General features: G+C 42.7%; 1 protein-coding gene across 2 annotated transcripts; it reads right to left on the minus strand.

Annotated features, from left to right (window-relative positions):
- Positions 1–15,341: 15,341 nt before the first annotated feature.
- On the minus strand, positions 15,342–106,858 carry LOC140191359 (BMP and activin membrane-bound inhibitor homolog). 2 transcript variants are annotated; one of them, XM_072248693.1, is made up of 3 exons: positions 106,447–106,858; positions 33,700–33,984; positions 15,342–16,493 (listed from the first exon to the last, which is right to left on the minus strand). In XM_072248693.1, the coding sequence occupies exons 1-3, from the start codon at positions 106,520–106,522 to the stop codon at positions 16,075–16,077; spliced, it is 780 nt and encodes a 259-aa protein (XP_072104794.1). In that variant the 5' UTR covers positions 106,523–106,858; the 3' UTR covers positions 15,342–16,074. The 2 variants fall into 2 exon arrangements, with proteins under 2 accessions (XP_072104794.1, XP_072104796.1); XM_072248695.1 differs by lacking the exon at positions 106,447–106,858 and adding an exon at positions 96,352–97,097.
- Positions 106,859–144,179: the final 37,321 nt, after the last annotated feature.

Raw genomic sequence — 144,179 nt, forward strand, 5'->3', positions numbered from 1 at the left:
TAGTAATAGCATCTTTGAGTATATTGTTATGAAGTAGCCATGGCCGATAAGGAAGCAACAATTATTTACTAGACTTTGTTCATTACATTTAGCTTCACAAAATAACCTTCTGTGTTCCTGATTGTTCTCCTGTTGAATCAACGGACCTCCTCTCCTTCCAATGTGGCCGTTTTATTAGGTACACCTGTATACCTGCTTATTAATGCAAATGAAAATAAGCCAATCACATGGCAGCAATTCAATGCATAAAAGCATACGGACATGGTCAGGAGGTTCATTTCAGACCAAACATCAGAATGGTGAAGAAGTGTGATCTAAATGACTTTGACTGTGGAATGATTGTTGGCGCCAGGTGAGGAGGTTTGAGTATCTCAGAAACTGCTGATCTCCTGGTGTTTTTACCCACAGTCTCTAGAGCAGATGCTCCCAACCTGGGGTTCATGGACCCCTCAGTTAATGCGAAGGCTCAGTGACATAAAGAGGTTGGAAACCCCTACTCTACAGTTTACAGAGAATGATGTGAAAAACACCTTGTTAATTAGAAAGGTTAGAGGAGAGTGGCCAGACCGGTTCAAACTGACGGGAGGGCGACAGTAACTCAAATAATGGCGTGTTACAATGGTACTGTGCGACAGAGCATCTCTGAATGCAGAACACACTGAACCTTGAAGAGGAGGGCTACAGCAGCAGAAGACCACAAACATATGCACTCAGTAGCCACTTTATTAGGTACAGGAGGTAGAACCAGACTCGTTTATTGATTTGTTTAGATACAACGCAGCATAGGCCCTTCCGGCCTTTTGAGCCACGCTGCCCAGCAACGGGACAATGTACAATGACCAATTAACCTAACAACCGTCACATCCTTGGACTGTGGGTGGAAGCCGGAGCACCCGGAGGAAGACCATGCGGTCATAGGGAGAATGCACAAACTCCTTCCAGGCAGCAGTGGAAGCTGAACCCGGTTGACTACAATGTAAAGTGTTGTGCTAACACTATGCTACTGTGCCATCTCTGTGATAATATAGTTACTGTTCAGGTGCCACTACTCTGTCTACAGATGAACAAATGAAGAATGCTGAGGTAGCATATTCTTAATGCTGCATATTTTAAATTGTGAAGTGTTTTGCCCATTTCTAGTATTCTCACCTTTTACTGTCCTCATTTGCTTAGTGAGGGGTGTTCACTATTCATGCAGAGCTGGCTTTATTGCTCTTAGCATCACTTGATGGAGCAATCTCACTTCTGATTTCAGAAAATGTAGCCCTTTCTGAGATCTGTGTGCATAATCTGGACTGACACTGAAACCTATTGCAGGTGCTTTAACTCTCAAAAGGTGTGAAGTGCATCATTGGCCACCAGCATTAACCACATTGGCTGCTTAGTGAGCTCAAGTGTCTCCTTTAGTTCCAGTCTCCTCTGTTGAGGCAAGTGCTTCTGTATTCAGTCAGCCCAGCTTCCTTTTAAAAAAGCAGACAACAGGAATTCTGCAGATGCTGGAAATTCAAGCAACACACATCAAAGTTTCTGGTGAACGCAGCAGGCCAGGCAACATCTCTAGGAAGAGGTACAGTCGACGTTTCAGGCCGTCTCAGCCTGAAACGTCGACTGTACCTCTTCCTAGAGATGCTGCCTGGCCTGCTGCTTTGCAGCTTCCTTTTACTTCCTTTGTCACTGAATAGACAGCAATTGTTCAAGGTAGATCACTATCCCTTCCTCAAAGACAGCTGGGAAGAATAATAAATCCAATTAGCATCACATAGCAGGATTTAGAGAGAAAAAAGTTTTGAAGATTAAATGGAAATACCATCTTCTCATTGCTACTGCCAAGGAGGAGGTAGAGCAGCCTGAAGAGACACACTCAATGGTTCAGAAACAGCTTCTTCCCCTCTGTCATCAGATTTCTGAATGGTTAATGAATCCATGAGCACTACCTCTCTATTTTTCCTCTCTTTTTGCTCTAGCTATTTAATCTATTATTTTATATGTCCTTATTATAATTTATAGTTTTTTAATATTATGTTTGCAATCTACTGCTGCCGCAGAACAACAAATTTCATGACATATGCCAGCAATATTAAAACTGATTCTGAATTCTAAATAAATGGAAAATAATGTGACTTGCCAAGGATTTCCAAACATCCCACGTGCCTTGTTTTAAGAAGATTAAAACTTAATTTGGTGACTTCCTGTGAGTTGTGAATTTCCTTCCAGGTCAGCCTTGTGCCTGATGCACTATTGCATGGAGAAAAGCCCAGAGATGCACTCAATTCTACTTTGGGTTGCTTGTGTTACAAACTCTCATTAAGAAACAAGGCTACTTTGAAACCTTTTCCAACACAGTTAAAGATGATCTGGCTGACTTGGTCACAGAATCTACCTCAGAAGATCCCCTTTAAGGAAAGTATTTTCACAGTGCTTTCTCAGTCCCTAGCCTTGCCTCCTCCCATGCCTCAGTAATGAATTCCACTCCTTCCCAAAGCTAATGGTCCTTACTTCACACCCACCATCCACTGTTGACCATGCACTCATCACTCTGACTACTGATCCCCAACACACGTATCTGAGCATTCCGTCTCTCTACCTTTACTGATCACAGCCCTTCCCCATCTCCCCTGTCACACACTGGATTTTTCCATTGCCAGAAAGGTTTCAAGTACCTGCAAAAGCCCAAACCTGGCCCCAGAATTACACAATTTCCTTCCACAATGGCAAGGCCTTTAACTGCACATTTCCAATACACTTGCCCATGACACTTTGGTTAAATTTCCCAGCTGCAAGGCCACAAGCAAACTTGCTGCATGCTGAGCAGGTGCTTTAATTTCTGAGCAAATGTTGAAGTTCTCAGAACAGCATCTTCTAGTCTGCCATCACATTTCTGAACTTGTGAACACTACCTCACTCTTCCCCTTTTCTACTACTTATTTGTTTGTTGATTTATTTTATTGTTGTAACTTACAATAATTTGTTATGCATGCATTGTACTGCTTCCTCAAAACATATTCCGTGATTTATGTCAATGGCAATAAACCTGATTCTGAAGTTCGGTTCAGTGGATGTATACATCTGCCACAAAGCTGCAAATTAGATTATGCCACAGGATACGGCGATGCTGTTGACTGGCTGTTTATCTCACTTCTTCCCTTCTGAGGGACAATCTAAGATGCTATCTCACATTAACTGGAGTTAGTCACATAATATATAGTGCTTATTTGTGTCAGATACACAGTATTTACATTCCCCATTCCTTACTGGCTGGACTCTCCGATGTTGACATTGTTCAGTATTGATTGCTGTTAGTCCAGTACTTTGCACTCCCTCTACAATACTAGCCATGCAAAATTACTATAATGTTGCAGCTTAATTCAAATTCAGCCTGCAAGTTGTTGGTTCCCAAATACAATTTGTCACTCAGCATGTTGGATTTTATACGCTCTGTTACAAGAATCTGCAAACAGTGCATGTCATTTTGCAGGTGTTTCATTAGTAGTAAAAAAAATGATAAGGGAGATTTTCAGTTTAAATGAAGACAATTATCCATAATTTTACAGTAAACCATGCATGGATTAGTAATTAAAATAACCAACATTCCAACCAGATAGCAATCCACTTTCCACCACTCCCTGCTGGTTTTGTAATTGAGTTCCAAAATGTCCTTCATGGATGAACAAAGCAACACACCTCTCCTCCCTGATAAAATCTTACAGCCAAGGAGAACTCACTTCAATTCATCTTTGCGTTTGCATATTTATCAGACCTTTACTGGTATTTTTAAGAGCACTTTCTGTGATTCTCTGTATCTGTTCTCAGAGACACTTGGTCAGTTTCCTTCTTCATCATTGTTTCAAAGGCACCTAGTTGAGACAGATCAAATTCTGAATATTGATCTGACAACCCCAATGATCTTTGTTATAACATCACCTCCACCCTCAGCAGGGAAATATTCAATCCTGAAAGCGTGCAATCTCTGATTGCAGTTCTGTCTTAACTCTTTGTTAAAAAAAAAGTTTCAACTTTGCAATAACCAAATGACCTAGCACATTTCTGCCCTTTCCCCTTAATGTATTTTATGTAGAAACATAGAAGCATAGAAAACCTACAGCACAATACAGGCCCTTCAGCACACAAAGCTATGCCGAACATATACTCACTTTAGAAATTACCTAGGTTTACCCATAGCCCTCTGTTTTTCTAAGCTCCATGTACCTATCCAGGAGTCTCTTAAAAGACCCTATTGTATCCGCCTCCACCACTGTCGCCAGCAGTCCGTTCCATGCACTCACCACTCTCTGCATAAAGAACTTAACCCTGACATCTCCTCTATACCTACTTCTAAGCACCTTAAAACTGTGCACTCTCGTTCTAGCCATTTCAGTCCTGGGAAAAAGCCTCTGCTTATCCACACAATCAATGCCTCTCATCTTCTTACACACCTGTATCAGGTCACCTCTCATTTTGGAGTGGGATGCCACACAAGCATGGTTTTGTACAGAGGTTGATGAGATAATGGAATACTTTAACACAAGTAACTCTTGAGATAGATAATATTACTTAAAAGAAATTAGAGACTTTTTGGTCATTTTCAGACTTCAGCCATCAGAGTTAAGACCAGTATTTATTATGTTTGTTACCCTTCAAACAATATAGTAGGCCTTCTAGTTATGGCCCTGTTGGTAGTAATCTTTTCTCTATTGGGATGCTATGAATTTAAGTCCCATTTCAGTTCAATAATCCAGTTTGACAGTGCAAATCAATTTTTCAAAGATACATGCTTTTGGATGTGATGCTGATTCTGCTCTCTTAATAGATTCCATTATATTCCAAGGAAGAGCTCGGAAACGATCTCTGGCACAGGCCAATAGAAATTCCCCAGTTAACAACATGAATAAACAAAGTCCTGAAGAAGGATTTCAGCCCAATATATTGAGTATTTACTCTTTTCCATAGATGCTTCCTGACCTGCTGAGCTCTTTCAGCATTTTGTGTGTGTTACCAATAAACAGATTATCTCATTATTACTGGACCACCTTTTGTGGGAGATTGTACAGCAGGCTCACTCTTTCTCTACATTTCTTCAATCAAAAACTTCAATGGCTTTGCAGTAGCCTAAAGTTGTACATAGAAAGTGCAAGAAACTCAAAAAAACTAAATATTCTTCACATTTACATTAAAATAAATAGAAATTGCTGGAAACTCTCAATAGGTAGCATCTGTGAAGAAGGAAACAAAATAATGCTTCAGTCAAATATCCTTTATCAGAATTGGGAACAAGAGAAAACAAGTTTGTTTTGAATAGCAGAGAGGGTGGTTGGTGAGGTATGGAAATGCAAAGGGATGGACGTCACTGATACTGTGAGACCAACTTTGCATGGTGATGAACTGTAGATAAAGTCAGCTGATTGATAGGTAAATGAGGTTATCAGGAGCAAAGGAACATAGGAACATAAATCTTATGAAATGAGAGCGAGACAGAGTAAGCACAAAAAAAGGAATGTAAAAGCTGCAAAATGCAAAGCTGTAGGAAAAGCACAGCAGGAGGAATAGCAAAGCAGTATTCTAAATGAATGACCAACAGCTGAATCAGCAGTCCTGATACAGAGAAAGCAAGTTACCTGTACAATTCAATATTGAGTCCAAAAGACTGCAACATGCTGAGAAGGCAGAGGAATTGATGTTCCTCAAGCTTATTATAAAAGTGCAGATGCTACTGACAGATAGGTCAGAGTGAGAATGGGATGGAGATTCAAAGTGGCAGGCAATAGGAAACTCAGGAATGCCTCTTGACTGACTGTAAGTGCTCCACAAAACAGTCACCCAAAAAAGTGTTTCACTTATTCAGTTTAGAGGAGATCACATTGTGAGTGCCAAGTGCAGTGTACAAGATTGTGAGATGAATGACTGCTTCACCTCAAGGGACTGTTTTGCATTTTGGATGATGGGAGGGGAGGAGGTAAAAGGATAAGTGGTGCATGGGAAAGAGCCATGTGGTGTATTTGGTGAAGGCGGAAAAGCAGACTACGGAGCCACAATAGGAACAGACACTTTGTAATACTGAAGGTAATGGGAAAGATGTGTGTGGTGATAAGATCTCAAAGAAAGTGACAGAAATTGATCCATTCAAAGCAGAGACACCAGGGGAGAAACTGAGAACCATGAGGAGATCTATCTTAGCTTGGTCCAAGAAGTTAAGGAATGAAAGGAGAACTATGACAAAAAGCAAGCTAAGGTTCAATAAGAAGGAAGGCCCCTCAGAGACATGTGTTATCAGAGCAAATGCAATGGAGACTAAGGTAAGAACAGAAGAAATTTCTTATTCAAATGTATGATCCTACAATTTCCCACATTAAACTCAATATATCAACTTTTTGCCACTCACTCAACCTATATACTGTATATCCTATTGTAGAATTCTAATGTCCTCCAAACTCATTTCATGGACACCTTACACTCTGCCTCCTCTAGGTAATAGTGTAAATAGTAAATAATTGAGGCCAGAAAACTGAGCTTTGGGGCAGTCCACTCGTTACAGGTGTATGCTTCTAGCCAGAAAAAGAACTGTTCATTCAGACTCTTTTGTATATGATAACCAATCTTCAATCCCAATACATTTTTTCAATATCACAGGCTCTCATTTACTGCACCAGCCCTTTTTGTGGCAACTTTTAGGTGGTGCTTTCTGTAAGTCCACAATTATAGTCTTCCTCTATTTGTTTTGCTTGGTACAATCATAAAGAATTCAAGCAAATTTGTCAAACAGCATTTACTTTTCATATATCATGTTGACTTGATTTGATTGCATTAAGCTTCTCTGAACAACTAGCTTTTTTTTCCTGGATTATGGACCCTAGCATCTTGCTTTCTGCTGTGTATTTAATGTTTCAGTAATATTTACGTAATATTGTAAATACTGTATATTGTTTGATTAATCATTCTTTGTTTAAATAATTCAATAGAGGTTATGCTGTATATAAAGGTATGTGAATGGTGTACATCATCATGCCACCACATCACAATTGCGTACCTCGCTTAAAGTAAAAATGAAGTAGACATGCATTGGTTGACTCTTAAATGCCCTCTGAAATGACTTAGCAAGCCATTCAGTTGGATCCAGCTGCTAAAAAAGTGTTTCTCACCATAAACACTCACAAAGGGTTTTATCGCTATAATAGACTTATTTTTGGAGTAGCATCTGCACCTGCACTCCGGCAGAAAGCCATGGACCAGGTGCTGCAAGGCTGCCCAGGACTCAGTGTTACCTGAATGACATCATTGTTTCATTGTTACTGGTAAGGATGACAAGGAACACCTCTGAAATCTTAAAACAGAGTTAAAAAGATTACAAGATTATGGGCTCAGGGTACGACACAACAAGTGTGATTTTTTTGAACCAAGCATCACTTCCTGTGCTCACACCATTTATGCACAAACATTACACAAGTGTGCTGAGAAAATTGAAGCAGTGGTGGATGCCCCAGGGTCAAAGGACATGTCACAGTTGTGATTCTTTTAGGATTTGTCAATTATTATAACAGGATCCTGCCAAACCTGGCTAGTGTGTTCTGCCCCTTGAACTCATTATTACAGATTGGGGAAAAATGGCAATGGACAAAGCACTGTGAGGTGCTTTCCAAAAGATAAAGGAAATGATGACATCAGACGCTGTACTCACACATTATGATCCACGTTGTCCAGTGAAGCTTGCTTGTGATGCCTCCCATAATGGCACAGGTGCAGTCATGTCACATGGTATGAGTGTTTCTGTTTATCATTAGTCTTGTTAGCTTCTTCAATACCTCATCCCTTGTGATAGGAATTGTGATAAGATACTTGATGTTAAGTAAAATTGTCTATTTGTTATTTGGGGGGCGGTTGGCAGTGTCCTCTAATGTAAAGATAGTTGCAAAATGTTGTTTTAAATAATCTGCCATAATTTTCCCATCCCTTCATTAATTTTGCCATCTTTTCCCATCATTAGTTCACCATTTTCAGCCTCCAAGTGCCCCTCACTTTCCATAACCTTCCTCGGCTTTATTATCTATTGAAGCACTTCCTGTTTGTTTTGATATTGCTTGTTCATGTTCTCTCAAACCGTTTTCTCACTCATTATTTACTTAGTCTTTCACTGCTGGTTCCTGAAAAATTCCCTGTCATCTGATCATGAGATTTTCACTTTGTATGTTCTAGTGTTTGACTATCTTCTTAGTCTGAAGGTCAGTAGAAGAACAATGGCAGTTACTTAAGGAAATAGGAGATCGGAAGGAACTGGAATGGTTGGAAGTATAGTTGAGGTAGCTTTGAGAGTCTGTGATTTTGTAATGGATGTTTGTCGATAACTTAGCCCTTTGAATATTCACAGAAAGTGAGGAGTCAGAGTTGGACATATGAAAGTAACATCATGGTGGAAGTTAGCAGCAGAAGTAATTAAATTTTTGAGTTCCATAGGATTGCAGCAAGCAGCAACAATATGGCCATTGATTCTCTAAGAAAAAAGGTGAGTGAGGTGTTTATACAGGGCAGAAACAATGACTATTCTAAAGTAATACATATAAAATGCTGGAGGAACTCAGCAATGAATAAACAATCAACATTTCAGACCAAAAACTTTCTTCAGTACTGGAAAGGAAGGGCGAAAACACCAGAATAAAAAAGGCGTGGGGAGGAGAAGGAAGAGTGCTGGGAGGTGATAGGTGAAACCAGGTAGGTAGGGAAGGTAAAGGAATCTGATAGGAGAGAAGAGTGGACCAAAGAAGAAAGGGAAAGAGGAGTGGACCGAATGGTAGGTGGGAAGAAGTAAGGGGCCTAAGTGGGGAATAGAAGAGGGGAGGGGGAGAGAATTTTATTTTTACTGGAAGGAGAAATCAGTATCCATGACATCAGTTTGGAAACTACCCAGATGGAATATAAGATGTTGCTCCTCCACACTGAGAATGGCCTCCTCATGGTAGAAGAGTAGGCCATGGACCAACATGTTAGAAAAGGAATGGGAATCAGAAGACTATTCTATATATCCTACAAAAATACTGCCATTAATTGTGCCAAAGCTAATTCCCACAGTTCCTCATATGGATGTGAGTGATGTTGAAGAAGAAGTTGTCCAGTGAGAGAATAGGTTCAGCTGAGTGATTAAGTGTACCAGTGGAAGGGAGCTAAATTGGTCTGTATTCGAGGAAGGAGTGAAGGATGTGGGAGAGAGATAGAAACAAAGAAACATAGAAAACCTACAGCACAATATACGCCTTTCGGCCTACAATGCATTACCGAACATGTCCTTACTTTAGAAATTACCTAGGGTTACCCATAGCCCTCTATTTTTCTCAGCTCCATGTACCTTTCCAGGAGTCTCTTAAAAGACCCTATCATATCGACCTCCACCACAGTCACCGGCAGCCCATTCCACGCTCTCACCACTCTCTGCATAAAGAACTTACTCCTGACATCTCCTCTGTACCTACTTCCAAGCACCTTAAAACTGTGCACTCTCGTGTTAGCCATTTCAGCCCTGGGAAAAAGCCTCTGACTATCCACACGATTAATGCCTCTCATCACCTTATACATCTCTATCAGGTCACCTCTCATCCTCCGTCGCTCCAAGAAGAGAAGGCCAAGTTCACTCAACCTATTCTCATAAGGCATGCTCCCCAATCCAGGCAATATCCTTGTAAATCTCCTCTGCACCCTTTCTGTGGTTTCTACATCCTTCCTGTAGTGAGGCGACCAGATCTGAGCACAGTATTCCAAGTGGGGTCTGACCAGGGTCATATATAGCTGCAACATTTCCTCTCGGCTCATAAACTCAATCCCACGGTTGATGAAGGCCAATACACCGTATGCCTTCTTAACCACAGAGTCAACCTGCGCAGCAGCTTTGAGTGTCCTGTGGACTCGGACCTCAAGATCCCTCTGATCCTCCACACTGCCAAGAGTCGTACCATTAATACTATATTCTGCCATCGTATTTGACCTACCAAAATGAACCACTTCACACTTGTCTGGGTTGAACTCCATCTGTCACTTCTCAGCCCAGTTTTGCATCCTATCAATGTCCTGCTGTAAACTCTGACAGCCCTCCACACTATCCACAACACCCCCACCTTTGTGTCATCAGCAAATTTACTAACCCATCCCTCCACTTCTTCATCCAGGTCATTTATAAAAATCACGAAGAGAAGGGGTCCCGGAACAGATCCCTGAGGCACACCACTGGTCAGCAATCTCCATGCAGAATATGACCCATCTACAACTTCGCTCTACCTTCTGTGGGCAAGCCAGTTCTGAATTCATAAAGCAATGTCCCCTTGGATCCCATGCCTACTTACTTTCTCAATAAGACTTGCATTGGGTACCTTAACAAATGCCTTGCTGAAATCCATATACACTACATCTACTACTCTACCTTCATCAATGTGTTGAGTCACATCCTCAAAAAATTCAATCAAGCTCGTAAGGCACGACCTGCCTTTGACAAAGCCATACTGACTATTCCTAATCATATTATACCTCTCCAAATGTTCATAAATCCTGCCTCTCAGGATCTTTTCCATCAACTTACCAACCACTGAAGTAAGACTCACCGGTCTATAATGTCCTGGGCTATCTCTACTCCCTTCCTTGAATAAGGGAACAACGTCCACAAACCTCCAAACTGCTGGAACCTCTCCCATCCCCGTTGATGATGCAAAGATCATCTCGCCAGTGGTCCAGCAATCTCGTCCCTCACCTCTCACAGTAGCCTGGGGTACATCTTGTCCAGTTCAAGTCGCTTTTTATTGTCATTTTGACCATAAACTGCTGGCACAGTACAGAGTAAAAACGAAACAACGTTCCTCCAGGACCATGGAGCTACATGAAACAACACAAAACTACACTGGACTAAGTGAGACAACACAAGGCTACACTAGACTATGTAAGACAACACAAAAACTACACTAGACTACAGACCTACACAGGACTACATAAAGTGCACAAAGTGCAGGGCAGTACAATAAATAATAAACAAGACAATAGGCACAGTAGAGGACAACTTACAATATAATAATAAATGATGTAGATGTCAGTCTAGTCTCTGGGTATTAAGGAGTCTGATAGCTTGGGGAAGAAACTATTGCACAGTCTGGTTGTGAGAGCCCAAATGCTTCATTACCTTTTTCCAGATGGCAGGAGGGAGAAGAGTTTGTATGAAGGGTACGTGGGGTCCTTCACAATGCTGTTGGCTTTACGGGTGCAGCGTGTAGTGTAAATGTCTGTAATGACGGGAAGAGAGACCCCGATGATCTTCTCAGCTGACCTCACTGTCCGCTGCAGGGTCTTGTGATCCGGGATGGTGCAATTTCCGAACCAGGCAGTGACGTAGCTGCTCAGGATGCTCTCAATACAACCTCTGTAGAATGTGGTGAGAATGGAGGGTGGGAGATGGACTTTTCTCAGACTTTGCAGAAGTAGAGATGCTGCTGGGCTTTCTTGGCTATGGAGCTGGTGTTGAGGGACCAGGTGAGATTCTCCGCCAGGTGACCTATCCAACTTTATGCTTTCCAAAAGCTCCAGTACATCCTTTTTCTTAATATCTATATGCTCAAGCTTTTCAGTCCACTCGAAGTCATCCCTACAATCACCAGGATCCTATTCTGTAGTGAATACTGAAGCAAAGTATTCATTAAGTACCTCTGCTATCTCTTCCAGTTCCATACACATTTTTCCACTGTCATACCTGATTGGTCCTATTTTCTAATGTCTTATCCTCTTGCTCTTCACGTACTTGTAGAATGCCTTGGGTTTTTCCTTAATCCTGTCCACCAAGGCCTTCTCATGGCCCCTTCTGATTCTCCTAAGCTCCTTCCTGCTAGCCTTATAATCTTCTAGATCTCTATCATTACCTAGTTTTTTGAACCTTTCGAAAACTTTTCTTTTCTTCTTGACTAGATTTACAACAGCCTTTGTACACCACAGTTCCTGTAACCTATCATCCTTTCCCTGTCTCATTGGGACATACCTGTGCAAATCTCCAATGCAAATATCCCCTGAACATTTGCCACATTTCTGCTGTACATTTCCCTGAGAACATTGTTCCCAGATGGAATGGGACTCCACAATAAAGATAATGTGATTGAAATCCCAGGAGTTGGAAACTGTCAAAGTGACAGAGGGATTGAGAAGCGTCATGGATGTAAACGAGAAGGGACTGGACCAGGGAAGAAAGGATGGAGTCAAAGTAGGAAGGAATAAGCTTGGTGAGTCCAGACCAGGACATATCAATGCGTTTGGGCAAGTTGTAGGAGCAGGCTAATCAGGTCTGGAAATTAAAAGGCTGGAGGCTGTAGAAGGAAGATCTCCCAAAGAAACCAGGTCTGTGACACTCTGGGATAATTTGGCTTCATGTTTAGTGGTGGACAGTGCTTCTAAAAAGTGCAAGTTGTCTTTCTGAATATGGTGCAATGGTCAAGATACATTAACTGAAATCTTGAATCTTGTGTTTTGATCCTGTCCAGAATCCTGTTGTGATTTAGGAAGGAACTTAATGATCTTGTACTGCCTTTGTCCCTCTTGTCCAGAATGAAGATTGTGAATTTGGAGTATTTGAATGTAATGATTTATGGAAAAAGAATAATGTTATTGGACTAGATAGTCCTGATGAAAGAACCACCCACTGGTTCAGTAATTTCAGTATACTCTATGCAATACCTCAGATGATTCATTACTTTTGAGTATTAGCGGTCTTCTTGCGGGTTGGGATTTAGCTTGACGTGAATTTATGGACATAACCTCAAGGTAGAAATGCAATGAGAATATTTGGACTCAGCAACAGCATATACATAGGTTGTGTGAGTGGGTGAAAACTTGGCAGATGGAGTTTATTGTAGAAAAATTGTGTGTGGTCATACACTTCAGTAACAGGAGTCCAAAGGCAGACTAAGTGAAGGAAGATTGCGGATGAGCAAAGCAAGAGGGACTGAGGCGTTCTTGTGCATGTATAAGCAGGTAAATACAGCAAGTAGTCAGGATGGCTAATGATATAATAGCCTTTATTTCAAGAAGGTTGGAGTTTAGAAAGAGAGATATATGTTACAATTGTAAAAGAGTACTGGTGAAACCACATCTAGAGAATTGCACAAGTTTCAGTCCCTTTTTTAAGAAGTATACCAATATTACAGAAAATCACTAGACTGACACCTGGAATGAAAGGGTAGTCCTATTGTGGGTGGCTAAAGAAATTACATCAATGTTGTCTAGAGCTTAGAAGAATGAGGGTCACATTATTGAAGTATAAAAATATCCTGAGAAGGCAGGACAGGTATATGTCAACAGGTTTCCACCAGCGGGAAACCTTGAATCAGAGGACACTCTAACAAGATAAGGCTGCAGAGGAACTTCTTCCTACAAGTGTGAAGTTGTGGAAATTCCTACCCTGAGGAATGTGGAGGTTAAATCATCAAGGAATTTAAAGAGGATACATTTTTGAAAAATCATGGAATTTAGGGCTGTGGGGAACTGGCACAGAAAAGATGAGGCCTTGGGGCAGAACAAATGTGATTTTATTGTTTGGAAAAATAAGCTTGAGGGACCTGTTCATGCTCTAATTTTCTTAATTTCTTATGTTCAAAATACCACTAATATCAGCAATTTTTACACACATTGCAAAATTTCACTCAGCTGCTTACGTCAGCTCACCTTTCCTGTTCCGGTTTGTACAGCTGCGTCACGGCAGCAGCCATGTTTGGCGGACAGTGTTCATATCGTAAAGTTTACCAAGATCTGTTTCAAATCCTGTAGGTAGCTTACTAAGTTTTTATTGGAAAAAATATTGATTCACGATGTCGAATTCAAAAGAACTGCAAATTTGTTTAAAGTTGAATGGCTTAACAAAATAGTAGAAACTGTTACACCGAAAGCTCATGAGGTCATGAACGTTCAGCTACGAGAAATATTTATGTGTGATTTGGAAACTGGAGTTATCTATTTGTATTGTCGTGATGCGAAAGTTGCTGGAGAAATTGCTAGTGGAAATAAGTGGGATGATATTTGGAAACTTGACCTTTTGAAGCATCATTTGGCAAGTAAATCGCATTTTGACGGTGTACAAAAGCTCAGGCAACAGAACCCGTCATTACCCGTTACAGGAGTGCTCCGCATGTTACGGTTGAGTGCAGATGAGCGAGAGCAAAAACGATCAAACCCAGAGGAGATCAAAGTTGAGGTACAAGAATGGTCAGCTTTTGATTTCTCCGCAATTGCAGATTGTGACTTCACACTTGGCGATGAACAAGTTAATGCCTTATGTCTGAAATATCATGATTTTCTAGCTGAAGATATTGTAATAGTTAGATAGTTTAATGATTTCAAATTTTCCATGCAAGAAAAAATTAAATCCAAACTGATTTCAAACTTTGCTCAAATGATGGCATTTATACTTCAAAATGAACAGTTTTGCAACCTTGCACAGTTGACAGACATTGGGGGAAGCTTTCTTGCGTCTAGTGCAGACTGTGAGCAAAGTTTTAGCCTAATGAATCAACTCAAAAACAAGCTGAGAAACCTAGGTGAATGTCATTTCAATATGTTAATGAGAATCAAAAGCTATCAATTGGATCGAAGTTCTATTAGCCTAGATAGAGTTTACAAAGAATGGGTAAATGCCAAAGACAGGAGGGAGAAAAAATAACTGAGTGACTTAAATATTATTTGTTATTTTGTTGTAATTCTGTGCAGTTTTATGCCAAATACTTTGTAAACCTACATAAACTGTGCCATGTGTGCATTCAGTGCGCACATACTTTTGTCACAGGAAAAAAATTTGCACAATATTTTTGCGCACACTGACTACTAAAAATTAGAGGGAACATTGCTCTTAGGTAGGTACATGAAGCTTAGAAAAATAGAGGGCTACGCGGTAGGGAAATTCTAGGCAGTTTCTAGAGTATGTTACACAGTTGCCATGATATTGTGGGCTGAAGGGCCTGTAATGTGCTGTAGATTTCTACGTTTCTATGTAATACCACTATCTGAAGTTTCACACAATTGAGTGTGTTTAATGCCCCTTTTTTTTGACCAGGACAATTTCAGGCCTAGCAGTTTTTCAATTCAGGGATTGCATCTTGAATAAACCTCAAATTAAAAGGTGAAAGGGTATCATGGATATAATTTCACTGGTAGATTGAAGAACTGTATGAGGGAAAAAAACAGACATTGATATCCTAGTGGGCATGAGCGAATCGCACAAATTCACACTTAACTTGTCATTAAGCTGGAAATCTTGCATATCAGGGCCCAGAAACATTTCCCATGAATCAGGACACAGATGCACAGGTGTTGTAAAGATTAATGGTTAAAATTAGAACTCAGGCAAACAGTTTAAGAAGAGCATAGAGAGCTTTATTCTGTATCAGCTCTATAATCATTATTTTCCAAACAGTTGGATGATATAAAATTATTTAGACAGACCTCCACCTGTTTTATCCTGACACTTCCTATGCCTACATGCAATCTTACAATTATATTTCATCCTGTTGGTTGATATCGTCCTTTGATGGCATTGCCATATCAGTCCGTTCTGTTCTCCAGAGCATCGTTGCTATGAGGCATAGTTCTTCAGTGCTTCATGACAATTAAATTCCAGAAGTGAGGTGAAGGTTACCACACAGGCAGAAAACATCAAATGGCATCAGATAAAAGTACCAAAATAGCACTATTTGTAGTGTATTATCAAATTTGTAATTACATTTTACGCTACAATACAATTATCATTCAGCATGTGTTTATCTGTAATTAAGCCCAACATGCACATCCCTCAGTATAGAAATATTAGTTCAGCAGGGTCTCATTGGAGCCTATATCAAAGAAAAGCATTGCATTCTACACCCCACCAAGGGTTCACACAAATTAAACACTGCCAAGTAATACCGTGCCAGGTACCAAAAGCAACAGAAATTGGCACCAAAACAAGTCATAAACTACAAACAGTGTTGGCAGTTATTTCATTATTAATTATTACTACACTTTAATTAAAATAAGATGCCAATTTTTAACTAGCATGGCTAATTGGGATTTACCACAGAAATTAATGGTAAGTAGGAATGCCCATAATCACACCATTGTTGGTTTCTTGTGCCCACTGTATACATCCCAAGGAAAAAGGGAGCCAAGCTTCTCAGTGTAAGGATCGAAATGCTGTTGCTGATTATGCACCATACAGCAGTTTTCATGGTCTCTGGCAATTGTTGCTGTGGGCTCAAAGTCCAAGTTGCCCACCAGGGTTTTTTCTGAGGGAGGCTCCTGGAAGCTGTAGTGTAGCCGTGAGATCATCTGCTCGTGTTGCCGCTGCAGCCGCTCATTCTCGTTGCGCAGCATGCGGAGGGCGAGCACCACTAACAGCACCAGGATGAATGCACCCGCAATGCACACGGCTATGACTGCTGCCCTAAACCAGATCTCCTTGGTATTGGCTTTCTGCTGGTAGGCCAGGTTAATGTTCCCTGAGTTCAGCTGCTTCTTGGCTCCTCGATCTGAAATCAGATAAAGATTCATTGTTAGCCACAGACTATAACATGAGTTTACTGCTTTCCAAGGATTTAGGTGATGGAATTAACTGTCACAGAGATTATATTTCATATCATTAGTAAAAGGCTTCTAAATGTACTACATTACTGCGAAAAATGCAAATTTTCTTGGCATTTATACCCTGTGCATGCATGCCTATGACATCAGTAAGATTGGAGCTCTACAATCTGTTGTATCTCTCAAAAAGCATTTAGACTAAATTTTGATACCTTATATATCAGGGCATATTTGTTTGTATTGTAATCTGAGCATGTGAAAGACCATGGTTGAGAAAATAAAACTGGCTGATTTGCATGCCATGTAGTTCAAAAAATTCCCAAGGTTTTCGCGTTTCTAAATCATACCAGTCCTATATGATTTTCCTTTGTGTGGAGACTTCTGTGGTTTAATTTCACTTCTGTGAACCACTTCTGTGGTTTGATTTTGAGTATGTACTCAAAATTGAAGCACATATTATTAATTATAATACCATTAAGTCCATTGCTAATTCTCCACATCTAATCAAGGCTGGAATCTACTTTCTCCAACTGGCATCAGTCCACTGGCATAAGAGACCAATTATATAGAAACATAGAAACATAGAAAATAGGTGCAGGAGTAGGCCATTCGGCCCTTCGAGCCTGCACCGCCATTTATTATGATCATGGCTGATCATCCAACTCAGAACCCCGCCCCAGCCTTCCCTCCATACCCCCTGATCCTCGTAGCCACAAGGGCCATATCTAACTCTCTCTTAAATATAGCCAATGAACTGGCCTCAACTGCTTCCTGTGGCAGAGAATTCCACAGATTCACCACTCTCTGTGTGAAGAAGTTTTTCCTAATCTCAGTCCTAAAAGGCTTTGCCTTTATCCTCAAACTGTGACCCCTCGTTCTGGACTTCCCCAACATCGGGAACAATCTTCCTGCATCTAGCCTGTCCAATCCCTTTAGGATTTTATACGTTTCAATCAGATCCCCCGTCAATCTTCTAAATTCCAACGAGTACAAGCCCAGTTCATCCAGTCTTTCTTCATATGAAAGTCCTGCCATCCCAGGAATCAATCTGGTGAACCTTCTTTGTACTCCCTCTATGACAAAGATGTCTTTCCTCAGATTAGGGGACCAAAACTGCACACAATACTCCAGGTGTGGTCTCACCAAGGCCTTGTACAACTGCAGTAGTACCTCCCTGCTCCTGTACTCGAATCCTCTCGCTATAAATGCCAGCATACCATTCGCCTTTTTCACCGCCTGCTGTACCTGCATGCCCACTTTCAATGACTGGTGTATAATAACACCCAGGTCTCGTTGTACCTCCCCTTTTCCTAATCGGCCACCATTCACATAATAATCTGCTTTCCTGTTTTTGCCACCAAAGTGGATAACTTCACATTTATCCACATTAAATTGCATCTGCCATGAATTTGCCCACTCACCTCACCTATCCAAGTCACCCTGCATCCTCTTAGCATCCTCCTCACAGCTAACACTGCCACCCAGCTTCGTGTCATCCGCAAACTTGGAGATGCTGCATTTAATTCCCTCATCCAAGTCATTAATATATACTGTAAACAACTGGGGTCCCAGCACTGAGCCTTGCGGTACTCCACTAGTCACCGCCTGCCATTCTGAAAAGGTCCCGTTTATTCCCACTCTTTGCTTCCTGTCTGCTAACCAATTCTCCACCCACACCAATACCGTGTGCTTTAAGTTTGCACACTAATCTCCTGTGTGGGACCTTGTCAAAAGCCTTTTGAAAATCCAAATATACCACATCCACTGGTTCTCCCCTATCCACTCTACTAGTTACATCCTCAAAAAATTCTATGAGATTCGTCAGACATGATTTTCCTTTCACAAATCCATGCTGACTTTGTCCGACCATTTCACCGCTTTCCAAATGTGCTGTTATCACATCCTTGATAACTGACTCCAGCAGTTTCCCCACCACCGACGTTAGGCTAACCGGTCTATAATTCCCCGGTTTCTCTCTCCCTCCTTTTTTAAAAAGTGGAGTTACATTAGCCACCCTCCAATCCTCAGGAACTAGTCCAGAATCTAAAGAGTTTTGAAAAATTATCACTAATGCATCCACTATTTCTTGGGCTACTTCCTTAAGCACTCTAGGATGCAGACCATCTGGCCCTGGGGATTTATCTGCCTTCAATCCCTTCAATTTACCTAACACCACTTCCCTACTAACATGTATTTCGCTCAGTTCCTCCATCTCACTGGACCCTCTGTCCCCTACTATTTCTGGAAGATTATTTATGTCCTCCTTAGTGAAGACAGAACCAAAGTAATTATTCAATTGGTCTGCCATGTCCTTGCTCCCCATAATCAATTCACCTGTTTCTGTCTGCAGGGGACCTACATTTGTCTTTACCAGTCTTTTCCTTTTAACATATCTATAAAAGCTTTTACAGTCCGTTTTTATGTTCCCTGCCAGTTTTCTCTCATAATCTTTTTTCCCCTTCCTAATTAAGCCCTTTGTCCTCCTCTGCTGAACTCTGAATTTCTCCCAGACCTCAGGTGAGCCACTTTCTCTGGCTAATTTGTATGCTTCTTCCCTTGGAGTGTAAAGGTTGTGAGAACCTCCTTGGGTCTCAAAGGCCAAAATAATAAGTGGTCTGTGAAGAACAATGCATGCTCATGACTCATATTCTTGTGTCAGCATGACACAACATTCCATAAACACAAGAGATCCTGAAGATCAAGCAACACACATCAAAGTTGCTGGTGAACGCAGCAGGCCAGGCAGCATCTCTAGGAAGAGGTACAGTCGACGTTTCAGGCCGAGACCCTAGTCCTGACGAAGGGTCTTGGCCTGAAACGTCGACTGTACCTCTTCCTAGAGATGCTGCCTGGCCTGCTGCGTTCACCAGCAACTTTGATGTGTGTTGAACACCTATATTGATACATCAGTCCAGAAGGGTGGCATTTCAGGGATGCCAGGCTGTCTGGAGCACATCGGTGTGGTGACACAGCTCATCAGGGAGGCCAGAGAGAACAAGGGCAACCTGTCAGTGTTGTGGCTCGACCTGGCAAATGCACATGGCTCCATTCCGCACAAGCTGGTGCAGCTCACACTGACCAAATATCACATCCCCAGCAGAATCAGAGACCTTATCGCTGATTATTACAGCAACTTCAGAATGAGGGTCTCTTCAGGAACAATTACATCAACCTGGCACGAGGTGGAGGTCGGCATCATCACAGGGTGCACTACCTCAGTGACACTGTTCTCCCTAGCCATGAACATGCTCACTAAGTCTGCTGAACCAGAGTGCAGAGGGCCCAGAATGAAGTCTGCTCAACGGCAACCACCTATCAGGGCATTCATGGATGACCTCACAGTCACCACAGAATCAGTCCCAGGCTGCCAGAGGATTCTGCAAGGGCTCGAAAAGCTGGTGGAGTGGGCCCGGATGCGTTTCAAACCTGCCAAATCAAGGTCGATGGTGCTGAGGAAAGGGAAGGTGGAGAACAAGTTCCGGTTCAGCATCGCAGGCACAGCCATCCCAACTATCACAGAAAAGCCAGTCAAGAGCTTAGGTAAAGTTTTTGACAGCTCTTTAAGGGACACAACATCCATTCAGGCAACCTGCACCGAGTTGGATGGCTGGCTGAAATCTGTGGACAAGTCTGGCCTACCTGGGAAGTTTAAAGCCTGGGTGTATCAGCATGGCATTCTTCCCAGAATCCTGTGGCCCCTCTTCGTCTATGCAGTTACGATCTCGACAGTCGAAACCTTAGAGAGGAGGGTTAGCAACCACCTCAGGAGATGGCTGGGGCTGCCAAAGAGCCTGAGCAGCATTGCACTCTATGGACACCACAACAAACTGCAACTGCCCTTCAAATCCTTGGAGGAAGAATTCAAGGTAACAAGAGCCAGAGAAGTGCTACAGTATAGGGACTCAAGTGACCCGAAGGTGGCTAGAGCAGGGATCCAAGTAAGTACTGGCAGGAAGTGGAGGGCAGAGGAAGCTGTTCAGAAGGCAGAGGCGAGGCTGCGTCACAGGAGGCTGGTGGGAGTGGTCACATGAGGCGGAGCTGGGCTAGGGTCCTCTCCAACTCCCCAAATGGACACCAGAGGGAAGGAAAGGCGTCATCTAGTTCAGGAGGAGGTGAGGGCAGTAGTGGAGGAGATGAGAGCCTGCAAGGCAGTGGGAATGAAACAACAGGGAGCTTGGACAAGATGGGAGAATGCGATTAAGAGGAAAGTGACTTGGGCTGATCTTTGGAAAGCCCAACCACACCGCATCCAATTTCTCATCCAGGCAGTGTACGATGTGCTTCCAAGCCCATCAAACCTGCACACATGGGGCAAGGCAGAGTCATCTGCGTGCCCACTGTGCTCCAAGCGAGGAACCCTGGAGCACATCCTCAGCGGCTGTGCAAGGACACTTGGTGAGGGACGGTACAGGTGGAGGCATGATCAGGTCCTGAAGACCATCGCTGAAACCGTCAGTGCAGGAGTTGAGTGGGTGAAGCGGTCCCGACCCTCCAAGCAGACCATTGCCTTTGTCAGAGCCGGGGAGCAGCCAATATCCGCCAAAAGAACATCTGTAGGCATTCTGACCTCTGCAAGGGACTGGCAGCTGTTGGTGGACCTCGAAGGGCAGCTGAAGTTCCCCAACCATATCGCAGCCACCATCCTGCGACCAGACATTGTCCTAGTGTCTGAGTCTACTAAGCAAGTGGTGCTGCTGGAGCTGACAGTCCCATGGGAAGATAGCTTGGAGGAGGCCTTTGAAAGGAAGCTCTCCAAGTACGCAGGACTAGTCAGCAACTGTCAGCAGGCCGGATGGAGAGCGAGGTGTCTCCCAGTGGAGGTTGGCTGTAGGGGATTCGTAGACCGTTCTTTAGTTAGAGCCTTCAGCATTTTGGGCATCGAGGGAGAGAGGAAGAAGGGAGCCATCCGCAGTACCACCGATGCGGCAGAGAGGGCCTCAAGATGACTGTGGCTCAAAAGAGGGGAGCCATGGAATCATAAGTAGCTAGCCATCTGGACACAAGCTGGGGTCTGATCAGCCCCGGCTGGGTCACCTGGAGGAGGATGTATGATGTTGAAAGATTCGAAACACCCAATGATTCCAGGAACATCACTGAAGATGTGTCCAGAAGCATCAATAGATGTATGTACACAGCTTGAATTTCCAGCATCTGCAGAATTCCTGTTGTTTGCGTTTTTAAAAAGATCCTGAAGATGCTGGAAATCTGGAATGCTAGAGACGTCGACTGTTTATTCCCTATCATGGATGCTGCTTGACTTGTTGAGTTCCTCCAGAATTTTCTGTGTGTAACACACATTGTTATGTAAAATGGTTAATGTGTTGATTCCTTCAGATTTAACTTGAACTCCTAGGTGGCATTACTTAAAGCAACAGTTAACACAATGCACAACTCTTGACATGTATTCTCTTACGCTACAATTTAAGAAACTATTGTAAAATTCCTGATACATATTTTGCATGCCAAACGTGAATCATAAACTCATGTCATAACATTTATTACTTAATGGAGTAAGACACAGCTAATTTCCCTAATACTAGTGGTTTCTAATCTGTCTCTGAAAGGAGAATAGGTATTTACCATACACATGCACACATTAATTTTATGTACTATTTGTAAACAAGTGTTTTCCCACCAATTCACCGAGCGATGTTCCTACACAGTAGTACCATGTACTAAATACAGCTACTTGGAGGACAGGAATACCAAGCAGTCAGAGTAGAACAACTTGTACTTGATCAGCATCCCTTAACTCCTTCTCCACTCCACAAGCTTCCCCTGCCCGACAAAGCGCTAATGTTCACTTCTTACCACTGACACTCAACTCAGTAACTCAAGCCAATATAAGAATAGCCATACACATGAGTAGGCAGCAATATTCTTTGTTGATAAACTAACCCATTATTAATCTTTCCGATCTAATCTCTCTATTCCCACTCTCTTTATTTTATATTTCTTCCTATCTGTTTCTCTTTGTCTCTTAAAAGTTCCAATTATCAACTTGGATTCCCTGATATCTGGAGATTTTGCTGTAATCAAGAGAGCTTTGGTAACCTAGCTAGCAGTATTTATTTCAGTGCTCCTCAGTTAAAAATGACGTTCACTAATGCAAAACCCAGAATGGCGTAATTTGTGAGGGACAGGAGCACAGATAATAAAAGCACAGATACCACTGAGGCCTTCTCGTGTGTAAAAACGCTAAATCAGTGGCCTTGTCCTGTTTCTCAATCACACCTTGAGAAGGTTTAAACATCCTTTGGAGGTGGTAATGGGTGTGCGTGCCTTACAGAGTTTCTCTCTTGTCCCCACAAAAAGAAGCCTTTCATGTCAGTAACGTGCCATATGAAACAATGGCTGATATTACTTCATACATTGTACCACATGACTATTTGTACTGTATTGCAATAATGTTTAGAGTGCTGTGTTCTAGAGTGTGTCTGCCTCTGTGAAGAAGTTGCCTGCTTCTGTGATAAAGGGTACACAGCAGAGATAATGAAAAATACCTTTGTTCATTCAAATAACCAGCTATCCTCTAGCATATCAATGAGTGAATAAGGTTATAGGGGGTCACTAATTAAAACAAATTTAGTTTTGATTTCTGGCCTGATAAATTGGCTAATCTTTCCTTTGAAACCACAAAGGAGAAATTACAATTGGGCTTGCTAAAGGAAGCTACATCTAGTGAAGGTTTCAGCCAAATGTTCTGCTCCTGATCTCCTGGAAAGTATGTTGGATCTGGTCAGAGTTTGCTGCGATTTCTTCCACATCCTCCAGTACACTTATTGGCCAGCATGAATTGCCTAGGTTCACAAAAAATGATTGCCTCTTTGGGCAGTGAACCAGGCACCAAATAGCTGCCAACATTTAGTGATACAAATCGCAACGAGAATCCCACCCTCACAAGAGAAAATAAAGAAAAGAAAATCAAGATGGTTGCAAACTGTGAGACAGAGCTTGAGGAAACAGAGTGATGTTCCTGAAACAGTGGAAAATGACTGGAGAACACACAAAAATGTTGGAGGAACTCAGCAGACCTGGCAGCATCTATGGAAAAAATTACAGTCGTCGACTGCAGTTTTTTTCCCATAGATGCTGCCCAGCCTGCTGAATAAACACAAAATACTCTGCAGATGCTGGGGTCAAAGCAACACTCACAACACGCTGGAGGAACACAGCAGGTCGGACAGCATCCGTGGAAATGATCAGTCAACGTTTTGGGCCGGAACCCTTCTTCAGGACTGCTAACTTGCTGAGCTCCTCCAGCAACTTGCATGTTTTGTTCAGCAATTCAGGAACAGCTTCTTTCCCTCTGCCATCCGATTCCTAAATGGACATTGAAGCTTTGGGCACTCTTTTTAATATACAGTATTTCTGTTTTTGCACATTTTTAAAAATCTATTCAATACACGTAATTGATTTACTTGTTTATTTATTATTGTTTTATTTTATTTATTATTATTATTATTTTTGTTCTCTGCTAGATTATGTATTACATTGAACTGCTGCTGCTAAGTTAACAAATTTCACGTCACATGCTGGTGATAATAAAGTAACACACATCAAAGTTGCTGGTGAGCGCAGCAGGCCAGGCAGCATCTCTAGGAAGAGGTGCAGTCGACGTTTCAGGCCAAGACCCTTCGTCAGGATTAACTGAAGGAAGAGTGAGTAAGGGATTTGAAAGTGGGAGGGGGAGGGGGAGATCCAAAATGATAGGAGAAGACAGGATGGGGAGGGATGGAGCCAAGAGCTGGACAGGTGATTGGCAAAAGGGGATACGAGAGGATCATGGGACAGGAGGTCCGGGAAGAAAGACAAAGGGGGGGGGGGAGACCCAGAGGATGGGCAAGGGGTATAATCAGAGGGACAGAGGGAGAAAAAGGAGAGTGAGAGAAAGAATGTGTGTACAAAAATAAATAACAGATGGGGTACGAGGGGGAGGTGGGGCCTTAGCGGAAGTTAGAGAAGTCGATGTTCATGCCATCAGGTTGAAGGCTACCCAGACGGAATATAAGGTGGTGTTCCTCCAACCTGAGTGTGGCTTCATCTTTACAGTAGAGGAGGCCGTGGATAGACATGTCAGAATGGGAATGGGATGTGGAATTAAAATGTGTGGCCACTGGGAGATCCTGCTTTCTCTGGCGGACAGAGCGTAGGTGTTCAGCAAAGCGGTCTCCCAGTCTGCGTCGGGTCTCGCCAATATATAGAAGGCCACATCGAGAGCACCGGACGCAGTATATCACCCCAGCCGACTCACAGGTGAAGTGTCGCCTCACCTGGAAGGACTGTTTGGGACCCTGAATGGTGGTAAGGGAGGAAGTGTAAGGGCATGTGTAGCACTTGTTCCGCTTACACGGATAAATGCCAGGAGGGAGATCAGTGGGGAGGGATGGAGGGGATGAATGGACAAGGGAGTTGCGTAGGGAGCAATCCCTGCGGAAAGCAGAGAGAAGGGGAGAGGGAAAGATGTGCTTAGTGGTGAGATCCCGTTGGAGGTGGCGGAAGTTACGGAGAATAATATGTTGGACCCGGAGGCTGGTGGGGTGGTAGGTGAGGACCAGGGGAACCCTATTCCTAGTGGGGTGGCGGGAGGATGGAGTGAGAGCAGATGTATGTGAAATGGGGGAGATGCGCTTGAGAGCAGAATTGATAGTGGAGGAAGGGAAGCCCCTTTCTTTAAAAAAGGAGGACATCTCCCTCATCCTAGAATGAAAAGCCTCATCCTGAGAGCAGATGCGGCGGAGACGGAGGAATTGAGAGAAGGGGATGGCGTTTTTGCAAGAGACAGGGTGAGAAGAGGTATAGTCCAGATAGCTGTGAGAGTCAGTAGACTTATAGTAGACATCAGTGGATAAGCTGTCTCCAGAGACAGAGACAGAAAGATCTAGAAAGGGGAGGGAGGTGTCGGAAATGGACCAGGTAAACTTGAGGGCAGGGTGAAAGTTGGAGGCAATGTTAATAAAGTCAACGAGCTCAGCATGCGTGCAGGAAGCAGCGCCAATGCAGTCGTCGGTGTAGCGAAGGAAAAGTGGGGGACAGATACCAGAATAGGCATGGAACATAGATTGTTCCACAAAGCCAACAAAAAGGCAGGCATAGCTAGAACCCATACGGGTGCCCATAGCTACATCTTTAGTTTGGAGGAAGTGGGAGGAGCCAAAGGAGAAATTATTAAGAGTAAGGACTAATTCCGCTAGACGGAGCAGAGTGGTGGTAGAGGGGAACTGAGCAGGTCTGGAATCCAAAAAGAAGCGGGGAGCTTTGAGACCTTCCTGATGGGGGATGGAAGTATATAGGGACTGGACATCCATGGTGAAAATAAAGCAGTGGGGGCCAGGGAACTTAAAATCATCAAAAAGTTTAAGAGCGTGAGAAGTGTCACGAACATAGGTAGGAAGGGATTGAACAAGGGGGGATAAAACCGTGTCGAACACGAACATAGGTAGAAAAGGATAATAAACCTGATTCTGATTCTGATTTCCGGCACCTACAGATTTTCTCTTATTTGTGAAATGACTGAACACGCTGATTTGCTGTTCTGTTTTTCTCCATAACAAGAGCATTGAGGTAATTGTGGACAGTTCTACATTTGTAATTGCAAAGCAGGATTTCAGAATGTTCATCGGACTGACTTTATTCCTATATGTGTACGCGTATGCACACTCTGCTGATTCTGGTTAATTATCAAGGCAATCCAGAACCTTGTGTAGGCTACCCAGACACCATTCACCACACTCATGTACACTCAGTAGCCACTATATTGTGTACCCCCTGAGCCTAATAAAGTGGCCACTGAGCGTACATTCGTGATCTACTGCTGCTGTAGCCCATCCACTTCAAGGTTCGACATGCTGTGTTCAGATATGTTTTCCTGCACTCCACTGTTGTAACGTGTGGTTACTTGTACTACAGTTGCCTTCCTGTCAGCTTGAACCAGTCAGACTATTCTTCACTGACCCATCTCAGTAACAAGGCATTTTTGCCCACAGAATTGCCGCTCACTAGATGCTTTATGTTTTTCGTACCATTCTCTGTAAAAATTCCAGAGACTGTTGCGCATGAAAATCCTGGGACATCAACAGTGTCTGAGGTACTCAAACCACCCCATCTGGTACCAATAATCAGTCCACAGTCAAAGTCACTTAGCTCTGATTTTTCCCCATTCTGTTGTTCGGTCCAAACAATGACTGAACCTCTTGACCATGTCTGCATGATTTTACGTATTGAGTTGCTGCCACATGATTGGCTGATTAGATATTGGCATTAATAAGCAGGAGTACAGGTGTGCCTAATAAAGTGGCTACTGGAATCTTTATCTACAAACTTGACTTCACACACACTGAGTTCACAGCTGGTCAGCTACAACAATAGTCTTTTAGTCATAGCTTGACTTGCCAGTACTAACAAGGTTTGAACTAGGAAGCGGCTATCAGAAATAATTTTTTTGAGTTTCAAAGTAAAGATGACCTTTATGTTGTTTTACTTTTCTTTTCATCTCAATTTATCTTAGGTGCCCTTACGAGATGGTTGGCAATTCCAAATGAAAGGGTGCAAGCTACATTTATAATGAGGTTCTCTTTAGGATATGGATAAATTAGGAAAGGCTTTTCGGTGCTGATAAAGGATTTTTAAAGAGGAGGAGGATCATGGTAAAATCATTAAAATATTATAAATTGCTCACCATGGTCAATATATCATTGATTTTGAACTGAGACCATTTAAGTTGATGTTTAACAGTTGAGTTGCTGCTATTCATTTTTCTAAACAAATTCCAGTTTCAAAGATTTATATTTGCAAAATTGTGTGCTTCTTCAGAAACAGAAAGCTTACAACTCAAAATAAAAATGACAGGGTATTTGTGTTCAATATCAACTATCTTACTTAAATTACTTGTAAACATCTACAGTTGATTATTATGAGTTTTGCACATATGACTACATATCTTGGCACGCATTTGGTCCATGATGACAGACTAAAGAAGCTAGTTTAGCTCAACTGCAAGTTTTATTGCGACAAGCACAAAAACAGACCAGGTGCTAAGATGCGGAGACAGAACCCACTCAGTCACATACAGACAGGGGAGGTGATTATTACCCACCCTGGTTATGGTCAGGGTGACCCACAACCATACATGTGAATAACTGTGTAACCCAAGCTAAAATATAACAATAAATGAACTTGAACATCCCACCATAATCTTATGAATGCATTTTAAAACAAGAACAATAAACAGCGCTGGCCACTAAGAATGCTGGAGCTGGCCGTTGACAACACACCCCTCCCCCCGGAGTGCCACACATCTCCCACCTAAGGGGGGGGGGGGGGGTCAGCCATCCCCAGAACCTCAGAGTCCACAACAAAGTCCAAAGGCCCTGGTAGTGGTCGACGCTGCTGCCTGGGACACTCTGGGATGTCTGTAGTCCCCCCAAGGGAGGCACTATTTGGTGAGGCAGGAGGCAGGGCACCCAGAGTGTCACTTCCTTCCTTCAGCTTTGCTGGGTGGGTTGGTTGGTGATGCAGGACTCCCAGATGTCGGCGAGCCGCACCTCATGCTCAACTGTGTTTTTCCCCATTGCGACGCGCAGCCTCCTCTTCCCTCAAGTGAAGTGAAGTCAAGTCGCTTTTTATTGTCATTTCAACCATAACTGCTGGTACAGTATACAGTAAAAACGAGACAACGTTTTTCAGGACCATGGTGCTACATGAAACAATACAAAAACTACACTGAACTACATAAAACAACACAAAAACTACACTAGACTACAGACCTACCCAGGGCTGCATAAAGTGCACAAAACAGTACAGGCATTACAATAAATAATAAACAAGAGAATAGGCACAGTAGAGGGCAGTAAGTTGGTGTCAGTCCGGGCTCTGGGTATTGAGGAGTCTGATGGCTTGTGGGAAGGAACTGTCACATAGTCTGGTCGTGAGAGCCCGAATGCTTCGGTGCCTTTTGCCAGATGGCAGGAGGGAGAAGAGTTAGTCTGAGGGGTGCGTGGGGTCCTTCATAATGATGTTTGCTCTACGGATGCAGCATGTGGTGTAAATGTCTGTAATGGCGGGAAGAGAGACCCCAATGATCTTCTCAGCTGACCACACTATCGGCTGCAGGGTCTTGTGATCCGAGATGGTGCAATTTCCAAACCAGGCAGTGATGCAGCTGCTCAGGATGCTCTCAATACAACCTCTGTAGAATGTGGTGAGGATGGGGGGTGGGAAATGGAGTTTTCTCAGCCTTCACAGAAAGTAGAGACGCTGCTGGGCTTTCTTTGTTATGGAGTTGGTGCTGAGGGACCAGGTGAGATTCTCCACCAGATGAACACCAAGAAATTTGGCGTTCAAAGGGTGGTGCCTGCACAAGCCTGGAACAGCCAATTCCAACACCTTTTCTGTCATGTGTAATGGGATATGAATCCCTTAGGAGCAAACATGAAACACGCAACAGTGCTGCTTCATTTCCACACTGAAGTATTCTTAAGTCTCTAGTCTTTCACTTCATATTGAGTGATTTAAATATCAAAATTCTAAAAGTTGCAGATCCTGAAAACATACGAGCACTTTCAAGCCAGGAGTAGGATTCCACATGGTGCAAATCTAAAATAAAATGGAGTGGTTCAGTTTGATTGAATTCAGCTGTTATCACTTTTCTTTCTGAACACAGGATTTCAACACAAAAGGCAGGATCGCTGACAAGAATTCCAATTGCACACGTCCGGGTATTTTTAGCGTTTTTAAGGGGTACAGGGGTTTTTTATAGAATATGACAAATAAACAGGAATAGGATACTAGGATGGTCAAAGATGGGAGGGTGAAGTGTAGGTTTGTATATATATATATATATATATATATATATATACGCGTGTGTGCATGTGATTGGGTGAAGGGATTTAGAATGTATGTCTAGTGCACATTCTGGAGCAGAGGGTGATGGTAATTCACCATTAAGCTGGATGCCAACCGCCGTAAAACAAGATACAGACAGAAGAATTCCAATTATAGACATTGTGAGTGAATTGAGTCTTGTGACATGATGTCCACTTTAATTTGCCACATTCAGCCACCATTATTCACATTATACAGAACATAGAAGATCTAAAATGATTTGTCTTGATGTTCCAAGTGTGAAAGAATTACTACTTTGTTTTTATGGTGAAAACATTTTGTTTAAAAGAATTGATGGGCTTTGCATTATTTTGACTTAGGTATCTGCTTCTCATCTCACACAGTCTATATCAAAGGAAGTTTAAATTGGACACTGCTGTTATCAGAGTTCCAGTGCTGCCTGACTGACTCCAAAAGTAAGTCATCTGTGTGCAATGTTTAATGATTATTAAAATATCAGTCATAAGAACCAGGCTGTTTGGCAATCAAGAATCAGCTATTTGGTATCGAAGAGTCCATTTGTTTTCTGCATGGTTATGGGTAGTAAGGAGTGTCAGGGTGAAGCTCTGATAAAATGTTCAGGATTTTATGTAATCAGAGTTGGGAACGTACTGGTTTACAAAGCAACAACTTGCCCTTTTCATTCAGAGGCTGATGAACTGGCTAAATGCTTCCATCTATATTAATGATTAGTAAAAATTTTCAAAGTGTTTAAAAAAACAAATACATACACTGCTTGTTTGTAATATTGATCAATCCTGTAACAAAGCAAATTTCCTGAAGTCCAATGTGGGGAGGTCACAGACACAACACTTGCACATAGAGTATACAACCTTAGAACAGGCCCTTCAGTCTACAATGTCTGTACTGACCATGATGCCAATTCAAACTACTTTCATATGTCTGTACATTGTCTATTTCTCTTCATTTCCTGCATGTTCATGTGCCTGCCTATATGTCTCTTCAATGCCACTATCATTTCATATCTGCTTCTAATTTTATTTGGTTGATCATTTTTTAAAACTAGATTTGGTAATAATTTCACCAATTAGCAATGTAGCTCTGAATCCATCTTTTTAAAATGTATTTACTTTTCTACTTTCTCTTGGTTAACAAGATATTTATGTCAATATTTGGTTGACTGGTTCATTTTTATTTATATTTCAGTCAGACTGTGATTGGAGACAAAATACACTCTAGCTCTCTCCCTAAACATATAAAAGTGTGCTGTTCCTACTGCTTTTACCTCTGGGGAAAATGGAGTATTACCGGGGATTTACCTTGTTTATGACTTCAGTTTATAATGAAAACGCAGTCATTTAACAACTGTGACCAGTAACTGATTCATTTGATTCAGAGGTTTTGACAGCAGAGTGAAGTATTTCACCAATATATCAATTCACCTGATTATAACCTAATTTATTTCCTGGTGGACACAATTATATTGCAGTAACATGCAGAAGCACGTACTAGGTAGTGAAATTTGCTCAGTTCTGTAAAGGTTGCAATGCATTCTGAGTTGTTTAAGTGTAATTTAGTTTCTGTCCAACTAGTTGTGGATTGAAGTCTCCACCAAGACACTTTAATTAAAATAAAACCAAGATGATCAACTCAGTTGATACTGAGAACAGAAGAATACAATATAGTAGGACCATAATTAGGTCATCAGCCTCAGCATTCAATATGATCATTCTTGATCTATATTGATCTCTAATCTTCTTCCGTGCCAGTTTCCAGTAACACTCTGTTCCTCAACCTTTCAAATGTTTATCTACCTCCACATTAAATGCATCAAATGATCTGATCTTCACCATTATCACAGACCAAGAATTTCATAGATTCACTACCCTTGGAGAGAAGAAATTCTCTCACTTTCTTTGAAATTCTCTCAATTCACCATAATTTTAAACGTTTTGCCCTTTATTTTGTAGTTACATCTGCTTCTTCATGATTCTCCCACTTTGGAAAACAGCTCAACATCTACCCTGTCAAGGATTGTCCAAGCTGCTACGTCTTAAATGCGATGTTAACCGAAAGGACCATTTGCCTTTCTAAATGAAACATGCTACCATGTGAAGATTTTAATTATCTTACTTATTGAGATACAGCATGGTATAGGCCCTTATGACCCTTTGAGTCATGCCACCCAGCAATCCCCTGATTTAATCCCAGCCTAGTCACAGGTCAATTTATAATGACCAATTAACCTACTTTGGACTGTGGGAGGAAACCCACATGGTCACGAGGAGAACGTACAAACTCCTTACAGACAGCTGCAGGAATTGAACCTGGGTTGCTGGTACTATAAGGCATTCTGCAGCCACTATGCTACTGCACCGCTGTGATCTTAAAGTTGAGTAAGGAAAATGTTCATGTCTATTGGTCAATTAGCCAACATACAACAACACGAACATAGATTACCTGATCATTGCCATGATGCTGTTTGTGAGACCATGCTTTCTGTAAATTGCTTGAGTTTTTTTTTACATTACAATAATGAACACCAATGCAAAATTAAAGCAATGAAAGGCATTGTATAAATCATTATTTTCTTCTTTGTCATTTTGGGCCTTTTCTGCTGGCAATGGGAAGTTCCCATAAGCCAGAGATATGAAATTAAAAGGCAGCCAACTTGCATAGTTGATAGGTTAATTGGCTGTCATGAATAACCCCTTACAGATGCAGCAGAACCGGGAATGAGTTGATAGAATTGTGCACATAAGAGAAAATAGGATACATGGAAAATAAATGAGGAAATTAGATTGCTTTGAGAACCAGCATTAGTCAAATGGCTTCCATCTATGACAAAAGAAACAATTAGAAATTTGAACAAGCCACAAAGGAAAGTTTGTCTCCATCTTCTGTCAATAATCTAATGAATTCAGGCTTGCTTTCTTCATGAAGGTGCATACAAAAGATGAGTGAAAATGATAACAATAATGGTTTAAACCCTCCCCACTTAGCTGTGGGAACCAAAGAATGTTAAGTATATGCCAGAGGTACAGCTCTTGGGTTAAGGGATTTTAAGAAGCATTAGCAAGACCACACAAGGAGAAATGTGTACATCTGTGGTCACCGTACTTGCACAAGGACATTGAGGATTTATAGAAATTATACCAATAATTCATGAATTAGGTCAGTGAGTTATGATAAATTAAAGATTTTAGATCTTTTCTCATTAGAAAATATATTTTACTAGGAAAGAAAATGCTAGACTTTAACATAATGAAATGAATTGAGAGTGTGTTGCAAAACTACATCAAATCAATTTGCAAAAAGTGGAAGAGTGGAAAGTTGGTGGAAAGTAGAAAATTCAGTAGCAAAGACTCAAAGCAAAATATGCCCAAAATGTTCCCCATTGTCTTCCCTCAATAATTGCACCTGTGATTCTGAAACACATCAGCAATAAGACAGAAGGCAGCATTCCTGTCTAGAAAAGTTATCAAAAATAGTGTGACTTTCTCACCACTACAATGGCTGATCATAGAACTGGCTCCAAATACTGTAAGCCAGCAAAATGAAATCTCCAAAATGTCAATTTCTGTTTCGGTGGTATCTATAAAATTCGGGTGGAAACAAAGATAATAAACAATAATTAAGTATAAGGATAATAAATGGCCTAACTGGATTGTGGACAGGACTTGAAAGATTGGATAAATCAAATGGGTAAGATATCCTGACTCCATGTCCTTGAACTTACTCTGAAATAGCAAAGCTCCTTAAGTTTCTTAACTTAATTTGAATTCTGAAGTAATTATATTTTAAATTTGTTTAAAGGAAGTAAGAGAAACCATAGCAATGAAAAATAAGATAAAAACTAAAACTATTATACTGAAGAATGTAAAGACCATTTATTTTTCTTTCACCAGCTCAGTCCCCTGCCACATTGAAAAGGGTGCTGAAACTATTCTAATTTGACTGTATTAATCATATCAACATGCATTACTAGGACATAGTCTGACAAGAATAGTTAATACAGCTCTGAAGAAATTTCAGAAACTTCTTTAAATTAGAATACTTTGCTAATTTTAATATTGCTATTTTTCAGAGTATATTAGAGAATTACTTGGGCTATGAAAGTAAAGGATAACATGAGATTTAAAACAAGAACAAGCTAAAGAGACGAGTGTATATTTGAAAAAAAAATGCATCCCAATGTTTTGGATCTTTAATTCCATGGGTTAGACCAGTAGATAATGATCCCATATTCACTCCTGGTATGAAGTGACTCTGAAACACATCATTTACTACTAATATTTTAAGATTTATTACCTGACATGCTACTCCCAGAATGCAGCAAAACTTCCTGTAACCCTTTATAATTACACATATCTTCCCAACAACATTCCAAGAGTGACCAGTGTCCTTTGTGGTGGTTATAATTTTGTGCATGGCAGATCTCTGTTGTATTTGAGAAAGTGTCTGTACAGCCATGTAGTAGGGGAGAATTGGCATTCTGAGGGTCCAGTAGTCTGGTAAAGCAGGCAGAGAGCTGGGACTTGCACATGTAGCCTGTTGCCACACACTGTGGCCCATCACAGTAACATCTGATTTCACCTGAAAAACACAAAGTTTTAATGAACAGATTTACTGAAGAAAATGGAGACCCTCAAAAAAGCAATAATAACATGATAACATGAGTCCTGACGAAGGGTCTTGCCTTGAAACATCAACTGTTTATTCACTTCCATAGATGCTGCCTGACCTGCTAGGTTCATCCAGCATTTTGTGTGTTTTGCCTTGGATCTCCAGCACCTGCAGATTTTCTTGTGTTTGAGACCAGTAATATTGGTTCAGGTTCAAAGTTATTTTAAGATGCAGAAGCATTGAGTAGAAATTTCAGTTAAATTTGATTGTTATTGCTAGCTTTTGAAAGAAGGTGAACTGTTAATAATTCCCATAAGATACCATATATTCCTGCTTTGGCAGCTGCTGTGATAGTTATTGAACCTGCCATTAATTCCATCATTCCCATATACCTGTATGTCCTCTCCTTATTTCCCAGTAATCCTGAATGATTGGCTCATACACACCCATAACTCCCTTTTCATTCTTTTGCCACTTACCAGCCTTAAGTGGTAATTTACAACAGCTAATTAAGGTATCCAAACCAGATGGTACTCTGGCCTGAAAGAGAAAGCAGAGGCTTCCAATATCCTTCAGGGAAGGATATCTGACACTTCATCCAATCCAGCCCCATATGTGAGTTTGGACCCATCAATATGGTTGATTCTTAGTTGGCTCCTCTAAACAAGAATAATTAAGAATGGAGAGTGAATGCTGACATTGTGAATGCTGTGCACATCTCATGAATGAACAAAGAAAGATAAAAATAAGGGGAAGATTGGCAACATTGAAAAGGAGATGAAGAAAGGCTTGTTATTAATATTTTCTGCAAAGTAAAATACCACAACTGTCTATACCAGCTACTGGGTTGCTTGAGTGTGTTACACTGCTTAATCAGATGTTGAATGATCTGTGCCTTATTTTCAATTTTGCATCTTGACTCTGTAATATTGATACCAAAAGATTTCAATCCCAGTTTGAAATTTTTCAGACTTTGGGGAAAGAGTTCAAATTTTTGTAACATATCATATGAAAATGCACAATTATGACATTTCCCTGAATAGTTCAGCACTAATTTTAAGGATTTTTCTCCTTATCTGGGTAAGATTCAGTAAAGGATATAATCTGCCCCTCCTCAGCCTATTAAATCCTTTAATCATCTTAGAAATCTCATGAAGATCACCCTTCAAGTTTTTATATTCCAGGACATGAAAGCCCAAACCCTTCAACTTGTCCTTGGAGTGTAATTCTCATTTGATTCTGGTGAACCTGTGTTCACCTCCGAAGTCACACCTTCCTGATGTTCAGTATCTGAACTAACACAGTATTTCAGATAGAGTACAGCTTCAATACAACTGTCATCCCTTTGTGAAACTGTGCCCTTAAAATAATAACCAAAACTTAATTGGCTATCTTAACCTGAGCCTATCCATAATTAGTTTTTTTTTTACCAATATCTGTATTTCAATCCTTAAATATATGGCTTATTCATAGCTTATGGATTCACATCATTTAGAAATTACTCTAATTTATCTTTTCCATTTTCTTTCAATCTTCTCCACTCACTTAATCAATCAAAGGCCCTTTGCCACTTTCTGCTACCATCCACATCACTTATTACTGCTTAACTGTGTAATATCAACATACTTGCCTAATACTCCTTTTTTCTTCCACCTAATCATTTATAAATAAATAACAGAAATCTGACAAAAAGCACAAGATCTAAGGGGTACTACCAGATAACTGCCACCAAAAGTTCAGGACATAACAAATCTATTTCTCCAAATCTTTCTCCAAACTCCTAAATATTTGAGCATCAAAGCAAGGATATTGTGCTCATGGACAATAAATGTAAGTTTCAAAGTGCAATAAGTTACAATACAAATTAACCAGTAACATTATAATTAAACCAGGTAAGATCCAATTGGCAGTTTCATAATGTCAGTGATTTATGTTTGATTACTGATCAATAAGCCAAAAGTCATCATTGTAAATGTTGACATAAGAAGATTCCAACTGGACTTCAGCCTGTCTTCACCCACACTCAATGCATACTTTTTTTTACAAGAACAGCAATCTGAATTGAGAACTCAGTAAACAGTAAAAAAGACTACTCAGCACAACATTAATCCTCCCTCTATCCACCAGAGCGAGAATCAGCTAAACTGGCAGAGATTGGCCCAATGATTAAGCCTTTATCTTTCCTGCTTTTCATTGTACAGTAGCTCACTGGACTGTGCCCTTCACTCAATATAAGCACACGTTCAGGGGAAGTTAGATAAACAAGAAGGTCAGAAGGAATAAGTGGAATAGAACATAAGGCCGTAAGACCATAAGACATAGGAGCAGAGTTAGGCCATTCAACTCATCAAGTCTGTCCACTATTTCATCATGGCTGACCTATTATCCCTCTCAAACCCATTCTCCTGCCTTCTCCCTGTAACTTTAGTCAGGGCATCAAATCAAGAACCTATCAACTTCTGCTTTAAATATGCTCAATGACTTGGCCTCCACAGCCACCTGTGGCAATGAATTCCACAGATTCACCACCCTCTGGCTAAAGAAATTCCTCCTTGTATCCGTTCTAAATGGACTTCCCTCTATTCTGAGGCTATGCCCTCAGTTCCTAGACTCCCCCACTATTGGAAACATCCTCTCCACATCCACTCTATCTAGGCTTTTTAATATTTCATAGGCTTCAATAAGGTCAGCCCTGACCCCCCACCCTACCCCCATTCTTCTAAACTCCAGCGAGTACAGGCCCAGAGCCATCAGATGTAACTAATACATTAACCCTTTAATTCCCAGAATCATCTTGGTGAACTTCCTCTGGACCATCTCCAATGCCAGCATATCTTTTCTTAGATAATAGCCCAAAAGTGCTCACAATACTCCAAGCGCAGTCTGACCAATGCCTATAAAGCCTCAACATTACATACTTACCTTTTATACTCTAGTCCTTCTGGAAATGTATACAATCATCACATTTGCCTTCCTTACCACCAACCTAACCTGCAACTAACCTTTAGGGAATCCTATATGAGAACTCTCAGGTCCTTTTGCACTTCTGATTTTTGACTTTTCTCCCCATTTAGAAAATAGTCCACACCTTTATTCCTTCTACTAAAGTGCATGACCATACACATCCCAGCACTGTATTCCACTGACACTTCTTCTCCTAATCTGTCTAAGTCCTTCTGCAGACTCTCAGCTTTCTCAATTCTAAATGTCCCTCCACTTATCTTCATTTTGTCTGCAAACCTGGCCACAAAGCCATCAATTCCATCATCCAAGTCATTGGCATATAATGTAAAAAGAAGCAATTCCAACACAGACTAGGAACACCACTAGTCACCAGAGGCCAACCAGATAAGGCTCTCTTTATTCCCACTCTTTGCCTCTTGCCAATCAGCCAATGCTCTATCTATGTTAGTATCTTTCCTGTAATACCATGGGCTCTTACCTCGTTAAGCAGCTTCATGTGTGCCACCTTGTAAAAGGCCACCTGAAAATTCAAGTAAACAACATCCACTGACTCTCCCTTGTCTATCCTGTCTGTTATTTCCTCAAAGAATTACAACTAATTTGTCAGGCAAGATTTGCCCTGACTTTGCTGACTTTGGCCTATTTTATCATGTACCTCGAAATATCCCGAAACTTCATCCCTAATAATGGACTCCAATATTGTCCTAACCATTGAAGTCAGGCCTATAATTTATTTTCTTCTGCCTTCCTCCCTTCATAAAGAGTGAAGTGACATCTGTAATTTTCCAGTCTTCCGGAACCATTTCAGAATATAGTGATTCTTGAAAGATCATTACTAAAGTCTCCACAGTCTCCGCTGCTACTTCTTTCAGAACCTGGGGTGTAGTCCACCTGGTCCAGATGATTTAATCTACATTCAAACTTTTCAGTTTCCCAAGCACCTTCTCTTTAGTAAGAGCAACTACACTCATTTTTGCCCCCTGACACTCTTGAATTTCTGGCAAATGCTAGTGTCTTCCACAGTGAAGATTGATGCAAAATACTTACTATGTTCACCCACCACTTCCTTGTCCCACTTTACTATTTCTCCAGTATCATTATCCAGTGGTCCAATATCTACTCTCACTTCTCTTCTACACTTTTATTTATCTGAAGAAAACTTATGATATCCTCTTTAATATTATTGGCTTGCTTACCTTCGTATTCCATCTTTTCCTTCTTTACGACTTTTTCAGTTGCCTGCTGTTACTTTATAAAAGCTACCAAATTTTCTAATTTCCCACTAATTTTTGCTCTATTATATGCCCTCTCTTTGGCTTTTATGTTGGCTTTGACTTCTCTTGTGTCTTCAGTTGTGTCATCTTGCCTTTAGAATACTTCCTCATCCTCTTTAGGATGTATATATCCTGAACCTTCTGAATTGCTCCCAGAAATTCCAGCCATTGCTACTCTACCATCAACCCCTTGTTACACTTCAACTTATCCCACTGACTGCAATTTTGCCTTATCATTTGCCTGTCCTTCCTCACAATCTCACGACACACTGCCCCATCCTCAGTCCTACCATTCCAGTTTGATGAAGGAGAGTTCACCCAAAGCATAAACACCAAAGTAGAGCAGCTAATTCATGCGATGATTTGCACGCTGCATTTCTGATGTTATTCTTACGAAATTTGGATATCCATTTGCAACATCTTTAAGCTTTGAGAATTAACAAGAAATCTCTTCAGTGTTGAGGATGGAGTAGTCACTTCATAATCTAGACAGTTTAGAATGTGCCAAATCATTCAAATAGAAACCTGAATAAATATTGGCATTTTCAGTGCTTTTATATTTGTTGTGCATTTCTATATTTGAATAGGTTGGAAACCAGGCCAGAGACAATATTCATCAATATTCAAACATAAGTGTTTCAGATTTGTAGTCTGCCATCTTATATTTCTCTTGTAGCTGTTGAAGACAACTACTCTACGTTGCTTTCATTGACCTTACGAAGGCCTTCGACCTTGTGAGCAGAGGCGGCCTGTTCAAAATCCTGTCCAGGATTGGTTGTCCCCCGAGGCTCCTCAGGATAGTTTGGTCATTCCACACAGACATGAAGGGCGTCGTTCAGTTCGACGGCTCTTCTTCGGAGGCCTTCAACATCTGCAGTGGTGTGAAGCAGGACTGTGTGCTTGCCCCCACCCTGTTCAGCATCTTCTTCACAGTCATGCTGAAGCACGCCTTTAGAACATCAACTGATGGTGTCTCCCTCCACACCAGATCAGACAGGAGGCTGTTCAGTCTGTCCCGGCTGAGGGCAAAAACCAAGGTTTGTGAAGTACTCGTCAGGGACATGTTGTTTGCAGACGATGCAGCACTGGCAACACACTCTGAAGAGCAATTGCAACACCTCATGGACAGCTTCTCAAGAGCCTGCCAGGACTTCAGCTTGACCATCAGCCTGAAGAAGACCAACGTGTTGGGCCAAGGCATTGAGCACCCCTCTGCCATCACCACCAACAACTACGAGCTGGAGGTAGTTCACGAGGTTACATACCTTGGCTCCACCATCATGGACAGCCTCTCCCTAGACCCTGAGATCAGTAGACAGATCGGATGAGCAGCCTCAACATTCGCCAGGCTGACAAAGAGAGTCTGGGAGAACAGAAGGCTGACGACACACACCAAGGTTGCAGTCTACAGGGCCTGCATCCTCAGCATACTGCCTTACGGCAGCGAGACCTGGAGCCTCTACTCCAGACAAGAGCAGCATCTCAACACCTTCCACCTTCGCAGCCTGAGACGCATCCTGGACATCAAGTGGACTGACCGAGTCACCAACAATGAGGTCCTGGCCCACGCCCAGATACCCAGCCTCTTCACCCTGCTCTAACAATGCTGTCTCCGCTGGCTGGGCCACATACACCGCATGTCAGACAGGAGGATCCCGAAAGACCTGCTGTGCAGGGAACTGGCCTCCGGCAAGAGAGCACAAGGGCGGCCCCATCTTCGTTTCAAAGATGTCTGCAAGAGAGACATGAAGTCACTGAACATGAACGTCGAGAGGTGGGAGGACATTGCAAGTGATCGCTCTCGCTGGAGGCTGGAACTACGCAGAGGTCTAAAAAGAGGAGAAGAGAAGCTGAGGCTTGCTGCTGAAGAAAAGCGCACTTGCCAAAAAAACAGCACCAAGACAACACTGGAGGACAGCGCCTTCAAGTGCAGTCACTGCAGCCGAGACTGTCACTCCCGTGTGGGACTCTACAGCCATAACAGACGCTGCTGTAACACAGACTGAAGCTAGACTTCCCAGGCACAGATCCAGTGTCTCGCGAGACTAACGGAAGCCACCACATCTTATATTTAAACAAGAAGAGTCAGTACATTTATGGTTGGAGCTTTGGAATCCTAGATAGTTCATTAAATAGACCATTAAGACTGTAAGACCATTCAGCCCATTGAGTCTGCTCTACCATTCCATCATGGCTGATCCTGGATCCCACTCAACCCCACACACCTGCCTTCTCACCATATCCTTTGATGCCCTGACTGATCAGGAAACGATCAACTTCCGCCTTAAATATACCCATGGACTTGGCCTCCACTGCAGTCTGTGGCAGAGCATTCCACAGATTCACTACTCTCTGACTAAAAAAATTCCTCCTTACCTCTGTTCTAAAGAGTCACCCCTCAAATCTACAAACAGTTCTGGATACCCCCATCTTTGGAAACATCCGCTCCACATTCACTCTATCTAGTCCTTTCAACATTTGGTAGGTTTCAATGACATATCCCCACATTCTTCTAAATTCCAGTGAGTACAGGCCCAAAGCTGCCAAATGCTCCTCATATGTTAACTCCTTCATTCCCAGAATCATCCTCATAAACCTCCTCTGGACTCTCTCCAATGACAACACATCCTTTCTGAGACATGGGGCCCAAAACTGTTGACAATACTCTAAGTGCAGCCTGACTAGTCAGCCATTCCTCTATCCATGCCAGTATCTTTCCTGTAACACCATAGGATTTTATCTTGTTAAGCAGCCTCATGTGTGGCACCTTATTAAATGATCAATTGCCTTCTTAAAATCCAAGTAAATGACATCCACTTCCTCTCCTTTGCCCACCCTGCTGGTTACTTCCTCAAAGTATTCTAACAGATTTGTTTGGCAAAATAGCTTGGAAAATACTGAGCGTATAATGCCAATTTACTACTGTGAACACTTGCAGCTTTACATCTGTGTTGAAATGTGCAACAAATTTACATAATTAAGTTTCAAATAGCTCATTTAGTGATTTGCCTTAACCAATGACTCAGTTATACCATGTTATTTACTTTAAAGGAAAGTGGTTTTGGCTTTATATCAATGTGAATAATGTAACTGAACTTAGATGACTGACCTACAAGGATTGTCTCAGTCCATTTTCCCTCGCATCTAGACTCAGGTCAATGATAAATAATGAACCCCTTTTATTAAATCGTTGATCCTTCCAAGGATTCTAAGGCATCCTCGGTTCCTTAAGGTTGTTATAACCGGGGGTGGTGTTCTGTATTTAATATTTAAGTAATATTTGAGTAATCTTGTATTTGTAGATTGTTTGATTAAAAATCCTTTTTATTTAAATAATTCATTATGGGTTATATGTATAAATAACATGGTGTTGACACGTGGCCAAGTGGTTAAGGTGTTGGTCTAGTGATTTGAAGGTCGCTAGTTCGAGGCTCAGCTGAGTCAACGTGTTGGGTCCTTCAGCAAGGCACTTAACCACACATTGCTCTGTGACGACACCGGTGCCAAGCTGTATGGGTCCTAATGCCCTTCCCTTGGACAACATTGGTGTCACGGAGAGGGGAGACTTGCAGAATGGGCAACTGCCGGTCTTCCATACAACCTTGCCCAGGTCTGCGCCCTGGAATCCTTCCAAGGGGCAAATCCATGTTCTCATGAGACTAACGGATGCCTAATCAATCAATCAATCAAATCAATAAATAACATTATTATTATTTACCTGAAGGCGGGGCGAAGTCAAGATGGCATTAAACAGCAACTCCTTTGCTTGCATCTTTGGAAACAGCTCTATCTCTATCTTTGATATCTACTTTTTTTTACTTTTTAAGGTTCTTTTGAAGACCCTAACTTGGAGTTACACTCTGACTTTGGTTCTTTGTGGGAATGGGACCCGCTCTCAGGACCTCGTGACCGGCCGCTTTTGATATCCCAAGGATGTGGCCTGGAAGACGAGCGCACATTCAGGGTTCCAGATTTTTGTGGCTCTGGGAACGTGCTGATTCTAAGCCAGTGCCCTTGACTGAAGCAGTTGGGGAGAAAACAGAACATCAGGAGCAGTGGGCTAGCTGCCGGGGGTTGTATGTGCAGAGAGCTGCGCCTTTTTGGTGCCAACTCTCTGGGCGCAGAGCTCTGAAACAGCGACGCAACAGACCTTTAACATTATAAGTCAGCAAGTTGTTTGTTATGTCTCCCCTCTCACTGTGAAACGGGGATACCTTTTTTTCCCTTATTAGGGAGAAAGAGAGCCTGTGGTATGTTGAGTTACCAGGTGAGCAAGTAGTCTTTGGGGTACTGCAAGTCTGTGTCTTTATTGATGTTTTGCTGCATGTTTGAGTGCTCGGTGGAGGGTGCTGATGCTTTTCTGCTGGTGGGGGTGGGGGGAAGTCATTGCCTTTCTGCTGCTTGTGTGTGGGAGGGGGGAGCTGGGGGGGTGGATTTTGGGGTTCTAATGTTTTAACTGTCATTCATTCTTTGGGGCATTTCTCTGTTTTCGTGGATGTTTGCGAAGAAGAAGAATTTCAGGATGTATATTGTATGCCTTCCTCTGACATTAAATGTACCTATTGAACTATTGATGTGAGTTGCATATGTCATCACGCTACCACGTGACACATGCATGCCTCGCTTAACGTAAACACAAAGTTAGACTTGTATTCCCAGACTCCCATGTCTTCCTTTGAATTAGTTGAATGTTTTGAAGTCGCAGAGCATAATAAGTGGTAATGAAGACAAGTTTTCACTACTTATTAAATGCTCCCAGTGGTGTGAGTCCCAAATAGTCTGACAACCAAGTCCAGCTCCTGGCCTTCATGTGTGGCTTAGCTACTAAGCCTTGCAGAATAGTTTCTACTGACAGGAGAATGGAGCAAAAGTTACAGGTGCCTTAAAACCAGTCACTTTGGGCGGATAGGGATTGACCCTGAACAATGGAAGGCCTCAGACCCTTCCAAATGAATTCAGAATGAACCACTTGAATAAAACTGATGGCATGTTGCTTTGTTTAACTTTAACTAAAGGTTACACAATTTGGCTGTCCTTTGAACATCCTGCTTTGCACTGGTTTTTTTTGAGAACATACCTAATGACTCGTGCTCTACATACATTGCCATAATGTGTTCTGACATACAGTATCTTGCAACTTGGCTTATTTTTATCTATTCATATGTTGGGATGGGGTCAGCACTAATTGAAAAGCCCTTGATGGTCTGTTGGGCAGTTATTTTGCTGCAATAAGGAGCTGGATAGATATATTGAACTGCTTTGTCAGAGAAAAAGGATGGAGCAAGGCTTCTTCTTCCTCCTACTATGCACCATCTGGTGGCTATGGAGCTGTAATCTTGGCAGTGAAGCAAACAAATCAGTAACATATGTTGGGAGGATTATGTAGGTGATGGGGGGGGAAGTGGTGGGAAGGGAGCTCAAGTTCCAACAAAGCCAGGGACTTCCCTATTACCTCAGTTGAATGACTTGAAGATAGAAAATCTAAGGGCTGGCCAGTCATCTATTTGGAACAGTAAGGAATCCGATGATCCACCAACCTGAGTCATTACAAATGGCCTCAGTAACTTGGTAACTTGAGGTGGGAGCCATTATTCAGTGTGTCAGAAAATTTGCTGGGAGGAATCCACTAAGTAAAATGTATCTCTGCACATGTGATGGGATTCAGGCAGGAGAGTAGAATTGAAGCCAAAATCAGATCAGCCATAATCTTAATGGTATGTTGACACAATTACTAGAACTGCAGCATCATAGTTCCAGTGATTTGGGTTTGTTCCTGACCTCCTTGTGGAGTTTACACTTTCTCTACCCGGGTGGATTTTCTCTGGGTGTTCCAGTTTATTCCTAAAGAAATGATACTCTGAATTAGACTTCAGTGTACCTTAATGGGAAAAAGAATCAAGGGGGAGTTCATGTGCATTTGTGAGACTGAATAAGTTGCAAGATGTGGGGAACAGTGGCGGGACAAAAATGAGACTCATGGGATAGTTCACCTCAGGGATAACATTTATCTGATGGGCTGATTGGCCTCTTCCCATGTTATTCTATGTATCATGAGATGGTTAGAAGTTCAAGAATCCAAATAGGCTACTTCTACTCCTTTTATGTTCTAATTATTTAGATATGAAATAAGTTGGTTAATATCTGTATTAAACAGTGACTGATACTTATAGGGATTGTTAGGAACATAGCTAACATTGCACTCGAGAGTACTGATAAATGAACACTTAGTAAACTACATGAAATATTTCTCATTGTACAAGCATCAAAGCTGTTAAACTAAATAAGCTAACACTGGTGGATAAGAGATAAATGCAGGAAATACAGACCATGATATAATGTCAGTTACCATGAAGAGAAACAAACTATTTGTCATCTTAATAGAGAAAGAAACACTTGCTCAGCTGTAATTTAATTGGTTTTGATTTATCACTTTGATAATATATATCAACATAAAGAAGTAAAAATTTCTTGCATACACATGTGCGTGGTTTTTCATTTCTGTTGGTGTTATGGCTGTTACTGATGCCCTGAAATTATCCTGTATGATACTTGTTCTGATAAGAATATAGCACTGAGAGGGCATCCAGCCTCAACCAGCCAGTCTTTGAACATTCATAGCAGCTGGTGTGTTCATGCACCCTACATGATAAACCTTTGGAGGAATGGAGTACAATTCAAAACAATGAAAGTTACTGATTTTCATCTCCTTTTAGTCCATGAATATCTACATCTGATTTCTCAAATTCTTTGGCAAAATATTACTTTGAAAATCTGAAAAAGGTCATAATTTTCTGATATCATATGAAAGACACGCAAAAAATCCATCTGGCTCGTCAAGCATTCCAGACACTCTTGGTAGCTAGACAGTTCCTTATCAGCATCTCAGCACTTCAGACATTCAGGTCTAGAAATTCTTCTGTGCCCAGAGGGACAAGTTAATCTGTTGTTACTTGGCATGCCAGGAACTATTTTAACCATGGGACTGCTATTTAAAATTCAGTAGTGCTTCATGCCTAAGGCTTCAGGTTCCATCGACTAGTGAGCATACACCTTTTTATCCTGTAAAAGTCTAAAACTGTCTAGGTCAGGACTAACAGGGACTGTGGATCAGAACTTAGTGAGAAGTACAGTAAAGGGGCTGTGAGCTCTGTACGGAGAAGGCTGGCTAATGGAATACTGGCTGTCAATAAATGAGGGAGGGCTGGGGTCCAATGAGATTGCAAGGAAGTAATTGGCTTAAAGGGGATCAATTTGAGTTAGATTTCCAATGCCTGATGGAGCATGATTAGGGAGGCATCCTTTCAATCACACTGAAGCACCTCAGGCAGTTTGATGAAACACAAACAACAGGAATTCTGCAGACTGCTGCGTTCACCAGCAACTTTGATGTGTGTAGTTTGATGAAACACTTGTTCTGATGGTGCTGAACAACAGACACATTTCAGAATCTTGGTACGTCAGTTACCTCAACACCACAAAGGAGAGTGTGCTAATGGGAAATGACATGGTTAGGTCATAGTCATAGTCATACTTTATTGATCCCGGGGGAAATTGGTTTTCGTTACAGTTGCACCATAAATAATAAATAGTAATAAAACCATAAATAATTAAATAGTAATATGTAAACTACGCCAGGAAATAAGTCCAGGACCAGCCTATTGGCTCAGGGTCTCTGACCCTCCAAGGGAGGAGTTGTAAAGTTTGATGGCCACAGGCAGGAATGACTTCCTATGACGCTCTGTGTTGCATCTCGGTGGAATGAGTCTCTGGCTGAATGTACTCCTGTGCCCACCCAGTACATTATGTAGTGGATGGGAGACATTGTCCAAGATGGCATGCAACTTGGACAGCATCCTCTTTTCAGACACCACTGTGAGAGAGTCCAGTTCCATCCCCACAACATCACTGGCCTTACGAATGAGTTTGTTGATTCTGTTGGTGTCTGCTACTCTCAGCCTGCTGCCCCAGCACACAACAGCAAACATGATCGCACTGGCCACCATAGATGTGGTGTATGAGCATGCTGATGTAGAAAACATGCTATTGGCATGATTCATTGAATGTTTTCTTTCACCCTGGCTGCTAAAGTGTGAGACTGCCTTTTGTGAACCTTGCTTCCTCACATCATGGAGAACAGCCAAAACAAGTGGAGTACTTGGAGTTTATTCAGTGTGTATATTCAACCTGGAAAGGATTACAACTACTTTTTGCACCAGAAAGAACAAATTTAAGACGTGAAGAGCTGAAAATGAAACATTAAACACCTGAAGGTTCAGTCTATAATCTTTAGGGGGAGTAAAAAAAAAGCAAAGGTAAAACAGAGATGAAAGGTATTTACGTTGCAAGTTTTCTCTGACTCCCATGAATGTCATGTCTACAATGTCTCAGCTGGGCCAAAGCCAGTCTAGTCACATAGAAATATGGAAACATAGACAAGAAGAGCAGGAATTGGCCATTTGAGCCTCCAAGCCTGCTCCAATATTCAATACAATAATCGGTAATCCTCTACCTCTGTGCATGTTTCTGCTCTCTCCCCTCATCCATTCATGTCTTTTATGTCTAGAAACCTGTCTACCTTTTTGTTAAATATATTCATACATCTGGGCTTCACCATCTTCTGTGGTCACCAGCCAGGCCAATGTCCATTGGTGAACCTGTAAGCATAGCATGGTGGGAGAGCTTTTTACCTCCACATTAGCACCTTTTTCCACACCATTGCCAATCACTATTGGCTGTTTAGTATTATAACACCTCCTTTCACTTTTCATGATGTTGGATGGCCTTCAGCCAAGGAGACAATTCAATACATGTTGTGATGCTCATCAACTTGAAAAAGTTGCATAGCTCAAATTAATATACTCACAAAAAGGGACGTGTGAAACAAAAAGAGGGAGCGTGGTTTTTTGGAAGTTTTCAATGAAAGAAAACTCCATGGCTGGAATCACTAAATCTTATCTGTGTGTTCTAGTGTTGGTACAGAATTTAAAATATGATCTTTAGTTAGAAGAGGCCTGAGGAATGGACTTTATGTGTCATGTGGGAAGCCAAGCAGAGCTGCAGAACGGAAGAAGCTAATGAGAGAGATAACGAAAGACAATGGAGAAACATTCAAAATGCTAATAAGAGAGAAGAGAGAGATTAACAAGAAAGAGACACAATTCAGATGTTGGCGTCTGCCACAGACCATTTGCTTTGAACCTGAACTGTTTGAAGTTTGATGGACCGATGATACCCCATTAGGGGGATAAAAATAGCGGGTTTGCTAAGGCACGACACACACACCACGAGACCCTGGAAAGAGCAGTGTGCCCCACAAGGTGTGTTTCCCCACGGGGAGCTGGAGGTGGTATCTATGAGCAAACCTGGTGGGGAGGCGGTGCAGCTGCAGATGGAAAAATTAAGGCTCGATCACGAGTTCCGAGAAAAGCAGCTAGAACGGGAAGAGAGAGAGAAGCAGAAGGAAAGGGAGTTTGAGCTGGAGAAGTTAAGGATAGCGCTCGAGAGGGGCCAAATGCCAGACCAATGTGGAGGGTTCAGGGCGACCCAGGAGGTTAGGCTGGTTCCCCCATTTGAGGAGGCCGATGTCGATCGGTACTTTCTACATTTTGAAAAGCCGCTGCAAGTCAGGACTGGCTGAGGGATAAGTGGGCTGTTTTACTTCAGAGCATGCTTAAGGGGAAGGCTCAGCAAGCTTACTCAGCGTTGTCAGCAGAAGATGCCCAGAGGTATGATGCGGTGAAAGAGGCTATGGTCAGGATTTATGAGTTGGTCCCGGAGGCATACCAGCAAAGGTTCCGGAATGTAAGGAAGCAGTGGGTCCACACGTACTTAGAGTTTGCCCGAAACTGCTACAGCTAATACTGATTGAGCAATTTAAAGGTTGTGTCCCTGAAGGTATGAGGCCCTATCTAGATGAGAAAAAGGCAGAAACCTTAGCCGCAACTGCTAAGTTAGCGGATGAGTACGCGTTAACACACAAAGCAAAGTTTACCCCGAGTAAGAGCTACCAGAAGGGTAGTCGAGAGGGCGGAGAAAGTCCGCCGGCAAAGCCAGAAAGTAAGCCGGGGACTAGTGAGAAGGATGAGGAAGACGGGAAGCAGTTTGGTAGGAAGTCTCCTGGGGTCGTCTGCTATAATTGTGGGAAAGCCGGTCACATTGCGTCCAGGTGTTTTGCCCCAAAGAAGGAGACGGGGAAAGGAAAAACGACGACTCCGACTGGCTGTATTGAGCCGGCAAACAAACCGCCAGGGGAGAAGAGGTCTGATAGAGTTCAGGAAGGGCGCGAGAAGTTTACTTTGGCCAGATTGGTGTCAGTGAAGGAGGGGTCAACCCCAGTTCCAGTACGGATCTGGAGAGACACTGGGGCTTGTCAGTCATTGATCTTAAGGAAGGTGTTAGAATTTAGTGCAGAGACCGAGACTGGGGAGGGCAGTGTGATAAAAGGCATTGGGAAGGGGACTGACGCAGTACCTTTGCACCAGATATACCTGAAAAGTTACTTGGTCTCTGGACCGGTCACGATAGGGGTGAGGCCCGAATTACCGATGGAAGACGTGGAGGTCTTACTCGGTAATGACCTCGCTGGCAGAGAGGTGTACCCAGCAGTAAAGTTGACAAGCAAGCCTGCCAGGACTGAGGACCCGCCCATGGACTCACAGGTTTATCCCATTTGCGCAGTAACTCGGCGCATGTCCAGAAAGGCTGCCGAAGCGAATGTAGATTTAGCTGAGACGTTTTTATCAGCCTTGTACCAGGAGGGGTTAGAAAGTGAGAAGAAGGAGCATAGTGGAGTGGAAGGAAGTGAGGGAGTTGAGGTAGACTTATCATTAGCGAGGAAGGAATTTATACAGGCACAGGAACGAGACGAGGAGCTGATGGTTTTGACGGAGACAGCTCTCTCCGAAGCAGAAATAAAAAGGGAACCCGTGGGCTATTATGTGAAGGAGGGAGTACTAAGGAGGAAATGGAGACCAAGTACCGTGCCCGCAGATGAGGAATGGGGGGTGGTACACCAGGTGGTAGTGCCGAAAATTTATGGGGATGAGATTTTTAACCTGGCCCACAAGATACCCCTCGGTGGACATTTTGGGGTGAGGAAAACAGTCGATAGAATTATGAAAGAGTTTTACTGGCCGAACATGAGGAAGGATATTATTGAACATTGTAGACCGTGTCATTCCTGTCAGGTGGTAGGAAAGCCGAACCAGGTCCTGCCTAAAGCGCCCCTTCGACCGATACCCGCTTTCGGGGAACCTTTTTCTCGAATAATTGTGGATTTTGTCAGTCCCCTGCCCAGAACTGCGAGTGGGCGAGAGTATGTGATGACTATGATGTGTGCCACCACCAGGTTTCCAGAGGCTGTGCCCCTGGCAAGCGTCAAGGCTCCCACAGAGGTAAAGGCGCATGTGAAAGTTTTCACTACAGTGGGGCTGCCAAGGGAAATCCAGTCAGATCAGGGGAGTGTCTTCACATCTCACACATTCTGATGAATGTTGGATGAGATGGGAGCAAAGCAGATTTTGGCCTCCGCGTACCACCCAGAGTCCCAAGGGGCATTGAAAAGATTCCACGCAACATTAAAGACCTTGATTAAAACTTATTGTCAAGAGAACGCTAGAGACTGGGATGATGCCTTGCCTCTCTTGTTATTTGCCGTAAGGGACACGGTTCAGGAGTCATTGGGGTTCAGCCCATTCGAGCTTGTCTTTGGTTATCGGCCCAGAGGACCTCTGACCTTACTGAAAGAGCAATGGTCCAGTTCGACAGTACAAGTCAATGTGATTGATTATGTTTTAAAATTTCATGAGAGGCTTAAAAGGATCTGTGACCTTGCCAAAGAAAATCTACAAAACTCCCAAACAAAAATGAAAGAGCGGTATGAGAGACGAGCCCGCGAACAAGTGTTTCAAGTGGGCGATAGGGTCTTAGTTCTGTTTCCAGTGGTAACCAAACCCCTCCAGGCGATATTCCACGGTCCGTACAAAGTGATTAAAAAGATAGACTCTTTGAATTATGTTATTGAAATGCCGGACAGACGTAAGCCGACACAATTAGTGCATATTAATATTTTAAAAGCTTACCACGATCAGAAAGCAGATCTAGTCAGTGGTATCACAAAAATAAGTGAGGCTGGGGTGCCAAATGATAAGGGGAAAACCCATCTTGAAAAGATAAATATGGTGCCAACCAGATTGGAGAACTCTATTGTTTTGGCCAACTTTGCTGATAAGGTCTCTCACTTAACCCCTGAACAGAGCGAGCCATTGATAAAGCTAATTAACCGGCATGCAGATGTATGTCCGGATGTCCCGAGGCGATGCAAGGGGACAGTACATGATGTTGTCGTTACATCAGATCAGCCTATTAAGCAACAACCCTATAGGATGAACTTGGAGAAGGGCAAGCTAGTGGAGAAAGAAATTGAACACATGCTAGCCACAGGTATTATTAGGCCATCCAAATCAGAATGGGCCTCTCCCTGTGTGGTTGTCCCAAAACCTGATGGGAGCATACGATTCTGTACAGATTACAGAAAGGTGAACGCCATCACAAAAACTGATGCTTACCCCATCCCAAGGGTAAATGATTGCATCAATAAAGTGGGGAGAGCTAAGTACATCACAAAGATTGATTTGCTGAAAGGGTACTGGTGTGTTCCTATAACTGACCGGGCTAGAGAAATCTCAGCATTTGTCACTCCATCCGGGTTATACGAGTATAATGTTTTACCTTTTGGCATGAAGAACGCCCCAGGGACCTTCCAAAGGATGATTAATTCAGTGATAAAAGGGTTAAAGAACGCCGAAGCGTATATTGATGATTTAGTGGTCTGGAGTGACACGTGGGAGGAGCACATTGTGGAAGTAGAGGAACTGTTTAAACGGCTGTCTGAAGCCAACCTGACAGTGAACCTCGTAAAAAGTGAGTTCGGCCATGCTAAGGTCACTTATCTGGGGTATGTGGTAGGACGGGGCAGCTGGCACCGATGCAGACTAAGGTGCAGGCTACCTCTGAAGTTCCCATCCCAACGGACAAGAGGGCCCTGAGAAGGTTCTTGGGGTTGGTGGGGTACTACCGGAAGTTTTGCAAAAACTTTGCGGATATTACCCTCCCTCTTACTAAGCTCTTGCTGAAGATTTAACTGACATGTGGCTGTTGTGTTTTACTATTTATTGTTATGTTTATTATTTAGTGTTGCACTTGTTATGTTATGATTGCACTGCCCCTGAGGAACGCTGTCTTATTCTGCCCTGCAGAGCTGATGTATGGTTAGAATGACAATAAAGTTTTTTGAATCTTGAATCTTGAATGAGAAGTTTGTGTGGAACGACCTTTGTCAACAAGCCTTCGAGAGTCTGAAAGCAATTCTGTGTCACCACCCTGTATTGAATGCGCCTGACTTTTCAAAACCCTTCTCCCTAGCAACAGATGCTAGCGACGAAGCAGCCGGGGTGGTGCTGTTGCAGACAGACAAAGAGGAAATTGAACACCCAGTGATTTATTTTTCTAAGCAGTTTAATGTCCATTAGAGAAATTATTCCACTGTGGAGAAGGAATTATTGGCAATCATACTGGCATTACAACATTTTGAGGTTTATATTTGTCCGGCACAGAAACCACTGATAGTTTACACTGATCACAATCCATTAGTGTTTTTGGCCACAATGAAGGATAAATTCAAACGCTTGTTAAGTTGGAGCCTGGTATTACAGGAATTTGATATAAAGATAAAACATATAAAAGGAACCGACACTGTGATTGCTGATTGTCTGACCAGGTGTTAAACCTTAAAGTTCTCTGTATTAGCTGAATAGCTGATGACTACCTGTATATTAGTGTGTATCTTATAATGTGCATTCATGCCCAAAATTTTTACCCTGGTAAAAATCCTTTTAAGGGTGGGGGTGTCATGTGTGAAGCCAAGCAGAGCTGCAGAACGGATGATGCTAATGAGAGAGATAACGAAAGACAATGGAGAAACATTCAAAATGCTAATAAGAGAGAAGAGAGAGATTAACAAGAAAGAGACACAATTCAGATGTTGGCGTCTGCCACAGACCGTTTGCTTTGAACCTGAACTATTTGAAGTTTCAGGGACAGGTGATACCCCATCAGGGGGATAAAAATAGCGGGTTTGCTAAGGCACGACACACACACCACGAGACCCTGGAAAGAGCAGTGTGCCCCATAAGTTGGTGGGAGTTTGGAGGACCGGTTCGCGGGAATCGGTCAGAGGCTCATAGGGTGTAAAGGTACGATCGGTGGGAACCTGGTGTGTGTCCGCCCTTGCCTGGGTGCCGGGTTCACCACGGAAGAACGATCGCATCCGGAATGCAGGGGTCACAGTCGGTGACCACAGCTGGATCAGAAGGCATCGAAAGGTTTTCCTGAAACCAACTGCATCTCTCACTCTCTCTCTCTCTCCCCAGCGGTACAACAACAGCAATTACTTCGAACTGCACTAGACTGAACTGAACTCTGTTTCACTTAAGACTGATCATTTTACCCCAATACTGCGAAAGAGCTTGGTTGATTTCTATTACCCTATTTCTGTGTATATGTGTAGACTCTCATTACTAACCTGTTACATTTATATTCTTGCGGTTAGTGTACTGTATTACTTACCTTTGTTAATAAAACTTTATTAGTTCATAGTAATCACAGACTCCAACGAGTGTTCCATTTCTGCTGGTTTGGCAACCCAGTTATGGGGTACGTAACATAAGTAAGCAAATGGAATATACAAGTAAAATAGAATGTCAAATGAAAAGGAGGAACGTGAAGCCCTCCACTGGTCGGGGTTGACCATGGATGTTGTGTTTCAGTGGTCTGTGTGATACACGAGCCAGGGCAGTATGATATGGAGAGCAAGCTGTTGTCCATGTAATATGCTCACCTTCTCCACACAGCTGATGAATCCCAAGGAATGGCAGAGATTGATACAGTTTGGTACCAGAAGGAGTTGCCAGGCAGCATTGAGCTCATCACTTCCATAGTCTCCCTCGGGGCTTACTCCCAAAGGTTTCCCCAAGCTGCAAGGCAGCGAAGGTTAGAGATTGGGGTTTCCTCCTCCTAGATGACCTGCAACCATGGCTGACAAGCCCCATCTGCCCAAAGCGACTGGTTTTAAGGTGGCAGTAACCCGCCTTTGCCTCTTCTCCTGTCAGTAGAAACTGTTCTGCCAGGCTTAGTAGCTAAGCCATACATGAAGGCCAGAATCTGGACTTCGTTGTCAAAGGCTATTGGACATGCACACCATTAGGAGCATTTAATGCTTCTACCCACTACCACCCCCAGCTAGAACAACCTTAAGGAACTAAACAAGGGATAAAAGACATTAATATGCACTAGAATGTGGGACTTGGTACCACATGGAGAGATTGAGGCAAATAGCAAGAAGTTCATGCATTTAGGAGGAAGTTAAAGGCTTTTGAGGAAGAAAGATAAGAGAAGTGTTATGTACAGTGTAAATACTAGGTTATACTTGCTGAACCTGTTTCTGCATGTGCATTGTTTGAAACGCAATCAGTTCAAATCGGCAAAAACATCTCCTCCACAATCTCCATCAGCACAGGAGTACTGCAGGAATGCGTACTTGGCCCCCTGCTCTATTCACTTTACACCTATGACTGTGTGGCCAAATACAGCTCCAACATCATATACAAGTTTGCTGACGACATCACTGTTGTGGGCTGTATCAAAGGAGGTGATGAATCTGCATGCAGGAGCGAGATTGAAAACTTAGCTAAATGGAGTAATAACAACAACCTCTCACTCAATGTCATTAAGACCAAGGAACTGATTGTAGACTTCAGGAGAGGGAAACCAGAGGTTTGTGAGCCAGTAAACTGAAGCGGGAGGTCACGGTGTCAAAAGTAGTGTCACGTTGGACGGAGGAAACGGATGAGGTCCTCCGTGACTGCTTTGAATCGGTGGACTGGTTAGCATTCAAGGACTTTGCAGCTAACCTCGATGAGTATGCCTCAGCTGTCACGGACTTCATTTGGAAATGCACGGAGGACTGTGTGTCTTGCAAGACGATCCGGGTATTCCCTAACCGGAAACCTTGGATGAATTATGAGATCAAGTCCCTTTTAAAGGCTAGAGCTGCGGCTTTTAGGTCCAGTGATACCAGTCGCTACACAGAATCCAGGCGTGAACTCCGGAAGGCCATTAATGGCACTAAGAGGCAATATCAAGCCAAGTTGGAAGCCCAGGCTAGCCAAAGGGATGTCAGTAGACTATGGCAGGGTCTAAATGAGATCACTGGGCTGACTTGGTCCAACCAAACAGAGTTCACTGCCAAGAAGGCCCACCAGCGCCTTTACTTCCTGAGAAAACTAAAGAAATTTGGCCTGTCCCCTAAAACCCTCACTAATTTTTATAGATGCACCGTAGAAAGCATTCTTCTAGGGTGCATCACAATCTGGTTTGGAAGTTGTCCTGTCCAAGACCGAAAGAAGCTGCAGCAGATCGTGAACACGGCGTAGCACATCACACAAACCAATCTTCCATCCGTGGACTCACTTTACACCGCACACTGTCAGAACAGTGCTGCCAAGATAATCAAGGACACGATCCACCCAGCCAACACACTTTTCGTCCCTCTTCCTTCCGAGAGAAGGTTCAAGAGCTTGAAGACTTGTATGGCCAGATTTGGGAACAGTTTCTTCCCAACTGTGATAAGACTGCTGAATGGATCCTGACCCGGATCTGGGCTGTACCCTCCAAATATCCGGACCTGCCTCTCGGTTTTTACCTTACCTTACTTCCCATTTTTCTATTTTCTATTTATGATTTATAATTTACATTTTTAATATTTACTAATTTTAACTATTTTTAATATTTTAAATATTTAATATTTGTAATCCAGGGAGTGTGAAGCGCAGAAGCAAATATCGCTGTGAAGATTGTACGTTCTAGCACCAATTGTTTGGCGACAATAAAGTATAAAGTATAATCATTGGAGGATCAGAGGTGGAAAGGATCAGTCACTTTAAATTCCTGGGTGTTACTATCTCAGAGGACCTATCCTGGACCCCTCTTATAAATATTATTGTGAAGTAAGCACGACAGTGCCTCTACTTCCTCAGGAGTCTGCAAAGGTTCAGCATGTCATCGAGAACCTTGGCAAACTTCTATAGATGTGTGGTGGAAAGTCTGTTGACTGACTGTATTACGGCGCGGTATGGGAATCCCAATGGCTTTGAGTGGAAAATCCCACAAAAGGTAGTGGATTCAGTCCAGTACATCATGCATAAAACTCTCTCAACTATTGAGCACATCTACATGAAATGTTTCCATAGAAAAACAGCATCCATCATCAAACATCCTCACCACCCAGGCCATGCTCTCTTCTCACTGCTGCCTTCAAGTAGAAGGTACAAGTGCCTCAGGACTTGCACCACCAGGTTCAAGAACAGTTACTACCCCTCAACCATCAGGCTCTTGAACAAAAGAGGAGAGCTTGAGTCATTTCAGGATTCTGTTATACTGTTATTTCATGCTCGTTATTTATTGCTATTTATTTACATCTGCAATTGCACAGTTTGTTTACAGTTTATAGTTCCTGATGTTTACAGTTTGCTGAGTATGCCCACAGAAAAAGAATCTCAGGGTTGTAAGTGGTGACATGTATGTACTCTGATAATAAATTTTACTTTGAACTTTGAACTTTAATTTTATGTAATCTAAATGGAATTTCCTGAGACTCATTTTTTTACAAGAGAGAAATGATAATCAAAATTCACTTCAAATTATATTTTTATTTTATATCCAGAGTTTATGAGATGACAGGGCTGTTTCTCTTTTAACTTTATTATATTAGAAAAGATTACTTATTTTAACCCTTCTTCAACTCAGTATAGCAGATTAAATAAACATATGTGCAACACATTCATGAATCAAAAAATGTATTTTTATTTATTTTGTTTAAGAAAGCGTATTTCTTTCATCACACCTCATCTCCTGGATGAGAAGGCTTTGACTATCCATTCTTAAAAGGAGCACTTTATCTAGATTTTTCTTTTCACTATTTTCTCTAATTTTTGTAAGTTTGATTTTTGACATACCCTAATAAACACCCTTACACTAAAGTGCTAAGTGACTCCAGCCATATTTTTCTTTGGTCTTAACCCACATTTTTAACAATCATGGACAGCATATCTTCTAACCTCCATGCTTAGATGCTGTAAAATTGCTTTCATTCCATTGCTGTGGGATCTCTACAGATATATCTTTTACAGCCAACTGTGAGGTTGGCAAAGACTCCTACACTGAGATTCAACCAAAGGAAGTGAAACTCCCCACCTCTCCCAAATTAGTGAATAGCCCTACCGTGTTGTGATAGATTTGTCTCCAAAGTTCAATTTTCATGAAGAAACTGAGGTAGACTTTGATCTGAATTAAAATAGCCTATGATCAATATGCATAGAATGAAAAACACAAGAGATCCTGCAGATGCTTAAAATCCAGAGTAACATACACAAAATGATAGAGGAACTCAGCAGGCCAGGTAACATTTATGGAGAGGAATACACAGTCGACATTTTGGGCTGAGACACTTCATCATGGAGAATGAAAAATCAGTTCAGAACAGAACATAGAAATTCATAGCACATTACAGGCTCTTTGGCCCACAATGTTATGAAAACCATGTAACCTACTCTAGAAACTGCCTGGAATTACCCTACCGTATAGCCCTCTGTTTTTCTAAGCTCCATGTACCTATCTAAGAGTCTCTTAAAAGACCCGATTGAATCTGCCTTCACCACCGCTGCCAGAGCATTTTACGCACTCACCACTCTCTGTGTGAAAAACTTAACCCTGACATCTCCTATGTACCTATTTCCAAGCACATCAAAACTATGCCCCCTCATTTTAACCATTTCAGCCCTGGGAAAAATCCTCTGGCTATCCACATGATCAATGCCTTTCATCATCTTATACACTTCTATCAGGTCACCTCTTATCCTCCGTTGCTTCAAGGAGAAATGGCTGAGTTCACTCAATCTATTCTCATAAGGTATGCTCCCCAATCCATACAACATCTTTGTAAATCTCCTCTGCACTCTTTCTATAATATCCACAACCTTCCTGTAGTGAAGTGACCAGAAATGAACACAGTACTCCAAGTGGGGTCTGATCAAGGTCTTATATAGCTGTAACATTACCTCTCGGCTCTTGAACTCAATTCCATGGTTGATGAATGCCAACACACCATATGCCTTCTTAACAACACTGTCAACCTACGCAGCAGCTTTGAATGACCTATGGACATTGACCTCAAGATCTTTCTGATCCTCCACACTGCCAAGCGTCTTACCATTAATATTTTATTCTGTCTTCAAATTTGACCTATCAAAATGAACCACTTCACACTTATCTGGGTTGAAATCCATATGCCACTTTTCAGCCCAGTTCTGCATCCTATCGATGTCCCGCTGTAACCTCTGACAACCCTCCAGACTATCAACAACACCCCAACCTTTGTGTCATCAGCAATCTGACTAATCAACCTTTCTACTTCTTCATCCAGGTCATTTATAAATATGGTTATAAAATAGTTATTAAATGGTTTTGTGGCTAAGTTTTCGGATGATACCAAGATAGGTGGAGGAGCAGGAAGTGTTGAAGAAACGGAAAGGTTGTAGAGAGACTTGGTCAGTTTAGGAGAGTGGGCAAAGAAATGGCAGATGAGATACAATGTTGAGAAATGTATGGTTGTTCATTTTGGAAGAAGAAATAATCAGGCAGATTATTATTTAGATGGGGAGAAAATTCAAAAATCGGAGGTGCAAAGGGACTTGGGGGTCCTCGTGCAGGATACCCTAAAGGTTAACCACCAGGTTGGATTGGCAGTAAGGAAAGAGAATGCTATGTTGGCATTCATTTCAAGAGGAATAGTGTATAAGAGTAAGGAGGTGTTGATGAGGCTCTATGGGGCACTGGTGAGACCTCATTTGGAATACTGTGGGCAGTTTTGGGCCCCCTATCTTAGTAGGAATGTTCTGATGTTGGAGAGAGCTCGATGAAGATTTACAAGGATGATTCCTGGAATGCAGGGGCTAACATATGCGGAGCATTTGTTGGCTCTTGGACTGTATTCATTAGAGTATAGAAGAGAGGGGATCTCATAGAAACATTTCAAATGTTGAAAGGGTTGGACAGAGTATATGTGGAAAGACTGTTTCCCTTGGTGGGTGAGTCCAGGACAAGAGGCCACAGTCTTAGAATTAGAGGGTACCCATTTAAAACGGAGATGAGGAGAAATTTTTTTAGCCAGAGGGTCGTGGATTTATGGAATTCATTGCCACATACAGCTGTGGAGGCCCGATCATTGAGGGTGTTTAAGGAGGAGATTGATAGGTATCTAACTAGTCAGGATATCAAGGGATATGGGGAAAAAGCTGGAAATTGGAACTAGATAGGAGAATAATTTAGCTCATGGTGGAGTGGCGGAGCAGACTCGATGGGCCAAATGGCCTACTTCTGCTCCTTTGTCTTGTGATCTTGTGATCACAAAGAGGAGAGGTTCCAGAACAGATCCCTGTGGAACACCACTGGTCACCAACCTCCATACGAACCATCTTCTGTGGGCAAGCCAATTCTGCATTAGCGGCAGACCAATCGATTTGCAGAGAGAGAGAGACAGAGCTTCACACAGGTCAGGGAGAAGAGTCTAAAAAAGGAGTGTTTCACGGGGCTCGGCACAGTAACAGCAGACCAATCGATTCGTGATTCGTTAACAGGAGCAAATAAAAGTAAAGCAGGGTCAAAGCAGAGTGGCCATTGTGTGAGTGAACCAGTATAGGAGTTGGAACTTGAGGCTTTGGCTCAAGAGGCTTCAGTGAGGAGGTACAGGTAAGGAGAGGGTAAGGATTTTGCAGTGGTTGAATAAAAAAAATCACTAAATTACAGTTAATTAAATAAAGGGATGATGCAGGATCAGGTGACGTGCCGTCACTGCATGATGTGGGAACTGGTGGACCCCATTGTGGGTCCTGGTGACCATATTTGCAGCAAGTATTGGCTGCTCGAGGAACTCAGGCTCAAAGTTGATGACCTGGAAACTGAGCTTCAAACACTGAGGCACATCAGGGAGGGGGAGAGTTACCTGAATTTTCTGTTTCAGGAGGTAGTCACAACCTTTAGATTAGCTGCCTCAAATTCGGTCTGTGGTCAGGGACAAGAGGGTGTGACTGTGAGTGAGGCGGGTAGTGGGATCCAAGAGACAGTGCTGGAGGAGCCTCAGCCCTTGAGATTGTCCAACAGGTCTGAGTTTCTTGCTCCCTGTGTAGATGACAGTGGGGGCTGTAGGAAGGATGAGCTACCTAATTGTGGCGCTGTAGTTCAAGAAGCCATTGAGGAGAGGGGAGAGAAGAGAAATGCAGTGGTAATTAGGAATAGCATAGTCAGGGGAAAAGACGGAGTTCTCCGTTGCAAGCATGTGTTGCCTGCTTGGTGCCGGGTTCTGGAGACCTTATCTGACCTGCAGAGGAATTTGCAGTGGGAGGGGAAAGATCCAGTTGTCGTGGTCCATGTGGGTACCAATGAAATAGGTAGAATGAGGAAAGAGGTTCCGCTGAGGGAAACTGAGCAGCTAGGGACTAAATTGAAAAGCAGAACCAAAAAGGTGGTCATCTCTGGATTACTACCTGGGCCACATGCAAACTGGCATAGTGTCAAGAAGATTAGACATTTAAATGCGTGGCTCAAGGATTGGTGTGGGAGAAGTGGGTTTGAATTCATGGGAAATTGGCAACAGTATTAGAGGAGGAGGGAGCTGTTCCAATGGGATGGGCTCCACCTGAGCTGTGATGGGACTTGGATCCTAGCGGATCACATAACTAGGGCTGTGGATAGGGCTTTAAACTAAATAGTAGGGGGGTGGGTTCAACAGATTGGAGAAGTAAAGTAAAAGAAAAGTTTGAATGAAGATAAAGAAAAAGCAAAAGTTTAAAAAGAGAAAAGTAAGAGTGGAGTAAAGAAAAGTCAAGTGCAAAAGAGAAAAAGATTACAAGATTTTAAAAGCACAATGAATGTAAGGACACTTTATTTGAATGCCCTTAGTATTCGAAACAAGATCAGTGAACTTGTGGCACAAATCAGTACAAAGGGGTATGATATAATGGCCATTACAGAAACACGGTTGCAGGGTGAAGAGGACTGGGAATTAAATACCCAGGTAATATGGAAAGATAGGCAGGAAGGTATGGGAGGTGGGGTAGCATTCTTAATTAGGGACGAGATCAAGGCGACAGTGAGAGACAATATAAGATCTAAGGAGCAGAATGTTGAATCCATCTGGGTAGAGATTAGGAATAGTAAAGGGAAAAATCACTGGTGGGAGTTGTCTATCAGCCACCAAATAATAACTTTACAGTGGTACAGGCAATAAACAGAGGTATATCTGAGACATGTAAGAATGGAACAGCAGTTATCATGGAGGACTTTAATTTGCACATAGATTGGGTGAATCAAGTTGGTCGAGGCAGTCTTGAGGAGGACTTCATAGAATGCATCTGTGATGGCTTTCTTGTACAGCATGTTGCTGAACCTACAAGGGAACATGCTATCTTAGATCTGGTCCTGTGTAATGAGACAGGTAAAATTAGTGATCTTGTAGTTAGGGATCCTCTTGAAAAGAGTGATCACAATATGATGAGTTTCTCATACAAGTGGAGGGTGCAATAATTAAATCAAAAACCAGTGTATTATGCCTAAACAATGGAGACTAAACTGGGATGAGGGAGGATTTGGCTAGTGTAGACTGGGAACACAGGCTAAATGGTGGGACGGTTGAGGAACAGTGGAACACATTCAAAGAGATTTTTCACGGTGTTCAACAAAAGTATATTCTAGTTAGAAGCAAGGACAGTAAGGGTGGGGAGAGCCAGCCTTGGATAACAAAGGAAGTAAAAGAAGCATCAAACTAAAATCTCATCCATACAAAGTCGCCATGAGTAGTGGGAAACTGGAAGATTGGGAAAACTTTATAAAGCAACAAAGAACCACAAAGCAAGCAATAAAGATAGGGAAGACAGATTATGAAAATAAGCTAGCACAAAATATAAAAACGGATAGTAAAAGTTTTTATAATCATATAAAGCAGAAAAGGGTGGCTAAAGTGAATGTAGGATGAGAAGGAGGAATTGATATTGGGTAATGAGGAAATGGCAGAGGCTTTGAGTGACTATTTTGTGTCGGTCTTCACTGTGTAGGACACGTCCAACATGCCAAAGAGAGATGTTATGGATGTGATGGGAAGTGAGGACCTTGACACAATAGCTATCACTAAAGAGGTAGTGCTGAGCAAACTTGTGGCCCTGAAGATAGACAAGTCCCCAAGTCCTAATGGGATACATCCCAGGGTACTGAAAGAAATGGCAGAGGTTATAGTAGAGGCTTTGGTGATGATTTACCAAAATTCTCTGGACCCTGAGCAGGTCCCAGCACATTGGAAGACAGCAAATATCACACCACTATTCAAAAAAGGATGTAGGCAAAATGCAGGTAACTATAGGCCAGTTAGTTTAACATCTATGGTTGGAAAAATGCTCAAAGCTATCATTAAAGAAGAAATAGCGAGGCATCTGGAAAGAAATAGATCCATCAGGCTGATGCAACATGGATTCAGCAAAGACAGGTCACGTTTGACAAACTTACAGGAGTTCTTTGAGGATATAATGAGCACAGTGGATAGAGGGGAAGACATGGATGTCATTGACTTGGATTTCCAGAAGGCATTCAGTAAGGTGCTACATAAAAGACTTATCTATAAGATTAAGGATACATAGAGTTGGGGGTGATGTATTAGCATGGATAGGGGATTGGTTAACTGATAGAAAGCAGAGCGTTGGGATACATGGGTGTTATTCTGTTTGGTAATCAGTGGTGAGCAGTGTGACACAGGGGTCCCACAACTGTTCACGATATACATTAACAATCTGGGAGAGGGGACCAAGTGTAGTGTTTCTAAGATTGCTGATGATACTAAATTTAGTGGAAAAGCAAATAGTGCCGAAGATATGGAGAGTCTGCAGAGAGCTAGGTTAAGTGAGTGGGCAAGGGTCTGGCTGAAGGAGGGCAATGTTGGTAAATGCGAGCTCATCCACTTTGGAAGGAAAAATGAAAGAGCAGATTATTATTTAAATGGTAAAAAAATGCAGGTGCAGCAGGCTATCAAGAACACAAATGGAATGTTGACCTTCTTTGCAAGAGGAATTGAATTTAAGAGCAGGGAGATTATGCTGCAACTGTATAGGGTTCTGGTGAGGCCACACCTGGAGTATTGTGTGCAATTCTGGTCTCCTTAATTTAGAGGCAGTGTAGAGGAGGTTCACCAGGTTGATTCCAGAGATGAGGAGAGATTGAGTCGCCTGGGACTGTACTTTCTGGAATTCAAAAAAATGAGAGGAGATCTTATAGAAATATAAAATTATGAGAAGGATAGATAAGATAGAGGCAGGAAGGTTGTTCCACTGGTAGGTGAAACTAGAACTAGGGGACATAGCCTCAAGGATCAGGGGGGTAGATTTAGGATGGAGCTGAAGAGGAACTGCTTTTCCCAGAGAGTGATGAATCTGTGGAATTCTCTGCCCAATGAAGCAGTGGAGGCTACCTCAGTAAATATATTTAAGACAAGGCTGGATTGATTTTTGCATCGTTGGGGAATTAAAGGTTATGGGGAAAAGGCAGGGAGGTGGAGATGAGTCCATGGTCAGATCAGCCATGATCTTATTGACTGGCGGAGCTGGCTCGATGGGCCAGATGGCCGACTCCTGCTCCTATTTCTTATGTTCTTATGTTCTTCTGATCCACAAAGCAAAGTCTCCTTGGATCCCATGCCTCCTTACTTTCTGAATGAGCCTTGCATAGGGAACCTTATCAAATGCCTTACTGAAATCCATATACACTACATCCACTGCTCTACCTTCATTACATCCTCAAAGAATTCAATCAGGCTTGTAAGGGATGGCCTTCCCTTGACAAGGCCATGCTGACTATACCTAATCAGATTAGTTCTCTCCATATGTTCATAAATCCTGCCTCTCAGGATCTTCTCCAACAATTTGCCCATCACTTTAGTAAGATTCACTGGTCTATAATTTCCTGGGTTATCTCTACTCCTTTTTTGGAACAAGAGAACAACATTTGCAACCCTCCAATCCTCCAGAACATCTCCCATCCCCATTGATGATGCAAAGATCATCGCCAGAGGCTCAGCAATCTCCTCCCTCATTTCCCACAGTAGCCTAGAGTAAATCTCGTCTGGTCCCAGCAATTTATCTAACTTAATGCTTTTCAAATCTTCAGTTTGGTTATTATCGGCCTGTACTACACATTCTCGGTAACAATGCCAATTTAGTTCGCATTCTGTCATTGATTTTCCTTGTACTATCTCAAAGTGAAAACATGACTTGTATGGATGGCATGCAAAACCAAGTTTTTCACTGTGTGTCAGTCAGTACACGTGACAATAATTAACCAATTTACCAATATACAAAATTTGAAATTATTGGTTCCAATACTGCCATATCTTTCAAGCTAATATGAAAGGAAAGCCACAGTTATTAGAGATTAGAAAATCTTGACAGTTCACAGAATTCAGTGTAAGTGAGGACCAGAAAACATTTAGCTTATGATCAATGATAATGCAAAGCCTTTTCCAATTGTTATTGACCAATTTCTAAACTTCAACATTTTTAAAATTATTAATATTAATAAGAAGAATTTTAAAGAAGAGCAGCCAGTTTGACCTCTTTCAACAAAATATTCTAGTTGTTATTGGAGCCATTTGAGAAATAATCGTTGGAATATTTTATCCTCTGTTTATAAAAAAATGGTATTTCAAATTCGCAGTAATATTTTTCATTGGAAATTTTCAATGACGTTTCACTACACATGTTCCTTAACAAATTTTAGACATGATACATCACATCTTAAACATTCCAATATTCCTTTTATATAACTGTAATTTCCCTGAAAACATTTTTTCAAGAGATTACTTCAATCTTCCAATGAGTTCATGTCGTATTTACTTACTTTGTGTCAGTAATTTGAAGGACGCAGAAAGAAATATTTTAGCACTATTGGCACACAGAAGTGAAAGTTTAAATCAATTATTACAATAATCCTGCTGCACTAGTGGCAGGATCCAAAACAAGGGGAAACAGTTACATGGGAATACTGAAGTATGTAAAAATTTCCTTTTGCAGAGGATGGTGAACCTCTGAAATTCTCTAATCCAAAGGTTTCTCAAAGCTAGATCAAGATACATTCAATGGCTATTGAGTGTATGTTCATGGTCTTCTCCTGGTGTAGCCCATTCACTTCAAGATCCGACGTATGTGTTCAGAGATGCTTTTCTGCACACCACCATTGTAACACATAGCAATTTAAATTATTGTCACCTTCCTGTCAGCTTGAACCAGTCTAGTGATTCTCCTCTGACCTTTCTCATTAACAAGATACTTTTTACCCACAGAACTGCCACTCACTGGATGTTTTTTCAGTTTTTCACACCGTTCTCTGTAAATTCTAGAGACTGTTATGAGTGAAAATCCAAGGAAATCAGCAGTTTCTGAGATACTCAAACCAGCTATCATTCCATAGTCTGTCACTTAGATCACATTTATTCCCCATTCTGATGTCTGGTATGAACAAGAACTGAACTTCTTGACCATGTCTACATGCTCTTATGCAGAGAGTTGCTGCCACATGATTGGCTGATTAGATATTGGCCAGATTTGGGAACAGCTTCTTTCCAACTGTGATAAGACTGCTGAACGGATCCTGACCTAGATCTGGGCCATACCCTCCAAATATCTGGACCTGCCTCTCAGTTTTTTTTGCACTACCTTACTTTCCATTTTTCTATTTTCTATTTATGATTTAGATCATAAAATAAAGGAGCAGAAGTCGGCCATTCGGCCCATCGATTTATAATTTAAATTTTTAATATTTACTATCGATTTGTAATCCAGGGAGCGGGAAGCGCAGAATCAAATATCGCTATGATGATTGTACGTTCTAGTATCAATTGTTTGGCGACAATAATGTATAAAGTATAATGAGCATATATACTGGTGTACCTAATGAAGTGGCCAGTGAGTGTAAACATCTAAGGTGGAGGTACAGTAGATAATTTTTTTCCTAAGATTGGGAAATCTGGGGCCATGGGGAACTGACACAGTAGAGGTAAGGCCAGTGTCATTCATCCTTGGCATATTTAATGATGGGGTATCTTTGAAGGGCCAAGTAGACTATTCCTGTTCCTATGCTCAGTAAATGTATATTTAAAACATTTTGAAAGTACATAATAGCAAACTACATATTATTACATCCTGCTTAGTGGCACAATAATATCAGCGCCGGACTCCGGAGCGAAGGTTTCTGAGTTTGAATCCAAGTCGGGTTGAGCATCGAGCTAGCAACTCGGCCTCGTAAAAACAAGAATAGCTTGCTACAGAAACACCATCATGATGGTGCCCTGATAACTCCACTGCCGAGATAAGAGCTATTATTCTTCTTCTTATACATATTGTCATATATTAGTGCATCCTTAAGTTTATTATTGGGTGCCGGGACGCCAGTGCTTCTACCTTCCCTGTCTCTAGTCACAATAGCAGGACAGCCATTATAGCAAGTGAATCCCTGCTAAAATGGAGTCACTGGTGTGAAGTGGGGAAATAGCATATGATATACATACTGCAGTAATTGTTAGGGTGGCCATCATCACATTCACTGGTTAAAGCTCGAGCTGTGCATTTCCCCGCGCCAGCTGCTTACTAACTTACAACTGCTCTATCATTCCTACACTGACTGCAGGCATGTGAGCCAGATCCCTCTAGTACATTCTCCACAACATCCACGGTATAGTAGTATACTGGAGATGAGGGGAAATGGGGATGGGAAGGGTGGGTCCTCTACATTGTGTAGGTAGATCCTTCAGGCAATAATCTGACCTGGTGGTCCCTGTGTTACGACCGGTGATAGGCTATTGGGAAGTGCAGAATCAGTAAGGGATCAGTGACCATCTTGCAAAGTTACACAAAAACTCCGATATTTTCCTATTTCCTTATAACATGGAAGCTGGCCATTTGGTTCACAAAGCAGTACTGCTGACCCATTGACTTTTTTCCTGTATCCTATCCTCCCCACATCCCCATCAATTCCAAATCGCCCTGTACACTACTCAGATTCTATCTTACACCTGCACAATTTATAGCAACAAGTGACTAACTTGTGTGTCTTTGGGATGTGGGAGGAAAACAAAGCACTCAGAGGAAACCCACATGGTCACAGAAAGAACATGCAAACTCACCTCAAACAGGACCAAAGATCATGATTAAACCCAGATTGTAAGGCAGTAGCTCTACCAGTTGCGCCACAGTAATGTCTATAGGCAAAAGTAGGATATAGAGAAAGTAATAGGGCAGTCTGTGGCCAAAACTGATTTCTTGTTGAGAGCCCTTTAATTCCAGTACTGAACTGAGGGGGTTGTTCCTTGTTTTACTATAAATTAAAACAAAGGGTACAATTTATTGCTTCTATGCAAAAATGAGTACTTTGTTAATAATGCCAAAAACAAACAGCGGCTGTCCGATGTAAAATGAACTGAGATGTGCCCAGCCCATCACAATGGGCAGGACATCTGGTGGAAGAGGCTTGGATAAAATATTGGACAGAAAACAATAAGTTGTGGCAACATCAAGAGTGAGGTGTGGCCCAATGTTTGGATGATTTAAAATGCCAGGCCATATGAATTGAGAAGGCAGGGTGTTGGGACCAGAGGAGAGGGTCGGACCGGTTCTGCTCGCTGCTCTGTGACGTTAACTCTGCTGGATGCTGAATGGAGCTGAGGCTGTGGGTCTGATCTGGCTGTTCCAGGCTTTGTGTCGGAGGACCCACTTTCATTCTACATGCAATTTGCTTACTTTCATTGTTTGCATGATTTGTCTTTTTCTCTCTCTGCACATTGAGTGTTTGTCATTTTTTTTAATGGGTTTCTTGTTTTCTGCCTGCCTGCAAGGAGACAAATCTCAAGGTTGTATGCCGTGATAATAAATGTACTTTGAACTTGGAAATTACTTAGATATTGGAATACAGGGTAAAATTTCAAACCTTGTCAATTATATTAAATACTCAGGATGTTGTGACTGGTTGCAAATGAACAGAGAATGATTAATAGAACAGGCAGGCAAGTGGCAGATTTTAAAATGGAAACATACCAGGTGATGAATTTTTGCAGAAGAGATGACAAGTGGTAATATAGACTTAATGGCATAGTTCTGCAGATTGTGCAGTAACAGAGAGACCTGGAATGTATGTGCACTAATCTCTGAAGTGGCAGAAGTTACTGAGAGGATCGTTAATAAAGTGTAAAAGCTACTGGTCTTCATGAATAGAGTGACTGAGTATAAAAGTGGGGAAGTTTTGCTGAAATTTCTGGAAGGATTACATCCAATTCTGTTCTCTATACTTTGGGAAGGATGTGAAGATCCTTGAGAAGATGTACAGAATATTTGACAGATTGCTTCCAGGGATGAGGGATCTAAGCTACTAATAAGTTGGAGAATTTGGATTGCTTTCCTAGGAATGAAGGAAGTTGTCAGAGATTCCATATAGTGTACAAAATTATAACAAGTTTTGAAGAAGTAGACAAAAAAATGCTTGATTGTGTGAGGACAACAGGACACACAAGAGATACAGGTGGGATGTGAGGAAGAACAATTTTATCCAATAACTGTGATGACCTGGAGCTTTCTGTCAATGAAGCTGGAAATAGATGTCATCAAATATTGCAAAAGTAAAAGCGGAGAAGTGCCTGAGGGAAATAGATTTGAAGGGTTAGGAAATGGGGCTAATTGGATGTAATGGGGCCAATGATCTCCTCCTATTTCATAATGACTACAGGACATCAATCTTCAATGAAGGGTTGTTGGATAATGATCAGGGATTGGCAAATCTGAATGATTTTGTTTTTCATCTTTGTCACACTATGGGTGATGAGGCCAATTCTTTCCTTTTTCAATCTTTTTATTAATTTTCAAATTCATAAACATTACAACAATACCAGTACAAAGAGATTGGGATTACATTATTGGTAATTAGCATATGCAAATATAAACTACAGATAACACAAGTATACATAGCCTCCCGAACTCTTAATGTAATTAAACATGATAAAAAGAAAAATAAAAAAAATCAAGAAAAAAAAACCAAATTAGAAAAAAAACTAAACTGAACTAAACAAAGCTAAACTAAACAAAGCTGGGCTATTATATTACATCGGATACAATCATTAATGTCATTAACTCCGCTCCTCTGCCCATATATTTAAGGTTAATGAAAAGGATTCGGAAAAGGTCAAGTTACGTCATATGAAAGTGTTGAATAAATAGCCTCCAAGTCTTTTCAAATTTAACCGAAGGATCAAAAGTGACACTTCTGATTTTTTCTAAATTTAAACAAGATATAGTTTGGGAAAACCATTGAAATGTCGTCGGAGGATTAATCTCTTTCCAATTCAATAAAATGGATCTTCTAGCTATTAATGTAACAAATGCAATCATCCGACGAGCTGAAGAGGATAAAGAACTATGTTCCATCATTGGTAAACCAAAAATTGCGGTAATAGGATGAGGTTGTAAATCAATAAGCAAAACTGTTGAAATAGTATCAAAAATGTCTTTCCAATATTTTTCCAAAAGAGGGCAAGACCAGAACATATGAGTCAAAGAAGCTACCTCAGAATGACATCTATCACAGACAGGATTTATATGAGAGTAAAACGAGCTAGTTTATCTTTAGACACGTGGGCCCTGTGCACCTCCTTAAACTGTATCAACACATGTTTAGCACATATAGAGGAAAAGTTAACTAATTGGAAAATTTTCTCCCATTTCTCTGTAGGTAAGAGAAGTTGAAGTTCCCTTTCCCATTCATTCTTAATTTTATCAGATATACCTGGATGTATTTTCATAATCATGTAAGGGGGTTTCGACTTTTATGTTACTGTGGAGGCTAATTAAAATGGCGTCTTTGTTATGTTACTCTGGGGAATGCAGCTTCGTTGTGTTAAACGCTGAGAAAGTTTGCGCTAGCAGCTTATTGTGGTTTAGAGTGTGATAAGAGGGTACTATTAACCAATTGGGATAGTTGTTATGGTTTTGGTGTATTTGAAGATACTGTATGCGTGGGGTTTTGGGGTAGAAGGCGGGAGAGCGAGACAGAGGATGGACGAGGTGCTGTGTTGTCCGCTAATGGGCTCGGACCCCGAGGAGGGCGTTCGGCGAGGAGACGGAGATGGACTCGTGTGGAGCGTCTGGTCGACCACCGTTGTTGGTCCCAGGCGGCCGGTCGACGTGGTCCAAGGGGTCGCAGGGTGAAGAGGAAGGTCCTTGAGCTCCAACTGTTTGGTGCACAAAGAGATTGAACTTTGATAAGTGTGGCGCCTTTTATTTTCCTTTTATATTTTATTTTCTCTTAATTATATAGTTCCAGTAATATCTATAAACTGTAAATCATCTAATCGTATCTGGTGTATTGTCTGTTATTTGGGCGGGGTGGGCTGCATCACACAGCATCCACACAAACTAATTACCCAGTTTGGTGGGGCTGTTTCCCTAGACGACAGCGAGCCGAGCGACCCTGAGGGTGGCCTGGGGGGGGGGGGGGGCTACATTAAGGAGGCTCGTCCGGGATTGAGTCTACTGGCATGCTGTGTGGGTGCCCTTTTTAAATCAGTAATATGTGTCTCTGTGGGTTATTTGCTGGTTATTGCTGTATGCGTTGTGGGTATGTGTCTCTGTGGGTTATTTGCTGGTTATTGCTGTATGCGTTGTGGGTGCGGTCTTTGTTTGAGTTCAGACTGGCATTGACGAGTTGGAGGTGGCACTCGGGGCTGTCCATGCGGTTGGGAGAGAGAGGAAAGAGTGGTCTGATTTGGAGGTAGGGTCTGCGAATAAATGTTCTAGCTCTGGCAGGCTCCGCCTGGCACTTGGGATAGTGTCCACCCCAAGAGGGACGGAGACGTGGGCAGAGCGGATCTCTCAGTTGTTAGATGAGTGGCTGTGCTCGGTTGAGGGAGAGCGACAGGGATTGGTTGAAAGTTTGAGTTGGCGGGCTGGTGACGGTGTTAGAGCTGTCAGGTTCACTTACACCGTAGTGACAGCTGTCAGTTATTTGAAAGAGGGGGGAAAGTTTTCAGTGTGTCTTCTCTGGCGAGGAGGGCAGCTAAATTGCTTGTAGTGCCAGGAGGATCATTTCAGGGGATCAGCCCCTCCTTCAGTTGTTCAGCTGATCAGAGAGGTGTCGGGAAACTTAGTGGAGGCCCAGTGGGGGAACGGCTTGGGGTCTCTGGGAAAGCACGTTCCCAGCAATGTACCGATGAACTTCCTAAAGGAAAAGACCCTATCCTGAAGGCTTAGAGGGGCCACGCCCCAGGGTGTCGTAACGGATAGAGGGAAGCGATGCTAAAGCCATCCTTCGCCCCGGGGCAGAGGTCGAGTTGTTGGACAGTTCGTTTTACAACCGGTGTCTGAAGCATTTACCCTTGACAACCGCAAGGGCACCGGAGACTTTGGGTACTAGTGGCGGTAGTTATCCAGAAGACGATGATTGGTTAATGACCCTGGAGTTCATGGAGGCATTGTCTGGGCACCCAGCGTGTCGAGTTGCTTCTGAGGACGTGTGCAGCAGCCTTGAGCCAGTACCGAATTTAAACGAGACCCAGCGGTGGTACGGCTTGGGGAAAGTAGCTGAGGGTGAGACCCTCTTAGTAGATGCTCCGAACTGCCACGAGGGAAGGGAGTTGACCGCTGAAGACACCTCAGTGAGAGAGAGGTCGCGGCAACTGGACCCTAGTGGCGTGGAAGATGAAGGCAGCGTGTGTGTGGATGATGCGATGTGGTTTAATATGCTGCATCTGAGGAGTGGATGTTGCCAGATCCCGAGGAGTGCAGCTATTGAGCCGAAGACAGCCGTTACTAGTTCCCTAGGATTCTTCCGATCCAAAAAGATGCCCAAGGGGCATATCCGGAGCCCCTGCATCCTTCCCGCAGGGCATGAGGAAGACCATGGGGGAAGTGAAGGTGTGTGGCATTTTGGTGTATCTGGATGACCGCCTAGAGCTTGGATTTGCCTGGGGGGACTATGAGGCGAGGCGAGTGGCTGAGCCCAGGTGACCGAGGCGAAGTGTCAAATGTGGAGGAGTTTTTGGCTGGAGGAGTTTGGTGCAATGTGAGGAAAATGACCCGACGTACCAGTTGAACTTCCTGGTGTTGGGACAGACGGTGGTGGACCAGGGGATGGAAACCCAGGTCGTCAATCTGAATGAGACACAGGGAAGAGAGGGGATTTGCACCACACTGCGGTCATATACTGATGAAGTAATCCAGCGAGAAGAAATAATGACCCACCTTCGAAGGGATCAGCAGAAACTCAAGACGTCGATTCAGAAAAGATTGGAAGACTTACAAGTTGGGAAAGCTCAAGGAAGTGTTCTGACTGAGGCCAACAGAAAACCGAGATCCCAGGGAGGGGAGTTTGACTACACTGCCGAGGAGGTGAAGAAATGGAGGACAGATCTCGGAAAAGTGAGGCGGACGCTTGAAAGGAACCTGAAGATGACTATCGCGAGTTTAAATGAAGTGGAAAAACTGAAAGTTGACCTGGAACATGTCCTCAGGAAGAAACAACCGGAGGCTGAACATTCTTTAACTGCTGCTTTTCAGGTCAGTGTGGAAGAAGCTGGTGGGGTAACTGCGTCCCAGATGGAGATGGCCAAGAACCCTGAGTCAGAACTGCTGAGGCTGTGGCGAGAGTTGAAGGAGTCCCCGAAGAAGCTGACGTCTCGACTGCAGGAGGCTGAAGGGGGAGCCCCGGCTAAATGTTTCAGTTTGGAGAAACTTAAACAACAGCTACTGATCGAGGGAATGAGGAAGGATACGGATTCGAAGGATGATGTGCTGGACATGTGGAGCATGCTGCCTTTCGCTAACTTCCCCGTGATTGAGGAAGAGACTTTTGGCCCTTCTCCCACTGAGTCAGGTGTAGTGGGGAGGGCTAGCTGTGGGCAGTCTGAGTTACGGCAGGATCAGGAAGGAAAAGAAGTGGGGCCCCGGACACAGGACAGGGGGCTCCAAGTTGTAGTGGTGGCCTGAGTGAGAGAGGAGTTGGCAAGCAGGTCCAAGGTATCCCTAGTAGTGTCTGAGCCTTTTGGGTTTAGGTGAGGGGGTACGGAGGTCTCGGAGGGTTAAGAAGCTCCCAGATAGGTTGGCCTATGTAGTGCCCGTGGGACGGGAGTAAGGTCCACTGTTTGGGGAGCACTGTCACTGTGTGTATCTGTGTATGTGTGTGTTGTGTGTCTGCAGGACTGGTTGGCGAGTTATTTAGAAGTCATGAGGACATGAATTTATTTGGTGGGGGGAGAGTGTAAGGGGGTTTCGATTTTTATGTTACTGTGCAGGCTAATTAAAATGGCGTCTTTGTTATGTTAATCTGGGGAATGCGGCTTTGTTGTGTTAAACACTGAGAAAGTTTGCGCTAGCAGCTTGTTTTGGTTTAGAGTGTGATAAGAGGGTACTATTAACCAGTTGGGATAGTTGTTATGGTTCTGGTGTATTTGAAGATACTGTATGCGTGGGGTTTTGGGGGAGAAGGCGGGAGAGCAAGACAGAGGATGGATGATGTGCTGTGATGACCGCTAATGGGCTCGGACCCCGAGGAGGGCGTTCGGCGAGGAGACGGAGACGGAGACGGACTCGTGTGGAGCGTCTGGTCGACCACCGTTGTTGGTCCCAGGCGGCTGGTCGAGGTGGTCCGAGGGGGTCGCAGGGTGAGGAAGAAGGTCCTTGAGCTCCAACTGTTTTGTGCACGAAGAGATTGAACTTTGATAAGTGTGGCGCCTTTTATTTTCCTTTTATATTTTATTCTCTCTTAATTATATAGTTCCAGTAATATCTATAAACTGTAAATCATCTAATCGTATCTGGTGTATTGTCTGTTATTTGGGGGGGTGGGTTACCTCACACAGCATCCACACAAACTATTACCCAGTTTGGCGGGGCCGAGGCTGTTTCCCTAGACGACAGCGAGCCGAGCAACCCTGACGGTGGCTGGGGGGGGGGGGGTGGGCTACAATCATATCATAAATAGTTGCTATTAAACCCTTCTGATAAGGGTTTAAACCTAAAATTTCTTCCGTGATATCAGTTGGATATGAAGTCGGAAAAGTAGGTAGCGTAGTATTTAAAAAGTTTCTAATTTGTAAGTATCTAAAAAAAAATGGGATCTGGGCAAATTATATTTATTAGACAACTGTTCAAAAGACATGAAACAGTTATCCAAGAATAAGTCACGAAAACATATTATACCCTTCGTTTTCCATACCAAAAAGGCTTGATCCATAACAGAGGGTTGGGAAAAAAATTAGATATAATAGGGTTTGATAAAATAATTTTTTTCAAACCAAAAAATTTATGAAATTGAAACCATATTTGTAATGAATATTTAATTATTGGATTAACCATTTGTTTATTCAATTTAGAAAGAACAAAGGGAAGCGAAGTCCCTAAAATAGAAACCAGTGAAAACCCTTGTACAGATTTACATTCAAGGTTTACCCATTGTGGACTTGGAATTATATCCAAATCCTGTGTCCAAAATATTAAATATCGGATATTAATTGCCCAGTAATAATTTCTTAAATTCCGCAATGCCAAACCACCATCCTTTTTAGACTTCATCTAGGTTATTTTTTACTTAGCCTAGGATTTTTATTCTGCCATATATATGAAGAAATTTTAGAGTCAACAATATCAAAAAAGGATTTAGAAATAAAAATTGGTACCGCTTGAAATAGATATAGAAATTTAGGTAGAATAATCATCTTAATAGCATTGATTCAACCAATCAGAGATAAAGACAATGGCTTTCATTTAGTAAGCAATTGTTTAACCTGATTAATTAAAGGTAAACAATTGACCTTAAATAAATCTTTATGCTTCTTAGTAATTTTAACACCCAGATAAGTAAAATAGTCAGTAACCAGTCTGAATGGTGAACGTCTATAAATTGGAACCTGCATATTTAATTGGAAGAGTTGACCCTTATTAAAATTCAGTTTGTAGCCAGAAAGGTTACTAAACTGAGCAAGCAGGGATATTACTGCAAGAATGGATTTCTCAGGGTTAGAGATATATAGTAACAGATCATCTGCATATAGTGAGGGGCCAATTCTATTGCGACAACAGCAGCATGGATCACAGTCATGAATTCTTAACCAAACACAACCAGCCAGAATCATGGGGCCTTTGGCTGATTTTGCATTGGTTTCAATGGACTCTAAGATAAGACATGCTGTAATTTGTATCCCTAATCTCAATCACCACTACAAAAAAAAAATTGCAGATTTGGAAATCTGATATCAAAACTGCTAGAACACTCAGCATGTCAGGCAGCATCTGTGGAGAGACAGTGTTAATGTTTCAGAACAGGGACTCTTCATTAGAACAGCCTGACAAAGGGTCTAAGGCAGCTCCATTACACGCACAACTCTCACCACTATTTCAAGGATATCTTCAAAAGTGGTGCTTCAAGAATGCGACACTATTCATTCAGGATCCTCTCCATCCAGGACCTGGCCCCTTCTCATTGCTACCATCAAGGAGAAGGTACATGAGTCTGATGATCCACACTCAACAGTTTAGAAACACCTTCCCTTCCACTATCAGCTTTCTGCACACTCCATGAGCCCACGAACACTACCTTGCTATTCGTTTTAGCACAATTTTATTTTTGTAACTTCAGTTTATTTTTATATGTCTCGCACCGTACTGCTGTCACAAATCAACAAATTTTACAACATATGTCAGTGATTATACACCTAATTCTGATTCTAACTCCAACTCTGTTTCTCTTTCCACAGGTCTTACCTGACCTGCTGAGTCCGTGCAGCATTTTCTGCACTGTTATTGCTGTACATATCAGGTTCAAACGTAGGCTTTTGTTTTTGTCTTTGGGGTGCATTGAAGTATTTCCAAAATGTGCCACAGTAGTATGGGCTAATGTATCTGAATAATTGTTCATAACCAACAAATTAGCCACTGAGCAGCTTGTCAACCAGAAATTCATAAATGATCAAGGCACCTTTTGGGTTAAAACATTTATAAATATCCTGGCTGTAGTAATATTTCACATAATGCATTAATAAAAGATGAAACAGTCATACATCTCTCAGTGGAGCAGATGTTAAGGATACTCTGCTGCTTTTTTTATATGCTGAATTCAGTTGATTCCACAGAAAAGCAAGAAGGATTTTCCCCAAGTCTACAGCTCAGATTACTGCTACTAAAATAGAAATATTTACATTTAAAGAGAAGTGACTAATATCATTTGTGGGGCAGGAATGAGGAGGAGGAGCTGGGAACCAGCTTCTCTCTCAAAGTAACACTGCATGCAGTAAATACAATGGCTTCCAACACAGAGTAGCTGTTCCAGTACGCACCTGACCGCACCAGCCTCCCTGGTTTAGATGCTCCGACTGTCCAAGGTAATGGATTGCTGGTGTGGTCCCTTTAAAGATTCCGGCTCTCTCCACTAATTGGTGGCCATGTTTTGGTGCCAAGATTTGGATATTTAAAGAGCACCTGAACTGAGGTTCAGTGCTCAATCGTCAGCTCAGCTCTGGTTCAGTCTGTCACTGTGTTTAGGATTTCTGTCTCATTTGGATTCTCGTATAATCTTGTCAGGTTCTCATCAAGCATCTAGTCAAAAGCCCTGTTCTTGGCTTAGTCTCGAAATTAAGTCCCAGTTCTAGTCTCGGATACCCCAGCACTTAGGTCCTTACCAGCCTGCCTAGGCCAATCGACACAATACCATTAAGCCAACATGAACCCAGCAGGGTAATGGAGTCAAGCAACAGGAATTCTGCAGATGCTGGAAATTCTGCTGGGGTAATGGAGTCTTTCATCAACTAGGGCCAGCCACAGTGAGAAGATCTCAAGACTGGGCCTGGAGGTGCACAATCTTCAGGTCGCCATGTGCTAGCGTCACTAGTAGGAAGCCAGAATTGCTTGTGTGAGGCCGTCAGTCACACTGTGGAGTAAGTCCATCTTCTGACCCCAGACAGGTTTAGCAGTGACCCAGGTGCTTGCCACAGTTTCCTCACACAGTGTTCATTGAATTTTGAACTCCAGCCATTCTGGTTTTCTACGGAGCACAGAAAGGTGAGCTTCATGGTTTCTCTCCTGACCTGGAGAGCTCTGGCCTGGGCCACCAAGCATTGTGAGCAGAGGTTGCACATTTGCTCTGATTCAGAAGAATTCAAGAATACAATGATGAGGGTGTTCTATTTTCTCGCTGGATCTAACAGATCCTCAGACTATCTGATGAAGGTGCATCAAGGTAGTCGGTCAACTGCCAACTATGCAATTGAGTTTCATATCTTGGACGAGGAGTGTGGCTGGAAAAGGAGGCCTTGGACGCTCTGCATCACCACAGACTCTGAGGTGAATTAGAGGATACCCTTGCCTTGGGAGAGTCGGTCAAGGACTTAGAGACTCTGATTGACCAGTCCATCTGCCTCGATAATCCCCTGGCAAAGCAAAAGTGGGACTACCTCAAGAGGACAAAGAAGGCTAGCCCAAGCCCAGCCTCAATGCATCATAATTCCACTCCCCAGCCTCAGACAATGACCAGACCGTCTCTTGAACAATGCAAGTGCCAATGCAAATCAGCTGAGCAAAACTCTCCACCAATGAGAGGTCCCGGTGTTGGAGTCGAGGTTGCTACCACTACTGCAGGAAAGCAAGACACCTGCAGGCCAAATGTCTGAAGCTGCAGCCGTCGGGAAACTGCCAAGACCGCCTAGTGTTGGGAGGACTCTAATGGTAGCAGCCACTACTCCCAGCCTTACAGATTATCATGTCATGCTGAAGAAGGAGATCTACTGGGGAAAGAACTGGTGAAAGGTGAATGCCTTTGTGGAATCTGAGGGAGCTGGGAATTTTCTGGACTTGGGGACAGCCCGTCAGCTCAATGTACTCCTGGAGGAGTTGAGCCAGCACATAACTGCAACTGCCCTCTATAATCGTCTTCTTGGATCCGGGCAAATCATGAAGCAGACATCGTTTTTGCAAATGAAGATGGGGAACATATGGAGGACATTTGTTTTCATATCATTGATTCTTCTCACTTACCCCTGATCCTCGGGCACCCTTGGCTGTCCAAGCATAACCCTTCCATGAACTGGGAGGAAGGAGAATCATCGTATGGTCAAGTCTTTGCAAGAAGGGATGCTTTAGGTTTGGTTTTACAACCCCCAGACACTCCCAAAACCAGCGCCTGACAAGGAGGCAGACTTTTGCTTGGGGTCATGTCTTCAAGGGCAGACAAGCCAGCTGCAGTCAACAGTATTGTGTGAGTTCTGATCCTGTCTAGTCAGAAGTGTGCTGGAACTGGAGAGAAAGGGTCTCAAGTTCTGGAACAAACCAAGAAACCTACCAAGGAGGTGCCCAAGCATTCTGGAGCCCTCACAGCCAAGCCTAAGGGAACCAGGTACCAGGTCCCGCCTAAGGGAAAGGTTCCTAAATGTGGATCCTCGGAGCCTAGTCCCAGGAGGACTATTCATAGTGCCTCATTGCTGTTGTCTGAGGAGACAGATAAAGATTTGGACTCTAATTTGGTCAAGTCTCTGGAGTTGGATAAGAACTCCGACTTGGACTCTAGTGAACCTGGGGAGCAGACTCCGAGGTCTGCTGAATTGCCCCAGGTACCTAAGGAGCTTCATGAGTCGTCCTTGGAGGGACGTTCAGGGGTAGTTGCAACATCTGGGCTGGTTGAAATTCTCTCCATCTACAAGGATTTGGAACAGGTCTTCACTGTGAAGAAACTTCTGGATTCATGAACTGCTCAAAGTGATCAGTTGTTCCTCATTGACTGGGTAGGGTTTGGACCTGGAACAGTGCTAAGTTCCAGAAAGAGACACCCTGGACCTGGCACTGATTCATAATTACCATCAATGTTGCGCCGAGCAGCATGGTCCATCAGGAGTTGGCCATAGGGGAGGCAAGTCCTGTTACAGTACACACCCCACTGTGCCAGCCTCCAGGGTTTAGACTTTCCAATTCTCCGGAGTATGGATAAATGGTATGGTCCTTTTATAGATTCTGGCCTGCTCCACTAATTGGTGCCCAAGTTTTGGCACCAAGATTTGGATATTTAAAGAGCACCTGAACTCAGGTTTGGTGCTCAATCGTCAGCTCAACCTTGGTTCAGTCTGAGACTGTGTTTAAGATATCTTGTCTAGTTTCATCTAACATCTGGTCAAGGATTCTGTTCTCGCCTCAGTCTCACAATAGTGTCTTCATTCCAGTCTTGGATACTCCAGCACTTGGGTCCTTACCATCCTCATCCAGGTGTCTCGTCACAACAGCATAACTAACCACACCACAAAAAGGGCTGAAGGCTATGGTTAATTTCCCAGAGGCTGAGAATCTTAGCAAGTTAGATTCAATAAATCCATGCCAAAAGCAAAATGAATAAACTTGTTAGTTGCTTTGTATCGTGGGAAATGTCCCATTGCTTTGTATACAGCTTCTAAGAAGGAGATACAATCATCTCTACAATACCTGGCCTGCAAGTGATTTTTGTGCTACATTCCTTACCCAATTGTCCTCACATAACAAGGATGATCAATAATTCTTGGTTTAGCCATTGCCACTAGCAGAATTAGCACTGTTATAACCATTGGATACAAGTTTCCCAACTATTTTACTAAGGTCCCAATACAGAAAGATAACTGGAGAGAAGAATGGTAAATGCTCACCCGAAAACCATCCTACAGAATTCCATGTCAAAAGGTATTTCCCATTTTGAGTCTGACAAACAGATTCTCAAGATGTCAACCAAGGGATTTATTCATGCATCTGCCCACTTGCTTGAGACAGCCTGTATCTTTATGTTGGATTTCCTCCAACGCTCGTCTTTTATTACAAAAGATTCAGAAAACTGAAGGAATGAAATATCCTAATAATCTTAAAATCTGATCAATTACGTGGAAGCTAGAAATAAGAACAAATACTGTATGTACTCATCCAAAGTGTGCACTTTGAAATCCTTACATTTACTGTTTCTCCTTATGAAGGATAGTTAGCTCTGTTCTGCCTTCTACGGCCAGTTCTTTAAAGAAAACCCATGCATGTATTTTATAGCTGGATTTATGTTGTGTCATTCATCACCAATGGGTTAACCAGTTGATATGAAATTCTCGTTTCTACTGCTTAATAGATGTGTTAACTGATTTAAAATGCCTTTGTTAAAATAGTGGTATTTTGTAGAATGCATTAATGCATCTGTTACCAATATCACACAGCATGACTTCATTGTAATCATCACCGCACTGCTCACACAGCCTCTCTTCATTAAGGAGTTTAATCAAGGGCACCACAAGATGGGGAGAGGAATCACTGTAAAAACTGTCCAACTCCCTGTAATCTGATGTTCCTGCAGAGTAACTGTTTCTCAAAGGAAAACTACTTTGATATTTAAAAAATGCTCTGGGAATGTTATTTCCTGCTTTTCATCGTGTGTTTCTCACAGAAAGATAAAGTGACAGCTACAGAAATCTTCTGAAGTTCCTAAAGTATCTCATGCTCACTTTTGCTGTACTGTGTGATAAGTTGGAGCCTTATCCATACACCTTTTGCTCCTGATGGCAGAGTTAGTAACACAACACCTAGTAATTATCCACTGGATCCTGGAGAAATCAGAGACTGATGCCATATCTAACCAACAATTCTTCCTGGCGCTTTAGAATCTAAATCATCACTAGAGACAATACTGTGCGGATTGACCTGAATAATGTCAGTGCTGAAAGGGTTAAACTATGAGGAAAAGATTTTGAAGCTTTATAGTCTGCTCCATATCAAATTGTATTGTAACTTGAGTGTTTAAAATAGTTCAAGCAATTATTACAGTAGATTGTGGAATTGTTTTTCCTTCATAAGGAAATCTAGAACATGACATTATCTTAAAATTAGGGATAAGCAGTTCATGATGATGGTTTAGCAATCGCACACACACAGAGGCTGAGCCAATTTTGGCATTTTAGCCACTGTGTAGTTAATTCTAACCATCACACACCCAAATGTGCAAGAGAGTGCCAGGAGATGAATGAGCTATGAATGGGTTCAATGATTAACTAATCATCTTATTGACCAAACTGTCCTGGCATGATGAAGAGGTTTACAATAAACTGATGTGGGTATAGAAGACATTTTAAGTGGGAATTCAAGAGAAATACAGATCTGTATCATGAAGTATCTAAAAGACTCAGGTTTTTTATATAGAATATAGGGAATGCAATTATTTTCCCTTCTCCTGTTTATCCAACGATCCACACTCCAGTCTAGCAGGTGGCGGTAATGCACCTTAAAGCTGGTTTGCCAACCACCATAAAACAACACAAAAAGAAGAAGAAGAAGAGGTTTACAAACACTTGAGGTAGTTATTCTAATGTAATTCCTCCAGAAAACCATTGACAACATCACAAAGTGAAATAACCAATTATGGATTTTCAAACTTTTGCTTAATGGGTGGTCAATATTCAACCATGTCTAAATGGAGAGAAAATACTAAACACTGAGGTGCAAAGGGAATTGGGAGTTCTTCTGCAGGATTCCCTATTGGTTAATTTGCATGTTGAGTTGATGGTGAGGATGTCAAATGCAATGTTAGCATTCATTTCAAGAGGATTAGAATATAAAAGCAAGGACGTAATGTTGAGACTTTATAAAGCGCTGGTGAGGCCTCATTTGGAGTATTGTGAGCAGTTTTGGGCCCCTTATCTTAGAAAGGATGTATTGAAACTGGAGAAGGTTCAAAGGAAGTTCACGAAAGTGATTCCAGGATTGAACAGCTTGACACATGAAGAGAGTTCAATGGCTCCGGGCCTGCATTCACTAGAATTCAAAATGAGGGGTGACATCATTGAGACCTATCGAATGATGAAAGGCTTTGATAGAGTAGATGTACAGAGGATGTTTCCAATGGTGGAAGAGTTTAAGGCCAGAGGATGAAGCCTCAGAATTGGGTGTGTCCTATTAGAACAGAGATGAGGAAGAATTTCTTTGGCTGAGAGTGGTGAATCTGCGGAATTCTTTGCCACATGCAGCTGTGGAGGCCAAGTCTTTACGTATATTTAAGTCAGATGTTGATCGATTCTTGACTGCTCTGGTGTGAAGGGATATGGGGAGAAGGCAGGAGATTGGGCCTGAGAGAAAAAATGGATCAGCCATGATGAAATGGCGGAGCAGACTCAATGGACCAAATGGCCTAAATCTGCTCCTATAGCTTATGGTCTTATATTAATGGAGACATTTAACCCATACGATGTGAGGCTCTGTTCTGTGTGGCATCTTGCTGTTCCCACGGAAATATCAAAAGATTATTTTATCACAACAATTATCATTTGGTTCACCTCGTCAATGAGATTTACAGGAAGATGTTTCCTGCTTAGCATTGCTGTCTGCCACACCTCCAACAGTGCCCTTGGGTTCAGCTGCACAGTCATCAGCCAGGGACCACCTCTCAAGGGAGTTTCACTCCCTTAGCCCTGGTACATCACCTTGTGGCAGATCAGTGGCAGGGATGTCTCCCTACCACCCCCTGCAGCTTTCAATGGGATTAGTCAGTTCCCCCAATTTTTGTCCTTCTTCCCTCTTCTGGCTCTTCAGCCAATTCTCTGGTGGCCCTCCTGAGCTTTGCTCCAGTCACTGCCATATCATGGAGTAACCTTGTTGTTGATGCACCGACAAAGCCCCGGTGTCCTACCTCCACAGGGTAGATGATGGTCCTCCAGCCAGCATCCTTACACTCAGCTGCCAGGTCTGAGTATTTTAGCCTCTTCTGCTCATGGACGGCCTCCACTCCTTCCTCCCATGGGGTGGTTAACACTGTGAGGAGGGCAGTCTTGGTGGCGGAGAGATATAGTGGTGGTTTCTGTGGGAAACTGTAGCTGTCTGCTGAGATCTGTCCTCAAGTTCCACTCCTTGCCTGTGGAGAGGAGTCCTGCAGGAAGTCTTGGCCAGGTGCGTTTAGTGCTCATACCAGAGCCATAGATCATAAGATAGATAAGAACAGAATTAGGCCATTTGGCCATTCAAGTCTGCTCCACAATTTCATCATGGCTGATTCAATTTTTTACTTAGCCCCAATCTCCTGCCTTCTCCCTGTATCTCTTCATGCTCCAACCAATCAAGAATTGATCAACTTCTACCTTAAATATATATAAAGACTTGGCCTCCAAGCTGTTCAATCCTGGAATCGTTCTTATGAAGCTCTTTTGAACCTTCTCCAGTTTCAGCACATCCTTTCTAAGATAAGAGGCCCAAACCTGCTCACAATATTCCAAGCGAGGCCTCACCAGTGCTTTATAAAATCTCAACATCATATCCTTGCTTTTACATTCTAGGCCTCTTGAAATGAATGCTAACATTGCATTTGCCTTCCTCACCACAGACTCAACCTGCAAATTAACCTTCAGGTAATCCTGCACAAGGACTCCCAAATCCCTTTGCATCTCAGTTTTTTGTATTTTCTCTCCATTTAGAAAATAGTCAATCCTTTCATTTCTTCTAGCAAAGTGCATGTCCATACACTTCCGAACACTGTATTCCATCTGCCACTTTCATGCCCATTCTCTTCACTTGTCTGTCCTTCTGTAGCCTCTCTACTTCCTTAAAACTACCTGCCCCTACACCTATCTTCATATTGTCTACAAACTTTGCAACAAAGCTGTCAATACCATCATCCAAATCATTGACATATAATGTAAAAAGAATCAGTCCCAACACCTACTGGGGTGTACACCATCTGGTCCAGGTGACTTATCTACCTTCAGACCTTTCAGTTGCCAAGAACCTTCTGTCTAGTTATGGTAACTTCACACAATTCATTATCCCTGACACCTGGAATATCCACATACTGCTAGTGTATTCCACAGTGAAGACTGATGCAAAATACTTATTCATTTGCCCGCTATTTCATTGTCCCCCATTACTACCTCTCCAGCATTGTTTTCCAATGGTATGATATCCACACTCGCCTCTCTTTTACACTTTATGTGTCTGAAAAAACTTTTGGTATCCTCTTTAATATTATTGTCTAGCTACCTACTTTAAGTTGCCTACTGTTGGTTTTTACAAGCTTCCCAAACCTCTAACGTTCCACTATTATATGCCCTCTCTTTGACTTTTATGTTAGCTTTGACTGCTTTTGTTAGCCATGGTTATGTCAGCTTTCAGTTAGAATACTTATTTCTCTTTGGGATGTATATATCCTGTGCCTTCCAGAAATTCCAGCCATTGCTGCTCTGCCAACATCCCTGCCAGTGTTCTTTTCCAATCAATTCTAGCTAACTCCCCTGTCACGCCTCTGTAATTCTCTTTAGTCCACTGTAATAATGATGCATCTGACTTTAGCCTATTCTTCTCAAATTTCAGGGTGAATTTGATCATATTATGATTATTTACCCCAAAAGGTTCTTTTATCTTAAGCTCTCTAATCAATTCTGGTTCATTGCACAATGTCCAATCCAGAATAGCTGATCCTCTGGTCAGCTCAACCATGAGCTGCTCTAAAAGCTATCTTGTAGGCACTCTAGAAATTCCCTCTCCTGGAATCCAGTGCTGACCTGATTTCCCCAATCTAACTGCATACTGAAATCCCCCATGACTATTGTAACAATGCCCTTTTGGCATGCATTTTCTATCTCCCATTGTAATTTGTAAACCACATGCTAACTACTATTTGGAGGTCAGTATACAACTCTCATCAGGATCTTTTTACCCTTTCAGTTTCTTAACTCTATCCACAATGATTTGACATCTTCCAACCCTATGTCACCTCTTTCTAATGATTTCATTTAATTTTTTTACCAACAGGACAACGTGTCCCCCCTGTCTTCCTGCCTATCCTTTCGATACAACATGTATCCTTGGATGTTAAGCTCCCAGCTATAATCTATCAGCCATGATTCAGTGATGTCTTCAACACCATACATGCCAATCTTCAACTGTGCTACAAGTTCATCTACCTTATTCCGTATACTGTGCACATTCAAATCCAACGCCTTCAGTCCTGCATTCACCCTTTTCGATTTTGTCCACTTTTACGTTGCAACTCATCCTGTTGACTGCAATTTTGCCCGATCAACAACCTCTCCTCACTACACATTGCCTCTGTTTGTAAACCAGCTACCTCATCTTCAGCATTATTACCCGCCTTTCCTACGATACTTCTTGCATTGAAATATAGGCAGCTCAGGAAACAAGTCGCACCATGCTCAATCTTTTGATCCCTGACTTTGTCGAGGTTTTACCAACATCCGCCTCCACAACCTCTCCACTAACTGTTCTGCAACTCTGGTTCCCAGCGCCCCCCCCCCCCACCCCCAGCAGCTCTAGACTAAACCCACTCCCCACTCTGCAGTATTAACAAACTTTCCCACTAGGATATTAGTCCCCCTCCAGTTCAGGTGCAAATCATCCCTTAAGTGCAGATCCCACTTTGCCTAGATCGGAGCCCATTGATCCAAAAATCTTATGCCCTCCCTCCTACACCAACTCCTTAGCCACGTATTAAACTGTATAATCTTCTTAGTTTTGGCCTCACCAGCATGTGGCACAGGTAGCAATCCTGAGATCACAATCCTGCAGGTCCTTCCCTTTAACTTCGCACCTAACTTCCTGAACTCCCTATGCAGAACCTTGTCACTCATCCTACCCATGTCATTGGTACCTACATGGACCATGACTTCTGGCTGTTCGCACTCCTAGAATGCTGAGGACTCGATCCAAGATATCATGGACCCTGGCACCTAGGAGGTAACATTCCATCTGGGAACCTTGATCTTGCCCTTGAACCTCCTGTCTGTTCCCCTAATGAATCCCTCATCACCACCGTGTGCTTCTTCTCCTTCCTTCCTGTCTGAGTCACAGAGGCAGACTCAGTGCCAGAGACCTGACCACTGTGACTTTCCTCTCTTAGGTCATCTCCCCAGACAGTATCCAAAGTGTTGAGGGCGGGATGACCACAGAGGTACCCTGCACTGGCTGCTTAACTCCTTTCCTTTTCCTCATTGTCTGGCATCTCTACTGCCTTAGCTGAACAGATATAAAGAAGAGAAGGAAATAAACAGCCTTAACAAACGAGATGAGTTGTCAAGCTGGGGAAAGGCTGCTTCTTGCATCCCGCCTGCATGTCTCCAAGATCTCTGCCAGCTTCTTTAGGATCTGGTCATGCTGCCATTTGTAGCACCCTTGGGAGAGCACCGTCTTGCATCCTGTCAGGATGTGTCGGAGGTTGGCACTGGTGGTATCACACAGAGGGCAGCTATCCTCACTGCTGAGCCACTGGTGAAGATTTTGGTGGTAGGGCAAGGTGCCATAGGTTGCCCTGATTCAAAAATATGATCTCGTACACCCCCCATATTCCATCATCTAGATTGTAAAGGCACAACCTGAGCGTGAGCAATGAACATTCCTGCATTATTCAATAAATATTTTGTAAAGCTCAATGGGTGGGCCAAAGCAAAGGTCAATTGCCTTTCATCTCTGGGATTGGAGTTTAATTGCATCCTCAATGGATATAAATTTTCTTTCTGACACCCCCAAGCATCCTGAGTGAACAAAGTTTCAGTCAACTCACTCCAGATCCCAATAGGATACATTTTTCAGGTATTTCCTTTTCCAAGGGTAAATTGGACAATCCATCAGCATTTCCATGATTAGTTGTCCTCTTGAATTCGATCTTGAAATTGTGTCCTCCAGGAAACAGAGCCCATCTCTGCATTCGTGCTGCTGCTGTTAGTGAAACACCCTTCTGTGGATTGAAAATGGAAGCCAGTGGTTGATGATCAGTAACGAGGGTTAGCTCTCTCCCATACAGGTACTGGCTGAAATGTTTTACACCCCAAACCAGACTCAAGGCCTTTCTGTCAATCTGTGAGTAATTTTTCTCTGCAGCAGCAAGGGAATGTTATGCAAAGGCGTTCACTTCATCACTCATAACATGTGACATGACTGCACCTATACCATATTGTCACAGGCAAGCTTCACTGGATGATGTGGATCATAATGTCTGAGTACAGAGTCTGATGTCAACAGTTCCTTTACCTTGTGGAAAGTCATCTCATACTGCTTTGTCCATTGCCATTTCTTTCTGATCTGTAGTAATGAGTACGAGAAGTGGAGCACAGCAACTAGGTTTGTTAGAAACCTGTTATAATAATTGACGAATCCTAAAAAAAAAACACAAATGTGACACATCCTTCAGCCTTGAATTTTCTGAACACACTGGTATAATCCTTGGACGTCAATGGTGTTACCACAGTAAGTGATGCTTGGTTTAAAGAATTCACAGTTGTTGCATTGTGCTCTGAGTCCATAATCTTGTAATCTTTTTAACATTGTCTTAAGATTTTGGAGATGTTCCTTGTCATCTTTGCTGGTAAAAATGATGTCATCCAGGTAACACTGAGTGCATGGACAGCCTTGCAGCACGGGGTCCATAGTTTTCTGTCAGAACGCAGGTACAGATACTACTCCAAAAATAAGCCTATTATAGCGTAAAGCCATTTATGAGCGTTTATGGTGAGAAACACTTTGGACTCTTTTTTCATCTCTATCTGCAAGTAAGACTTAGGTCCACTTTGCTGAAATGTTTTCTTCCAAAAACGTTTGCAAAGATATCTTCTATCCTGGGCAGGGGGTATTCATCTACTTTCTGTACTGGGTTGATGGTGACCTTAAAGTCACCACAGACACTAACAGACCCATTCTTCTTGGCTACTGGTACCACTGGCATTGCCCATGAGTTCTATTTAACCTTGGAAGAATTTCTTCAGTCTCCATGTGATCTAGCTCACAGGCTACTTTGACACGGATGGTATAAGGATGGTCTCAGTCAATCACACCCCCATAATGCTGACCCTCCTAGTTTTACCACAATCAAACCCAAAGGAGTTATGTTTTCTCCAGTATAATTTCTTTGTTGGATATCTGCAGGCTTCAGTTCAGTACCTTTGATATGCCTTTTAAACTCATTTTGTGGAAAGAAACTCAGATGGTAGTTTGCCTCCTAGGTGCCAGGGTTCGGGATGTTTCAGATCGTGTCCAAGATATCCTGCAGTGAGAGGGAGAACAGCCAGAGGTTGTGGTACATATTAGTACCAATGACATAGGTAGGAAAAGGGAAGAGGTCCTGAAAACAGACTACAGGGAGTTAGGAAGGAAGCTGAGAAGCAGGACCGCGAAGGTAGTGATTTTGGGATTACTGCCTGTGTCACATGACGGTGAGCATAGGAATAGAATGAGGTGCAGGATGAATGCGTAGCTGAGGGATTGGAGCAGAGGGTAAGGATACATATTTCTGGATCATTGAGATGTCTTTTGGGGCCGGTGTAACCTGTACAAAAAGGACGAGTTGCACTTGAATCCCAGGGGGACCAATATCCTGGCGGGGAGGTTTGCTAAGGCTACTGGGGAGAGTTTAAACTAGAATTGTTGGGGGGTGGGAACCGAACTGAAGAGACTGGGGAAGAGGCAGTTGGCTCACAAATAGAGAAAGCTTAGAAACAGTGTGTGAGGGAGGATAGGCAGGTGATAGAGAAGGGATGCACTCAGACCGATGGTTTGAGATGTGTCTATTTTAATGCAAGGAGTATTGTGAACAAAGCAGATGAGCTTAGAGCATGGATCAGTACTTGGAGATATGATGTGGTGGCCGTTACAGAGACTTGGATGGCTCAGGGACAGGAATGGTTACTTCAAGTGCCGGGTTTTAGTTGTTTCATAAAGAACAGGGAGGGAGGCAAAAGAGGTGGGGGTGTGGCACTGTTGATCAGAGATAGTATCACAGCTGCAGAAAAGGTGGATGTCATGAAGGGATTGTCTGCAGAGTCTCTGAGGAACAGGAAGGTTTTTTATAGGCTGCCCAATAGTAACAGGGATATCGAGGAGCAGGTAGGGAAACAGATCCTGGAAAGGTGTAGTAATAACAGAGTTGTCGTGATGGGAGATTTTAATTTCCCAAACATCGATAGGCATCTCCCTAGAGCAAGGAGTTTAGATGGGGTGGAGTTTGTTAGGTGTGTTCAGGAAGGTTTCTTGACACAATAAATAGATAAGCCTACAAGAGGAGAGATTTGGTATTGGGAAATGAACCTGGTCAGGTGTCAGATCTCTCAGTGGGAGAGCATTTTGGAGATAGTAATTATAATTCTATCTCCTTTATAATAGCATTGCAGAGAGATAGGAAAAGACAAGTTAGAAAAGCGTTTAATTGGAGTAAGGAGAATTATGAGGCTATCAGGCAGGAAATTGGAAGCTTAAATTGGGAACAGATCTTCTCAGGGAAAACTATGGAAGAAATGTGGCAAATGTTCGGGGATATTTGTGTGGAGTTCTGCATAGGTGGGTTCCAATGAGACAGGGAAGTTATGGTAGGGTACAGGAACTGTGATGTACAAAGGCTGCAATAAATCTAGTCAAGAAGAAAAGCTTATGTAAGGGGGTTTCGTGTTTTATGTTACTGCGGAGGCTAATTAAAATGGCTTCTTTGTTATGTTAAACGTTGAGAAAATCCTTCCCACTAGCAGTTTGTTGAATCACGTTACTGATAAGAAGATGGTATGAACGAATTGGGATAGTTGTTATGTTTTTGATGTATTTGAAGATACTGTATGCGCGGGGTTTTGGGGCAGAAGGTGGGAGAGAGAGACAGAGGATGGAGCAGGTGCTGTGAGTCCGCTAACGGGGTCGGACCCCGAGGAGGGTGTTCGGCGAGGAGAGGAGATGGCGTCGGACTCATGTGGACCGTCTGGTCGACCACTGTTGTTGGTCCCAGGCGGCCGGTCGAGGTTGTCCGAGGGGTCGCAGGGTGAAGAAGAAGGGTCCTGAGCTCCAACTGTGCACGAAGAGATTGAACTTTGATAAGTGTGGCGCCTTTTATATTTTATTCTCTCTTAATTATATAGTTCCAGTAGTATCTATAAACTGTAAATCATTTAATCGTATCTGGTGTATTGTCTGTTATTTGGGCGGGGTGGGGTACATCACACAGCATCCACACAAACTAATTACCCAGTTTGGCGGGGCCGAGGCTGTTTCGCTAGACGACAGCGAGCCGAGCGACCCTGATGCTGGCCGGGGGGCTACACTTACAAAAGGTTCAGAGAGCTAGGTAATGTTAGAGAACTAGAAGATTATAAGGCTAATAGGAAGGAGCGTAAGAAGGAAATTAGGACAGCCAGAAGGGGCCATGAGAAGGCCTTGGCAGGCAGGAATAAGGAAAACCCCAAGGCATTCTACAAGTATATGAAGAGCAAGAGGACAAGACGTGAAAGAATAGGACCTATCAAGTGTGACAGTGGGAAAGTGTGTATGGAACCGAAGGAAATAGCAGAGGTACTTAATGAATACCTTACTTCAGTATTCGCTATGGAAAAGGATCTTGGCAATTGTAGAGATGACTTGCAGCAGACTGCAAAGCTTGAGCATGTAGATATTAAGAAAGAGGATGTGCTGGAGCTTTTGGAAAGCATCAAGTTGGATCAGTCGCTGGGACCAGATGAGATGTACCCCAGGCTACTGTGGGAGGCGAGGGAGGAGATTGCTGAGCCTCTGGCGATGATCTTTGCATCATCAATGGGGACGGGAGAGGTTCTGGAGGATTGGAGGGTTGCGGATGTTGTTCCTTTATTCAAGAAAGAGAGTAGGGATAGCCCAGGAAATTATAGACCAGTGAGTCTTACTTCAGTGGTTGGTAAGTTGATGGAGAAGATCCTGAGAGGCAGGATTTATGAACATTTGGAGAGGTATAATATGATTAGGAATAGTCAGCATGGATTTGTCAAGGGCAGGTCGTGCCTTACAAGCCTGATTGTATTTTTTGAGGATTTGACGAAACACATTGATGAAGGAAGAGCAGTAGATGTAGTGTATATGGATTTCAGCAAAGCATTTGATAAGGTACCCCATACAAGACTTCTTGAGAAAGTAAGGAGGCATGCGATCCAGGAGGACATTGATTTGTGGATCCAGAACTGGCTTGCCCACAGAAGGCAAAGATTGGTTGTCGATGGGTCATATTCTGCTTGGAGGTCGGTCACCAGTGGAGTGCCTCAGAGATGTGTTCTGGGACCCTTACTCTTTGTGATTTTTATAAATGACCTGGAAGAGGAAGTGGAGGGATGAGTTAGTAAATTTGCTGATGACACAAAGGTTGGGGGTGTTGTGGATAGTGTGGAGGGCTGTCAGAGGTTACAGCGGGACATTGATATGATGCAAAACTGGGCTGAGAAGTGACAGACGGAGTTCAACCCAGATTAGTGTGAAGTGATTCATTTTGGTAGATCAAATATGATGGCAGAATATAGTATTAATGGTAAGACTCTTGGCAGTGTGGAGGATCAGAGGGATCTTGGAGTCCGAGCCCATAGGACGCTCAAAGCAGCTGCATAGGTTGACTCTATGGTTAAGAAGGCATACGGTGTATTGGGCTTCATTTATCGTGGAATTGAATTTAGGAGCCGAGACGTAATGTTGCAACTATATAGGACCCTGGTCAGACCCCACTTGGAGTACTGTGCTCACTTCTGATTGCCTCACTACAGGAAGGATGTGGAAACCATAGGAAGGGTGCAGAGAAGATCTACAAGGATGTTACCTGGATTGGGGAGCAAGCCTTATGAGAATAGGTTGAGTGAACTTGGCCTTTTCTCCTTGGAGTGATAGAGGATGAGCGTTGACTTGATAGAGGTGTTTAAGATGATGAGAGGCATTGATCGTGTGGATAGTCAGAGGCTTTTTCCCAGGGCTGAAATGGTTGCCACCAGAGGACACAGGTTTAAGGTGCTGGGGAGTAGGTACAGAGGAGATGTCAGGGGTAAGTTTTTTTTTAACGCAGAGAGTGGTGAGTGCGTGGAATGGGCTGCCGGCAATGGTGGTGGAGGTGGATACGATAGGGTCTTTTAAGAGACTTTAGGATAGGTACATGGAGCTTAGAAAAATAGAGGGCTATGGGTAAACCTAGTAATTTCTAAGGTAGGGACATGTTTGGCACAACTTTGTGGGCCGAAGGGCCTGTATTGTGTTGTAGGTTTTCTACGTTTCTATGTTTCTATGAATGACTGAATCATCTAAACCAGTGTCCACTTCCACTATAATTAATTTGCCATTCACTTCTGGTGTAAGCCATATTGCTTGTTCACTGCTAGTTTTCATTGTAAGTCTAAAGACTACTCAGTCCTGTGTCACTCTCATCATTATCAGATCTTTCATCAACACCATGCAGATGAGTAATCTTTTTGAAACTGCGACTTGACCTTTTATCTTTTTCTCTTCCCTGTGCAGTCCATTTATTTTTGTCTGCCCGACATACTCTTTGTATATTTCCTACTTTGTTGCCTTTTCTGCAAGTTACACCTTTAAATCTGCATTGATCTGAGTATGTGAGCCCCTGCCACAACAGTAATACAATTTGATCGGTCAGGCAGGTTTCTGTTTAGACGTGGCAATTTTGTTCACGCTCACTTTCATTGCTAAATTCACCACCCTCTGACTAAAGAAATTTCTCCACATCTCAGTTTTAAATGGATGTCCCTTTATCCTAAGTCTGTGCCCTTTTGTCCTAGACTCCCTCACCATGGGAAACATCCATTCCACATCTACTCTGTCCAGGTCTTTCAACATTCGAAAGGTTGCAATGAGGCCCCTCCCCCACCATTCTTCTAAATTCCAGCAAGTACAGACCTAGAGCTAGCAAACGTTCCCTGTATGATAACCCTTTCATTCCTGTAATCATCCTTGTGAACCTCCTATGGACCCTCTCCGATGCCAGCACACCTTTTCTTACATGAGGAGCCCAGAACTGTTCACAATACTCAAGGTGAGGTCTCACCAGTGCCTTATAAAACTTCAGTATCACATCCTTGCTCTTGTATTCTAGACCTCTTGAAGTGAATGCTATCATTGCATTTGCCTTCCTCACCACCGAATCAACCTGCAAGTTAACCTTTAGGGTGTTCTGCACAAGGACTCCCAAATCCCTTTGTATCTCAGATTTTTTGATTTTCTACCAGTTTAGAAAATAATCCGCACATTCATTTATACTACTAAAGTGCATGACCATGCATTTTCCAACATTGTATTTCATTTACCAGTTTCTTGTTATTCTCCTAATCTGTCTAAATTCTTCTGCATCCTACCTGCTTCTTCAACACTACCTGCCCCTCCACCAATCTTCATATCATCTGCAAACTTGGCAATAAAGCCATCTATTCCATCATCTAAATCATTGATATACAGCATAAAATGAAGCCGTGTCAACACCAACCCCTGCGGAACACCACTAGTCACTGGCAGCCAAACAGGAAAAGATCCTTTCATTCCCACTCACTTCCTCCTACCAATCAGCCAATGCTCTAACCATGCCAGTAACTTCCCTTTAGTACTATGGGCTCTTAATTTGGTCAGCATCCTCATGTGTGGCACCTTGTCAAAGGCCTTCTGAAAGTCCAAATATTCAACATCCTTTGCATCCCCTTTATCTATCCTACTTGTAATCTCCTCAAAGAATTCCAAAAAGCTCATCAGGCAAGATTTTTCCTTAAAGAAACCATGCTGACTTTATCCTATCTTCTCATGAGGGGCAGGGTGAAGTGATGATGGCACCTAACGGTGACTCCTGTGCTTGCATCTTCAGAAACAGCTCTATTTCTATCTTTAATATCTCTATTTTTCCTTTCAGGTTCTTTTGAAGACCCTGACCTGGAGTTACATGCTGACTTTGGTTCTTTGCGGGAATGGATCTGCTCTCGGGTTTTCACAACTGGCTGTTGTTCGGCACGCCAAGGGCTCGGCCTAAGAGTTCGGCTCGCCTTTGGAAGCCTAGGATCTCGGGGTTCTGAAGACGGGCAGATCAAAGGTCTGTGTCAAGGCAGGAGAGCCGTGTGTCGGAGAAGTTGGAAGATCTACGGCTGTGTGCCCAAAGACTCGAGGTCTTCGGGCACAGAGCTCGAAAAAAAGTGACATTATGGACTCTTAACATCTTAAACCAGTGAGTTGTTTTTTATGTCTCCCCTCTCGCTGTAAAACAGGGACGCCCCTTTCTCCCTTATTTGGGAACGAGACAGCCTGTGGTATGTCAAATGCCGGGTGAACAATGTAGTCTTTGGAGTACTAAAGTCTGTGTCTTTACTGTTGCTTTGCTCATGCTTGAGCACTCGATGGCGGGTGCCGATGCTTTTTTTTGCTGGTGGCAGGAGGGGGATCGTTGCTTGCTGCTGCTTACGCGTAGGAGGTGGGAGCTGGAGGAGGCTTTGGGATTCTAACATTTAACTGTCGTTTATTCTTTGAGGCACCCCTCTGTTTTTGAGGATGGGTGCGAAGAAAAAGCATTTCAGGATGTATATTGTATACATTTCTCCAACATTAAATGTACCTTTGAAACCTGTGTCACCAAGTACTCCATAACCTCACCCTTAACAATTGACTCCAACATCTTCCAAACAGCTGAGGTCAGGCTAACTGGTCTATAATTTCCTTTCTGCTGCCTTCCTCCTTTCTTAAAGAGTGGAGTCACATTTGCAATTTTCCAGTCCTCTAGCACCATGCCAGAGAGCAAAGATTTTTGAAAGATCATTACTAATGCCTCCACAATCTCTACCTCTACCTCTTTCAGAACCCTGGGATGCAGTTCATCTGGTCTGGAAGACTTATGTACTTTGCGGTCTTTCAGCTTTTTGAACACCTTCTCCCTTGTAATAGTAAATGCACTCACTTCTCTTCACTCCCTTCAACATCTGGCACACTGCTAATGTCTTCCAGAGTGAAGACTGATGCAAAATACTCATTTAGTTCATCTTCAATCTCCTTGTCCCCCATTATTATTTCTCCTGCCTCATTTTCTAGCGGTCCTATATCCACTACCATCTCTCTTTTAAGAACATAAGAAATAGGAGCAAGAGTAGGCTATCTGGCCCATCGAGCCTGCCCAGCCATTCAATAAGATCATGGCTGATCTGTCCATAAACTCAGCTCCATCTACTTGCCTTTTCCCAGTAACCCTTAATTCCCTTACTATATAAAAACCTATTAATTATTTCTTAAATATATTTTGTGAGGAAGCCTCAACTGCTTCCCTGGGCAGAGAATTCCACAGATTCACTACTCTCTGGGAAAAACAGTTTCTCATCTCCATCCTAAATCTTCTCCGCTGTATTTTCTTTATATACTTGGAAAAGCTTTTACTATCCATTTTGATATTTTTTGCTAGCTTGCTTTCATATTTCTTTTCCCTCCTAATGATTCTTTTAGTTGCTCTCTGTAGGTTTTTAAAAATTTCCTAATCCTCATTTTTCCTGCTAATTTTCGCTTTGTTGTATGCCCTCTCTTTTGTTTTTACATTAGCTTTGACTTCCCTTGTCAGCTATAGTTGTACTTTTTGCCATTTGAGTATTTCTTTGTTTTTAGAATACACCTATCCTGCACCTTCCTCATTTTTCCCAGAAACTCATGCATTGCTGCTCTGCTGTCATCCCTATCAGCATCTCCTTCCAATTTACTTTGGCCAAATCCATATCACTGCAATTTCCTTTACTCCACTGAAATACTGTTGTGTCAGACTTTACTTTCTCCCTATCAAATTTCAGGTTGAACTTAATCATATTGTGATCACTGCCTCCTAAGGGTTCTTTTACCTAAATCTCCCTAATCACCTCCGGTTCATTACAACTCCCAATCCAGTTTAGCTGATCCCCTAGTAGGCTCAATGACAAACTGCTCTAAAAAGCCATCTCATAGCCATCTCAACAAACTCACTCTCTTGAGATCCATTACCAACCTGATTTTCCCAATTGACCTGCATGTTAAAATCTCCCATTACATTGCCCTTTTGACACACCTTTTCCGTTTCCCATTGTAATCTGTGGTCCACATCCCAGCTACTGTTGGGAGGCCTGTATATAACTACCATCAGGGTCCCTTTACCCTTGTAGTTTCTTAACTCAACCCACAAGGATTCAATATCTTCCAATTTAATGATGTAGGCCTTTCACATACTTCACACATATACACATAAGTAACATAAGTAATAAAGCAACATATTTACAATGTTACTGAAATATTAAATACACAACAGGTTCTATATCAGCTACTGCCCAACCAATATTTTTGCAGCCCTCCATAAAAGTTGACTATATCACCACTTTCCCTAGCTTGGCAGCATTCTCTCCTCAAAAGCAGACATTGACTCAGAGATCAACCACCACCTGAGTCGTGCTACTGGGACCTATGCTAGATTAAGGAAGAGAGTATTTAAAACCATGACCTGCAGGTCCAAACAAAACTTTTGGTCTATAGAATAGTTGTTTTTCTTATATTACTCAATGGAGCTGAATCATGAACTAGCTACAGATGGCACCTGAAAGCTATGGAAGAATACCACCAAAGATCCATCAGAAGGATGTTGACGATCAAAGGTTCAAAGGTTAATTATCAAAATATGTTTGGAATATACAACTCTGAGATAGCCATGAAACAAGGCAAAAACCATGGAAATCAGTTCAGAGAGAAACAGCAAACCCACCCTCTGGCACAAAAAAGAACAGCAATACGGTCATCAACCCCCAAACACCCCTCCTCTGCATGAAATGCAACAAGAACATCAGCTCCCAAATATCCCTCTCCTCGCACAAAAAATGAACAATAAACACAAGAACATTGACCGCCAGACCCTCCTCACCCGCACAAAATGCCACAAGAATATCAACCCCCAAATGCTCCACCTCCACACATAAAAAGGAGAAAGAACGGGCAAAAACAAAGAATAAAAAAGCTATTAAGTCTGAAAGGAAGTACATAGTCCATAGTCCAAATCCATAAACGCAGAAATCCTTGGTAACATCCTCCAACATCATCGAAAGAGAGAGACCCAGAGGCCGACCTCTCTTGGCACAGTAATAGGCCACATAGACTCCCCTCTCTGAGCAGCGATCCCACCAGTGATCAGAAGGCAGGCAGTTGGCACTCACCCTTCTCATTGGCCTCGATGTATCAATCTCTCGAGTTGCTTCAACTGGCGAACCATAGAAGCTTTAATTGGTGAAATGGAGTTGGACATCAGCTCACACCCCATATTGCAGCCTCCTCACCTCCAGGCTCACACTCGCTGCCTTCCAATATTCTCTCAGAGACAGCAAAACACGTACTCATCTTTTCTTCTCCAATCTGTGGGGGTGTTGTGTCTGAGAGGCAGCCTCTTATTCGTCATCTAGGCTCTCCATCTCCAAGTGCATAGTTGTTCATTTACTATTGCTGTTAGATGATTATAAACTTCAGAAGCTCAGTAGGCAGGGAAATTCTGGAAACAGTCCTGGGACCCACCGTCCCTTAGTCTTCTGCCTGTTGCCATTCAAGCACTGGATACTTATGAATTAATCTACATAATGAGGTTTGACAAGGTCCTCAGCTGAAGGAGACCACCAAAATGAGTAACACAGCAGAAGTCACTGGATATCAACCAGCAGAAGTCCTGTCATTTCATTAGTCATTTCGGGCACAACTGCACTTGAACAATATACGAGATGCTCACTTCAAGCTCAGACTCCAGACAAAATCTCAGGCTTCACAGTGTTTATACTGGTAGTGCATATTTTCAGAATGGCATGGGGACTGTGCAGTGCACATTTCAACATTGTTGTTAAGACGATGGCTAAGAAATTCCTCGCTGATATTTGTCACAATTTCAGCACAGAGCAGCGATAGTTCTGAAGAAATACTCGCAGAATGTCTTTATTCTATCATAGGATGTGGCTTACTAGTTAAATCTCTTTCTCATAAGTCATCCAATTCAAAATCATATAATGCTGCAATTTGATAAATAGTTTAATAATATGAAGAAAAACATCCTCCTGTTTATTAAAAAGGAAATTCCACTCTGACTGTGAAAACTTGACATGTATTTCCACAAGCAACTTAATGAGATGAGGGAAAATTAAAGTTATTTTCCATTGAACACCCCCACATAAGAGCTTTAAACATGGAAATATTTTAATCCCAATATTTTCTTGTTAATTGCACTTTCTGGCACAGGGAGTGCTATTAGTGTACAGCTGTTTTATATTTTGTTCTTTGGGTTTTATGCACAGTGCCAGCTAAACCATCACCTTCTTTCATTGCTACCTTACACACTGAGACATGACTATATGGTAATCCGGTGCTCTATTAATTCCTATATTATTACCTTCCAGACAACAGGCGATGTGTTTTTACCTTTCAACAAATATTCACAAAGGAATAGGTAACAAGTTTTTGTGATGTGACTCTGTGTGGCTCTGTGCTCCTCCACCATTAGGCATGTATATGAATGCCCTTGTTGTCTGTACAAAGTAGACATTATGCCCTCACTGCATCCCATTTTAAATCCCAATCCCTCCATGTCCTTCTGTGATTGAGGCTAAGACCTATATGTGTGGTCAATCTCAAAAAGAAATAGACGCCAACATTTAAGATGGTGATAATGTAGTCATGAACAGATTCTTTATTTTGAACTGTAGCAACAGAAAGGGGACACAAGGGAACGATAGTAATGTACAAAAGATATTAGACTGATTTTTGGGTTTAGCACATTTAGCAGATAACTTTGGCCACCAGTCTTCAGATCTGAATACGGATTGTGGATTTGATTTTCATGCAGCTCTGAACAATATGTTCACAGACCAGGCAGACCAGGAAACAGGCACTTAGCTGCTTGTCTGCATATGCATGAGTCCAATCCACATCCATTGCGTGGATGCGACAGTGATTAACACTTGATTTGGGTGTGATGGTGGGAAGATTGTAAATATGGATTCGTTTGAATTGTCCTGAATTTTCTTCTATCTTTAGCACATAAAATGTGTGTAGTGCTGGGCATAGTCAGACACTTCCAATAAAAGCATATCCATATGATGCCAGCTGTGTCTTGTCTTGCTGAATAAAGAAGCTGCTTCATATCTACCAGTACTTTTCTCCGGTAAGTTCATTCACACAACAAAAATGAGATCAGTGAGGTGAGTGAATAAGAGGTTGGTGAGGAATTGACGGTAAATGGTGCTTAAACACGTGAAAAACTGGACAAAATCTATAATTACAGATGAATGTAATCTATCCTTCTGTACCTTGTCAATTTAAGTGTCTGCTTAAATACATCCTAAATATAGTAATTGTATCTGATTCCACGATCTCCTCTGGTAGTTAGTTCTAGATAACCACTCTTTGTGTAAAAAATACTTTTCCGTCAAAGCCACTTACAGCACCAGTGGTGAGAACCAGGAAGGTACAGTATGGTCAAAGGAGGTGGAGGAGCTGCCTTGAGTCAGTGGACTGGACAAGAATTAGGGATTCATCTTTGTATCTGAATGAATATGCCACAGTTGTCACCAACTTCATCAAGACCTGTGTGGATGAGTGTGTGCCTTCAAGAACATACCATGAATAAACCAGGATATTCATAGCCTGCTGAGAGCTAGATCTGTGGCAATATAAGACTGGTGATCCAGAACTATACAAGAAGTTCAAATATGACCTACAGAAGGCTATTTTAAGACCAAGAAAACAATTCCAATTGAGGCTAGAGATGGAATCAAAAGCATGTCAGCTCTGGTAGGGTTTGCAAGCTATTACTTCTTACAAAGCGAAACCTAACATCATGAATGGCGATGATGCTTCACTCTCAGGCGAGCTCAAAGCCTTTTAAGCACACTTTGAGAGGGAGAATAGAACTATACTTGTGTGAATTCCTGCAGCATCTGGGGACATTATGATCTCTGTCTCAGAGGTCAACATCTTTCAAGAGGATGAACCCTCACAAGGCATGAGCTGCTGATGTACCTGGTAAGGCTCTGAAAACCTGTAACAAATTGTGGTAATGTTCATCTTCAATCCCTCACTGCTGCTGCCAGAGATTTTCACCTAGGTACTTCAAAAGGGCAACAACTATACCAGTGCCCAAGAAGAGCAGGGTGAGCTGCCTCAAATACTTTTGCCCAGTGGCACTCACATCTACTGTGACGAAGTGCTTTGAGAGGTTGGTCATAGCTAGAATCAACTCCTGCCTAAGCAATGACCTGAACTACCTGCCACCACAATAGGCCAACAGTGGATGCAATCTCACTAGCTCTCCACTCGGCCTTGAATCTCCTGGACAATAGTAACACCTATATCAAGCAGGTGTTTATTGACTACAACTCAGTGTTCAACACAATCATACTCTCATTTCTAATTAACATTCTCCAAAATGCACGTAGCATTTGAGCTTGTGGTGCAATTACAGATGGGTCGGTATGACGTTGTGGGCATCTCTGAGTCGTGGCTGAAAGGCGGCCATAGTTGGGAGCTTAACATCAAAGGATATACTTTGTATTGAAAGGACAGGCAGGATAGGCAGTTGTATGGCTCTGTTGGTAAGAGATGGAATTACATCTTTAGAAAGAGATGACATAGGGTCAGAGAATGCTGAATCTTTCTGGGTGGAGATAAGAAATTCCAAGGGTTAAAAAAACATTATAGGCATCATATATAGGCCTCCAAATAGTAGCCAAGATATAGGGCTGAGATTGCAAAGGGTGCTGGAAAGGGCATATAATAAGGGTATTATCACAATTGTAATGGGGCAGTTTAATATGCAAGGGGATTGGGAAAATCAGGTTGGTGTCAGATCGCAAGAGAGGCAATTTGTTGAATGCCTATGAGATAACTTTTTAAGAGCAGTTTATACTTGAGCCTACTCAGAGAAAGGCCATCTTAGATTGGGTGTTGTGTAATAATCCATATCTTATTAGGGAACTTAACATAAAGGATAATGGAGGGGGGGAAAAACTGAATTACAGCAAGAATATACAGTGCCTATAAAAAGTATTCATATACACCCCCCCCCAGAAGTTTTCATGTTTTATCGTTTTACAACATTGAATCTCTGTTGTAAACAGCTGGTCAATTGCCTGAACTCATTGGGGCTGGATGGGAAAGATGTTCGACTGATTGTGAGTCTGTACTGGCATCAGAAGGCAGTAATAAGAACTAGTGGTGGGAATTCACCGGAAGTTGAGATCCAAAAAGGGGTTCGACAGGGCTGCATTATCTCCCCTTTATTATTTAACATTTACTCCGAGGTAATCTTCAGGGTGTTGAATGATGAAGCTGGTGTCCAAACTGGTGGAGTGACGGTGAACCATTTGAGGTATGCAGATGATTCAGTGTTGTTAGCCGAGACTGAGGACGAGTTACTCAGAATTATAGATAAGATAAATGCTGAAGATGAACAATTTGGAATGAAAATAAATGCTGCAAAGACGAAGATGATGGTAGTATCACAGAAGAAAGAAGTGCCCAACATCAGTATCAAAATTAACAGCGTAGGCATAGAGCAAGTCAAGAAGTTTATGTACTTGGGACAGATGGTCACAGAGGATGGGAAATGTGATACAGAAATTAGATGAAGAATTGAGATTGCAAGATCAACGTTCTGGAGCCTGAGTGACGTGCTGTGTGGCAAGAGGTTGGACTTTGAGCTGCGTTGTAGAACTTGGAAATGCTACATCTGGAGCAGTCTGTTGTATGGAGTCGAATCGTGGACCTTGTGCAAGGAAGCGCAACGACTGGAGGCATTTGAAATGTGGTGTTTAAGGAGAAGATGGACTACATCCCAGAGTCCTGAGGGGGGTTGCTGAAGAGAATGAATGCATTGGTCATGATCTTTCAAGAATCAGTTGTTCCTGGCATGGTCCTGGAGGACTGGAAGATTGCAAATGTCACTCAACTCTTTAAGAAGAGAGGAAGGCAAAAGAAAGGAAATTATAGATCAGTTAGCCGAACTTCAGTGGTTGGGAAAACGTTGGAGTCTATTATTAAGGATGAGGTTTCGGAGTACTTGGAGACTAATGGTAAACTAAGTCAAAGTCAGCATGGTTTCTGTCAAGGGAAATCTTGGCTGACAAATCTGTTAGAGCTCTCGAGGAAGTAACAAGCAGGGTGGACAAAGGAGAGGCAGTGGATGTCATTTACTTGGATTTTCAGAAGGCATTTGATAAGGTGCCACACGAGGCTGCTTAACAAGATAAAATCCTGTGGTGTTATAGGAAAGATACTGGCATGGATAGTGGCTGACAGGCAGGAGATAGTGAGAGGGATTAAAGAAGGCCTTTTCTGGTTGGCTGCTAGTGACTAGTGGTGTTCCTCAGGGGTCAGTATTGGGATCGCTACTTTTCACATTGTTTGGATAAAGGATTTGACAGCTTTGTGGCAAAGTTTGCAGATGATATGAAGATAGGTGGATGGGTAGGTAGTGCTGAGGAAGCAATGCAATTGCAGCAGGACTTAGACAAATTGGAAGAATGGCCAAAAAAGTGGCAGATGGAATACAGTGTTGGGAAATGTATGATAATGCATTTTGGTAAAAGGAACAGTAGTGCGGACTATTATCTAAATGGGGAGAAGGTTCAAACATTGGATGTGCAGAGGGACTTAGGAATCATACAAGACTCCCACAAGGTTAATTTACAGGTTGAGTCTGTGGTAAAGAAAGTAAATGTTGTCATTTATTTCAATGGGAATAGAATATAAAAGCAAGGAGATAATGCTGATCCTTTATAAGACACTAATCAGGCCACACTTGGACTATTGTCAAAAGTTTTGGGCCCCATATCTCTGAACGGTCGTATTATCAATGGAGAGAGTCCAGAGGAGGTTCACAAGGATGATTCTGAGAATGAAAGGGTTAACATATGAGTAGCGTTTGGCTGCTTTGGCCCTATATTCACTGGAACTTAGAAGAATGTGGGGATATGTCATTGAAACCTACCGAATGTTGAAAGGACTAGATAGGGTGGATGTGGAGAGGATATTTCCTATGGTATGGTATCCAGAACTAGAGGGCACAGCCTCAAAATCAAGGGGTAACCTTTTAGGACAGAGGCAAGGAAGAATTTTTTTAGCCAGAGAGTAGTGAAACTATGGAATGCTCTGCCACAAACTGTGGTGGAGGCCAAGTCAGTGGGTATATTTAAGGCGGAAGTTGATAGATTCCTGATCAGTCAGGGCATCAATCAATATGGAGAGAAGGCAGGTGTATGGGGTTGAGTGGAATCTGGGATTGGCCATGATGGAACGGTGCAGCAGACTCAATGGGCTGAATGACCTAATTCTGCTCTTATGTCTTGTGTCTTAAAACCTAAGCCTCCCTCTGCAACTGCAACCTTGACTTCCTCACCAGGAGACCAGTGTGTGTGGATCGGAAGTAACATCTCCTCCTCGCTGACAATCAACACTGGCACAACTCAGGGATGTGTGCTTAGACACTGCTCCACTCTCTCTACAGCCACAACTGTGACTAGGCACAGGTCAAACACCATCTATAAATTTGCCAATGACACAACTATTGCTGGCAGGATTTCAGATGGTGATGAGGCATACAAGAGTGAGTTAGATCAGCTGTTTGAGGGGTGTTGCAAGAACAACCTTACTCTCAACGTTAGTAAGGCCAAAAAACAGATTGTGGACTTCAGGAAGGGGAGGTCAAGGGAACACACAGTAGTACTTATCAAGGGATCTACAGTTGAAAGGGTGAACAGTTTCAAATTTCTAGGTGTCAATATCTCTGAAGATTTCCCCTGGACCCAACAACTACAAAGAAGGCATGACAGCGGCTATATTTCATTAGGAGTTTGAGGAGAATTAGTCTGTCACCAAAGCCACTCGCAAATTTCTACAGATGTACCATGGAGAAGATTTTAACTGGATGCATCACCACCTGACATCGATCAGGATCAGAAAAAGCTGCCGAAAATTATAAACTCTGCCAGCTCCACCATAGGCACTAACTTCCTCAGCATCGAGAACACCCCAAAGAAGTTGGCATCTATCACTAAGGACTTCCATTACCAATGACATTCCTTCTCATTGCTACCATCAAGGAGGAGTGCCAGGATCCTGAAGAGACACACTCAATGGTTCAGGAACATCTCATTTCCCTCTGCCATCAGATTTCTGACAATGGACAACGTATCTGTCAACATTACCTCACTTTTTTTTCTTTACTCTCTTTTCACATGACTTATTTAATGTATTTTTAAACAGTGTATATCTCTTATGGTAATTTATAGTTTTTAAATCAAGTATTATAAAGTATTGTCTGCCACAAAGTAACATATTTCATTATGTATGCCAGTGATATCAAACCTGATTCTAATTCTGATTATGAAATCCCCTTTAAGACTACTTCATCACATCTAAAACCTATGCCTTCTTGTTTTTGATAACCCTTACAATGGAAAACTGTTTTTGACTATCTGCCTTATCGAGTCCCCTCATAATTTTGTATACCCATAAAAGTACTATTACAATAATACAATATAAGAACTTGCAAGCATTAAGGTCAATCATATGCAGGTCACACTAACTAGCTCTTGTAGATATAGTTTATATGAAACAGTAGTAATGTAGTTGTATATGGAATAAGATCATTTGTGAATTAGAGTAAGACCCTTTGACCCTCTGAGTTCACACTGACTAATAGCACTGATTTACACAAATCCTAGACTAATTTCATTTTTATTTTCCACCTTTTCCTCCACATTCTACCATTCACCAGAAGCAGGGAGCAATTAATGTACCAACACTTACAGTATCTTTGGAATATGGAAAGAAGGCAGAGCATGGGGGAAGGGGAACCCATGTCACAGGGAGAATAGGTACACTCTACACAGACAGCACCAAAGGTCAAGATTGAAAATGAGTCACTGGAGCTGTGAGACCACAGCTCTACCAGCCATCATGGAAAACTTATGGAACAACAGACAAGGTGGGGAAGAAAGGCAGGGTAATTGTGATCTGATGTAAACGGGTGGAACTGTCAGAGACTAGTGGTGTGCTTCAGGGACTGAAAACTGTGGGCTATTATAAAGCAAAACTATCATTTTCACAGTTGCCAGACAACAAAAGTGTACAGAAATCCTAACAGTTCAAGGAGTCAGGTTCAGCAGCTTTCAGGTTGGGAGTTAGGTGCTCATCACAAGGTATTGAGCTACTTCTTGGAAATGAAATATTGTCATTTAATTATCATCTTTTTTCAGGAAATCCAATTTAACGCTAACTGTAGTATTTTTACAGCCTTTGAATAAAATGTGAAGAAAGAAACAGGAATAACATTTCAGTTCAAAGACCCTGGAGGTGTGAGGCAACAATATGACCTGCTGTGTCTGTGCTGAAATAGTGCACACCTTTTTAAAGTTGCTCTGAATTAAACAACCCTATCCCAAGGTATTGGGGGGGGGGTGCAGAGGGAGGGAAGACAAGATATGGAAATGCTTCAGGAATTTACAGTAGGGTGGAGTTAGTGCATAGTTAATTTAGTTAACAGACATCCAGAGGGCGAGACAATCGATCCAAAGAGATGAGTAGCTACTGTGGCAGCTGAGGCATTTAAATGCAAGCAATTAAATAAAAATATATTAAAAGTTGTTATCAGTAACAGTAACCAGAAAATGGTGAATTGCATCTCAAAACATCTCTGGTTTCTTCATGCCTTTCTGGGAAGGAAATCTGGCTTCCTTAAGAGTCCAGTTGATCATCTTCAACAAGTGGTCTGTGCCTCAAATTCATATGTGGTAAAAGCCTTCAACAGGTGGTGGCACAACAACCACAACTACCCACATCAACCCATGGAAACAGCTCACGTCACTTCACAGGAGTGTGATCAGACACCAGCGCAAAGGAATGGGGCGATCACATGTTGCATGAGAGATGTAAGCTTTAAGAAGTAGAAAATTCAAGAGGATGGAAGCCAAAAGACTGCAGGAATAGCCAACCCTTTTTGTTAGTTGGTTTAGGGCTTGGTGACATCTAAAAAAAAAGGACCCTTTGGAAGAGTGAGTATAAGGGTTTGGTTTAGGTTATAGGGCAGGAAGGCACTTAGAGATAGAAAGCAGCCTGCTTACGCAGCAAGGGGGTTTACAGAGAATAATTACTTACTACTTAACTATTAACATTAGGATTCCATTATGTGTTATTAGCTCTCAAAGGCTCAACAAGTTCCTCTGAAGTTACTTCGGTATTTTAACAGAGCTATTTAAAAATAAACATACTCCTGTTCCCATTAATATAGAGAAAGTAATTTCATATAAATGTGTTACGCATTAGTGCACCAATGTCGCAGTCTGTAATTGCTGGGCTGTTATTGGTGATTATAAAGAGGATTCCGTGTAGAAGCAGCCGAAGTAGGAAACATTAACGATTAATGTCTTCAACCCAATTTTATCCACAGGATTTGTAAACTTGAAACAATGTTTATAACAATTAATGACCCCTAAGCAACCCCTTTCATCAGATCATTGACAGCCGAGTCACTGGAAGAAGCGTAAATTACCCAGGCTTTCATCTGTAACAAATTAGGACTTTTCAAATCTCCTTTGGAATCGGTTGAAGTTAATAAACTGAATTATGAAAGTTTCAGGAGGTGGATTTCATTTTTAAATTTGAATGGATACAAATCATAGAAAAACAGTACCTGGAACAACATTTTTAAAAGGGGATAAAGTATTTCATCACGATTTTGAAAAGCGTCTTTTGTTCTCATTTGCCCCAAGAACATTTGACAAATATTCTCATTCAATTAGTGTCAGCCCAAGCTCCTCTTAGTCAATAATCTAATCGTCTCTCTTTGGCTACACACTCCAGGAAACTCACTCAACATTCATTAGCGAGTTTCCACTGTGAAGCCCTGTCACAACTCATTCCGTCCTCTGGTCCTTAATCAATGGACCCCTAGATACATCGCAAGCCTCATACAGGCAATGATGAAGTGGAGCTAAAAAGCTTTGCAAAAGTGGAGTTAGACGAGATTCCACAATATGGGAAATAAGCACTGTTTGCCTAAACAATGTGAATTCTCTTCCCACGGTCAGTCTTGTTGTAATTTCGATTAAAAATTACAAACATCTGGGAAAAAAATAAAACAAGAACTATTCAGAAACTTACAAAGTAAACGTTTTAAACTCTAAAGATTATAAAAGTTGATTCCCTTATTTGCCCCCAAGTTTGTTCCCTACAAGGTAATGTCATTCCGGTTGCTATTTGACAGTAACACTACTTGCCTTTGGTAAACAGTATGCTGATAACACATAATTCCAACTGCAGCCACATAGCCATCAAGGTTGGATGTCGATCCATTGGCTAAGTTTGCCAATATCCCCCAAGTTCACTGCACTTTTGTCCCGTCGGAGCAGAGCCGCTGTTCCCAGCAAGAAACCCATGTAAACATTGGCTCCACTTTTCCCCGTCCAGAGCTCTCGACTTCTCTCTCTCTCTCACTCGCGCGCGCGCTATCTATTATCTCTTTGTTCCTTGCGGCGAAATTCGGGCTAATTGCCACGCCAGAGCAGTCACAATCAAATTGTGAGTAAAGCAGATCCACGGGTGATGGCAATGATGATGTCAAGAGAAGTTCACCTAGAAATAGCACATCTTCCCGGTCCTGTGACCGTGCAACATCAGCCAGCCGAGTCGCTCCGAAACTTCCTGCTTGCACACTGAAGCTCGCTGCTGCCCTCTGTCTTCACAGCTTGGCGCAGCTGATGACTTTGAGGCGTTTTTACCTAACGTAACCAGAATAGAGCCAGCACCTGATCACAAGTTTAACAAATTCCTCAAAGACCCTAAAGCTCTTCCAAAGTCAGCACATTTTTCTGAGGGATAGTGACAATGATATGAAAGTGAATCTTCTGCTCTACAACATATCTTTGATTCAGCTCTGTATTCTGTTACTCCACTACAATCTCTTCAAGATGTGCCCACTTTGAAGTGTTTCTTGGATTCCTGCATCTACCTTGTGTCTTCATTTTGCTACTCAAGTGTGAAGTCTTTTCAAGTTATCCCCTTTATTAAAAAGTTTTCCCACATCTAGATGAAGGGTTTTGACCGGATATGCCAACTATCCATTTTCCTCCATAGATGCTGCCTGATCCATTCAGTTCCTCCAGCATTTTATATGTTACCTCTGGAAGCAACACTATCATTTCATCATTTTAAACACAAAACCACCTATTCATCAGATATTTCCTCTTTCAATGCCTTCCTTTCTCAGTGTTCCCCTCTCTCATCCCTCCATGTGATGATCTTGTTCATCTTTAATTTCTTCCCCCACTCATGCTGCTTGGCCTGCTGAGCCTTTCAAGCAGTTATTTAGTTAGTTTGAGTGGCGGAGTTGTTTTATAAACAAGACTGTGATAAGGGCGCACTGGGAGCAGACCCAAATGCAAGACACAGACACTGAAGTACTGGGAATTGGACTGGACTAGAGTGAGGGACAGGACTGGACTGGACACAGACTAGGAGCTGGGACAGGAACACAGACTTGGGCTAGGAAAGAGGGACCAGAACGAGGAACTGGGAGCCTGAGTTTAGACTCCGAGCCAGAGACTGGACAAGGACCCAGAACCTGGGTCTTGACTTGGGCTCAGACATGACGTGGGTACAGGACTGACATGGCTTGGGTTCTTCAAGGCTTGGCTACAGGACTAGATGAGGCTTGGGTATGGACTCCAAGCCAGAGACTGGGCAAGGGACCAGAACCTGGATCTTGACTCAGGCTCAGACTCCAGAATTAGGCGAGGGCAGGACCAGGCACTCCTTGGACCGCAGGGCTGGGTCCCTTCCTTGGACACCGGGCCAAGATGCTTACTAGGATGCAGGACTAGAATGACTGCCAAGGTAAATCACCGAGGAAACTGTCAAGGGTTCATATGGAGAGGGGAAGGGAACAGTCCAGCCTCAGAGTAATGGCAAAGACAGGCTGGCTTACGCAACAGAGGCAAGGACAGGAAGGGACAGGTCCAACTGCAGGGTAACAGGAAAGATGGCCTGACTTACCCCATGGAGGCTAGGACAGGAAGGGAGCTCAATCTAGGGTGGCTCTAAGTCTCAGGGCAGCCAGCAACCTATGCTGGCCCCAGAAACAGCCAAATCCATACCACAATGACTGCTCCAACAAGAGACAACAAGGCTCCATGAAGCAGTGTCCTCCAACCAGGCCTAGAGATCACAAATGGCTGCTCTAGCCTTCCAACAGCAGGTTGTTCTAAGGGGATACTGACAAGACAAACCAGCACCCACACTCAATCCCAGGACCACTTATATTCCCAGCTCCAAGTATCAGGTGCCTATGATTAAGCCCAACTGAAACAAGGGACAACTGGAAGACCCGGAGTTCAGAGTCCACGGACTGGACCATGATCCGGAAAGCGGACTTCACAGACCGGACCATGACAGTACCACCCCCACCCCACATCTCCCCCCCCCCCCCCCCATGGGAGCATCCGGGCGACCGAACAACCCAGGCGGGCAGGTGGTGGTATTCAATCAGGAGGGAACCCAGGATGACAAGAGTTAGACGACAGTGTCTGCATTGTTGGGTCCATGTATGGCTGGTTCGTTCTGTCATAAGGGGGCACTGGGAGCGGACCCAAATGCAAGACACAGACAGTGAAGTACTGGGAACTGGACTGGACTAGAGTGAGGGATGGGACTGGACACGGACTAGGAGCTGGGACAGGAACACAGACTTGGGCTAGGAAAGAGGGACCAGGACGAGGAACTGGGAACTAGGAGCCTGGGTTTGGACTCCGAGCCAGAGACTGGATAAGGACCCAGAACCTGAGTCTTGACTTGGGCTCGAACCCCGGAACTAGGCGAGGACATGATGTGGCTACAGGACTGGACATGGCTTGGGTTCTTCGAGGCTTTCCTGGGTAGGACGAGGTACTCCTTCTTGGAATGCAGGGCTGGGCCCCTTCCTTGGATGTTGGGCCGGGATGCTTACTAGGATGCGGGACCAGGCTGACTGCTGAAGTAAACCGCCAAAGAAACTGTCAGGGATTCAGATGGAAAAGGGAAGGGAACAGTCCAGCCTCAGGGTGACGGCAAAGACAGCCTGGCTTACCCAACGGAGGCAAGGACGGGAAAGGACAGATCCAACCGCAGGGTAACAGCAAGGATGGCCTGACTTACCCCAGGGAGGCAAGGACGGGAAGGAACAGGTCCAACTGCAGGATAACGGCAAAAACAGCCTGATTTACCCCATGGAGGCTAGGACAGGAAGGGAGCTCAATCCGGGGTGGCTCTGAGTCTAGGGGCGGCCAGCAACCTTGGCTGGCCACGGAAGCAGCTGAATCCATATCTAGCTTGGAGTGGCAGACGGCCACTCAGCTGGCCCCAGAAGCGGCCGAATCCATACCCCGAAGACTGCTCCGACTAGAGACAACAAGGCTCCATGAAGCAGTGGTCCTCCAACCAAGCCTAGAGATCACAAATGGCTGCTCTAGCCTTTCACTGGCAGGTTGCTCCAAGGGGATACTGATGAGACGAACCAGCACCCGCAATTCTCTTCTTCTTCGTCTTGTTTTATGGCAGTTGGCACCCAGCTTGATGGTGCATTACCGCCACTTTCTGCTCCAGAGTGTGCAATAGACTTACATTCTAAATCCCTTCACCCAATCACGCACACATACCATAACCTACACTTTATCCTCCCATCTTTGGCCATCCTAGTAACCTATTCCTGCTTATCCATCATATCTTATAAAAAAAAACCCTGTACCCCTTAAGAAAGCTAAAAATACCCTAACATGTGCTCTCTCACCCATGCCCAGCAACTCTTTTAATGTGAATTCCTGCACCCCCAATTCCCTTAGTTTAATTCTCATCATCTCTCTCTGTAACCCATACTTTCTGCAACTCAGAACTACATGTTCTACTGACTCCTCTTCCTGACATTGCTCACACAATCTTGTCTGGTGTTTCCCTGTCATTTTCAATGTTTTGTTTAATGCACAGTGCCCCAGCCTTAACCTAGTCCACACAGTCTCCTCTCTTCTGTATCCACTACCTACCCTAGTACCTGCAACACTTCTTTGTATTTGATATAAATGCCTCTCTTTCCCCTCCCTGTCCCATCTTTCTTGCCACATTTAGTTGATTTTTTTTCCCAGGTTACACACTTAACCTCTGCTTTACTGACACTAATGTGCATTTCCACATTTTCTTTCTTTAACGCCCTCTTTGCCAACTCATCCACCCTCTCATTCCCCTTCACCCCTACATGTGCTGGAACCCATAGAAATTTTACCTGATCTCCCTGATTTGCAATTCTTGTGACGACTGAAGGACTTCATAAAGTACATCTTTCCAACTGTTTGAGTGAAAAGACCCTAAACTTGCTAGAACTGAGGATGAATCTGAGCATATCAACACTTTGACTTGTCTAGCTTTCTCCACCTATTGCAACGCAACCAACACTGCCAGTATCTCCACTGTAAACACCCCTAACTTATTAGATGTTCTTCTGCTGATTCCAATTTCTTTTGCTGGTATAGCCACCCCGAACCCTGTCACTCCTGTTTCAGGTTCCTTAGCACCATCCGTATAAATTTGAGTATAATCACTATACTTTTCCATCACATGACAGTTAAATGCACTTATCAAATCGGTTTTATATTTTCCTTTCCTTTTTACCTCTAACAAATGCTAGTCTGTGTCAGGCCATACAAGCTTCCATGGAGCTACAACCGGATAAACTACTGAAGGACGTATCCTGAGATCAAACACTCCACATTCTTTAGCAATATCATTCCCTACCTGACTAAAGGTATCCCTGTGAAACCTCCCATTTTCCCAGGACTCCTGCAACACTCCTTTAGCAGGATGAGAATCATTGTGCCCCTGCAATTTAGCCCAGTAGTTTGCTATCAATTGTATCCTTCTTAGTTCCAAAGGCATTACTCCCATTTCCACCTGTAAGGCTGACACTGGTGATGTCTTAAAAACCCCACTGCACACTCTCAAAGCCTGAGCCTGAATCACATCCAGTTTCCTTATAAGAGACCTAGCTGCTGATCCATATGCTATATTTCCATAATCCAACACAAATTTCACTAAAGCCACATACAACACACATCAAAGTTGCTGGTGAATGCAGCAGGCCAGGCAGCATCTCTAGGAAGAGGCGCAGTCGACGTTTCAGGCCGAGACCCTTCTTCAGGACTAACTGAAAGAAGAGTGAGTAAGGGATTTGAAAGTTGGAGGGGGAGGGGGAGATCCAAAATGATAGGAGAAGACAGGAGGGGGAGGGACGGAGCCAAGAGCTGGACAGGTGATTGGCAAAAGGGATATGAGAGGATCATGGGACAGGAGGTCCGGGGAGAAAGACAAGGCAGGGGGGAGAACCCAGAGGATGGGCAAGGGGTATATATGGGCAAGGACATCCTGTCCCATGATCCTCTCATATCCCCTTTGCCAATCACCTGTCCAGCTCTTGGCTCCATCCCTCCCCCTCCTGTCTTCTCCTATCATTTTGGATCTCCCCCTCCCTCCTCCCCTTCCACTTTCAGATCTCTTACTAACTCTTCCTTCAGTTCGTCCTGATGAAGGGTCTCGGCCTGAAACGTCGACTGTACCTCTTCCTAGAGATGCTGCCTGGCCTGCTGCATTCATCAGCAACTTTGATGTGTGTTGCTTGAATTTCCAGCATCTGCAGAATTCCTGTTGTTTGCGTTTTTAAAGCCACATACATTCTCTTCAAGGCTGAACAACTTGCTCCCCATTCCCTACCAGTCAAACATCTCATCACATTTATTACTTTTTTACATTTCTCTTCAACTTTCCTGATATGGTCTGCCCATGTTAATCGTGAATCAAATATAACTCCCAGAAATTTAAATGATCCAACCCTTTCTAATTTAATCCCATACATCCTTAACTTCTTCCCTACCTCAATTCTTTTCCTGGTGAAAAATACAGTTTGAGTTTTTTTCTACTGAAAATCTACGTCCCCAATCATAACCCCACTCCACCACTTCATCAATTGCTCCTTGTAGCTTCCTGATTATATGCTCCATGTTCCTGCCTCTTTTCCACAAGGCCCCATCATCCGCAAACAGTGACCTACCTATATCCACTGGTACCTTTGTGAAGACATTATTGATCATAATGATGAAAAGTAAGGGGCTAATCATACTACGTTGAGGTGTGCCATTTCCCACTATGTACTGTTTTGATAATTCTGATCCAATCCGAACTTGAATTTTTCTACCCAACAAAAAATCTTTAATCCAATTAAAAACTCTCCCACCAACCCCCCTCTTGTGCAGTTTAATTAATAATCCTCCCTTCCACATCATATCATAAGCTTTTTCAATGTCAAAAAACACTGCAACTACTGACTCTTTATTTGCCTGGGCCTTTCTTATTTCAGTCTTTAACTTTATCACTGAGTCCATGGAATTCCTTCCCTTCCTAAAACCATTCTGATAACTTGCCAGTATTCCCCTCTTCTCAAGCTCATACGATAACCTTTCTGTTATTATCCTTTCTATTATCTTACATATATTTGATGTTAATGCTATTGGTCTGTAGCTAGTGGGTTTTGACGGATCCTTGCCAGGTTTCCTTAATGGAATTACTACTGCTTCTTTCCATGCACTTGGTAACCTTCCCTCCTACCACACTCTGTTATAAAAATGCAGCAACTTCAAGAGCGCTCCTTCTCCTAAATTTTTTAGCATAACATAGCATATCAGATCTTTCCCTGGGGATGTTGGTCTCGATCTCTTTATTGCTCTCACCATTTCTGCCAACATAAATGGATCATCAATTATATCATCTGTTTCTTCCCTCCTGTTTAACACACCTGGGTGTTGACTCATTGTTCTTTACCTTCTCCTTCTCACTTCTTCAGACAAATTTTCTGAACTGTGCATCTGTACAAACGACTTGGCCATGATCTCAGCCTTATCCCTACTGGAGACTGCTGTTTCCTCCTCAGATATCATTACTGGATATTCCCATTCCCTTCTATCTTCCCCCATCCTCTTAATCATTCCCCATACCTCTTCCACAGGTGTTGTTCTTCCTACCTTGTCACAAAAACTCCTCCAACTTGCCCTTTTAGCTTGACGTATAGTTCTCCTCACCACTGCCTGTGCTTTCTTATATTGAATCAAATACTGCATATTATGGGTTCTTTTAACTAGCCTGAATGCTCTATTTCTGTTTTTTACAGCCTGACAACATTCCTCTGTCCACCATGGTAACAGTTTTCTAGTCATCCTATTTTTACTCCTAGGTATAGATCCTTCTCCTGCCATAATAATTGCTGAAGTCACCTGACTGTTTAATTCATCTACATTTCCAGAAATGTCAATCCTTGTCAATGCTTCTTCACTCATCTTCTGGAACTTACCCCAATCTGTTTTTCCAAACACCCACTTTGGGATTCCACCACCTGGTCTTATTTCAACTCTTTCACCCACTGAACACAAAACTGGGTAGTGATCACTGCCTACTGTTGAAGCAGTCCAAACTCCCCAGTTACTAATGCCAGCCAAGGTATTAGACACTAACGTAACATCTAACACTGACTCAGTTCCTGTTGTTATATCTATCCTTGTGCCGCTACCATCATTCATACACACCAAATCCATTTCTTCCATCAAATCTTCAATTACCTTTCCATTTGGATCTGTAATCTGATCCCCCCATATTGTGATGTGAGCATTGAAATCTGCACACCACACTACTTTATGTCTGTTTTGTCCTTGTATCCTTAATAGGTTGTCCAAATCCAACCTTTTACATGAATTGTAGTAGTTAATTATAACCACACCCTCCCCTCTCTCTCACACTTCCACCACTATGTATTCCTGATCATCTCCTTTTTCCAGTACCCTTTATAGTACAGCTTGTTTGATTAACATAGCACAACCCCCTCCTCCCCCTGGATTTCTATCTTTCCTTATCATTGTATACCCATATACCACAAAGTCTAAAGTTGGTTTCAACCAAGTTTCCTGAATACACACTACATCCAGTTTAACCACCATTTCTTTAATAAAGTGCTTGAATTCCTGGCTATTGGCCAGTAAGCTCCTTGCATTCCATTGCAAAAGAATCACCATAATTAGTATTAACCAACCCATGACACTTCCTGGCTTGACTGATTGGTGAGGTTCTCCCTCACTTCTTCCCATGTCAGTCCTACTAACCCTAAATGGTTCACTGTTGCTTTGACCACCAGCTGAATTTTGTCACTTTTTGACTTTACCTCAGCTGTACTATTAATCACTTCTGCAACAAATGCTACTAGAGCCTTTTAGTCTTCATAAATCATGTCATTTGTTCTTTGTTGCTTCTCTCACATCCCTATTGCTCCCTGTTCATTAGGAACATTATTCTGTTCTCTTGACATTCTTACAGCTTTTGCATAAGTGATCTTTCTTTTCACTCTTATTTCTTGAATTTTAGTCTCCCGTCTCACAACCTCACACCCACTATATGCCACATTATGAGCTCCTCCACAATTACAGCATTTTGGTTGAACTCCTGTTCCGCACTTTCCATATTCATGATCACCCCCATATCTAGCACATCTCCTCTGCCTTTTACAGTTTTTAGCTATGTGTCCAAACCTTTGACAATTATAGCACCTCAATGGCTTTGGCACATACACCCTTACTGGGTAACTCATAAAACCCAGGAACACCTTCCTTGGCACTTTCTTCCGCAAATTCAATCAATACTGATTCACTTTCCTTTTTCATTCCCTCCTTTGTTGTTTTGTCTTTGAACATTCATTACTTTTCCTCCTTTGATATTCCTCTTTAACTCCTCCATATTTATACTCATTGGTATCCCCGTGATCACTCCTTTACAACCACCATTTCATGCTCCCACCCTCCCTGTGTATTCCACCTTGCATTTTCCTATCTCTTTTAGCTTAAGTGCTTTCTCAAGTTGTTCCTCATTCACACATCTTACCAATAGGTTGCCATCATTAAGGACTTTTGCCAATACTATTTCCCCTATCTTATTTGCCAGAGTTGTTATTAGCACAAATGGGTTAATTTTCTTCATATGTCCTTGAGTCTTCTCATTAAACCTAATTATAACACCTTGTCTCTGAATTTGTTCATCTTCCTCACTTTCAGAGCTCTCTCCACTGTCATTTCTTATTCTTTTATTCCCTTTGTCTCAGTTTTCAATCATCCATCCATCCCCTCACTATCTCCTCATTCCCTTTATTTCTCCCTTCACAATAATCCATTTCTCCCCAGCTGCCTACCTCTGATCCCAAATCCCTATCCCACTCCTTCACCACTCTCTTTCCCTCAACCCCCCTCACCTTGTCCACCATTACCAGACCCACACGACCCCCTCCCAGCAATTCCCACTCCTTCCCCATGCTCTTTCCCTCAACAACCCCAACTCAATCCCAGGGCCACTTATATTCCCAGCCGCAAGACGAGCATCAGGTGCCTATGATTAAGCCCAACTGAAACAAGGGACAGCTGGAAGACCCAGAGTCCAGAGTCCACGGACCGGATTGTGAACCGGAATGTGGACTTTATGGAATGGCCTATGACGGTGACAGCAAAGAAACAGGTTTAACTAAGGGATTTGGCCAATGTTTCGCCACTGAAAATAAAACTGCAGATGCTGTAAACCTGAAATAAAAACAAAAAAAAATGGAAATACCCAATAGGTCATGCTGTATCAGAGAAAAGAGAAGCAGGGTTAATGTTTTGTGCGTCTCTAATATTTTCTGCTTTTTTTATTTCCATATATCTCTACTATTGTTTGAACAAGAAGACAAAGTCTTTGCTATGAGGTCAAATCATAGTCATAGAGCCATACAGCATGGTAAACCAAGTTTGCCTAACTGAGCTAGTCCCTCTTGCCTGGCCGAACATGGACAAATGGGACTAACTCAGTTAGGCAGCATCATCAGCAATGACAAGTTCAGCAGAAGGGCCTAATTTTCATGTTACATAGTTCTATGACTCAATTGAATTGAATTGACTTTATTTCTTACATCCTTTACATACATGAGGAGAAAAATCTTCACATTATGTCTCCATCTAAATGTGCAATGTGCAACCATAGTAATTTATAATAAATAGAACAGTCAATGTAACACAGAAATACAAATCAGCGTGTTTATCAGTCTGACGGCTTGATGGAAGAAGCTGTCCCAGAGCCTGTTGGTCCTGGCTTTTATGCTGCGGTACTGCTTCCTGGATGGTAGCAGCTGGAATAGATTGTGGTTGGGGTGACTCGGGTCCCCAATGATCCTATGGGCCCTTTTTACACACCTGTCTTTGTAAATGTCCTGAATCATGGGAAGTTCACAACGACAGATGCGTTGGGTTGTCCACACCACTCTCTGTAGAGTCCTGCGATTAAGGGAAGTACAGTTACCATACCAGGCAGTGATGCAGCCAGTCAGGGTGCTCTCAATTGTGCCCCTGTAGAAAGTTCTGAGGATCTGGGGACTCATGCCAAACTTCTTCAACCATTTGAGGTGAAAGAACTGCTGTTGTGCTTTTTTCACCACGTAGTTGGTATGTGCAGACCAAGTGAGGTCCTTGGTGATGTGTATACCGAGAAACTTAAAGCTGTTCACCCTCTCAACCTCAGATCCATTGATGTCAATGGGGTTAGCCTGTCTCTGTTCCTCCTGTAGTCCACAACCAGATGCTTTGTTTTTGCGACATTGAAGGAGAGGTTGTTTTCTTGACACCACTGTGCCAAGGCAATGACTTCCTCTCTGTAGGCTGCCTCATTATTATTTGAGATTAGGCCAGTCAATGTAGTATCATTTGCAAATTTAATTAGCAGATTGGAGATGTGGATGGTGACACAGTCATGGGTATACAGAGAGTAAAGAAGGGGGCTTAGGACACAGCTCTGAGGGGCTCCTGTATCGAGAGTCAGAGAGGTGAAGGTGAGGGAGCCCATATTTACCACCTGCCTGTGATCTGACAGGAGGTCCAGGATCCAGCTGCACAAGGCAGGGTCAAGACCGAGGTCTCTGAGCTTCTTGTCAAGTCTGGATGGAATTACGATGTTGAAAGCTAAACTGCAGTCCAAGAACAGCATTCTCACATAAACATCCTTCTTCTCCAGATGTGTAAGGATGGTATGTAGAGCTGTGGCTATCGCATCATCTGATGATCGGTTGTGCTGGTAGGTGAATTGTAGGGGGTCCAGTGTGGGTGGTAGCATGCTGCAGATGTAGTCCTTCACCAGCCTCTCAAAGCGTTTGCTTATTATTGAGGTGGGTGCGACAGGATGCCAGTCATTCAGCAATGTTACTTGGTCTTTTTTGGTATAGAGACAATGGTGGATAAGCAAAAGGGCACTCTACACTGGGAGAGGGAGAGGTTAAAACTGTCAGTAAACACACCTGTCAGTTGTGCTGCGCACATCCTGAGTACTCACCCTGGGATGCCGTCTGGTCCCGCAGCCTTGCGTCTGTCCGCTCGTTGGAAACATCTACGTACCTCAGCTTCAGAGATGACCAGATTGCAGGTTGTAGTGGTGGCTTTCCTTGGAGGCTCAGAGTTAGCAACATTGAACCGAGCGTAAAAGCGATTGAGTTCATCTGGGAGAGAGTCTGCGATGTTGGTGGCTCGACTACGTTTGGCTTTGAAGTGTGCGATGGTATGCAGACCTCGCCACAAGTCACATGTGTTATTTGTTGTAAATCTTGACTCAATCTTGTCCCTGTATTGTTGTTTCGCAGCCTTGATAGCTTTGCTCATATCATAGCTGCTTTTCTTGAGCTCTACCTGATTGCTGGCAGTGTAAACTCTGTGTCGCGCTGTAGGTGCTGCTTGCACAGAATTACTGATCCAAGGTTTCTGGTTTGGGAAGATCCTAACTGACTTCTGGGGGACAACGTCATTGATTCACTTCCGGATGAAGCACATGACTCCATCTGTGAACTTGGAGACATCCTCATCATGGAAGACCTTCCAGTCAACGTCATCAAAACAATCCTCCAGCATGGAAACCGATTGGTCAGACCAACAGTGGACAGTTTTAGGTGATGATTTTTGATTAATCTCAAACCAAAAGCTTCGTCTGGCCATTCACACAATAGTAGGGATAAATGGAAATAGAAAAAGAAGCAGAACATTTTGGAAACACTGACAAAGCATTAACTCTACTTTCTCTTTCTACTAATTCTGCCAACAGTCACAGCACAAGGCACATGTAGCAGTAAACATACTGTCACAGAAAAAATATAAAGCCCAACTCCTGAGTCCATAAACGTCGGCAAGAGCAAGCCCACAGCATTCTGCAGATGAACGCAATCCAGCTTGTCTTCCACTGAGCGAACACTGAAGGGCAGCACCGATGCTGCGCCACACTGCCTCCAGGCACTGACTCCGGTGCCTCCCTCCTGGGTGGCTGCAAACAGGTGACACCATCGCATGAGGCCTAGTCTGCACTACAACCAAGGTCATGCAAACCCCCTCGCCGTCAGCCCCACCACTGAACTTGCACCATTCCACATTACAAATGTCTAACAGGCTCTTGCAATCACAAGAAAAATGACCAAGACAATCACTCACTGTTAGACTGCACACCTCCTTTCTGTAGGAGGCAACAACACATTCTGCACCATCCAGCCTCCCCAGCTACTTCACCAATGAGCACCTCACTAACGGGGTAGACCTGCAGTACGTGAAGTTCTAAATTTTCGGAAGTGTGCTGCAATCGTAAAAAAGACATTTAAAAAAGCTACTAATACTTTTGGTTGGCCCCATAGAGGCCACTGCATCCAAGCATGCCGCCATCTTACCACCAAAAAGATTAGGATTCATACTAAAGTGTAATGGTGTCCATGACTAAACAGCTTGACAATAAATGAGAATTAGAATTAGCTATTGCTGGTGAAGCTGTCTGAATCATTAATAGAGTTAGCCCTGGGAATTATAGACCATTAAGTCCTACATCAGTGGAAACAGACTATTGGGAGAGGACTTTTAAAGAAAAGACAGGACTTATGAGCATTTGGACAAGGATGGTCTAATTCTGGATGGTCTGCATGGCCTTGTGAGGGGCAGGTAGTGCCTCACAAGCATGATTGATGTTTATGAGAAAGTGGCAAAACAAATTGAGATAGAGTAATAGATCCAGTGTATATGGATTTTAATAAGGTGTTCAAAATGGTTCCCCATGCTGAATTGAAAGAGTTTGGAGCATGAACAAGGTATACATTGTCCCAATAGTAATATCTACAACTGGTATCACTGCAAAGTTACTACTCAATAGCATTAAACAATTTGGGCTACACACCAATATCTATGTAAATCTCAGAAAGTCACAATACTAAACACCCCTACAATAGTCCGTAAATTACTTATAATTGAGAAATGAGTGATTGGCTATACCAATCAGGTTTTACCAGCTTGAGCTGAGAAAAAATAAACTGCAATAATAATAATAATAATAATAATAATAAAAAATAAGCAATAAGTATCAATAACATGAGATGAAGGTTCCTTGAAAGTGTGTGTCATTCAGTGGGAACAGTACAGTGATGGCTTAGTCCGTGAGCCAGGACCCCAAATTTGGGCCACCAGTACCACCGGGGGGGGTTAGGGGTGGACTAATTCTTATAGTAATTTTTGGCAAGGTATACACCCCTAGTGCTAGAAAATATGTGATAGCATTGCAGCGGTGGTAACTTTCTGTGAGGGAGACCTCCATGCTGTAAGAACTATGATCCCATGGTGCTTTGCCTATGATAAGATGAGTTATGCCAGGTACCTGTCCCCTTACTTTGCTCAGATGATGAACCTCCCAGAGAAGAATCCTTCTGTGTATGAGACCTTCAAGACAGGCCAATTCTCAGTGCAGCTGTCAAGTAACAACCCCTTTGGGCAGATCCCTGTGGACCAGGCTATTGAAGCCACAGTGAACAAAGACACACAGACTCCTGGAGGCACATCACGGTTCAGCCTGAATGCTGGAGTTATTAAGTGTTACTACATAACAGCTGAGCACTGCAGTGCATTCCTGGGACAGTTAAGGGAGATGGTGCAAGGTAACAAATCAGAGCCTTGTCATGCAGAGCTACAACGGCCAAGAATCCAGAAAGATGAGGAAGCAGTTTCAGCAGTGGTTAGCCTCATACATGAATGAGTCAACCCTTTTGCAGAGAAGCGGGACCTCATTAGCATCTCTACAGCAAAGGCAGCCCCCAAGGACATTGCCTCCGACCTGATGAAGGCATATGAGATTGGTGAGCAATGCTATGCAACCTTCAAGGATGAGAGACTAGAGGAAGACCCACCAGCAAAGAAATTCCATGACCCAATGAAAACCAACAAGCTGAAAATATTCAGTGATATGTGTAAGAAGAGAGAAGTGAAATCAAATGGGAGGGCGATCATCTTGAAAGCAGACAGGTCTTTGTTTGGGAGCATCATAGTGATGGCACAAAGGCGCAGTCTACGTATGGAGGATAACCTTTCTCATCCCCTTGGACCATTGCCCTGGGCCTTGTCCACACCAGAAGCATTGCTGAGAAAGACAAATAAAGCTACTTTAGCCACAACCTTGCAGAAAAATGTAGCAGTAGAAGAGCAACTCCCAGGAAACTCTGCTACAGTGGTTGATGGAATGAACTTGGTTCAAAGAATGAAAGGTGATCAAGTTAATTTCAGAGATGTTGTCACAACAACTCTGAGTATGGCTCTGAGGGAAGACAGTCAGAGTAGCAGAATAGATGTTGTTTTCGACATACAAGGAGAACTCTATCAAGAATAGTGAAAGATCTCCATGGGGTGAACAGACTGGTCATGAGTTGCAAGGTATCACAGGCACACAGATGGTGAGGCAGTGGAGGAGCTTCCTGACCAAAGTCAGTGACAAAAATAGTCTCATTAGCTTCATAGTCCATGAATGGAGGAAGGCAGAGTACAGAGCAAAGCTACAGAAGATTCTGTATGCAGCTGTGAATGACAAATGTTACAGAATCACATCTCAAGACAGTGAGGAGGTGTCAGCTCTTCAGTGTCAATAAGAAGAAGCAGATGGCCGCCTGCTTCTCCGTGCTGCCCGTGCCACAAGAGAGGGATACCAATCTGTAGTGATCTGATCAGAAGGCACAGGTGTCTTTATCATGCCTTTAGCATTTTGTGACAAGATTGAGGCCCCATTGTTCCAGAAGTATGGCACTAGAACCCATATAAGGCTTGTAGACATCAGGAAGGTTGCTGCCACTGTTGACTTAGAGGTTTGTAGGGCTCTTATCGGGTTGCACGCATATACAGGATGTGACACTGTAAGCGTTTTTGCAGGCAAAGGGAAGACAAGTGCCCTAAAACTCCTGACCAGCAACAGGGAAACTCAGGACACATTCTTAGAGTCGGGCCAGGAATGGGACCTCTCCCCAGAACTGGTGGACATACTAGAGGCATTTACATGTCTCCCGTATGCCCCAAAAGCATCGACCACCAAGGTCAATGAGCTCAGGTATCACCTCTCCTATGCCAAAAAAGGTGAAATCAAAAGTCATCAACTCCCACCATGCAAGGACTGCTTAACAGAACATGCACAGCGAGCCAACTACCAGTCTGGTATATGGAGAAGATGTTTGGAGAAGGACCCACAAGTGCCAAGCCCTGCTGGCAGAGGATGGAAGATGGAGGGAGAAGAGGAAGCTGAACAGTTGGTGGTCCACTGGATGGAAGGCTAGCCAGCACCCGATGCCGTCCTGGATCTACTGGCCTGTAACTGTCCAAAAAAATGTTCACTCCCAAGATGTATGTGTTTTGCAAATGGCCTCAGGTGTACTGACATGTGTAGACTGGCAGACTGTGAGAACCAGGCATCCACCTCAGAGAGTGTGGAAAGTTCAGATGAAGATGTGGAAGACGTGGAGGACTTGGAAAATTATTATGATTATTAATAGGTTACGAAAGTATGGAAAACAAAGTATGGAAAGCAGTCCTTGATTAAATATATTCATTTTACAACCAAATGGGGCCTAGGTTATGGCCGTGTGGAACCCCACATTTGAATTATTGTACTGTAACTCTATATGCTATGACCAAAGCTTAAGATTGCTTTAATTTGATACAACAATATGGACACTATCGTGACATTGATAAAACTCCAGGAATCTCTCCAAATGAGGTTTTTTACCTTTGGGGGGGGGGATCATTTTCTGCTGTACTGATGTTAATATGGAATATATACAAAAAGTATACAAATATAAGTATATTTGAAGTAATAAAGCTACCACTGGTGCAATGCTATCACTTATTTTCTAACTCTAGATATGTATACCTTGCCAAAGGTATGAGCATTATTCCCCTCAGATGATACCGAGCAACCCTACTGGCTCACGGACTAGCATGAGTAAAGTTGAGTGAAATCTAGCTCAAGAGCCTGATGGTTGAGGGTTGATGGTTGATGGTTCAATATATGAGCTATAATCCAGGAATGCAAGCTTGCATGCCGATTATCATATTGACAGAGGTACAGAAGCGAGTATCACTGAAGAATCAGATGGTGAAATGAGTCCGTGACACTTGCACCAAAGCACCAAAAGTGTGAAATGACAAGCTTTAGCGAAGTGGTGATCTGCTGGCTCTGATGCACTGATAATCTGGTAAAGGACAAAAAGGGGAAGGGCTGAGTGACAGGATGCACATGAAATTGCAATCAGAATGAGTACATAAAAGCATAAAATAACCTCTGTGACACAAAGCCATTAAAATGCTCCTGTCGTGGAGAGCATCACAAACCCTCTTGTACTCTCTACCTAGGAAAACACATGAAAAAACCAAGGGCAGTCACTGAACTGTGAGTTCAGTTTCAAATTCTCTTCCTATTATTGAGTTTCTCAGTCCATCAAAAGCTTCTTGAGCACTGTCAGCAGTATTTGTTTGCTGAATAGCCATTTTCACTCACTGACTTGGTTCCTTACCACTACAGTGAACTTGTTTGTATACTCATACAATTCCTTTTGAAGACAACAAGAAACCGCAAGGGAGGTAGACATTCTAAAGAAGTCATGACATTGGTCTCAGCAAGAACATTAGTTTGGTCTGTAACTAATGAAACCAGATTGACAGATTGTCCTTCAAATAAATTGACTGACTCCAGCAATATTCTACAATAACAATGATGCAAGTTAAATAATAGTGAAGGAAATTTGCATACTGCATTAATTGATATGCATATACCCTAATATTGCTACACAATGATATAGTCGCACACAACCACACACAATAATATACATATACTAATAAACATACTGTATACACACATTGAAACATCTGTGTAAGGCCTATCTGTACTTTATGTTATTTGTAATAGATTTGCAACAATTCGCATAGTAAGCAAGTGCCCCAGTTATTCATGTTAGTTTTTAGCTCCCTGTAATGTGAAAATGCTTCCTAACTTCACTCTGAAAGGTGAGAGTGCAATTTTAGACAATGCCCTTTGGTTCTGGATATGCTAATTAATAGTAATAATTCATTCTTTCTAACCTTCAGTTTCCCTCAATATTTTGAATTTAAGTTCCATGAACACAACTATATTTCTATAATCTGGATCTAGAAGTATAGCTATGATTGGTTTATCACTCCTCCCTTTGGCTCTCCATCTTAAAGCTGCTTACAGTATCCAGGTGTAGACTAACCAAAGTTTTGTAAAGTTGTAGCAATATCTCTTGCCTCTTGAACTCCAGACTTCCAGAAGAAAAGGACAAAAAATCATGAGATTTTAGGAGTTTTCTGAGCTAAAATAATCTTTTTTTCTATTTACACATTTATAATAAAGTGAGGATGTGACCCAGAGGACTGACAAGAGTGAGGTCAACAGGAAAAATGGTTTCTGCTGCCAATGGTAATTTGATACTTTGTTTATTTCAGTTCAATGTTATTGACAGTATTTAATTTGACTTCACAAAGAATGATGAAAATGCTCCATCTGGATTAAAACCAGTTCTTCTAGGTAATTACCAAGTTTAACTAAATAAATCATCCTTTAATATTAAAAAGTGTTCCAAAGCTAATCTGTAGATTTATGTAAAAAAAGTTCTATTTCTGAACTGAAATGAGAGAAATTAAAAAGTAAGATCCATAAAGTACTTGAGGGTAAACCTTATTTTTTTTTATTTGTTCCTTTTTCAACATCTGGAAATCACTGGCAAATCCAACCTCAATGCATATGTAGCAGTCTTGAAAAATTGGGCATCCAGATGAGACAGTCCATTAACTCCACAATATAATAATTTTCACAGGCAGTTACTAAGTGGGTGAAGCGTTTCCTTTCATGAAGCAGTATAGAGTTTTATAATTTAATGCAAACAGATTACCGCCTATTATTTTTTTTCAGTTTTTGCATTCTTACCTTGCTTACTTATGACAGTGTGGCTAAGTACAGCTCCAATGCCATATTTAAATTTGCTGATAACACCACTGTTGTTGGCCAATGAAATGTGGTGATGAATCAGCACTTAGGAGGGAGATTGAAAATCTGACTGAATGGTGTCACAACAACCTCTCACTCAATGTCAGCAAGACCAAGGAATAGATTATAGCCTCCAGGAGAAGGAGAAGGAGGTCGATGAGCCAGTCTTCATCAGGGGATCAGAGGTGGAGAAAGTCAGCAACTTCAGATTCTTCGATGTTATCATTTCAGAGGATCTGCCCTGGGTCCAGCACATAAATGCCATTATGAAGAAAGCACAGCAGGGCTTTTATGTTCTGAGGAGTTTGTTAAGATTCGGCATGACATCTAAAATTTTGACAAACTTCTATAGATGTGTGGTGGAGAGTATATTGACTGGCTGCATCACAGCCTGGTATGGAAACACTAATTCCCTTGAATGGAAAATCTGACAAAAAGTAGTGGATGCGGCCCAGTCCATCACGTGTAAAGCCTTCCCCACCACTGAGCACATCTACATAGAGTATTGTCACAGCAAGGCAGCATCTATCATCAGATCATCAGGGACACCACCCCACCTAGCCCCACCACCACCCAGGCCATGCTTTCTGATCGCTGCTGCCATTAGGAAGCAAGTACAGGAACCTCAGGACCCACACCAGAATTCAGAATTCAGAATCAGGTTTATTATCACTGGCATGTGTCGTGAAATTTGTTAACTTAGCAGCAGCAGTTCAATGCAATACATAATCTAGCAGAGAGAGAAAAAAATAATAAATAAACAAGTAATTCAATTATGTATATTAAATAGATTTTTAAAAACATGCAAAAACAGAAATAATACATAATAAAAAAAAAGTGAGGTAGTGTTCACGGGTTCAATGTCCATTTAGGAATCGGATGGCAGAGGGGAAGAAGCTGTTCCTGAATCACTGAGTGTGTGCCTTCAGGCTTCTGTATCTCCTACCTGATGGTAACAGTGAGAAAAGGGCATGCCCTGGGTGCTGGAGGAACCACCATGCTCAAGAACAGTTATTATCCCTCAGCATTAGGTTCTTGAACCAACGAGGTACCTTTCTACCCCGCCATCAAGTTTAACCTTGCAGATTGTATCACTTCATTCTTTTTCAGACTGAACTCCATCTGCCAATTCTCAGCCCAGCTCTGCATCCTGTCAATGTCCCATGGTATCTTTCACCAAACTTCTACACAACCTACAACACCACTAAACTTTGTGTCATCTGCAAACTTACAGTACTATCCCACCCTTCCACTTCCACATCTAAGCAGATCCCAGTGGAACACTACTAGTCAGGAACTCCAGGCAGAATACATTCCTTCTACTATTATCCTCTGGACAAGTTAATTCTGAAACCACGCAGCCAATTTTCCCTGGATCCCATGTCTCATGACTTTCTGAATGAGCCTACCATGGGGAACCTTTTCGAACACCTTACTAAAATCCATATACACTGCATCTATCACTCTATCTTCAACAACTTGTTTTGTCACTTTCTCAAAAACATCAATCATGCTTGTGAGGCATGGCCTGCCCCTCACAAGGCCATGCTGACCATCTTAAATGTCAGCAATTCCTTTCTTCCCACAGACGCTGTTCAACCTACTGAGTTCCTGCAGCTGATTTTTTATGACTCCAGATTCCAGCATTTGCAGTTTGTTATGTCTCCTGGTGTACCCTATCACTTCAGTCTGTTAAGCAGTTTGTTACCTTCTTGCAAAATAGCAATGGGGGGGGGGTGTCATAAAAACACTTTACATTAAATACATGTATCTACTTACTGTTTCAGATAAAGGCAACCAAGTCCATATTGCTATTTTACTGCAGAATAATGTTTAAGTTGTCCGTAATGATTAGGTATATCAGTTTGTTATCATGGCCATACATACATTAGATGATTAAAACAGTAATATTAGCTTCCTGATACAGAACTGAGGTTAGGAAGTGATAAATGAAGACTGTTAACATGATAGGTTTGAAATTTTGATACCTCAGAAAACTTTGCTGCTATTATGCAGTAGCTGAAGCAGAAATTTAACCGAAGCACAGCTACACTGACTCTCCATCCTAGCCCCGACCATTTTTTGCTCCTCAATTAACAAAAAGCAGATTATCTGGCCTCACATCTTTTGTTGCTTGCTGGGATCTTTCCTAGACACAGTTAACCCCACAATGGCTGAAGAGTTAGTGTGTTCTATGGTATCCAGAAGAAAACCATATGTCCCATCAGATCCATGCAAGGGAGCAATCCCTTTCATCCTGTTCCTCCTCCCCTTATTTCCCTGCATCCCTGCAAACTAATCTGTCTCACTCATACTTATCAACACCTGTTTGATTCTTTTTGCCACTAACTACGCTAAAGGTCAATTTACGGGAGCCAATTAATCTGCCAGTACATCTTTGCGATGTGTAAAGCACTATACAAATGTAGTTTCATTCTCCTTCTCTCACAGCTCGAACCACATCATCAAGTTTGCCGATGATACGACCGTCGTGGGTCTCATCGGCAAGAACGATGAGTCAGCATACAGAGAAGAGATTCAGTAGCTGACAGACCGGTGCAGAGCCAACAACCTGTCTCTGAACGTGAACAAAACAGAAGAGATGGTTGTTGACTTCAGGAGGACAGGGAGCGACCACTCACCGCTGAACATCAATGGCTCCTCCATAGAGATCATTAAGAGCACCAAATTTCTTGGTGTTCACCTGGTGGAGAATCTCACCTGGTCCCTCAACACCAGCTCCATAGCCAAGAAAGCCCAGCAGCGTTTCTACTTTCTGCAAAGGCTGAAAAAAGTCCACCTCCCACCCCCACCATCCTCACCACATTCTACAGAGGATGTATCGAGAGCATCCTGAGCAGCTTCATTATTGCCTGGTTCGGGAATTGCACCGTCTCGGATCGCAAGACCCTGCTGCGGAGAGTGAGGTCAGCTGAGAAGATCATTGGGGTCTCTCTTCCCGCCATTACAGACACTTACACCACACGCTGCATCCATAAAGCTAACAACATTGTGAAGGACACCACGCACCCCTCATACAAACTCTTCTCCTTCCTGCCATCTGGCAAAAGGTACTGAAGCATTCAGGCTCTCACGGCCAGGCTGTCTAACAGTTTCTTCTCCCAAGCCATTAGACTCCTCAATTCCCAGAGTCTAGTCTGACACCAACCTATACATACACACACACAACTGAACACCACTCCACTCCCTTTGCAATTTTTGCTCACTTCTTTCTCAATTCCTGCTAAAACATTGTTTACATTGTTTATATTTACGTTTATATCATTTATCATTATATTGTAATTTGTTCTCTACTGTGCCTATTGTCTTGTTTATTAATTATTGTACTGTCTTGCACTGTTTTGTACACTTTATGTAGTCCCGTGTAGGCCCGAAGTCTAATGTAGTTTTGTGTTGTTTCACGTAGTCTAGTGTCGTTTTGTGTTGATTTAGGTAGTCTAGTGTAGTTTTGTGTTTTTTCATGTAGCACCATGGTCCTGGAAGATCGTTGTTTCATTTTTACTGTGTACTGTACCAGCAGAAATGACAATAAATGCGACTTGACTTGACTTGACATATTTCTGCTGAAGACAAGGTAAAACACAATGAATATCATCCTCACTTATGATGATATCACTAATAAGAACAGAAATTGGGATCAAAATTCCAAAATTCAACATTTTCGGTAGTTTTGTATCATTCTTCTCATTAACACACATTCCGGATGTAAAACTGCCCAAAGGGAAACTTTGTAATTTAAGGGTCTGGTTTCCCTGTGGCATTTGATGGAGATTTCTTGATTACCATAGGGAAGATTACAGATTCAGAAGTAATCCTGCACAAAATATTTTTGCATCAATTCTTTCTTCCTGTAATTTTCTATGTGGTTGCATTTTACTTATTTTGAAAATTCTATGCTACTACTGATTAGAGTCCCAAAAATAGTGAAAAATGCATCAGTTGAATATCTAATCCAACTTCTTAGCTCTCAAAGGAAGATACCACTTTTCCCTCTTATAAATGAAGAGCAGTTTCAGATACCATGGAACTCTTTGAGAAGACTGAATGTTGCATATTTTCTATTACAGTCTTTGCTTATTGGTGTTGGTTTATTTAAACCTGCAATGTTTTGATAAAAATGATCCATATTATTCACTAATACATAGCGTTGCGTACATCGAGTTAAGGCCAAGGGTAATCTTCCAGTGAAATGGAAGCAAGGGTTGCAAGGAATGAGTCACTCATTTTGATCTTACTTTCAAGTCGTTAAATCAGCAGTCACTATGAAAAGTTGTAAAGTAGGCGAATAGACTTGATTGGGGTTTCATCTCAGTGTTGTTTAAGAAAATGGAAAACATAAATCTGAGAAGCACACCATCATCACTGGCGGGGACATGTAACCACAGGATGGCATGTGACATCTGACATTTGCATTTTGAATACAGATAAGAGAATTACAATATAAAGCACTGGAAGAAACACATACAATTTAATTATATACTCAGTGGCCAACTTTATTAGATACACGTACACCTGCTTACTAATACAAATATCTAATCAGCCAATCATGTGACAGCAACTCAATGCATAAAAGCACGCGGACATGGTCACGTGCTCAGTTGTTGTTCAGACCAAACATCAAAATGGGGAATAAATGTGATCTAAGTGACACTTACCATGGAGTAATCGTTGGTGCCAGACATGGTGGCTTGAGTCTCTGAAACTGCTGATCTCCTGGAATTTTCATGCACAACATTTGCTAGAGTTTACAGAGAATGGTGCAAAAAAACAAAAACCATCCAGTGAGCAGCGGGTCCATAGACAAATATGCCTTGTTGATGAAAGGTCAGAGGAAAATGACCAGACTGGTTGTAACTGACAGGAAGGCAAACAGTAACTCATGTTACGACAGTGGTGTGCAGACAGAGCATCTCTGAACACACATCACGTTGAACTTTGAAGTGGATGGGCTACAGCAGCAGTAGACCATGGACATACACTCAGTGGCCTCTTTATTAGGTGCAGGAGGTACCTAATAAAATGGCTACTGAGTGCATTTTAGATTGTATTGAACTGGGTTTTATAGGTGAGTACTTCTGCCAGATGTCAGTGCACTGTTCACAATTGTTTGCCACACTGTAAAATTAACCATTATCTATTCTTTAATAATTGTTTTGAAAGCAATATTAACTTTTTTGTTATGGAGCAATAACTCAAAATTGCTAGCTTGTTACTTTCCATTTACCAAGAAAGTGGACTGTAAATGAACCAAGGACAGGCAAGCATCTGTACAAATCAGATTCATAGAACAGGCATACAAACAGGTGAACAACATATGCAGATCCTTGATTCTGCTGGACATGAGCTTTGCTTCTATGTGTTTTATTTTCATGATAAATTGGGTGAGATTCCTGATCAATTAGTGTCCATGACTTGTAAGCATTTGCAACTTTGTTGTACTGTGATAACTAAATAATCTGGAAGAGTCATTGACATCAAAACTAGCAAGTTTACATTTAAACCTATAGATAGAAGCAAGTAGCTAGAAACAAAATATAGAATAGAATCTGTTTATTGTTCCATTTTTCAATGTTTCATTCTTACTGGCATCTTCCTTTGACTTTATGAACTGTCTTATAGATTTTAAGTTATTTACACAAAGGATTTATCCTTCACTGCTTGGTATTCAGGTTTCACAACAACTACTTTACACTTCTACTAGAATACTTTTCGAGTGTATGCATTGCTAATCAACAGATTACTTAGTGCTATTGGATCGTAAGACACACTGAGGATCAGCTGAGAGGACAGACACACTAACATCAGCATACTGGAGGACAGTAATACCAACAGCATCTCCACCTTGATAAAGCAATACAAACGTCGATGGATAGGTCACATCATCTGGATACCTAACTCGCGTCTCCCCAAACAGATCCTTTACTATTAGTTGAAGGAAGGTCAGCAAGCCCCTGGTGGTAAAGAAAATGTTTCAAAGAATACATCAAAAGTCTGCCTGAAAAAATTTAACATTACATCTAAAAACCGGGAAGACAATACACTCGATAGATACCTCTGGAGCAAATTCGTTCAAGAGGGAGCTGCATTCACATGAGAATAACCTTCGCTGTGCTACAGAGAACAAGCAGCAACTGCGAAAAGAGACCCTAAACAACCAAAAGACCCAACCACTAACCACAGCCACCACTTACTCTGCCCACACTGCACCAGAATATATGGCTCAGCCTCTACAGCCACCTGAAGATTCACTGATAGGCAACCACTTAGGAGAACATCTTACCCAGTTCAAATGATTGCGCTATATATTCTATATCTACACGATTATCAAGTTCCTCCATGACAGGCAGGCATTCCATGGCATCTAGCACGCTGTCCGAGATGCTGTTTTCTCTGGAGAAAAGTTCAGAGTAATGCTCCACCCATCGCTCCATCTGCTTGCCTTTGTCATTGATGGTCTCGCCTGTTATGGTTTTCACTGGTGCTGTCTTGCTCTGGGTTGGCCCGATGGCTTTCTTGATCCCCTCGTACACTCCACGGATGTTGCCTGTGTCAAATGATGACTGAATGCTTTCACATAGTTGTAGCCAGAAGTCATTTGCACAGCGTCTGGCTGTTTCCTGGGCCTTGCTTCTTGCTGTCCTTAGCGCTTGCAGTGTTGTCTGGGTGGGGTGGCGTTTGTGCTCTACTAGTGCAACACGCTTCACCTCGATGACAGCGGTGAGCTTACTTGAGCTCGCTTCAAACCAGTCCTGTGTCTCGCCCCGTTTCTTCCCAAAGGCCTTGAGTGCAGTGCTGTGGATAGTGTCCCTGAGAGAGTCCCATCTCTGCTGAGCATCTCCTTCTGGTGGGTCTGCAAGGAGAGCATCCTCCAGTGACTTGATGAACTCCGCCGCTTTGTCTGGGTGTTGTGTCTTACTGGCATCGATGCGCTGCTTGCCTGGAGGCTTGGCGCAGCGCATCTTCTTCGGCCGAAGTCTGATCTTGCAGCAAACCAGAGAGTGATCCGTGTCGCAGTCAGCACTCTGAAAGGAGCGAGTCATGAGCACGTTTCTCAGGTCTTGTGATTATCAGGTCGAGCTGGTGCCAGTGTTCAGAGTGGGGATGCCGCCAAGACAATTTGTGCTGAGCTTTGGTCTGAAAGTAGGTGTTGGTGACACACAATTCGTGGAGCATGCAAAGCTCGAGCAGTCATTGCCCCTTGTCATTCATGCTGCCAATCCCATACCACCCCGGGCAGCTTGGCCAGGAGTCGTGGTCGGCGCCCACTCTGGCGTTGAAGTTGCCAAGTAGCAGCAACTGTTCCTGACTTGGGATCTCCTGTATCATCGTTGAGAGCTGGTCGTAGAACTCGCCCTTTGTGTCTTGTGTAGAGTAGAGGGTTGGGGCATAGAGGCTGACAAGGTTGACAGGCCTGTCAGATGTGTGGAGTCGAAGTGAGAAAATCCACTCTGTCTCTTTCTCACTAGGCTCTACCATCTTCAGCAGCGAGTTCTTCATGGCAAAGCCAACACCATGCTCTCTGGTCTCGTCTGAGCCCTTCCCCTGCCAGAAGAAGGTATAGCCTCTTTCGCGTAGGATTCTGGATTCTGCAAGATGTGTCTCTTGGAGCGTTGCGATGTCCACTTGGAGTCTCAACAGTTCATTGTTAATCACTGCTGTCTTGCGTGTGTTGCTGATCTCCCGAAGGTCATCCGATAAACCAGTGGTTATGGTCCGTATATTCCAGCATCCTAGTCTGAGTGCTGGCTTCTTTCTTTGTCTTCTAGTTGTGCTTGGTGCAGCGTTTACAGTCCGCAGTTCAGGCTACTTGTATCCCTAAGCCCCACGCACCCAGTGGAGCGGGCGGACTGTGGCGGGACAGCACCTAATTGGCTGGGGGCTGTCCAGCCTTCAGGCGGTAGCTGTCCAGTGAGACGCGATGGTCTCTCCCTCCGTCTAAAGCAACCCCTGGCGCCTTGCTCTACGCCAGTCGAGCACAGGCTTATAACCGATAGACTGGTGTTTTCCGTGTTGTGCCGTCGCGGTGAGGCGACGCTGGAGTGTACTCTCCAGGGCGCAGGCCTGGGCAAGGTTGTATGGAAGACTGGCAGTTGCCCATGCTGCAAGTCTCCCCTCTCCACGACACCAATGTTGTCCAAGGGAAGGGTAAGGGCCGATATAGCTTGGCACCAGTGTCGTCGCAGGAGTTGCCAGAACGAGGTTGAAGGCAACGTCAGACTGCCTTAGGGACTCCAGCTCTGGATTTGCCCTCAGGGTTTACTCCCGAAGCCTTTCCCAAGATCTTTTGATAAGAAAATAAAACACACTTTATGTTTATACAGACATACTCAAGAATGCATTGGTGCCTCAAATGTTCAAGGTTAAGATAGATAGCATGATCCTCGACAAATCGAACTGTCAAAGCACTCCATTATATCTGAAAAACATGCCAGGAATTATAATTATACCATTATGATAACAAAGAAACTAATTACGTTCTGTCCATAATTACATGTTTTGTAGTCAATATTACAGCCTGATTAACAGACAGCTGTTAAGAGGAGGCACTCATAACTTTGGCCCTTTACCCTTTAGGTGAAGCATGGGGAGCAACGAGAAAAACCCAGACATCTGCAAGGCAGCGGAGGTTTGAAATCAGAGTTTTCCCTCTGTTAGATGGACTGCCTTCCCAGGCTGACGAGCTCCAGCTACCCAAAGCACTGGTTTTAAGGCGCCAGGACCCACCTTCGCCCCTTCTCCTGTCAGTAGAAACAGTTCCGCCGGGCTTAAAGGCTAAGCCACATGACAAGGCCAGGAGTTGGACTTGGTTGTCAGAGGCTATTTGAGGCGCATGCCGTGAGGAGCACTTTTAGGTAGTGGGAGCTTGTCCCCACTGCCACCCCTTGGCTTGACAACCTTGGAAACTTGATGCATTGCCGACTGCCGAAGAGCTGAGTAAAGGCATCAACAGCCTGTCCATTGGGAAGGCACCAGGATTGGATGGCATTCCACCAGAGGCCATCAAATGCGCAAAGGGCGTCCTGCTAAACCACCTGCACGAACTACTGTGCCATTGGTGGATAGAGGGAGCAGTGCCGCAAGACATGAGAGACTGCAACATTGTCACCATATATAAGAACAAAGGGGAGAGAAGCGACTGTAACAGCTACAGGGGAATCTCTTTGCTGAGCATCGTTGGGAAGGTCTTTGCCCACGTGGTCCTGAACAGACTGCAGAAAATAGCCAAAAGGGTATATCCCGAGTCTCAGTGCAGTTTCAGGTCGGAACGCTCCACAATCGACATGATCTTCTCCCTTTGACAGCTACAAGAGAAATGCAGAGAGCAAAGACAACCACTCTATGTCACTTTCATTGACCTTACGAAGGCTTTCGACCTTGTGAGCAGAGACGGCCTGTTCAAAATCCTCGCCAGGATTGGTTGTCCCCTGAAGCTCCTCAGGATAGTTTGGTCATTCCACGCAGACATGGAGGGTGTTGTTCAGTTTGACAGCTCTTCTTCGGAGGCCTTCAACATCCGCAGCGGTGTGAAGCAGGGCTGTGTGCTTGCCCCCACCCTGTTGAGCATCTTCTTCACAGTCATGCTGAAGCACGCCTTTAGAACATCAACTGATGGTGTCTCCCTCCACACCAGATCAGACAGGAGGCTGTTCAGTCTGTCCCGGCTGAGGGTGAAAACCCAAGGTTCGTGAAGTACTCATCAGGGACATGTTGTTTGCAGACGATGCGGCACTGGCAACACACTCTGAAGAGCAATTGCAACACCTCATGGACAGCTTCTCAAGAGCCTGCCAGGACTTCAGCTTGACCATCAGCCTGAAGAAAACCAACGTGTTGGGCCAAGGCGCTGAGCACCCCCTGGCCGTTACCATCAACAACTACGAGCTGGAGGTAGTTCACGAGATTACATACCCTGGCTCCACCATCACGGACAGCCTCTCCCTAGACCCCAAGATCAACAGACGGATCGGACGAGCAGCCTCAACATTCGCCAGGCTGACAAAGAGAGTTTGGGAGAACAGAAGGCTGACGACACACGCCAAAGTTGCAGTCTACAGGGCCTGACATCCTCAGCATACTGCTTTACGGCAGTGAGACCTGGAGCCTCTACTACAGACAAGAGTGGCGTCTCAACGCCTTCCACCTTTGCAGCCTGAGACGCATCCTGGACATCAAGTGGATTGACCGAGTCGCCGACAATGAGGTCCAGGCCCGCGCCCAGATACCCAACCTCTTCACCCTGCTCCAACAACACCGTCTCCGCTGGCTGGGCCACGTACACCGCATGTCAGACAGGAGGGTCCCGAAAGACCTGCTGAACGGGGAGCTGGCCTCCGGCAAGAGAGCACAAGGGCGACCCCATCTTCATTTCAAAGATGTCCGCAAGAGAGACATGAAGTCACTGAAAATGAACGTCGAGAGGTGGGAGGACATTGCAAGCGATCGCTCTCGCTGGAGGCTGGAACTACGCAGAGGTCTAAAAAGTGGAGAAGAGAAGCTGAGGCTTGCTGCTGAAGAAAAGCACACTCGTCGGAAAAACAGCACCAAGACAACACTGGAGGACAGTGCCTTCAAGTGCAGTCACTGCAGCCGAGACTGTCACTCCCATGTGGGCCTCTACAGCCACAACAGACGCTGCTCTAACACAGACTGAAGCTAGACTTTCCAGGCACAGATCCATGGTCTCGCAAGACTAACGGATGCCACCACCACACGATTATGCGAGGTATAGGGACAGTGGAAAACCAGCAATGACCAATATCGCAGAACATGTGTTTTAAGTGAGATGTGCCCCTCACAAAGCCATGTTGACTACCCCAAATCAGACTATACTTCTCCAAATGCTCATAAATCCTGTCTTTAAGGATCCTCTCCATTAGTTTGCCCACCACTGATCTGTAATTCCCAGGATTATCCCTATTATCTCTCTTGAATAACAGAATAATATTTGCCATTCTCCAATCTTCTGGTGCTACTCCTATGGCCAATGAGGATACAAAGATGCTGCAGCAATTCTTTTCCTTGCTTCCCAGGGACTGGGGTATATCCTGTCTGCCGCAGGTACTTATCCATTGAAACATAGAGCATAGAAATTTACAGCACATTACAGGCCCTTCGGCCCACAATGTTGTGTCGACCATGTAACCTACTCTAGAGACTGCCTAGAATTTCCCTTGTGCATAGCCGACTATTTTTCTAATAGAACATAGAAATTTACTCTCTTTTTGCATTATTTATTTATTTATTAACATGTTTTATTGTAATTTATAGTATTTTTGTGTATATAATGCACAAATTATATGGCATAAGTCAGTGATAAATAAACCTGATAATGATTCTGAAAGGAAAAGAAGGAAAATCTAAACCATTCTCATAAATATAAATTATCTCTAGCAACTGCTTGCAGGATCAATGCCCCACATTTTTACTTGCTTCCTTTTTCATTGCACTTTGCATCGCAGGAACCTGAATTTCATTAATAAACAGTTAGTTATAGTGTTAGGTTATAACTGCAATTGATTCCATGGTGAGCTTAATCAACAATTAACATGAAAATTCAAAAAGTTCATTTCAGTAAAGGAAGAGGTCTTCCTTCCCACAATTTGCTAGATTATATATGAATTATTATTAAAGGGAATAGTCCCTAGATCACAGACAATATTTCTTTAAAATGTTTTTAATTAATTCTCTTTTCTGCTTGCTGCTATTAACTAGTCCATGTCAGATGAGAGAAATTACGTTTGCCCCTTTTAGGCTTTTTTTTTGCCAAAATCAGTTGCCTACGTTATTTGATGGTCACAAGTTGAATACCTCCAGTTGTTTATAGAATAGGCCCACTATATTATCACTATCAAAGATCTTAAATCATCCATCACAGTCAAAGGTCTACATTTGAAAGAACGTATATAAAATGCCATTGCTCTGTCGGATTCGGTATTGCCAAAAGTGCTGGGGGTCAAACCGCACTTGGTAAATCTTTTTTCTTTTGACAGAATTCATACTTAGAGTGATTTAATGGCATCTTTTCTTTCTCTCCTTTTAATACTATCTAGAACTAAGCTCTATTCGCCAACCTGACATTGATATTTGTTGCTCTGTCATTGTTTGCTCTCAACTGTTGTAGCAGATGTCTGGGTTTTTCTCGTTGCTCCCCACGCTTCACCTAAAGGGTAAAGGGCCAAAGTTATGAGTGCCTCCTCTTAACAGCTGTCTGTTAATCAGGCTGTAATATTGACTACAAAACATGTAATTATGGACAGAACGTAATTAGTTTCTTTGTTATCATAATGGTATAATTATAATTCCTGGCATGTTTTTCATATATAATGGAGTGCTTTGACAGTTCGATTTGTCGAGGATCATGCTATCTATCTTAACCTTGAACATTTGAGGCACCAATGCATTCTTGAGTATGTCTGTATAAACATAAAGTGTGTTTTATTTTCTTATCAAAAGATCTATTTGGGACAATTTTGGCTAACTATTCATAATTTTCTGCTCCAGCTCCCTCTTTCCTTCAGACATAACACAAATATTATTGCGGCCCAGAGGTATCACTTGTAATGAGGTATGAGCAGTGGGAATCTGCAGTGAAACATTTCAGGCAGATGTTCACTTCTCTATTGAAATCCTGCTGGATTCTGCATAGAGTAATAACATGTAAGCACCTTGTTGTGAACATTCAGAGAAATAGTCAGTGGATGGGAAACAAAGTGTCACTCAAGTTCTGATAATAGATTTATTAGAGGCAGCTATAGGTCAGAGTGATTGTACTCAAGCTGTCAAATTAATTGTACATGCATTTTTTGTTCCTTTCATTCATTCGTTCATTCATTCAAGTGAAGTATACTCATAAATGCAGTTTAGTGGTGAAGGCATCCTAATCATAGTATCAGTGGGGATACTTTAAGATCAGCATGAACTTGTGGAGCAATGCCTTTATTCCTTTCTAATATTTCCTCCTTCTTGACTGGATTTCCAGAAGCTACACATAAATGGAAAGGTTTCAAGGATCAGAACGAAAACACCTCAGTTTGGATTGCAAACTAACAACTAACTCAAAATTTGTGACCTGCATCACCAAGGCAATCCATGCAAAATGACACACATTCTGTTACTAAGGAGTAATGCTTTGAATAGTAATTTAGGAAATTAAAGATCAAACCTGTTGGAAGTTAATTAGAATCAAATTTATCATCACTGACTTAGATGATATGAACTTTGTCATTCTGCAGCAGCAGTACAGAGCAAGACATAAAAATTGACTATAAGTCACAAAAAATAAACAGTGCTAAAGAAGAATAGCAAGGTAGTGTTCATGGTTTCATGGACCATTCAGAAATCTGATGATGGAGGGGAAGCAGCTCTTCCTAAAACATTCAGTGTGGGTCTTCATGCTCCTGTACCTCCTCCCCAATGTCAGTGCATTCCGAAGTGTCCCAAGTCTGGAGCGAAACACTGAAGCAGGTCAATAGTTCAGAGACTTTAATGTGGACAGTATTTTAAGGGAAAAAGAAAACAATAAACATTAGGCCAAACATGGCCATTAACTAAAATTCTCAAATGGAAAACTAGATGCCAACACTGCGGCTGAAAGGAATATCTAAATATAAAACAAATACCGCTAGTCCTCAGTGTCAGTCAACTCGACAGTCCACTATTCTCAGGTGAGGCCGAATGCAAGCAGGCAGCATAATGTTGGTGTGCTTTGCTCAAGTCTCGACAAGCGCTACAACATAAAGAAGGGAGTTAAATACCGCCATAGTGAAATAATAATTAGCTGACACGTGCATATTCACAAGCACAATTGCCGAATTGGCTGCACAGTCGAGTCCATGGTTATGACAGAGTCCCCTTCCCTAGGCATAGCTCCTGAGTCGCCACAAACTTGTGTCCGCTGGAAGTCCCGGATGAGCGACTTGTCCAAGATGACCTTCACAGGAATCCAGGAATGTTCTTTAGGACCATACCCCTCCCGATCCACAAGGTACTGGACCTTACCATGTACCCAGTGAGATGCCAAGATGTGCAGCACCACATAGACCAGGGGACGCTCTACCAAGAAGGGAGGAGGGGAATGTGGAGTGACTGGGTCCAGGGGAGAGGTAGTAACCGGCTTGAGCTGGGAAACACGGAATACTGGGTAGATCTTCATTGATGTCACAACCACAGATTCGGCAGCACAGCAGATACGGCAATTACGCTCGTGAATATGCACATGTCAGCTAATTATTTCATTGTTAAAGTATTTAATTCCATTCATTCCATCAAAGTGTTTGTTGAGACTTGGACACAGCAGTGCTTCACTGCCTGCTTGCATTCTGCCTTGCCTGAGAAATTGGACTGTTGAGTCTATTGACTCTGAAGACTCGTAGTATTCGTTGTATTCTTAGTTGTTCTTTTCAGCAGCAATGTAGGCTTCATTTTCCATTTGAGAGTTTCGGTTTACGGCCCTGTTTGGCCTAGTGTTTATTGTTTTCTTTTCCCTTTAACGCTGTTCACATTAAAGTCTGTGAACTATCGACCCACTTCAGTGTCTCTCACTCCGTACTTGGGCCATATCCGAACCGGGTGACAGCATGTCTCGACCACACAAAGATGGACCCAGCAGAGAGAGAGCAGCTGACCTTGGCCATGAGATTCATTGGTCAGAGTGATTCGTTAAGGCAACAATGTTCTGTTGGGATTTCTATGTATGAACTCTTGTTTCTGTCTCCAGTGTGACAGAGCATCTTGCCAAGTAATGGACCTAGCAAAGTTTGAACAGTGATGTTTTGACATTGGTGGCTCTCAGTGCATGTCCTGACTCTACATTCCAAGAGTCCCGAGTCTACATACCAAGCTCCTCTAGTCTACATTGGTTTTCTCTGGTATCCATTCCAAGTTTTTCAAGTCACACATACCCAGGTTCCCAGTTTTGTGGTCCCGTAACTCAGGTCTGCATATCAAATGAGCACTCCAAGCAAGCTTATCAATTGATTCAACAAATCATCATTCAAGTCAATAGTGTAAATTCTGGAAGAGCCCCACTCCAAAAGCTGATCCTGGCTGGAGTGTGCAAATACACAAGTAAAGTAACCCTATCAAGAGTATTTTAGCCTCTTGATGAAGGTCATGGTACAGACTCGGAAAATTGAACTTTCATGTAGCAAATTAAACAGATCTACAGAGAGCCAGCTAGCTTAGTGATGAAAGAGTCACAGAAGCTCATAAACTTTATCACATCATATGGACGCTATGTCTTCAAGAGACTCCCTTTTGGCATCTCATCAGCCCTTGAACTCTTCCAGATGACGATGAACCAAATTTTGGAGGGACCGGAAGGAGTAGTCTACCACAAGGATGATATACCTATCTCCGGAGGCTTAAGTAAGGAACATGACAAAAGAGTGGAAGCTGCCTTGGAGAGACTGAAACAGGCTGAAATCACCCTGAACAAAAAGAAATGTGATTTGCAAAGTTGGAGGTGAAGTACTTAGGTGTCCAACTGTGCTCAGAGGGAGTGCAACTAGATTCAGTCAAACTGGCAGGAGTTTGGAACATGGAACAACCTATGATTGTATCAGAGATCCACAGCTTCCTTGGCATGGTAAACCAGCTGGGAAAGTTCATTCCAGATTTAGCAGAGGAAACAAAGCCACTACGTGACCTCCTCTCTCAGAGAAACATTTGGACCTGGATACACCACAGGAGAAGTCATTCTCATCACTTAATGCAGAGCTCATCTCTCTGCCAATGTTGGTGTTCTTTGATCTGAACAAAGCAACCAAGGTCTCAGCAGATGCCTCATCCTTTTGCTAGAGGGAGTGCTCATGCAAAACTGCAGTGGTGTATGGAAACCAGTGGCATATGCATCAAGAGCACTGACTCCTACTGAACAACGTTACGTCCAAATCAAAAAGGAGATGCTGGCTCTCGTGTGAGCTTGTGAACGCTTCAGCTGCTACTTGATAGGCACTAAATTCCTACTTGAAACAGACGACAAGCCACTTGTCAGCCTCTTCAGCTTGAAACACTTGGATGACTTACCTCCATGTCTGCAAAGATTCAGAATGAAGCTTATGTAATACTGTTATGACGTTGAACATGTTCCCGGCAAATCTTTCACAACACCAGACACTCTGTTGACGATGCCATGCAAAAGTGAATGTACGGAAGTTGACTCTCCCCTCATGGAAGATACCAACATCTACTTTGCTTAGGTATGTAAAAGCTTTCCTGCATCACAGTAAGTTGGACGAAATTCACGCTGAGTTGAGAAGGGACCAAATCTGCAGCAAAGTCATGCAATACTGTGAGCATGGATGACCAGCTGTTCCAAAAGGAACTTCAAGCTCAGACCTTACTGGCTTGACATAGACATACTCACCATTCTTGATGGTGTGCTACCAAAGGGCTCCAGACTCATCATTCCTGCTTCTATGGACACCAAGATCATCGGTCAAATCCATCAAGGACATCAAGGCATTGAATAATATCACCTAAGAGCAAAGCAATCCGTTTGGTGACCTGGTCTGAACACACAGCTAGGAGATTATGTAAAGCAATGTGAAGCATGTAGAAAACTGCACAAAAATCATGTTGATCCTCTTTGTCCCACTGAATTCCCAGACTTTCCATGGCAAATTGCAGGCACAGACATTTTCAAGCTGAAAAGAGACAAATATCTTCTCACCGTGGATTACTACTCACAGAATGTTGAAGTGTCCAGGGTGTCCTCTACATCTTCAGCAGCAGTTATCCAGCACCTGAAAGCTGTACTTGCTCTCCATGGAATAACAGAGACACTTGTGCTCAGAATTCAATATCTTTGCTAGGGACTATGAGTTCAAGCACTAGGCATGCAGTCCATTGTGCCCACAGGCAAATGGAGAAGTGGAAAGAGCAGTGCAGACTTTTAAGAATCTCCTACTGAAGGCAAAAGATCCCTTCAGAGCACTCCTAGCTTATCACTCCACACCTCTTGTCAATGGGCTGGAGACTGAGAACAAGCCTATCTATTCTTTCTTCCCTTCTCCAACCTCACTTAACGGACTAAGACAAAGTGCGAAATTTAGAGACAACATAGCATGAGAAAACAAAGAGCATGAATGATCTCAGACACAGAGCAAAATCGTTGTCGCTGCTCAGGAGTGGTGAAGCTGTTTGGGTTTCAGACCAATTCACCAGTGGAACAACAGTCCGGCAGCGTGCACCATGATCATTTGTAATCAGAACATCACAAGATGAAATCAGGTGGAACAGGTGTGCGTTCGTGCATATTCAAAGTCCATGAAAGGCAGAGAAAGAAATAGAATGCCTACCCGAGGTGGACGCACCTGTTCAAGAATCTCCATCCACTCCAACGTTTCCAGGAACCTATACCAGATAGGGTCGTTTATCTGTCCCAGTTAAAAAACATACTCCATGCTCAATAGCTTCGGGTAAGTGACCAAAGAGGCAGAAGAATCCTTTCACTTTGCTGGAGTGTTCAGGTAGTCAACCCTGATCTCCGTTAGATTTAGTGATTTTTAATAAGAGTTCCAATGTTGAAAACATTTCACGAAATGAGACTGTTCTTAAAAAAAAGGAATTGGTGAAAAAAGGAGGAAAACAAAGAGAGATAGAGTGTTAAAACAAAGAAAAAGACAGTTAGCAGTTCATTTTTATGTTTATGTAAGGAACATAGGTTACGTGCTTTGGATAAAGTGAACTGAATCACTCAATTTCAGTGCTTATAATTTCAATACAGTTCTATAGACAAGAAGTAGATACCTAGTTGTTCTTTTTTTCAAGAAGGGGAGATGTAGTGGTAGTAAATAGTGTTATTCCTGTGTCATTCGGTTAGCCTCTCCCACATGGGAGGTGTTCACATACTGTACAAGTAGGGGGGTCGATAAAGCTCAGTTGAATAACCTGCAAGGCTGGTGTCCCAGTGTGCTCTGCACTATCCCTCAATAGCAAACACAACAGGTGTGCCTGTGTTGGAGTGTGCAGACTCAATAACCCTCACTTTTAATTAACCTCTTAGAGAGATTATTAACTATTTCATTAATTCTCAAACTTAATAATTCACCAGTTAAGATTTCCTCTTTTATAATGAGACAATCTGATGCAAGACAATAGTTATTGCTGTCTGATTGGAAATGGAAGAACAAACTACAGCAAAATTTCTACCCAGCGATGATAACGTGTAGCTAGCAAATATCTCAGTATTTAACTTATGGCTCACAACTTATCAATTGATTATACAATACAGAAGCTTTATCCTGTAACACATGATGTTACAATTATTGAACAAAAGTTACTGAATATAAAAAATATAGAAAATATAAAAAAAGGTGAAAACAGCAGGATGACAGCAAAATGCTTTACAGAAAATAAGAGTGACACTGGTAACCTACAACACAGCAAACTAATACTGTAGTCAAAATCATTAAACATATTCATTGTAAGATCAACTCTGTGTTCTCATTAACTTTAACTCATAAAGTTATACGCCAAATATTATTTTTCATTTTTAACATTAAGTATTAAAGACAGAAATGACAAAAACATATTTATCATACAATATCAAATCATTGTCTCTATTCAGCATATAATGTGATATATCAAAATCAAGCTATCTATCTTTAGTATATATTTCTCTTAGGCATTCTCCTGGAATTGAGAGTGTTACGTTTTCATTCCAGTTCAGTGGGTTCTGAGGTAACTAATGAAACTAGCTATACATATAAACCATACTTCATTCTTGTGCCATCTTAATTTTCTGAAGAGTTAAAGTACAGTGAGTCAAGTGTTGTGAGACCCCTTTAATAAATACTGTATTTTCCATATAATGTGGATGCATCCTGTTTCCAAACATTTAGTTAATCCAGATCTCAATTTCTTATTGCATGGCACTGGCCTATAATTGAATAATCCTATTGGCTGGGGCTTTGCAACATCCTCAATCTACACTGTCCCATGCATGGCCTCAGGTCACGTAGTTTAAACACAACCTGGTCTTGCTTGTTCGAGCTTCTCAGCCATAAGGCTAGCTGATCCTCAGGCAATGTGTTGGGGAGCTCCAGGATTCTGCTCAATTTCAGTAAGGTAGTTGTCACTGAATGGTTTCCCCTAACATGTGAAAATCTGCAGATGCTGGATATTGGGGAGACCCGATGTAGATTGGGAGACCACTTCATTGAGAACCTATGCTTTGTCCTCCAGAAAAAGTGGGATTGCAATTCTACTTCTTATTTCCATTCCGACATGTCAGTCCATGGCCTTCTCTACTGCCGCGATGAGACCACTTCAGGGTGGAGGAGCAACACCTTATATTCTGTCTGGGTAGCCTCCAACCTGATAGCATGAACATTGGTATCCTGAACTTCCAGAAATTGCCTCTCCCCCCATCTTCACAATTCCCCATCCCCATTTCCCTCTCTCACTTTATCTCCTTACCTGCCTATCACCTCCCTCTGGGACTCCTCCTCCTTCCCTTTCTTCCATCATCTTCTCCCTTCTCCTATCAGATTCCCCTTTGTGGGGTACCGCAAGGCTCAGTGCTGGGACCCCA

This window comes from Mobula birostris, chromosome X (assembly GCF_030028105.1).
Source record: "Mobula birostris isolate sMobBir1 chromosome X, sMobBir1.hap1, whole genome shotgun sequence".
In the NCBI taxonomy this organism is placed as follows: domain Eukaryota; kingdom Metazoa; phylum Chordata; class Chondrichthyes; order Myliobatiformes; family Myliobatidae; genus Mobula; species Mobula birostris.

Excerpts from the sequence above, each read along its gene's own strand:
- LOC140191359 (XM_072248693.1), bottom strand. The coding sequence starts at position 106,522 with ATGGATCGACATCCAACCTTGATGGCTATGTGGCTGCAGTTGGAATTA. Across the intron at positions 33,985-106,446 it reads CAGCATACTGTTTACCAAAG|GTGAAATCAGATGTTACTGT; the intron begins GCAAGTAGTGTT and ends TGTGTTTTTCAG. Across the intron at positions 16,494-33,699 it reads TTCTGGGAGTAGCATGTCAG|ATCGAGGAGCCAAGAAGCAG; the intron begins GTAATAAATCTT and ends ATCTGATTTCAG.